Below are 144,179 nucleotides of genomic sequence, written 5' to 3' on the forward strand. Positions count from 1 at the left end.
TGCCCATAGCAGTTTCTTGAATTGTAAAAACTGCTCTTTCAATTTAAAATAATTTTGCTCAAGGATAAAAGCCAGGGCCGTAACTAGAGTGGTGTGACCTGTGCCATGGCACAGGGCACTGCAGGTCAGGGGGTGCTGTTTGGGCCTGTCAATTTTCTGTTTATTATCATTCTTACTTGTTGCTTTATCTTCTTTTATCCCCAGCATCTCCTGGCCTCCCCCGTCTCTTCCCTGTTTGAGAACTGTAGAAAATCTCCAGATGAACAGGACAGTCCCTTTGGAGGAGTCGAGGAAGGTGTCGGTGTGCTGTATAATGCAGATGCCAGTGAGTTATGTATGTGTCAAGCCTCCTTAGTATTCCAACATAAAGTATACAAAAATCTGGCAGCAGTAACGGACAATGAGGGCTGAGAGGACTAGTGTTGAAAAGTTCATCTGTCTTTAATCCTCCATACTATCACTTCTCAGAGCTACCCATGCCAAAGGTGAGTGAGGTTTTTGTTTCTTTTATATGTTTTGTATATAGTCTGGAAAAGTGAAAGCAGAAGGCTTGAAACTTATCATAAGTGAAGGAAAAGTGTATGGGAAAGATTTCTGGACTGCACAACCTGACTATATATATGATGGGAGGTGCTACCTGATGAGACTAATTGCAGGCACAGAAACAGACAAATCTCAGGTGCACAACTCCAAATTATTAATAATATATATAAATGCAATAAAATTTTGCAATCAATAGAGGTTTTTAGCATAATCATGGCTAAGGTTATGGGCCTACCCACCATATCCAGGTAACCTCTTTCGGGTAGGTCCCTAACATACTAGGGTTCAAATCCAGAGCGCAGGACCCCCCAAAAGTGGCCCAGCCAAGCCGCCCCAGGGCACCACCATAGTAAGAAAAGTGCAGTGTAAAGAGATAGTTAGGAGCAGCTGCATATAAAGAATGAAAATAAAAAAGTGAAGTACATATATATTAAAACACACACAGTGAAGGGTTAAAATATGTTATAAAGGAAAATGTGTTATAATGCGGTGCCCTGAGACAGATTAAGCAACGCAATCCAGGGGGACCCACACCCCAAAAATGAACCAAAGTTGCACTACAGTATATAACTTGTAGGACTTGCACTTCTGAGGGAAAAGAGACGCCCTCATTCTGGACTAGCACCCTTCCTTATTGGTTTAAAAGCATGGAGTATGGTAATGTATATGCACACTGTATTAGGCACAATTCTAGATAAGTCCTACAAGTTATGTACTGTAGTGCAACTTTGGTTCATTTTTGGGGTGTGGGTCCCCCTGGATTGCGTTGGTTAATCTGTCTCAGGGCACCGCATTATAACACATTTTCCTTTATAACACATTTTAACCCTTCACTGTGTGTGTTTTAATATATATGTACTTCACTTTTTTATTTTCATTCTTAATATGTAGCTGCTCCTAACTATCTCTTTACACTGCACTTTTCTTACTATGGTGCTGCCCTGGGGTGGCTTGGCTGGGCCAGTTTTGGGGGATCCTGCGCTCTGGATTTGAACCCTAGTATGTTAGGGACCTACCCGAAAGAGGTTACCTGGATATGGTGGGTAGGCCCATAACCTTGGCCATGATTATGCTAAAAACCTCTATTGATTGCAAAATTTTATTGCATTTATATAATTAATAATTTGGAGTTGTGCACCTGAGATTTGTCTGTTTCTGTGCCTGCAATTAGTCTCATCAGGTAGCACCTCCCATCATATATATAGTCAGGTTGTGCAGTCCAGAAATCTTTCCCATATGCTCCATTTAATGTGCTTTATTGCACTTCTGAGGGAAAAGAGACGCCCTCATTCTGGACTAGCACCCTTCCTTATTGGTTTAAAAGCATGGAGTATGGTAATGTATATGCACACTGTATTAGGCACAATTCTAGATAAGTCCTACAAGTTATATACTGTAGTGCAACTTTGGTTCATTTTTGGGGTGTGAGTCCCCCTGGATTGCGTTGGTTAATCTGTCTCAGGGCACCGCATTATAACACATTTTCCTTTATAACACATTTTAACCCTTCACTGTGTGTGTTTTAATATGTACTTCACTTTTTTATTTTCATTCTTTATATGCAGCTGCTCCTAACTATCTCTTTACACTGCACTCTTTTCTTACTATGGTGGTGCCCTGGGGTGGCTTTGTTGGGCCACTTTTGGGGGGTCCTGCGCTCTGGATTTGAACCCTAGTATGTTAGGGACCTACCCGAAAGAGGTTACCTGGATGTGGTGGGTAGGCCCATAACCTTGGCCATGATTATGCTAAAAACCTCTATTGATTGCTAAATTTTATTGCATTTATATATATTATTAATAATTTGGAGTTGTGCACCTGAGATTTGTCTGTTTCTGTGAAGGAAAAGTGACATGCTTCTTTGTGTGTTACTGTTGGTTGGAAGTTGGATCTACTTCTATTACCTGTACTGCCAATAACAATATCTAAACTTTTACCCTACCTGAGAGATTCGACACAAATTTTAGAAATTTTAAAGGAAGATAACATGGAATGAGAATTTTATACTGTGAATTACTGATGCCACCTCCTTGTATACATCAGAACCAAATTCTACATTGGGAATGAAGGCAATTTAGAGATGGAATAAGTGCAATTCATTTTAGACAGCATAGCTTTTATCAGAGCCATAACTAGACTTGGTGCCCTGTGCCAGAAAGAGCATTGGCGCTTCCCCCCCTAGTTTTCAAATAGCGATATAAGACATGCACCCGAAAAAGGGCCATGGCCTCATGGGGAAGGGCCATGCCAGGGTGCTGCCAATTACACCACACTGTCATTGAATCTGTATTAGCTGGTGGCACTGCAATTTCATCTGAATCCTTCACTGGAGCCCTAAATGTCCCATAAGTGTGTTGCCAAGTTTGAGATTAACTGTTTAATGTCCTAAAACTGCAATTGTACAAATGCATTAAGGCTGGGAATAACTTTTAAGGACTTGTTACAATTACAAAGATGATCAATTTGGATTACTCCACCTGGGAATTACATTTAACCTATTCAGGCGGGTCTTAATAATGGTCACATTTGTGACCGAAATGTCACCCAGCCCGGACAAGATAATGATGTTGGTTATGGATAAGCTGCTATTGACATAAGTACCGCAGGTGGCCAGTATGATGTACTGATGTTTAGATAATAAATAATTGGTGTATTTAGTAAAGTGAGTGCTCTTTTTGCAACCAGGATGGTGATTTATGACAGTTGTTGAGCACCCTGAAAGTTGGAATGTTTCGTGAGTGCATGCTGTTATGCTGGCCATACATGCTACAATTATCGGGGCGATCCGCCTGATATCGGCGGATCGCCCCGATAATTGTAGTGTGTGTGCGGGCGACCAAGGGTTAAATATTGCTCAGTCGGGCATGCAGGATTGTCCAGCATGCCCGTCCGATGCGATATTTACCCGGTAACTGTCGGCCGTATCGGGCAGTGTATGCCCAGCGCTGCCGACAGACATTTCCTGTGTTCCTTCCTACGGAAGGAACAGGGAAATGTCTCCTCCCCCAGGGGCGGAGCACGGATGTCGGGCTATACACTGTGAGATTTCTCTCACAGTGTATGCCGGCGACATCTGCGGCTGGCAGCCGGCCAGATAAAATGTCTGTCGGTCTGACAGACATTTTATCTGGCTGTGTATGCCCAGCATTAGACATTAAATATATATTAATATAATAAATATTTTTAATTGGCAAATATACAAATAAACAATAGAATGGGTAAACAAAGCACCCTCATCATATGACATCTCAAAGATATACTAACAATTGAAATGGAGCACACAAATAAAGTAAACAGAAATAGTAAAAAAATCTATATATCAGAGACTAACTACCAGAGGTCCACAAGAGAGACCAGAAGCATCCAGACAAACTGAATGGACTGAATAGGGGCCGAGGTAGGTGTCATGGAACTGGAAAGGGGGTGGGGGAGAAGAATGAGTTAAAACAGAAAAGACTATTAAATCTGAAGAGAAAAGACAGAAATACAGTGTGTGTGTGTGTGGGGAATGAAAGGTAAAGAAAGTAAAGGGGGGTAGGCTAGGAGAGACCAGGAAGAGGTGAGGATTGAAATTGAAAAATGGTTACGGTATTATACTGTGTTCCATTGAGGCTACAAAATGAATCCGGGCCCTAAGGGCTGCAAGGAGATTTGCAGTTCTTAGCTACTAGGGATTTGGCAGCATTACAAATATGGACTAGTTTGTCTTGATGTCTACTAGCAGATTGGACTTAGGTCCTGATTCAGAGGCGCTTGCTACTTGCGAGTGCTCTCTCTGAATCAGGGCGGATTTTTACAAAAAATCCACCTCCAGGCCGCTCGCATAGCTGTGGGTGACCACCCAGAGCTTGTGCGGGTGGCCTGGCGATGGTCGCGATAATTGCGACTATCGCGCTTGCGACGAGACCCTTGTGGTAGGGTCTTGTCCACCACAAGCCCCAGTGAACTTTACTACTACTGACATCACGTGTGATGTCAGTAGGGCCGCCCACAAACCTCAGGCGTTCCTTCGGGAACGCCTCCGTTTGTGCAGCCACCCCCCCCCCCCCGACCCGCCTACAAAATGGGGCGAGCTGTCGATCAACATCGACAGCCGCCCCGTTTTGCTGTGAACCCCGAGCGAGTGAAATTCTCACTCGCTCCGGGGCATGCGCAGTGCGCACACCGCGCGTGCGCACTGCCCGACCATCGACCCGCTTGTGAGCGGGTCTGAATCAGGCTCTTAGAGCGCTACAGAAGCATTCCATGACAGGGACAGACCTGTGAGCCTTGGAATCAGATCCCATACTTGATCCCAGTAAGATCAAATAATGGGACAGGACCACCAGGTATGGTAAAATGTATCCTCCTCACCACATTGTCTCCAGCATGAACTCTGTGCTGTTGGAAATATCTTGTGAAGTTTACATGGCCGCAGGTACCATTTAGTGTATCCCTTGTAGCACATCTCTCTTATGGCTACACTGATAGAAGCTTTAGCAGTTCTGGGCCTAATAGAGATCCACCCCTCATCATCAATGGGTTCAGCCTCCCAATCCAGTTTGTGGGGTTCCTGGTCAGGAGGGGATGGAGCCAAAATTGAATGATACAGTACTGAGATGTTGCCCTAACAACCTATAAACGACACAGAAAGGCATTTAAATGGGGTCAGCAGCCGTAGGGCAAATGGTTTGCGTAGTGTACAGTTGTTTTTGGATATTTTGTTATGCTATCAAATTAAATAATGATTTGGACTACGTCAACTGTGAGACACATGTTTTATTATTCATTTTACAATTTGTTCTGTTTCTCCTTGATTTATAAGCTCTGTCTATTGTTATCTTTTATATTTCTGTAAGAGATTTTCTTTGGACTCTATTAGCCAGCAGCTCCAACCGAAGTATAGATTTAATATTTATTCATTTTCTAAATAAAAATGTAGTGGCCAATTCTGAGCATACTTGTCACGATCCACTGCAGTACTGCTGTTCCACCAGTGATTCTGCTCTCTCCAGTGGTGCTACTCCATTATATTTTAGCCAGTCTGGTCCCATTTTCTGTTTAGTATCCTGCAAGTCTGTATTAATTATCTGATCCATCAGCTATGGCCTGCACCTGAGACTGCCCTATTTAAATTTGCTCCACAATTACATTTGGGCCAGACCATTGTGTCATATTTCTGTGCTGCAGCTGGTCTATATATTAGATTACCCTTTCATTTTACTGGAATGTGTGCTTTGGGCACCTAGGCCCTCATTCAGAGCCACTCGCTAGCGGCAGTACGCTCGTTCCGAGCGATGTTCGCACATCTGCGCATGCGTACGGATCGTTATACGCATGCGCGAACCAGTCAGTTCGGCCGAAATTCATGTGCTCGCAAAATAGCGAATGCCTGATAATTTGAGTGACAGGATGAGGCGTATGTGGGTGGTAACAGGGGAAGGTGCTTGAAAACGGGGAGTGGAAATCAGAACGCAGGCGTGCTTAAAGGTCAAAACGGGCGTTTTATGGGTGTGCATATTTAAAACAGCAGCGTCATTGACCACGTCACTGGGTTTTTTTTAAGCCAGAACTGTTCGCAAAATTGTGGTAGCAAAAACCAACCACAAGAATAGCGAGCAGTTCATACGCTGGTCGATGTACTCGATTAATCTAATAAATAGCGGACATGACGTATGGTGCGAGCGGCCAGGGGGCGTTTTTAACAAATAAACGAGCGTATGTTTTACTCGCTCGTTCAGACTTAGAGGTGTGAACAGACTGCAATTTGCGAACGGATCATTTGAATAGCCACCCCTTGTGTTTGAACGAACGACCGCAAATAGCGAACGGCTCTGAATCAGGCCCCTAGTCTCTATGTTTCACAAGAGATCAACTCTCCCAGTGGCAAGCACTTTGGCTCCACATTCTGTTTTGCATTCTGCACCTGTTCAGCTACTTGCTCAGTACTGCTTCATAGCATTCTGTTTCAGTGCTATCCAGAAAACCTGCTCAGTATTGTTTTACAGCATTCTGCTCCAGTGCTAGCCAGAAAACCTGCTCAGTATTGATTCACAACCTTCATCTGCAGTGCTATCCAGAAAATATGCTCAGTATTGTTTCACAGCATTCTGTTCCAGTGCCTTCCAGAAAACCTGTTCCAGTATTGCATCACAGCATTCTGCTTCAGTGCTTTCCAGAAAACATGCACTGTTTGGGGTCCTGAGGACTGAGTTTGAGAACTTAGGGGATTCCTGGACACTCTTTTATTTATTTTCAATGCATTCTGAATTATCATTTCTGATTTGTGTCCTGATTTGTCAGCCTGCTACATTTCTGCTTACATATTCCCTGCAGTATACCCAGTGTGTTAATAAACAGTATTAGTTCACCCAAGCATCAGTAGTGCTTTTATCATTCCTTGCAAGCACACACACAGGGGAATTCCTAGTGACATGACAATTCTGAGATGCCCATTTGCAGTGGCAGTCATCCGTTGTGGTGCACCATTGGACACGCCATTGAAATTTGGGAATTGGTATTATATCCCTCCGGACGTCAGCCCGGCGGATGTAACACCGATGCCGAAAGCTAGAAAGGACCAGATCCCGACAGGATAAGTATCTAATCTATCCCTAACCTTTCCCCCCCGTAACCCTAACCCTCCCATAGGGGTGCCTAACCCTAACCTACCCCCCTCAAGTGCCTAACCCTAACCTCCCCTCCCCGCACCCTAAACCTAACCCTCCCTCCAGGGGTGCCTAACACCCCCATCCCCTAGCCTAACCCTAAACCTCCCGGGGGGTGCCTAACCCTAAGTCCCCCCCAGGAGCCCCTAACCTTCTGCCCTCCCATCCCGTCCACCCCCCTGTGCGCTGCCGCCACCCGGCTTACCTTTGTTTGGTATGCCGGGCATCGGTCTCGCAGAGTAGGGCTAACGATAGGCGCCAGGGTTTCGACACCTATCATTAGTACCTTGCCGGGATATGACAGTCGGGAAGCCGGCAGTCGGCATTTCGACCGTTGGCTTACTGACTGCATACCGAAATTTGCACCAGCCCTAAGTGCAATTTGTCTGAACAATGTGTCCCGTGTCAGAGCAACTACGTCTTGAGATGCAGTTGCTGTTAGCGACACGCCCACGTCTCGCTAGTCAACCACATGTTACCTCCCAGGAATGCCCACTGAAATCCCCAGCTCTTACGTCAAAAACCGTTCTGCAACTTCCTACAGTAACCATCAAGATGCATGAGCAGTGCAACTCGGACGCATGCCCTGACTTACAATATCGGCCAATGGCATGCTGTATTGACACTGCATCCACCTCTGAATCAGGCCGGTGATACTAAGTGCAGAGCATGAAACAGAAATATTGTATCAAATTTAAACTCATCTGCGACAGTAGATTTGTTATTTATGTACTAACCTGTCCGTGTAATTTGATTTACGTTCGGAAAACCTCCATTATGCTGAAATAAATAACTTTCACAGCATTGTTCATCAATTAAAAAGGCTTAACACTTTTCCACTGATCTGAAAAACGTACCTGTGGCAAGATATTTGTGGATTCAAAACATACCATCAACAACCTGAAGTGTGCTATTATTGACTACGTACCCCCTCTCAAACGGGTGACAGAGATAGGATCCTCTGTCAACTTGAACTTCGTTCGATTAATACATTGAATTCTCTCACACCTTATGGTTTGAATGAAGAATTCAAATACTTACAGCTCTACATTGTATTGAAATGATTAAATATTTCCTAAAATACAGAGCAGGTATCGGTGCCAAATACAGTGTAAATCCAATGACTGCAGTGATGATACACAATATATATGCAGTATAACGCAACAGCTCAAGATGTAGGAGAGTGCTGGTGATGCTACTCCTGCAGCAGGATTTGTCCTTCAGAACAGCCATGCACAAGCCTGGAGTCGGCAGTGTAGATCACCGGCTGAGGATCTAGGCCCTGATTCAGCAAGAAACGCAATTGCAAAGCTGCATGCAGGCAGCTTTGTTATTGCATCATTGCAATAATGCAAATGCAGCAGTAGTTGTATGACAACCCCTGCTGCATTTGCGATCCCAGCACTGCAACGGAGGTCGCAGTGCTGGGATCACCATCGCAACCATTGGTGGTCGATGGTGGACGGAGCCGGGTGGCCGACCAGCTGAGTAAGCCTCAGCTTACTCATCCTGGCTGGCTTGCGAGCTCAGGATACTGCGTTGATCAACACAGATCCTGAGCTTGCCACTCCCGGAAAATGGGGCGGATATGCCCCCGTTTCTGGGAACGGCCCCCGCCCCACCCCTTTAATGCCTCTGTCTGTCAATCCTGCAGAGGCATTCAAGGGCTGTCCTGCGTGTTAGCAGGACAAAATCTGCACACTCGTAGAATGGGTCCTGCACATGCACTTGTGTGCACTGCTGAATTATCCCCATGGAACTGCTTGTAATGTATATGCAGCAAATTTCGGTGGTGGGTTCAAGTCCCAGGCATGAAAGTATTTAAAATGTGTGTTTTAAATAAAGGATGATGTGACTGAAGGTGCTTGGGGAGGTGGTCAGATGGAGTGGGAGTTGGCCAGGGAGAAGATAGGGGCAGCTAGGAGAAAGAAGAGGAAGCTACAAGTGAGAATGATTATAAACGTTGAAAAGTGCTGCCAAACAGTGTACCCAGCCATCCGGTGCCCTGTGCCGTGGCATATGTCGCACCATCCTAGTTATGGCCCTGGTCATGTGGTAAACCTTTTTCCTACCCTTTATGTGACAATATACACATAATATGGCTCACATTTATGTTTATCTTATTAAGTTAATATAGTGGTTGTCCTTTATTACATAACAATTGCTGATATTATGAGATGCATATTTTCTCTACTGTGTATGACAGAATTGTCTGTCTGTTTGAATTACTTGCTGGCAGCTCCGTCTTCCATTTCTAACCATATAAGTGCTGGCTATCTGATGCTTTGATATGCACTGATTATAGCTGGGCAGCAGTTTGTATTGAGGGCCTGATTCAGCAAGGGTTGCAATTGCTAAAGCGTACGCAGATGGTCGATTGTTGCCCACTACACATGCGTGTGCGTCGCAGTACGCAAACGCACCACTACGATCGGGACTGCTATCGCAATGACTACACAGACCCATCGCAGAGTGATTGACAGGAAGTATCGTTTGGGGGTGGTCGAAGAAATGCAGACGTGCCAGTGCGTTTCAACGCTGTTGCAGGGGAGTGCATAAATTAGCCACTGCAATGGCATACACAGCTTGAGCTCTCACTGCGTGTAGGAAAGTTAGCAATTTAATTGTAGGGTCAGTTCTGCCTTAAATGTGCGAGTGGCTCCGATGTACTTAGATGTTACCGATGTTTTGGCTGGATTGCAAGGTATTACGGATGTGCGAGAGGGGGAGTGGGCGTCTTCTAGTTGTCAGTGAGAGTGCTTTGCCATTGCAATTATTAGCATACTTTCAGAGCAGAGCTGCTTGCGCGATCGCAATAGCGATTCTTGTTGAATCAGACCCTGAGATCATTCTTCATTAACAGCACCATCTACTGTATTTCCTCTGTTGACAGCTTTGTCTGTCGATTTAAATCTTGACTGTGGTGGACGCTGCACCCATTGTTGCTATGTTTAACATAGATCCAAATGGCACGAGCATGCGGATATGGAATGGCCTGCTAGTATATTATTTCTTCTACCATAGCATCTTGTTATATACAGTAATCTTTTTGTTATGTGTGTATAAGTCACACAGGTCCACTCTGTCGGCTAATCTGTGTTATATGATACTGTTCTGTTATTTCTATTACTTAAAATTTCTTGTACATGTTCTACCACTTAGTATCACTTTGTTTTTTATTTGCTTACTGTCATTGTGGTTTAGCAACATTGTATATTTTATGTTATCAGTCCTATAGACACTACAGCTATATGAACCGGACTTTAGAAAACTGTGATTGGGCAGTTAGTAAATCAGACAGCTGCCGCTTACTGTGACGTCATAAGATTACCTCTAATGGTCTCTGGTGCACCTTTTTGCTACTTAACTGGGCCCTGATAGCCAAAATTGTGGCAGAAACAGACATCGTCGGGTGAGTGCCGGTCCGTCATTACAATCCGTCTCCAGTGGATAGAGTGAGTGTGATATAGAGACATAAAATTTGACAGCAGATAAGCACCAGTCACAAGTCGCTAGCATGCCTTGTTACTTGCCCGTGCTCCGGGTGAACCTCTACTGGGGGACTACTACTGGTTGCACCACTGGGGGGACTACTACTGGAGGCACCACTAGGGGGACCTCTACTGGGGGCACTAATCGGGGGGACTACTGCTGGAGGCACCACTGGGGGGACCTCTACTGGGGGCACTAATCGGGGGGACTACTCCTGGGGCACTCCATCAGGGACCTCTACTGGGGAGACTACTACTGGGGGCACTATATAAAGGGCACTGCATAGGGGGGGACTACTACTAGGGGCACTATATAAAGGGCACTGCATATGGGAGGACTACTACTAGGGGCACTATATAAAGGGCATTGCATGGGGGGACTACTACTTGGGGCACTATATAAAGGGCACTGCATAGGGGGGACTACTACTGGGGGCACTATATAAAGGGCACTGCATAGGGGTACCACAACTGGGGGGACTGCTACTGGAGGCATTATTTAAGGGGCACTGCATAAGGGGGGTCTACCACTGGGGGCACTACATAAGGGGCTTACTACTGGAGGCACAAGGGACACTGCACTGGGGGCACTAAATAGGGAGGACCACTACAAGGGGCACTGGATAGTGGGGACCACTACTGGGGGGCTGCATAAAGGGGATTACTACTGGGGGCACTGCATAAGGGGCACAACTGGGGGCCTGCATAAGGGGGACCACTACTGGGGGCACTGTATAAGGGGAACTAATGGGGAGCTGCACAAGGGGGACCACTACTGGGGGTACTGTACAAGGGGCACTACTGGGAGCCTGCATAAGAGGGACCACTACTGGGGGCACTGCATAGGGCGGACTGTATAAGGAGCACTACAGGGGTTAAGGTGCACATGGAAAGGAATGTGAAGAGTGACGAGAAAGGGGTATATGTGTCCTGTTGACACGCCCCATTATTAAGTGACCCCGCCCCTTGTGACCATGCCCATTTTTGGCGTGTGCGCATACAGGGGAGGGGGAGGCTCCATTTTAAAATTTGCCCTGGGCTCCAAATACCCTAGTTACGCCACTGCACCCAACACTACATAATGCCACCTACTTCCCTTCACTTATGTTCTCACAAGACAGCGCGAACCATCGGGCCCACACGCACAAGTTGTGGTTGACCTGACCCTACCGCAGACATTGCTAATGCTTGTGTGTGTAACTAGACGTTAGGATGCGTATGCTGTCGCTGGGGCCTAATTATAAACGCCCCTGAAATGGTGTCTAAACTCCCAGGTACGCCTGCGTTTCTCTGACCACCCCCGTCACCACCCTCAAACGGTCACTTCTTGTCAATCACTGTATGAAGTCTCTGCATGCTAGCTGCAGTCGATTGCCGATCGCAGTGGCCGGTTCGCACACTGCGATGCATACGCAGAATACAAACATCGACAGGCTGCGTGCGACCGCAGCCTTGCGACCGGGTCTGAATCAGGCACCCAGTTCTAAGGGAACAGCGGGTGGCTGTTATTGGCGGAAAACCTCGCTTTGCTATTCTAGAGGTCTTACACAGTGAATCCTAGGAGAACGTAACAGAACCACATGGTCCATCCAGTCTTGCCTTTAGGGTTAGGGTATTAGGTTTAGAGTATTAGGGTTGAGGTATTATGGTTAGTTTAAGGGTTTGGGTTTGGGGATAGAGTATTAAGGTTGGTTTAGCGGTTTGGGTTGGGATTAGGATACTAGAGTTAGTTTAGGGGTTTGCGCAGTGGTTGTTTTGCGATTACACTTGCACATGGGATCCAATTGCAAAGTGATTGACAGGTAGTCTGCGTTTGGGGGAGGTAACTGGGGCTGGTTAGAAAAAAACGCAGTCTTGTCAGACGGAAGACACAGACCCTGGCACTCCCAGAAAACAGGGTAGATGTGCCTAATTTCTGGGAATGGAATGGCCAATCCCACCCACTCCTCGCCCCAAAACGGCCGCAGCCTGTCAATAAGGCTGCAGCATATGGGATCTGCGAGAGATCTTGCAGAGGGAGACCTGCACATGCACAGTACAGATTCTGCCCATGTACACATCTCTCACAATCGGAGTAGTAAGCAAGCCATCGGGTTTGCGTACTACTGTAAATCAGGCTCTGGAATCATTAATAACAATAGAGGTCATATATGAAAGGATAATGTGGTGCATTATAGAGCATCATATAACAGATTTTGCACTTGCTGAGTCTGAATTATGCTACTGTGCGATGACATGAAGCAGCTATATTCTGCTGAAGATGATAGTTGGTTCTGGGTGCAGAGAAGACTATCTTGTGTATAATAGTAAATTATGCCCAACAGTTTTAATGCTATATTCACTAAAATGTATTTTTGAATATATACAGGGTGGTCTTATTCTCTATCTACCTTTATCTTCTTCTATCTCCAGTAATATAGGTACATGTCCAGCTGAGAATCCAATGGAGACTTTTCCAGAAAATAAATCCCTCAAAGGAAGCTGCTGGTATAGCTCAAACTGCCAGAGGCAAAAGCAATCTGGAAGAAAGGCTTCAATATCTAAAATCCCTACAAACAAAAAAAAGATTTTCAAAACCTGGAAATAATCCAGGAAACAGTGTGCTCCATTATGGCCTTGATACAAAGTGACACCACACGATACACATTGGAGGATGAAAAGGAAGAAATCGATGACTTGTACTGCAAGGTCTAAGAAACAATAAAACAACTATTATTCAAATTAAAATCAGTCCAGTACCAGATGAATGACTTGGATAACATACATAGAAGTAACCTGTGGACGGTTTAGGTACGGGATGCTGACGGGCACGATAATAGGCAGAGTAGGAACCGGCATATGGGTCCCGCCATACCTGCCGACACTCTGGCTGCTCCTTCCAGGAGGGAGCAGCCAGATCGGCAGGACGAGGTGGGCGTGGCCGAGACAAGGGGGAGTGGCCGGTCGGGTGACGTCACTTATGGGCGTGGTGGGACGGAGTCACGCGATCACATCAGTTTGGCCCCGCCCCCGCTACACAATGCCGATAAAATAAGCATTGTGCAGCAGGGGGCGGGGCCAAAATGAGGCGAATCGCGTCACCGCCCCCCCCCCCGCTGCGGGGGTTACAGGGGTTATAGCGGGGGGGATAGGAGGGGTGAGCGGCAGCCGAGGGAATTGCCTGCCTTCCCGGGAGGTCGGAAGCGGCACCCGATTTTCGGGAGGCTCCCGACCAAATCGGGAGGGTAGGCAAGTATGGGTCCCGCGCCCACAAAGCTTTCTGTGCGTTAGTGTGTTGCAAGTTCCCGCCGACTCCAGATTGTAGAATCGTAGAATATTTGCGAGTAGAATCTTTGAGAGCACTGATGAGTATATAATTTGCAAGAGAGGGGCCGAGATTTTGACTGCCTAGGGGCCTCAACAGGGTTTAATCAGGCACTGAGCCTAACCCTAATCCTCCCCTCCCGCAGCCTAACCCAAAACCTTCCCCTAGTGCCTAACCCTAACCCTTAACCATTCCCCTAACCCTAATACTATACACACCGTCAGGATGCCGGTGGTTTGGATTTCTGGCACCAGGATTCTGAGTGCCGACAGCCGTGATAGTGACTACATCCCCCTGTGGACTACTAGGAATACTTCAAGATATGAGAAATAAAAAAAAGCATAATAATGAGATGCATAGGGAACTGCCGTTTGTTGAGAGGGCAATCTCTTTGGCATATAAACACTTTCAAACTATTTTGGATCACTCCACTAGTCAACAGGGCCTAGCAAGTTGGCTACGGCACTTACCTGACCTTCAGTTAGATGGTCTATTGCAGGCTCATACTCGATCATGCAAAATGTTATCCTCTTCAATGTATAAAGAGATGTTTTTAAATGTGCTTCATAAAACCTATCTCTCCCCTCATAGACTATTTTTTTTTATCATCAATAGTTTTTATTAAAGATTTTTTCCAAAAACAAAATAGATAGTGAACATAAAAATTACAGAAAAAAGGAAAACATGAAGAAGGGAGGGAAGGAATCAGACAACACTGTCCATACATTGATATCACAGAATGAAAACATTAGGAAAATATATAGCGTTTACACATACACGTATAAAACATGAAATATCAAATATGAAATACCTTTAATAGTACCAACAATTACCCAGTATGTGGAAAAGACCACTTAGAATCAGGAAGAATCAAGAAGCAAAGTGGCACCCTCTCCATGTGTGACAAATTCATGCCATTTGAACCACCTAACCAATGGGGAAGAGGCCACAGAGGAATAGGGAACACCTAACGTTTCCATTTGGAAAGCATACTGAACTTTACATACAATTTTATGTATAGATGGGAGAGACAAAGACTTCCTATTTTGTGCTATGGCCGCTCTGGAGGCTATCAAAATATGACCTAAAACATAGCTATCCGACAACTATGAGGCATATATGTGAAAAAGAGCTATAGAAGGTGACTCTTAAAAATGAATGCTGAGAACTTTATAGGCCAACTCAAATATCTCATGCCAAATATTGCGAATGTTAGAGCAACCCCAAAATATGTGGAAGATATCACCTGGCTCCGAACATCTCCGCCACAAAATTTTGACTGCGAAGGCCATATCTTATGAAGCTTGGTTGGAGTAAAATATAACCTATGTAACAGTTTAAATTACATCTCCACATAGTTGGAGCATTTAGAGAAGCGATGAGCCGTTAAGTATATCTCTTCCCACTGCTGGAGGGTAAATGTCATCTGTAAATCTGCTTCCCATTGTAGTTGTGCAGCAGATTTAGTTATCAATGCATCCTCCAGAAATAGGGAATACCAGAACTTAATAGCTTCACAGATGGTGTAATGGTTAGCGTTACTACCTCACAGCACTGAGGTCATGGGTTCGATTCCCACTACGGCCCTAACTGTGTGGAGTTTGTATATCCCTGTGCTTGCGTGGGTTTACTCTGGGTACTCCGGTTTCCTCCCACACTCAAAAATATACTGGTAGGTTAATTGGTTCCCCACAAAATTGACCCTAGTGTGTATGTGTGTGTGCATGTGATAGGGAATATAGAGTGTAAGCTCCACTGTGGCAGGGACTGATGCGAATGGTAAAGCGCTGCGGAATATGTGTGCGCTATATAAATAACTGCTAATAATAATAATAATAATTCCCGAGAATTACCAGTAGACATTTTAGCTAGAACAGGGGTAGGAGGCGGAGCTAAGGAGCCTGTAATTCGAAACATAGCAGAGACCCAATGGCTTATACGTAAGGGTAGTTTATATTGTGTCTGCAGATATGAAAAGGGGAACATAGAGTTATTACTGAGTACATCAGCAATTGTAACTATACCACAAGAGTGCCATAGTGAGATACGTAGATCTGGGATTAAACTAGATAGAGCTAATGAGAGTTTACGAGTGGGTAAGATCGTGCAACGTGAAGTACTTATAGTAGAGTCCCAAGCCGTAAGGGAATCTAATATTGCTCTAGGGGCCTCTAATGATATTGGGCGAAGTTGTTTAGGGGTCCAGATCAATTCTGTAAGAGGGAAGTGAGGAAATTGAGTTCTTTCCAAATCAACCCACTAAGCATGCATGTTGGTATGCCAAAAAGATCAGGTGCATTGAGACGGGCCAGGTGTCAAGGACGTGTTAAATGTTGATAGGCAATTCATCGGGTTTTACCCTTCCAAATGTAGTTCAAAATTAATTTATGGATTTGTCTAATATACCGCTGAGGGACTCAGGTATTGTGCGGAACAGATACATTAATTTGGGTAGTATCATCATCTTAAATGCTGCCAGTCTACACAACCAGGAGACCTCAAAGCCCACCCAACTTTTTAAGAGATCAGCCAGATGAGAGTTAATAGGAGAAAAGTTGATCTCTGGAAAAGTGGAAACGTTATTTGGGATATGTATACCCAAATATAAAAGAGAATCTTTCTTCCACTGATACTTATAAATACTTTGGAGGCGGGACAATGTCTTCTGGGGAATATTGAAGGGTTGCGCCTCTGTCTTGGTGGTATTTAATTTATAAAGTGAAGCATTACTATAATTATCTATAACTTCATGCAGGGCGGGCAACGATGTTTCCGGTTTAGTCACAAATAGCAAGACGTCATTGGCAAATAGACATAATTTGTGTGAAGAGGCTACAGTGATACCTGGGAAAAATGATAATTGCCAAATGGTAGCTGCAAAGGGTTCGATAGCTAAAACATACATCAAAGGCGAGAGAGGGCATCCCTGTCTCGTGCCATTTGAGATAACAAACGAAGAAGATAAAACACCATTGCTCAATACTTTAGCAGTTGGGTTACTATATAGAGAATGGAATGGAAGAGAGTATCTGTCCCTGAGAACCAAAGTTTGTCAGAGTGGCAGTAAGGAATTTCCAATGAAGACGGTCAAACGCCTTTTTAGCGTCTACAGAAAGCAAAAGAGCTTGCTGTTTCTTTTTGACCAGAAGTTCAGCTAAATTGAAAACTCTAAAGTTGTTGTCTGAGGCTAGACGTCCCCTGACAAAACCCACCTGATCTGGGTGGATAAGTTGGGGAACTAAGGGAGGGAGCCGGTTAGCTATCAATTTTGAAAAAATCTTCACATCAGAATTAAGGAGAGCAATAGGTCTATAACTCTGACATAAAGAAGCATCTTTACCATGTTTGGGAATAGTGATTAACTGGGCTCTAAGATTTCAGCAGGGAGAGAACCATACTTAGTGGCTGAATTATAAAGCATAGTAAAAGCAGGGGCAATTTCAGTTGAAAAGTGTTTATAGAAGGAATTGGTAAAGCCATCCGCCCCAGGAGCTTTCCGCGAAGGAAGTGCTGTAATAACAGCTAAATCTCCTCCTCAGTACACAGAGCATTGAGGGAGTCCAACTCATCAGCTTTCAATTTGGCCAAACGCAATTTGTCCAAAAACATAGTGATAAGATCCTCTGTGGGTTGAGGGGTGGTGGGATCTTTATCTAATTTATACAGTTTCTCAAAGTAGCTAGCAAAGGCGTTTGCTATGGACAAAGGGTTAAGTAACCTCTGTCCATCTGGGGTGATATTGGCTTTAAGTCTATTTCTTGTTTGGTGTAATCGCAGTTTTCGAGCTAGAAATTTACCAGACTTATTGTCCAATGTAGAGAACTTCTGTTGTAGCTTAGACAGAGCACTTTTCATACGAGTCAAAAATAATTTTTGAAGATGATTTCGGATGGCCACCATTTCTCTCCTAAGGAGACGAGATGGTCTAATACGATTCAGGGAATCTATTTGTACAAGACGTTGTTCTAGATCTGATTGTTGTTGTAGAAATTGCCATCTTAGCCTAGAGCCAGTCTGAATGGCTACTCCCCTCACTACTGCCTTAAGAGTGCACAAATATATAGAGATAGATGTGTCTTATGGGGAATTGGTAGCCTTATAGGTGGAAAAAGTGTCAGAAATAGACATCGTTGCTTCAGGAGATGTCAACAAATACTCAGGGAATCTCCATGGTCTAGGGGGGAATCTAAAGTTACTATAGTCCCAAAACCAGGTTACAGCTGCATGGTCAGACCATACTTTCGGGACAATTTTAGCCGGGCGGAGCAGTTTGCAATATCCATTTCTCTAATAAAATCAAATTGATTCGGGAGTAGGAATTATGAACATGGGAGAAATAGGTCAATCTTTATCTGTCGGAGACTGAACACGCCAGACATCGTACAAATCGTACTCTACCATTAGGTTACGGAAACTATTGGAGGGAACTGATTCCTGACTCAAATTTCCTACATTAGATGATTTGTCAAGTTTAATATTAGGGACCAAGTTAAAGTCACCCATGATCACAAGATGACTTTTATTCACTTTATGGATGGCCTCTAACACCTTTTTTAAAAAGGGAACTTGTCTCGAGTTTGGAGCATAGAGAGAAACCAAGGTAACTTCCCTATCATATCATTTCCGCACTAAGATGAAAAAATCTGCTGTCCCTATCTGCAGTTTTGCAGGAGAGTTCAAAATGTATTGACCTATGAAATAGTATAGCCACGCCATTGCGTTTAAAGGGACCATTGGCATAATATACTTCTGGATATCTAGAATCACAGATCACCGGAGGCGCTAATGAAGCAAAATGCGTTTCCTGCAATGCTATCACCCTTGCTTTTTCCCAATGAAAAGTGGCCAGTGCTAATCACCTTTTATTAGGGGAATTCAGCCCATGTGTATTTAAAGAAAAAAATGTAACTATTTGGTGTTATATAGATCCAAAGCTCTAACAAACATATATAAAACAGTGCATCCGGATTCCTACAAATAAACAGGAGAAAAAGGGGCAGAAACAAATAAAAAAACAACAACGCTACAATATATTGAAAAATAAATAAATAAACTAAATTAGCCCAAGAACCGGGGCTAGAATGTTTGCCGCAAGGGAAAAATGATGGCAAAACAAAAAACATCGGGGAGGTGGCTCAGCATGAAAACCGCCCACCAATGCAGTCAGCTAATAATATCAGAGCAAAACTAGGCAGTTATTAAAATATACTTTACATTTTGGATCCAGCTTAAAGATAAAGATGATATAAACAATCACTACTTACTATATAGGAATTATAATAATACAAGTCACCACCTAAAAATTATAATCTAATCTGTAAATCGCTGAATTAGGTGGAACATAACAATAAAAAAAAGTGAAAATTCCTATATAAAAGAACAATAAAATACATACATGTCAACTAGAACAAGTGATATAGAACAGAGATACCATTCAGAAATGGTAGAATTGTATGGCACCCACATAAACACTTGAAATCTGTAGAGATCTTCGTTATCAATAGCATTTAAGAAAGAGAGAAATATCTACATGTAGGGCCAAATGTAATAGGTAGTCTGTTTTGGTAAATTGCGAGTTTGGTGCTAAACTCGCAATTTTTCACAACTCTCCAATGTAATAGGGTGTCTGTTCACTAAAACTCGCATTTTTCAGAGTTACTAAAACCCTCCATTCTCAAACTTGCATCCAGATGTTTTCACATTGAAAACAATCAACTCGCCTAATGTAATAGGGTGTCTGTTTCAGACTCGCAAAAAAAAGATTACCAAAAGTCCCCAAATAATAGACCTGCTTCAGGCTAGCGAGTACATCCTGAGCAGGTCAGATTAACATAGAAACATGCACATATCCATGAGATATGTACATGTTTCTGTGTGTACTTATGTAAAATGTGTTTAAAGTAGGGGTGAGCGGGTTCGGTTTTACTCGGTTCTTATCGCCACTTTACCGCAATTTCGGCTCGATTTCATTCGCTATCCAAAACACGTGTTCGGCGATAGCCAATAAAAAGATCCGAGTAAAACCGAACCCGCTCACCCCTAGTTTAAAGTAAAAAAAAATGACGTGCACCCCCTCCCCAAAAGCATAACCAGCCCCGGGCTTTATAAAGCCTGTTCTGGTTCTAAAAATACAGGGGCCAAAATGCGTAGGGGGCCCCTGTATATTAAGAACCAGCACAGGGCTTTGTTGAGCTGGTCCTGGTTCTGGAAAATCAGGGGACAAAACGAGTAGGGGTCCCCTGAAAATTCCAGAACCAGCACCGAACTCTTTCTAGTGGGGGGATAATGCCACAGCCAGGGAAAACCTTTCACCGGTTTCCCCGGCCAAAGCATTATCCCTGACCGCTAGTCAGTCCAGGCCGGGGATCCCTGGGGAGTTGGGTACCCCCCCAATAAAGGGGTACCCCTCTCCAGGGCACCCCAGGCCTAGACTGATAGCCCGGGGCTATCCCCGGCACCCTAGGGCGATGGGTGCCGGGTTGATAGTGTAAAGTTAAAGTGTAAAATTAAATTTACCATATTGTCTTTATTTGTAGAACCACAAGTACCAGCAAGCCTCCCCTTCATGCTGGTATTTGGAGAACCACAAATACCAGCATGCGGGGCATTACGGGCCCGCTGGCACTTGTATCATTGATGTAAACCACAAGATTAACATCAATTAATCTTGCAGTTACTATGTAGCGGCTCTCACCATAGACGGGCTATGGGGATTTGTCACCATAGACGTCTAAGGGAGACAGAGGCTGGCCGCATTCAGCTAATCAGGGAGATGCTCCGACGGAGATGCTCCCTGATTGGCTGGCGGCCCCTGCACTGACGGGGCACACGTGTGCCCCGGTCATTTACGCGGAGCAAAGGTATGTGTACACACATACCTTTGCTCAGTCCGCATGGATCGTTTTTTTTTCGTTTTTTTATTTTAATCCCTGGATTGCCTACTTGGAGAAGAGGACGTGATCTACGCATAGGAGAGGTGAGTATGGATTTTTTTTTCAGGTACACCCCTATGGATTACTTCGGATAATAGGTGAGTATGTGTGAGTGTGCATGTATGTTTTATTAAAATTATACTTTCACGGTGTAAGTTTGTTTTTTTACGTATTTCTTTAGTTGTGGAACTACAAGTGCCAGCGGGCCCGTAATGCCCCGCATGCTGGTATTTGTGGTTCTCCAAATACCAGCATGCAGGGGAGGCTTGCTGGTACTTGTGGTTCTACAAATAAAGACAATATGGTAAATTAAATTTTACACTTTCACTTTACACTATCAACCCGGCACCCACCGCCCTAGGGTGCCGGGGATAGCCCCGGGCTATCAGTCTAGGCCTGGGGTGCCCTGGAGAGGGGTACCCCTTTATTGGGGGGGTACCCAACTCCCCAGGGGTCCCCGGCCTGGACTGACTAGCAGTCAGGGATAATGCTTTGGCCGGGGAAACCGGTGAAAGGTTTTCCCTGGCTGTGGCATTATCCCCCTGCTAGAAAGAGTTCGGTGCTGGTTCAGGAATTTTCAGGGGACCCCTACTCATTTTGTCCCCTGATTTTCCAGAACCAGGACCAGCTCAACAAAGCCCTGTGCTGGTTCTTAATATACAGGGGCCCCCTACGCATTTTGGCCCCTGTATTTTTAGAACCAGAACAGGCTTTATAAAGCCCGGGGCTGGTTATGCTTTTGGGGAGGGGGTGCACGTTGTTTTTTTTTTAACACACACAGAAGCCATCACGGATCTCACTGATCTGTGATGGCTTCTCTAAAACTCGCACCTTTTAATGCTACTCGCATTAAAAGGTGTCAGTTTACATAGTCCTAAACTCGCCTGCACTCGCAAATGCAGTAGCCTCGAGCTGAAAAGTTCGCAGGCTATTGAATTTGCGAGTTTCAGTACAAACTCGCACTTTTTAAAAGTGCGAGAAAGTGCGAGTTTGTACTGTTACTAAAACTGACTACCTATTACATTTGGCCCATAGTATGATCTCTTGGAGCACGATCAGAAGATCTAGAAGTAGCTGTGGAAACGGTGATGTCCCATTCCGCTAGTAATTTAATGCCAGCTTCAACTGTAGAGATAACATATGAGGATGATTCATATTGTACTAGGAGCTTGACTGGGAATCCCCAGCGGTAGGAAATATCATATTCACGGAGCGCTGAAGTGATGGAATGAAACGAACGTCTCTTAGCCAAGGTATGTGCCGAGAAGTCCGGGAAGATATGAAGACCTCCCAGTGTATAGGATCCTTCAGTTTGCCTGGCAGCTCTCAGGATAAGTTCCTGTTAGTCCCCACTCTCGGCTTAGGCATGCAATTAACTCTGTCGATGAGAAGATCTTGAGGTGAAGCCGAGGGAAGGAGTTTTTGGAATAATTTGGTCACATATTCTTGTAATTCTGTAGGAGCAACTGGATCAGGGATACCCCGATTTTAATGTTATTCCTTCTCGACCTGTCTTCCATATACGCCATTTTATCACGAATAGATGCTACTTCTGCTTGTAGTTCAGAATGAACAGTTAGAAGGTCATTGTGTGAGGAAACCAATTAGCCCATCTTTCCCTCCAAATGATCTGTACGACCACTTAATCCCACAAGCTCCGTTTTAAGCGACTGAACTGAGAATTCCACCCCAGAGAGAATATCAGTGCGAAAAGCTGCGAACATCTGGAACAAAGATTGTGTAGTGAGAGGAGCTACTGGATCCAGATCTAGTCCCAAATCAGCCGGGGTCACGGAGCCATGGGAGTCTGGCGCGACAGAGGTTGGTGCATTTTTCAGTGTCGCCGACGTTGATGATTTTTGTTTAGAGGAGGATGGAGTAGGGAACTGGACATGTGATGGTAAACGCTGAGCTTTCCCTCCACGTTTAGGCAGCATTGCGGAACAGAATGTAATACAAATAAACGCGTAATTGACCTTCAGAAGACAGGTAGTGGTTGGTAGTGATGTGATACGAACATTTATGCACTTTAATACTGCATGGGAAAGGGTGTCTCCATCCCTAAAAGGGAAACATGCTGTGAGAGGGCATTATAACTCAAGTGACAGGCAGCCGACAAGTTGAGCACTAAAGAACCATTTTATAATGATATAAATCTTCTCCAGAATACTATAGAGGGCTATATGATGGTGTATTCAGGCTCCAGACTGCAGAGATGAGTGTATAAAAAAGATGGCAGCCAGCAAGGAAGTGTGTCTTCCGAGGTTGAGAGCACTGATCCCAGGGCAGCCAAAACTTAGCAGGACTTGTATTAGCCCCAAACTTATAGTAGCTCACTCCAATTACTGGCAGCAGTGAGCCCCGGCAGTTTATATACACAGGCCTGAATCCAAAATGGCGGACGGGAGAGCCGCGGTAGTGGGGTTATAAAGTACCTGTGGGCCGCCCTGTCAGTGACAGCGGGTGTCCGGCTATAAGCGGGCGTCCAGAGGCCGGTAATCGGCGATCATGTGGAAGATCCAGAGTCGCGGTAACAGCGCGCTTGCGGCGTGGAGAGGAGCCGCATCCACACTCCAGCCCACGGCTTCGGCCTAATCGTAGGCCCAAATCTCCACTAACGGAGCCGCCTCCTGTCTCCCAGGTAGCTCAAATGCAGCGGGTAGGTGACTGGGCCCTTAGCTAGCACTGGGGAAGTGGATTGGAGGCAGGAAGCCTCTATAAAATCCTCCAGATAGGTGCCGTAGGTCAGGAGCAGAAAGCAGCACGTCTACTCACAGTGCTGACCAAGCCACGCCCCCCCATAGACAATTTTTAATAGGAGTATCTACCACTCATAACTGTTTTAAGTGTGGTGAGCCATATGCAGACCTCTATCACTGCCTTTGGCTTTGCCCATTAGTTCGTAGGTTTTGGGTACAAGTGCGTAACTTCTCAACCGAACATTTAGTAAATTACCTGCCCTTAACCCCTGAATGGGCGCTCTTTGGTATTTCTCCAAATATTTCTAGAGGTGGTAAAAAATTGCTGCTTACAATTAGTGCAGCAGCCCGTAAGTCTATTTTACAAATTTGGATAAACCCTGAATCGCCATCTTGTTGCTATTCAAAGCTAAACTCTTTTATCTTTTCCGGATGGAATGGGTGGGAGTAATGTTGGAGGGCGACAGGAAAGTGGAACAATTTTTTGGTGTATGGGAGAGCTATATCACAACGTTATCTAGTGCTGTTAGAGCTCAACTTCATGGTTCATTATCCAATACTGTTTGGTATATGACACGCATGGTAGAGGGTGATCCACCCATTGTCCTCTAATTTTTCAGCTATTGCTATGGGGTCGGGGGAGAGAGGGCGAGCACAATTCTTTTTCTCTTTATTTGTTTTGATCAAATATTGGGACGATGGTGTTATTTGATTGTTATGCTCACTATGTACACTCCATGCTATAAGATTACCCTCATCTATTGGACTAATTTGTTTCTCAATATTCATATCATAATGTAAATTGTTATAGTTGATGACCCTATACTAATATTTGTTTTTTTATTTGTTTTTTGGATTACATGTTACACTTCTCATCTTAATGTTATATGTAATTTGATATTATGATTGTTATATCTTGCTGTACCATTCATTGCTTCAAAAATAAAGATTTAATAAAAAAGCATAATAAATGTCCGCACTTTTGACAATATTTTGAAACATAAGCACGATTCACAAATCATCTTTTAAAAGCTGCTAAAAGCCCTGTGTTCCTACAGCCGGCAGTCCAATAACCTCCGGAACATTATTTTGAAATTGCATTACTAGTCAATTGATAGAAAATCGTGTAATTTATAGACCTGCCCCTACATTTCCCACATCCATTCACTTCTACTACATATACAGTTACACCAGGGCTGGCTCTAGGAGTGTTCGACCAGTGCGGCGGAACAGGGGCGCCATCCATAGAGGGCGCACCCCTCCCCAACATCCCGATTTCAGCTGGACAGTACTATCCCGTTGTTCCACCCGTGGGCCGAAGTGGCCCTCGGGTGGTCAAATCAGGAAGTTGGGGACCCCCACCGCCGCTGTGTGGTGGTGTCGGACCCTGGAGTCTGAATGGATGCTGCGCGCATGCGTGCAGCATACTTCAGTGACCAGAGAGGGCTGGGGGAAGCCCAGCTAGTGAGGCTCCCCCCAGCCTGAAGTTATTTGGAGGTGTGCCATGCAGGCACGGCTCTAAATAATGTCACGTAGGGGGCGTGGTCTATGGTAATTAGGCCACATACCTTTTCAGTCGCGCGCTGATTCGCCACGCACAATGTTTGGGGCACACTGTAGATAGCCGGCATAGGGTACTCCAATCCCTGGAGCCGACCCTGAGTTACACTGCGCCCCCGCAACAGGGGTGGACTAAGGGGACAGATGTGCCTGGTCCCAAGCTCCCGAGGGGACCGGCGCACCTTGCCTCTCCTGTAGTCAATTAGGTTGGGGATTCAGATTCAATGCCGGTGCAGCGTGGCAGCAAAGGCTGCATCTCCCAGCAGCACCCACTACAGGAAGTCCGGTACCCACCTAGCAAGTAAGAATGCCGGGAAGGTGGGGGCTGCTGGAGGGAGGAGGAGTCTATGGCCGACGCAGGAGCACTCAGCGCACCAACTAGTAAGTCAAAAGAAAGGTGTAAGTCAGGAGGCTACAGAGCAGTGGCTGTATGTGTGTCCACTTCCACACTGACCACCCTCCACAACAGGAGTAGTACGGAAAACAAGAGCTCTTTGACAATGTATGATAGGCCACAGAGCAACCACTGAGGGGGTGGGCATGTATGTACAGTAATCAAACTGTACATGTGGTTTCCCAATGTAAACAGAGCTGCCTGGCAGTATAATGGGAGAGCAGGCTGCAAACATGCATTTAAATTTAGGTAAGGGATGCTATTATGTGAATAAATGTAGAGCTAATGCAAGGCACTCTAAAGTAAGAAGAACGTTCGTTTTGGAAATATCCCTTTTAGTATAAGACCAAAACTAATGTCTGCAGCTGCATTATGACTAATATTGTGAGTTGGGACAGTGTTGTATATATAGGGAGTAGGGGCACAGTGTAGAATATACTGTGAATTGGGGACACCGTGTGGCATATAATGTGTTATTTTCTTTGTGTAGTTGACACCCTGATTGAGTTCCTGTGTGAACAATTACAGTATTGCAGTATCTTATCTTCGTGTTATGGTATTCACATGTACATATCTACTAGGAAGGGATGGAGGCCCCAAGATGCGTATAGGGCCCCAAGATTTCTGTTGCCGGCCCTGGTTACACCAGAATCCTTTTTATAGGATTATCTCTGAATCTGTATAAGAACTGAAAGGCAAAGGTATGCAGAGACTAATGAGTGTATCACTCATGCAATAATGGCTAAACAATGCAATCTGACGTAGTTTGAACATGGAATTATTGTTGGAGCTGGAAGCAGCGGTGCAAGCTGCTGCACTGGTGAATTGTTTAAGGGCAACAGCTGTTAAAATGTACACAGAGTGGACCAGCAAACAAAGAGCTAGGTCTAGGCACAAGGCCTGTGGTCATAAACGGCCATTGGATGCTGGAGCAGAACGGAGACTGGGCAGACTAGTTCAGAACCACAGACAGGTAACAGTGCATCTAATTATGGATAATCTGAATCAGGGACCAATTCAGATGGCCTCTCAATGGACAGTACGTTGCACATTACATCATATAGGTAACAAAAGCAGAAGGGCTATCCGTAATCCATGGTGAAACGCCTCCAGCTCAGAAACACAAGAATTAGACAGTAAATGATTAGAAACGGGTCATATGGTCTTAAGAATCATGTTTTCAATTACACCATGCAGATGATAGGGTGAGGATATAGAGACAACAGCAGAAAAGCATGGATCCTTCTTGCATTGCATCGCTAAGACTCTTCAGGTTGTGTAGGAGGCAACCTTATGGTATGGTGCATGTTTTCATTTAATCTAATATTTGGTAAATTAGTAGAATCCGTGGCTAGAAGAATTTAAGATGAATTAAGGACAAAAGGTTATTAGCAAAAATCATTGCCAACCGCTTTAAAACGATATTGCCTGCGATCATTCATCAAGATTAAATTCGATTTCTGTATGTCAGAAATTATTGAGAAAATACCACTAAAGTTATTAATCTAGGGCCTTATTCAGCAGCGGACACAAAAGCAGTCGCCTATGGATCGCAGTGGCTAAAATATCCTAATGCTTGCCAAAGCACAGCTGACATAAAGATGCCCACTGCTGCCTTCTCATATACATCCAATGTCACTCTTCTACGTAAACATTGGTACCATCAACATACATTGGGCAGTCACGCAGCATTTACAACAAGTCTAAGCAGTTGTAAACACTGCAAGTCTCCTCACACGCAGAGAACTCTCATGCTGCATATGCAATCGTAGTGGCTAATTCATGCACGTCCATGAAATGGCGTTCAAACGGACAGATGCCTGCATTTTTACGACCACCCCATCACCATCCCCAGATGCTGACAGCCTGTCACTCACTTTGTGATGCATTCCTCTGTGAGTCCGTAATCGCAATGCGCATGCTTATATGCATGCGTGATGGCAGACAATCGCTTAATCTGCTTCCGTAATTGCCATTGCGTCCGCTGTTGAATCAGCCCCTAATCCATTATAAATTTACTGAAATACTTTTAAAAATGAGAAGTGGTTGTATTGCCCACTTGCCCATAGCAACCAATCAGATTGTAGCAATCATTTCTCCATTGCATCCTAGAAAATGATAGGCAGAAGCTGATTGGTTGCGATGGGTAACACCACTACATTTCATTTTTAGAAGCTTTAGTTGATTCTCACAAATTAACACAATAGTGTTATACATGAGTTGGTCTTATTAGTTGCTGATGATCCCTATCCACAATATCAGATCATGCAGTCTCTTTCATACACATTTTGGTGGAATTGCATAGATTTGGCCATTTATGTTATTTTAAAATTGATTATTAGAAATCCATGGACAAAGTTCTTTAAATCTGTTTTTTTTACACATTTATTACCACATACCCACCAGGCATAAGGTACGAGAAGAGCCCTAGTGTTATTGGCAGTAGCTGCTGGTTAAAGTTAGGAGGGGGGGTGGCGGCGGCGGCGGCAAGCAAACATATTTTTGCAGGTCTGATCTCCCTGTGGAAGCCAGCTCTGGTGCCGACTGGGCTGGTTGGAATAATGGTGTGGGGAGATCCCACACTGCATGTCTCCCCTGTATGGTTCCACCAGCCCAGCTGGCAAAGCCTACTGCATGTTACCATAAAATGAGAGGTGGCTCCACATCGGTTTTTCATGAGTTTGTAGTCACCAGCCCTAGTCTGAAAGTGCTAATTCTGGTTAAGAACTGGGGAAATCCCCATGCATTGTTTTTTTATTATTTTTTTTTTACATCCATAGTAGAGCTTGTTTCTTGGCAAGCTCATGCTAACCAGCCCTTTATTTCAATTTTGCTAGAAGGCAAATAATAATCTGATGAATGTATAGGAAGAAAATATTTGTGACAATACAATAATACTTATGCACTCTCTGTGGGTTTGACACAACTCACAGTGTTTTCAGTTCTCTCATGTACAAGTGTAAAAAAAAAAACAAAATCTGAATAAAAAACTGTAACCTCATATCTCAATTCCTAGATCTTGGAGATTGCAAGAGCCCATAAGAACCTACAGCACCCTTCAATCCTGTGAAAAAATAAATGACAAACAAGCCATGAAATAAATAGTGCCTTGTGGCTACAGCCAGCTCGCCAAACAGAAATCTTTTACAAATCCAGAAAAAGAGACAATGCCGCAAAACTACAAGTGAAGTAACGTGCTCTTTGCTATCTAAATCATGTGAGGTCCTCAGTAACCCTTATGGAAGTGGATAGATCCCCTTCAGTTTTTGTACCCTGACGTCATCAGTTACTGTCCAAAACCATTCCCTACTATCCATTTCCCCTTCAGATTTTGTACCTGGAAGTGACGTGAGGGCGGAAGTGCAGTTTTTTGCCCATACTGTCCACCAAAAGAAGAAAGTTGTCCCCTCGTGGACTCGCCACGCTTCGGGCTCGGTGGCTCACCACAAGATTTTATTCCCCCTCTATGCCCACGTAGAAGATAGGGAATGACGTTGGACAGTAACTGATGACTTCTGGGTATATCTACGAATATAAACCTGTGGCGAGCAAAGCGAGCCACCATGCCTGAAGCGGCGCAAACCTTTACATAAGTTATGTGATTTTCCAGCACCCGCAAAGCATCACACAATAGCCAATGTGTCCCAGGCTTTCTCCCTTATCTTTGAAGCTGGTCAAAGGATCATGGTAAATTAACTGGAGGGGGCCGTAATTCCTTTGAGTACAGATTTTAATCAGTTGTAAAATATATAATTTGCATACTGTATACAAACACAAGACACTATATACTGTCTTCTGGAAATAAACTAGAGTAAAGGCATGGTCTACGCACGTAGTCAGAGATGTCGTGGTCGAGCTGAACGAGCTGCCCTTACTCAAAACGGTGACTATTGTTTTTCTTCGTTGATGGGCGGAAGTGGCGTCATGACGCAGACCGGTGCAGGACAGTAACAGTTTCCGGAGTCGCGGTGTCTCAGTTTGGCGCCGCCGGTCAGCGGTGTAACATGTTGTCCATGGACTTTCTAGACGATGTGCGGAGGATGAACAAGAGGCAGGTGAGCTGCGGCATGACGCCAGGGAGTGAGGGACAGCGGAAGAGTGGGTGCGAGGAGAGCCTTTGTCACCCGGGCAGGGCAGAGGGGCTGTTCTCAGAGCTGACCCGCCGGTGGGAGGTGCTATAAGACTGGCAGGCATTCCATTCCATCCCATCCCCGCTGTACTCATACATTCCCAGCTCTCGCGTTGTTGTATAGACACACTTATTATACACACTTACTGTATATTATGTTGGTCACTAACCGAGTGCAATGAGTTAAAGGTGAAATAATCTAGCTGAGAGCAAGCCTCTGACATGAGGAATTAAAGGTTTCCCACCATAACACTGCTCAGGCCGCCATCGCTATGTAATGTGTAAATCAGGAGGAATGGGGGTATGTCATATTGTACTACTATGTAACATACAACCTATGACAGTGGTTCTCAATAATTTTGCACCTGGGTATTCCCTGGCACCCCATTTGCATCATACGTACCACCAACATTTACAAATCAATACTCTTCATATTTGCCATTAAGTAAAAAATACAGAGAAATAGAATGAATTGTACATAGTTTAGTAAATGTAGCTGTTGCTTCGCCCCCAAAATAAATTGCGTCTGCCAGCACTATATTTGAGGTGTCCTAGTTGTATTGCTTTGCCTAGGGGCCCTGACATCGCACCGATGTCACTGTGTGCCCTGTGCCCTGACTGCTATGTCACCTATCCTATTCAAATGGACATGGCCCAAAGCTCCTCTCCCCTAACTCTTTACCTACTGGCCAAGCACATGGTGCCACACCTGTCTCTTGCATTGATGACGATGATAAATTTTGTTTTTCTGATTGCCCAGCTTTACCTTGTCGGATCAAGATGAAACAAAGTGCAAGTTATCTCTGAGTTTCCACTACAAAATGACGTAGTTTTCACTAAATTGTTTCAGTAGTTTTTTTTGGCAACTGGAAACAGACAGACAATACGGTGGTTAAATTCAGAGCGATATGAATGGCGCTGGGAAGTTGCTCCCTGAGCTATTAGAAACCTAAAATTTGTCGGCAGATAAGAACCATTTGGCCCATCTAGTCTGCCCCTATTCAATTCACCTTGCAGTTTAGTCTGACTGTAACAACATAAGTCGGCGAATGTTGGCTCTCGCAACTTAACTTGGGTGTTTAGTTGTGAGAACCGACATTCTGACTAAAGTGCCCGCTGTTAGCTCTGCGCTAAGCCGGCAAACAGCCTCAGAGCCGGCACTTTGGTCAGCTTTCACCTCGCATCTTCAGGAGGGCGTGAGAAAAAATCTTTTAGTCTAACAGCGCGCTGAATTGAATAGCTCCGGAAACCAGCGCTATCAACAGTGTGCTGAATTGAATCGTCCCAAATGGCTCATTATATTAGTATAGATTTTAAATTGACAACTGTAGTCCACACATGCTTTCTGATACAGGGATAGACTATATTGTTATCAGGGTTCTACTGTAATTAATGGGACTATAGATCCCTATGATACTGCTTACCCTATGTGTCTAATTGTCTCCAGGATGTTCTGCCCTGCCATTACAGGACATTGTTGAAGTACCCATTGAGGTACTAGTACCTCATGCTGAGAACCACTGATCTATAGGACAGAGAGCAGACCTGTCGCCATCATTATTAATGGGTGTTTTATTCTGCCCATATATCTCTTGTGCTGTAGATGTTGGTTTCTTTTCTCCACAAGTCATCACAAGAGGTTTTTTTCTGATCTTGCTCCTACTGGTGTCTTAAGGTTTTTCACTTTTTTTTTGTTAGTTACAACACATGTAAATCGGTGTTTACAATGACGCAATACCCACTTCTGTTCTTACTTGCAGTTGGGAGCGTTGTGCTGCCTAGCGGTGTAACTGGCATTTAAACTTTGGATATCCAATGGTGCTTGAATAGCTAATCTCAGTGTAGAGAAAATGTTGCACATGAGGCATAATTATTACATATTAAAAAGTTATCACATAAACTGCATTATTGCAAAATATGTACTAGTGTAATATGCCCAGCACGGCATGTGGGGAAAACTAATAAGACAAAAACAGATAATTTTTTTTTTTTTGCCATTTAAAAGTGCTTTCAGGTTTATTGTAAAAATTTATGGAGTTACTTACAACTTGTTCCCTCTAATGTCATGTCCTAAAATGCTTGTGTGACCTCGTGAATTGCATGGAGCTGACTCATTTAACTTAAATCAGTTCATAGTCAATTAGATTGTACTTCTGACATACAGCGCTTCACTTTTTCCACATTTTGTTGTTACAGCCTTATTCCAAAATGGAATAAATTCATTTTTGTCCTGAAAATTCTACACACAATACCCAATAATGACAACGTATAAAAAGTTTTTTTGAGATTTTTGCAAAAGTAATAAAAAAAAGCAAACTAAAGGTGCGTACACACGTAACGATTTAACTATAACGACGTAGTCGTTCAAAAAATCGTTCAGTTCCTGAGTTATATGAATGAACGAAAATCTTTCAAGCACGCTCCCGTTTGTAGTTAATTTCAGACTGACCAATATAACTATTTTCATTAAGGGAAGGAACATTTTTCGTTCATCGTTGTAAAAATCTTTCATTACACTTCAAAAAATCGTTCACTTTTCAAGGGAAAATCTGACAGAAAATCATTACGTGTGTATGTACCTTTTAGAAATCACATGTACATAAGTATTCACAACCTTTGCTCAATACTTTGTTGATGCACCTTTGGCAGCAATTACAGCCTCAAGTCTTTTTGAATATGATGCCACAAGCTTTGCACCCCTGTCTTTGGGCAGTTTCGCCCATTCTTCTTTGCAGCACCTCTCAAGCTCCATCAGGTTGGATGGGAAGCGTCGGTGCACAGCCATTTTCAGATCTCCCCAGAGATTTTCAATTGGATTCAAGTCTGGGCTCTGGCTGGGCCACTCAAGGACATTCACAGAGTTGTCCTGAAGCCATTTCTTTGCTATCTTGGCTGTGTGCTTAGGGTCATTGTCCTGCTGAAAGATGAACCGTCGCCCCAGTCCGAGGTAAAGAGTGCTCTGGAGCAGGTTTTCATCCAGGAGGTCTCTGTACATTGCTGCATTCATCTTTCCCTCTATCCTGACTAGTCTCCCAGTTCCTGCCGCTGAAAAACATGATGCTGCCACCACTATGCTTCACTGTAGGGATGGTATTGGCCTGGTGATGAGCGGTGCCTGGTTTCCTCCAAACATAATGCCTGGCATTGACGCCAAAGAGTTCAATCTTTGTCTTATCAGACCAGAGAATTTTGTTTCTCATGGTCTGAGAGTCCTTCAGCTGCATTTTGGCAAACTCCAGGCGGGCTGCAATGTGCTTTTTACTAATGAGTGGCTTCCATCTGGCCACTCTACCATACAGGCCTGATTGGTGGGTTGTTGCAGAGATGGTTATCCTTCTGGAAGGTTCTCTCTCCACAGAGGAATGCTGTAGCTCTGACAGAGTGACCATCAGGTTCTCGTCACCTCCCTGACTAGGACCCTTCTCCCACGATCGCTCAGTTTAGACCGCCGGCCAACTCAAGGAAGAGTCCTGGTGGGTCCGAACTTCTTCCATTTACGGATGATGGAGGCCTCTGTGCTCACTGGGACCTTCAAAGCAGCAGATATTTTTCTGTACCCTTTCCCAGATTTGTGCCTCAAGACAATCCTGTCTCAGAGGTCTACAGACAATTCCTTAGACTTCATGCTTGGTTTGTGCTCTGACATGCACTGTCTAGTGTGGGACTTTATATAGACAGGTGTATCTTTCAAAATCCTGTCCAACTGAATTTACCACAGGTGGATTCCAATTAAGCTGTAGGAACATCTCAAGGATGATCAGCTGAAACAGGATGCACCTGAGTGAGCTAAATTTTGAGCTTCATGGCAAAGGCTGTGAATACTTATGTACATGTGATTTCTTAGTTTGTTGTGTTTTTTTTATTAAATTTGCAAAAATCAAAAAAAAAAAAAAAAAAAAAACTTTTTACACGTTGTCATTACAGGTTGAGTCTCCCATATCCAAATATTCCAAAATACGGAATATTCCGAAATACGGATTTTTTTTGGCATGACTGAGATAATGAAACCTTTTGATTTTTTCGTGGTTCAATATAAACAAACCTTGTCTAAGGCACAAATTATTAAAAATATTGTATAAAATTACCTACAGGCTGTGTGTATAAGGTGTATATGAAACATAAATTAATTTAATTTCTGTACACAAACTTTGTTTGAACCACAAAATTATTGAATATATTGTATAAAATTACCTGCAGACTGTGTGTATAAGGTGTATATAAACTAGGGGTGAGCGGGCATTCTGTGTGTATATTTGGGTCCCATTCCCAAGATATTTAATTATGGTATGTAATTATTCCAAAATACGGAATATTCCGTTATCCAAAATACCCCTGGTCCCAAGCATATGGGAGACTCAACCTGTATGGGGTATTGTGTGTAGAATTTTGAGGCCAAAAATGAATTCATTCCATTTTGGAATAAGGCTGTAACACAACAAAATGTGGAAAAAGTGAAGCGCTGTGGATACTTTCCGGATGCACTGTAGCTTGGATTGGAGTTTATTAGGAAGTACAACTTTTACTTTGTCAAAGCATTTACAGGGCGGAATTCAATTGTTTTCGCAGCCCGCATCTCCTGTCTAAAGTGACAGGAGATCGTGGGCCGCTATGCAATTCTTCCAGATTTTCGTGCTGATCGCGCCCAAAGTGGGCGGGTTTAGCCACGTAAAGCAGCTAAACCTGACCAAAGTGCTGGGTGCGATCGTGAAAAGTGATGTTTGGGCACCCAATGTAGCTGAAATGTAGCGCTGGCAGCTGATCGTGCCCGATAGGAGCAAGAATTGAATAGCTCCGTTGGGCACGATAGGGGCTGGAATCAATTGAATTCCGCCCACAGTGTTAAATGTTAGTTTCCTGAATGTTGCACCTTATTTATTTAACCTAGCTAAACTGTGTGCTAGTCCAGAACCATGTGACTTGGTACGTCTCCTTCCATATATCTTCTGACAAAAGGGACACATCATCTGCATGTGTTTCGAACTGATGCTGTATTATATTTAACCAAGTGGTTACTAAATAAACCATTTTTTTGTTTTACAGCTGTACTACCAAGTGTTAAACTTTGGTATGATTGTGTCTTCTGCACTGATGATATGGAAAGGGCTAATGGTAATCACTGGCAGCGAGAGTCCAATAGTTGTTGTCCTGAGGTATGTAAATGTCTTTTTTTATTTATTTTAATACTTCAGCATTATAGATTCCATAATCCATTTTGCAAGAAATCTGGATGATCTCACATTTATCATTTTCTAATAATTTTACTTGCAGGGAAAGATAAACTTTGACTGTAAATTCTACCTGTTTTAGGGCCTGATTCAGCAAGCAAGTGCACTGCTGAACACAGATTCCAGATTATCGGGAATCTGCGCGTGCGCAGGACCCATTCTGCGAGTCTGTTTGACAGGCAAAGGCATTTAAGGGGAGGTGCAGGGGCGGCCAGGGTTCCTGGAAACGGGGAGTGTCGTCCTCTTTTTCTGAGAGTGGCCTGCCCAGGGACTGCGTGGACATACGCAGTCTGCTCTGCTCGCAAACCTAAGCAAGCTGAGGCTTCACTCAAGGGTACAGGTAAGGCGGATCCCCGCTCGCGTCTTTGCGCAGTCTTGCCTCTGGTCTTAGGAGACAGATGATATTTACTGATATTGACACCGGATCGTCCAGGACTCCACTAGACCACCAGGGCATTACAAGCACTGGCGCAGGGCATATGTAAGGCCAGGGGACCCTGTGACTAAAGTCAGCATAGGGGAGAAGGTGCTCTTCCTGCGGCCCCTCCCTCAACTCAGCATGCCATTCCACTGTGGTCTTGCTGCTCCTCCGCCCCCTCTGAGACTCACGACAGCCATTTTTTGCATTTAGGTCTCCCTGTATACCTCTCCCAAGGGCCAGGTTATACAGCGCTATAGCCTACCAGCCACTGCGGTCTGTGTAGTTGATTTTAGTGCCCATTGCAGTTATATTGTATATTCTGCATTGTATTGTATGTGAATTATGCTAGCGCTGCTGTTTGTTTTCTTTTTCATATGACGGTCAGCTTATACCTCTCCCTTTCTTCTACTATAACTCTGGCATACTAAGGTATAGGGGGTTCATTGTACCTCACATTTCCATATATATGTGAGGGCTAACTCATACTATATATCGCTGTAGCGCACTATACTGTGCTATATTACACATATATCTGAGTTGTTCACTGCGCTGTGTCAGATTGTGTTACTTTATTCTTGCAGCTATGTCTGGCAGAGGCAAGAATGACAAGCAGCCTGCTCCTCCCACTCTGGTGTCTTGTAAGTCCTGCTCAGCGGGCTTCGCTTCAGAGGACCTCATTCAGAATGCTCTTTGTGCATCGTGTTATACTGCCCCGGCCCATTAGCCCCAGTGTCCTCTCCTCAGGACCCACCCTGGGCTACTTTTTCACAGGTGCTGGCAAAAATTGCAGACCATCCCTGCAGATCCCTGTGGTAGCTCCCCCTATGGGATGGCCATAGCCCTTGTCTCCCCCATGGGTAGACATACCTTCTACCTCAGTGCAGCATCTGACAGATACCTCTACAGCGTTTCAGCAAATGCTGCAAAGAGAGAGACCCTTACCTCGTAAACCTACTAAGCGTGCTGTTATCTTCCCAGTCCACCCAGCTATCAGATTCTGCCCAGTAAAATATTTCAGCTGCCTAAGCATTTTAAGTACCCTTTACCCTCTTCCCACTGCATAGTCCCCCCTTTCCGTAACCTAATACTCCCGAGGGATGCCTAACCCGAAGTTCCCCCGAGGGTCCCTAAACCCGCCCCCCCCCCCTCCCCCTGCAGCTAGACCCTAAGACACCCGGCTTACCTTCGTTCGGTATGCAGGGTGTCGCTATTTTGTAGTGGGGCTAATGATAGGCGTCGGTCTTTTGACGCCTAACTTTAGTCCCTCTGTCGGGCTGTCTGTGTTGGGCTATCCTGACTGCATCCCTTTTAAAGATATCTATCAGTGTGTACACCCAATATAGTTTGTCCTGCACTACAGAAACTTCAAGGGAAATCTTTCACCAAAATCGTTCATACAGCACATTATCTAGTGTGTATGAGCCTTCAGAATGACAGCATTGTGACTTAAAAGCCTAATGTATTAAGAGGAGGCGGTATCTTGCACCCAAGCATTAGAAAAGAAGATAGAAGCCTACTTCCTATTGTCTTTACACTGAGTCACTGACAGTAATTCCTACTGATCAACCAAGGGTTCTAGATTCACTACATCATACAAAGCACATGCAAAACAAAAATGAAAAATCGTATTTGGCAAGGTGAAATATTTCTGGGGTATTCTAGAGCAGGTCCAGGGTTGGACTGGCCCACAGGGGTACATGGGAAATCCCCGATGAGCCCCACTGCCTAAGGGCCCACTCCCTCTTCAAGGTGTCCGGTTCCAGACCTCAAATTATACATTGTTACTCTATTAGATGGTCAGTTATCTGGTGGAGCAGTACTACTGAACAATATGGGTGATTGGTTCCCATCTATAGAATCTACACCAGACTTATTGATTAGCCAAGCTTTTTGGGTGACTGGCCACACCCTCTCTGGATAACCACACTCCTTAACCATGGACCCCTACTACTGCATTCCCCGGTGGGCCCTTCATGCCCCAGTCCGACACTGAGCAGGTCATTAATTTAGTTATTTTGCTTTGTAGAAAATAATCTTCATTTTATGCAGGACTGAACGGTGAATACCAACTTTTTAAATGAGAAACCTAATAATAAAATGTTGTACAGCTCCATGTTATGACCCCAACATTCATCCAGGGCTTGCCCCTTGTACCACCTCTGCTCAGACTATTTCTTGAACATCACAAGTGAATAGGACTTACTCATTGAGGGAACGCTTATAAAACTGAGCTGAGTAACTTTACAACAGATTCTATTCCTAGCAACCATACTTTTCTTATGTATCTGAATATGTCAGTTTGAAACAGTTTTGCTGATTGATCTGAGCACTCTGGTCTAATCAGTTTGGATCACAGATCTGGCCTGAAATCCTAACCCATCACTAAATTTTAATTAGTTCAGCTAAAGGATCTATAAACTATACCTGCTTTCACATCTTGCTAAAATGTATTTTATGCAAGTAGGTACAGTTCAATAGACATTAATTAACTAGTAGTTTTTTCATATTTAAGGATGAAAACACCCAGTCTTTGTCTACACTAGCATTTGTCCTATTATGCCTTACTGGAAAATGTCTTTATGATGGTAAATGTATGATGGCATTGTCACGACACCGTGCCCAGCTTGCGCTCAGAGACGCCAACCTGACGTAGCTGGGTGGTTGTGACGTGGATTTTACTTAAGCTGCCACCACGAAGAGTATTAAAATAGCGCTCTTACGTTCGCCCGACACATAAATCTCACTTAAACTCAGTGATTACGCAATTATAGCATGGGCCTCTCCAGGCACGTGAATTCAATAGAGCACAGAGATAACGCTGATAAAGTTTTAGTATTTATAGAGAAATATCTCCAGGGTTAAATTACAAGAAAAAGTTAAATAAACAAGACATACATATAGTAATAATAATAAATGCACAGATTGATCACAGATAAGTAAAGGTTAGAAAGTCAGAATCCTAAGGTATCTTACGCTGACGTCTTAGAGAATCTGTGTGGAGGGAGACCACCATAGACCGACATTGGGAGCACTTCTTTGCTCTCAGCTATCCCTTGAAGGGAACACCTAGCAGTGTGGAATGCTGAGTATTATAGTTCCACACGCCCCCCTCTCTCAGCAGCCCCCACCCTTCCCAGGCTCAAAAGTACAGTCCTTTGTTCTCCCAGGTTCTTGTGTAAATGCAAATTAGCACAACTACAAGACCTGACACTAATATACTTCCTTGGAGCCTTTAGGGTATTTTATGATAGGAAGACTGCTAGCATGAGGTGTTAGAAGTGACCCTTCTCGCAGCCACTGTGACTGCACTGCTCCTTGAGCAGGGCCACCTAGTGTGTGAGCAAACGTTACGTCCCTGAAGCTTTTCTTCAAAGGCTAGGTGTCACGTGGCCATTTGCTCTGATTAGCTAAGGCAATCCAATTTTGACATACTGTATCCATTCATGGCAAGCAGCCATTCCTGAAATATACTTTAGGAAATTTTGATACACACACTTTATACAGAGCACACAAAATACGTAAAGTCATGACACAGGCTTTTGATGAATCGCCGTAACCCATGGCGATGGTCACAGCATCCTGTAATTTATGCTTGAAAAATAAAGATGTACTGATTTATGCTGGCCATACACTAGCACGATTTCGGGCCGATTGCTCGATTTTCAACGTGTCGGATACGATCTGATGCGCGCTCCCGCCGCTGTTAAAACGTATCGTATGATCAGATGTGCAGCCCGTCATATCTATAGTAATCGTATGCAGATCGCGTGTGTTAAAAAGTACCAAATCGTGCCGTCAGGACTGCCGTGGGAGTTCAAGGGAAAACGCATGATAAAACGCATTGTACTAGTGTATGGCTGGCATTAGAATTACCTTTTAAACTAGCCTGTAAACACCTTGTTATATCACTGGAGTTGTCTCCACTGACTGGGTATGGACCACAGTGACTAGGGCTACTGCAGGCAAGCTGTTTTCCGTGTTATGTTCAGAACAAAATGCAGGTCGTTCACCATCCAAATGTTGATGTGAAGCAACAGCATCATGTTTGGGTTAATAAGTGGCGTGTTGGTTGCATGCTTTACATTGACTTCCTGACCAAGAGTCATGGGGTCTTAGTGATGTCACTGGTTCCTAACAAATTGATATTCTACGTACTAGGTGACTGGCCCACTTAAAGGCCTGCCGGATATGTTGGAATATGTATTTTTTTTAGATGATATCGCATTCATATATTCATATGTTTCAACTACCTTTCTCATAAGAATAAGGTTTCTTTGAACAAACAAAATTATCTTGCAGGAATGTCATCACTCATCAGTTTCTTAATGTACAAGGGAATTAACTTGCCTGGCATAGACTCTTTCAATGTTCCCATTCTTTTACAGATATCTCTATAGATTTGTCATAATCATTTGCAATTCAAATGTGTTTACTTTTATGCTTAGATATAGTTTTACGGCCATCTAGGGACTGAAGTTATTTACTCTTATACTTTGGTTACACAAATAAGAAAAAAACAATGGTGTAGTAGTACATTTAATCAAATGTAGAGACTTTCAATAGATTTCTTCTATTGTAATGCACTTCTGTATCATGGATTATGGACACTTACATGGGGAAGAGAGGAAAAAAATTATTCCTTCAATATATGGACTGGTTATTGACCTATATGTAGCAGTAAGCGACAGAAGAGGATCATTCTGTTTTTATACTATTATGCTGGATAAAAGTATAGTGACACTTCAAGCATTTTCCCACCTGGCAGCTAACTGCGCATGACAGGATGTCCACTTTACTATCTGAACGTTTATATGACTTTGAAACAAGTGTGACTGCCATGTTAAAAATACCTTCCTTATAAAGTTAGAGATGAAGACTGCATGCTGTATGCTTCTCCTTTATTCTCTACCAGGCCTGTAAACTATATTGTTCCTTCCATTTTCAGTCTTTGTCATATCACAGAGGTTATTTCTACTTAATAGAATAAACAGACCACAGGCACAATAGATAGTGTACACTTGGTTGCTGACGCCCTGCTCCTTATTTGAGTGTTATGATCGCTATTGCAGCAGTGTTTATAAACTGTCCTTGTCCTGCATTGTTTTGTACTGTAAGTCACTGTTTTCATGTTTGCTCATTTGTTATGTACTTTGTAAGGCACTGCGGAGCCCTTGTGGTGCCATATAAATAATGATGATAATATTGTACAATACCAAACACAAGTCCAATCACAGATGGAACTGGAAGTACTTACAGTAAATGTTTTCCACAGATTGGAGGGGGTAAAGAAAAAAGGCTCCCCTCAACTGATACAGTATATTTTCTAGTTTTAAAAGTGGTATGTGTTGGGTTACCACATTATTTATACACATTGTAAGCATTTAAATTGAAATGATAGAAATTGGCATAAATTAGTAGTGTTCACTCTAGCTCCGGCAGCAGGCAGGGCATTGGAGATAGAGAGGCACCTCCACGCGCGCCGTGGCCATTGAAATGGGAGCATGTCTATAAGACGTGTCCCCTTTTCGTCACTCTTGGGGGCGTGCCTGGCACTTCCGCACACGCCGGGCAGCCCCCAAGCTCTGCTGAAAGGAAGAATAGATGCCGGGCGCATGCGCCCCGCGTCTATTCACCGGCAGTAACCGGGTCACCGCACATTTCCACACCCGCGGGACACTGCGACCCGCGGGTGTAGATGGCTGTTTTAGCAGGGCACTGCGCGGTAAGGGCAGGGCGCTTGGGTCCTCCAGAAGGAGGGCAGGGCGCTGCTAAAACAGCATGGCGGAAATGCTAAATTAGTATAAAATCCTGCTTTTGGAAAGGTGGATCAATGCCAAAGTAAGAACCACAAACGTCTTGGTTTCTAAAAAAAACAAAGGGGGGGAAGCAAAATCTAATTTCAACTTATTACAATTTTATTGAAACTTCAATAAAAAAAAAAACACTATTGCCTATTTTGGTTCATTTTTGTTTGAGGTTTTAGATGAAACGAAAAGATACATTTTCTGAAGATCTAAAGTCTTCTGTAAAACAAGAGGGTATAATTTGTGTGGGTAATGCATAAAAAATAAGAGTTATGGTAGACTTACATTTTAACTCTTTTTGAGGTCCATAGGGTCCACAGGAACTACCTTGGGGTATGTGGTTGGAGAGATCCAGGCACCAAACAGTCAAAGCTTTAGCTCCCAGAATACACTGGTCCTCCTCCATATATACCCCAGCCACAGGCATTGTTTGTAAACGAGCCTAAATGCTGGAGAAGGAAGTACAAAATACACTAGAAACACTCTCACATGAGGGAATCAGTGACAAGAAGGAACATATCCCAACTGAGGGCAGGTGCATCAGGGTAGGTGTTCTGTGGATCCTATGGACCTCGAAGAAAGAGTTAACAAAGGTAAGTATCATAACTCTTATTTTGTTCTTCAGGGTCCATAGGGCCCACATAAACTGCCTTCGAGATGTCCTAAAGCAGTTCCCTTAAGGGTGGGTACACTCCTGAGCAGAGAGGAGAAACTGCCGCCCAAAGGATGCATCCTGGGAGGCAAAAGTATCAAATGCATATAATTTGATGAAAGTGTGGACAGAAGACCAAGTGGCAGCCTTGCACAACTGTTCCACAAAGGCGCCATGTCTAAACGCCCACGATGGTCCCACAGACAGTCAAATGTGCTGTCACCATCAGCCTGTGTATAAACTTGAGAAATTGTCATATGCAGCCAGTGAGCCAGAGTCTGCTTGTTAGCGGGCCAGCCCGGCTTGCGAAAACCGTATAACACAAAAAGCGCATCTGATTTCCTGATGGAGTTAGTACGATCCAAGTAGATATGAAGGTCTCGAACCACATCCAGGGAAGCTTCACCTGTAGAAAGGTCTGTTCAAGGCTGGGACTACAATTTCTTCATATGAAAATCTGATACCACCTTCGGAAGGTAACCCGCCTGAGTACGGAGGACCGCTCTATTCTGATGAAAAATCAAATATGGGGAGTGACATGAAAGTGCTGCCAACTCAGACACTCTGCGAGCTAAGGAGATAGCGAGAACAAAAATTGTCTTTGCTGTTAAGCATTTGAGGTCCACTGTGTCCAAGGGCTCAAAGGGAGGAGCCTGCAGCGCCCTGAGAACCAAGGATAAATTCTACAGTGCCATCGGAGGGATAAACGGAGGTTGAAGGCGGCGAACCCTGCAAAAACATTCTAACATCTGGCAGAGGAGCAATTCTGCGCTGGAGCCAAACTGACAAATCTGAAACCTTAACTCTCAGGGTAGCCAGGCAGAGACAGAGGTCGAGTCCAGCCTGGAGAAAAGCACGAACTCGGGAGACCCTGAAAACTTTAGGATCGTACTTTCTGTGGGAACACAATTGAAAAATTGAGTGCCAAATTCTGTAATAGATGCGGGCAGAAGGCGGCTTTATTGCCCTGAGCATCATCTGAATCACAGAAGTAGAAAAACCCTTTGCCTTTAAGATGGAAGACTCGAGCCACGCCGTCAGTCAGACGAGGTAGGTCCGGATGTAGGCAAGGACCCTGCCCTAGCAAATCCGGCCGAAGTGGATTGTCTATGGATTGACAGGTTAGATCAGTGAATGAATGTTGCCTGGGCCAAGCTGGGGCTATTAGTATCACCCTGCCTCCCTCTTCCTTGAATTTTCTGAGGACCCTTGGTAGGAGGGAGATTAGAGGGAACAAGTTTGGCAACCTGAAATCCCACCTCACCACCAGAGCGTCCTCGAAGGCGGCTGAGGGGTCCCTTGTCCTGTACCCATGTCTTGGGACTTTGTGGTTGTGACATGATGCCATCAGGTCTATGTCTGGTAGTCCCCACCTGTCCACCAGGAGCTGAAAGACGTCCGGATGGAGTGCCCATTCTCCGGCGTGTATGTCCTGACGACTTAGGAAATTCGCTTCCCAGTTAAGGACTCCTGAGATGAATATTGCCGAGATTGCTGGAAGATGGCGTTCTGCCCAAACCAGACTGTTCGCCACTTCCATCATGGCTGCCGGATTTCGAGTGCTTCCCTGATGGTTGATGTAGGCCACTGTGCTCGCGTTAAACCTGTTGAGAGATTTCAGATTCAGAATAGGGCTATGAGACCTATTTGGCTTCTGAATCAAAAATACATTTGAATAATAACCCCTTCCCTGTTGGGCCAGAGGAATAAGGATTATTACTCCTGCAACCAACAGGGCACAAATAGCCTCTTGAAGGGCCTGGTACTTGACCGGGTCTGATGGGAGGAGTTGTACAAAAATACTTCTGACGGGGATGCCTCTGAAACGTGAGGGCATATCCTTGAGACCACTTCTCGAACCCAAGCATCCGTTGTTGTCTGACGCCAGGGGTAGGAAAACTGGATAAGTCTGCATCCCACTTTGAGAGCCCCCAGGAGGAGGTCCGCCCCATCGGGCTGAAGGCTTACCGTCCGGCTTGGTAGCTGCATGTCTGGTCGACCATGATTTCTTGGTCTGCGGTCTGGCCTTCCTGCGGGAATTATCTTGTCTGGAAAGGACTGTCACTTTGCCCTTCCTTGCAGGCAAAAGTTCCGAAATGATGACTGCCATCTGAGACTATCTCTAAATATAGGCAATCCTGCAGTTTGCTGCTGCCAAGGTAGTCACTTCTCCAATTCTGGACCAAACTAAATTTTCCCAGCAGAAGGTAGAGATTGAAGGGCTCTTTTAGATCCCATATCGGTCTTCCAGGATCTTAACCAAAGGGGTTCTAAATGCCACAACCGAAGTTGCCGATACTCTAGAATTCTGCGTCAATAACTGCTTCTCCCACATAATCAGCAGCTTCTTGCATTTGAGAGAGAGAGAGAGAGGACAGTTGTTCTCTGGTAGCCTGTGGCAAACTGTCTTCCAGAGCTTTTGCCCATTCCTCCATCGCCTTGGCTACCCAGGCTACGGCCATAGCCGGCCGGGTTATAGCTCCAGACAATGGACTGATTTTCAAACATGTTCAAGTTTCTCATCTGTAACATGCTTAAGTGAGGATGCAGATGAAATAGGTAATGATTGATCAAGAGCTCTACGTGTCACATTAGCATCAACAGCCGGAGGGACTTCCCACTTGGTACATACACCAAGTGAAAACTGGTACAGAGATGTTAACTTACTTGAAGCATGAAAATGTCTATCAGGAGTACTCCATCTTTCAGACATGAGGCCCATAAGCTAAAGTAATCCTTTACCACTTTCTGACGCCTAAAGACCGGAGTCTTAGATTTAGACGGGACCTCATCTAAGGATGGCTCTAACCACTCTCACCAGAGAGGGGGGCATCCACAGAAGATTGGTGGTCTTCCCCAGCCAGGAGAGACTCTGAAGAGGAACCATGTGTATCATCATCTGATGAGTTAGAATCCCTAGGCTCCGCCTGATGGGTTACTCTCTTATGCCTATGCTTAACAGTAACTGTCTATCCGCTTGCACTACTTGCTGAGCAGCGGTAGATGGTTGAACCATACTCTGATGCGACATAACCTGTAACGATACTGGATCAGAACCTCTATACACACCTTCCTATACATTCTAATATACTGCCTATACCTTCTGAGGATAACGCTAATTTGCGTACGCAGTCATACCATAAATAAAGACTTAGACGTGGAATCTGTGGTTCCAAAGCACAAGTGTTATTCAGGTAAAAGTTCAGACAGTTACAATTTAGGCACAAAAGGAAAATTCTACAGACCCAAGTACAGTATACATACGCAGGCGCTTCCGGACCCGGAGATAGGCATCAGCAAGAGACCCCTAGTCATACAGCGTTCAGCATGAAGACTGAGAACCAGCGTTCATGCACACATATTTATACCCCCCCAGAATAAACAGGACAATAGGGAAGTTTGTTGCTGATGTCATTGGTTCCCAGGGGAGAAGCATCTGTTACAGCACATTTAACAGGCTGGTTCAAATAGACTCTCCCTGCCTCTAACAGCTGGGGATCTTCCTCTTCACGCCCCCTGCAACATTCTAACAGTTGTTCATGAAATATACATTTTGTTGCTTGTAGGCTCTGCGATCTATAACTTGAGTTTGCATGATGCGACCTCCCCACCGATAACACCGGAATACTGTAAAAAGAGTACGCATCAGTACAAGACCAAACACGACTTGTTTAGCATGTATAATACCTTAGTTATCAAATACCTTTATTTCTCATCATTTAAACTAACTGAACCAACTGAAATCATACACTTTAAAGCTTATTGAACCTTATGTGTGAATATGTAATGTGTGGGTATTCAGGGTTTGATATAAGGACACTAGTTAACTTGGGGCAGATGCGTGCGCATAAAACTAATAAAACAGCGGTTTCATACAAAGTCCTATGCATTCGCTAATATGCGACTAGTTAACAGCGCAATTGTGCGTATTAATATGTGTATGAGGAAAATGCAATCGCATGGTGCTAATAGTATCATCGCCACATGTACTAAAATGTGAGTTGATCTAAAATGGCGCTTAGGCGGCCATTCGCAAAATGGCGTCTTGCGATCTCATTTTCAAGATGGCGTCTTGCGGCCAGTCGCAAGATGGCGTCGTCGCGATTAAATTTTAAACTGAACTTGTCTCAGCCAATTATTCAGCTTCGACACCTGAGACCAAGAGGATGCCCAGGATGGCTCTTGTACAGGAGCTGGTGCACTGGATTGGTAAGGTAGCTGGTGGTGGTTTGACCACATTGCATTTTTCACATACAAATTGCAATTGTGCAGATTAATCCATACCTACTTTATTATAAGCAATCCAGATAGATCTATTGGAAAACACATGCACAACTATCATTCACAGACCCTCACACCAACTGTGGTCCCACTTTTCCTCTGCTGCCACCATAATTCTTTAGTACACACAGACCCCACGCCTCCCTTCCCATGATAACCACCCATTCATAGCCCTTATACCTCCTCATCGTCTACTCCCACAGCCCAATTATGGCATTTTCCCAACGATCAAGTTCACCCCAGAATGGCAACAAAACCCCAATCCTATTCCCTCACCCTGCCGGTCCCTCCCGATCCGCATATACCTACCTACCTGAGGGTTACCTTCTGGTTCCAGCCACCCACGTGTGATTATCAGGGAAGATGGGCAACCGACTCTTCCCTGACGCAGCTGATGTGGGGGCTGCAGGCGCCTCTGCTATCGCAGCACTTGAACATCCAGGATTACATGTTTTCAGCTGTGGGTGGCTCCAAAATTTCATTAGGTCATTTATGGCAGTTAGCTGGAGGGAGCAACTTCATCGGAAGGTGGGGCGTCGTGGGTTCACTGAGGTTAGAAGGGTATCAGGCCGCACCCAAAAGGGCAGTAATCATTTTGCTAGTTTAAAATTGGCCTAGTAGGAACACTATCTTAAGGTGCATACACACGATCATATTTGTCAGATTGAACAATTTAATTAACGATTTGAACTACGAACGATTTTTGACTGCATCAAAATGAATGGAATCGTCCAAATCTGACTGCAAACACATCAGATGTCCGATATCGTTATCTGCCAAGTCGGAACGCGCATCGTTCATCTGATATGTCAGATTTTCCTTGAGAAATGAACGACTGAACAATTTTTAAAATAGTTATCTGACAGTGTGTATGCTCCATTACCTATATCCTTATCAAAGGCTACAGCTCAGCATTACCTTGGTTATAGAAGTCTCAAAGTAAAACCAAATACTCCTACTGTTTCACTTAACCCAAACAACCATCAGTTCTGGTTGTCGGACTATTTTATCCACGATATTTGACACTGTCAGATGAACAATTTTACCAACGATTTTGAATGATTTCAGACAGTATTAAAATTAATGAAATCGTCAATCTGACTGCAAAAACAGAAGATGTCAGATATCGTTATCTGACATGCAGGAACGCGCATCATTCATCGTTGCAGGCACACATGTCAGATCTTCTTTCAGATATGAACGATTTTTAAGATCATTACCGTTCATATATGACAATAAATCTGACCGTGTGTATGCACCATTAGAGCTTCGCCAACAAGTTATCAGTCTTGCATGTTCAAATTGTTTTTTAGTGTATTTAATTTGGCCAATTGGTGAGGGAGGATCTTTTAACTGAAAGCACCGTTGGCTAAGTGTATATAGTTTACATGGGAACGTTGTATACTTGTGCTTGGGTTACAAATTTATAATGTCTTATAGCTGGTCATTGACCCTGTTGTTCTATCTCTTTTTTATTTTTTTTTATTTTGTTTTTTTAAGTCTGATTAGTGTTGCATCAGAACACCTATTTGCTGGCCCTTACAGAGAGGGGTACTCTCCAAACAGCTTAGCACTTCCTCTCTGGCAAGCTGTAAACATATCTTGAATTTTAGCACCTTCTCCATTTCTCTTTGTGCCTCCAGCTGCAGGGAGGTATTCAAACCAGGAGTTGATATCTTTACTGTCATTTTGTTTTTCTTTGTCTTATTTTTAATGCTCACTCTTCAATTTTGTTCTCTGCATCTGGCAATTTTTTTCTGCTTTTATCTGCCGTATGTGATACAGAGTAATCCTAGGTCCAATAATTGTAGCCTCAGTAACTTTTTATGCACCCCTAAATTTAATTGTAAGTTGCCCTGTGGACAGTCTGTCATGAATGCCTCAATAACAACCTGCAAGATTGATTACACGTGTCAATGGTATTTACCTGTGGCCTTGCAGAACCAGCTATCCTTGGAGCAGTTTATCTTGGTGGTGGGAAAGTTTTACTATGTGTCCCAGGGTTGTAGATGAAGGAGATAGTCCCTTCATCTCAATTGAAAAGTAGTTATTAGGTCTTTAGTGACCCCAGTAGACTGATTTGGATACCATGTCTGGCAAAATCAATGCAGGGTGTTAACCATTACTTGTGTTTAGAAAGAATTTTGGAGAAATTATAAGGCAGGTCCTGGAAATAATGCCCTAGTCAGGTTTTGCGGAAGATCGGATTCTGAATGTTCCTCCCAAGGTGAAGAAACCAGACAGAGATTGAAGACACCTAAGGGTAAATTTACTAAAGTGAAAGTTTTAGAAGTGGAGATGTTGCCCATAGCAACCAATCAGATTCTGCTTAACATTTAATTAGCACCTTCTAGGGGCGTGGCTTGGCAGCCATCTCAGCAGGACGTGTTATCAGCGAGCTCCTGCTTCCGAGAACTTTTAAACACATATTGGCGTCCTCAGCATCGCTCATTTGGGGTGCTGTTTAAGTTGCTGCACCTCCACACCATCTTCAAACCCGGGTGGCCACGCTTTGTGCCTTTTGGAGACCTGGGAGAGCGGCGCCTCTGTCCGGGGCCTACCACGCCAGCGGAGGCAGCACTTCAACCCTCTGACCGTGACATCGGCTACCAGCAGGACCCAGCTCAGTCCGCTGCCGCATACGGGGCCTCTACTCACTTTTCCCCGCCATCCGCCTGCTCTCTGTGCGGTGATGCGGAGAGACCTGCGCTGCAGAACCTTTGCTCTGGCAGACCCCTCCACGAGGTGAGAGACCCTTCTGCACTTCTGCCTAACCTCAGTGGCCACCGCCCGCTTAGCCCCCTATGCAATAACATAGGGAAGTCAGCGCTACGGACTTGCTGCTTTGCCAGCTGCTGCACCTGAAGAGCGCCGCTGGCCCCCTCTAACTCCCCTTTCCCTGCCTATTGTACAGCAGAGGACTAAATCTGTCTCATTACTCTGGGGTGGGGATGCCAGCCATATTAGCTCACACGTTCCAATGTGGAGGTGATGGATGGAGGAGACAGGAGCTTATATGTATGGTGAATGAGAGCCCTGAGCGGTGATAAACCCAGAGAAGCGCTACTACATTTAAGTGTGTATTATTGTGTGTTGAAAAAATGAGCCTGTGACACCATATTGATTTAACTTTCCAAAACTCTACATTTAAACTGGACTTTTGGCTCCATAAATAATCCTCAGGCTCCCTCTACTGGCAGTTTTCTAGATACGCATTCTCATTCACCATAGATGTGCCTCACTTGTATAATATTCTGGTGCTCAGAGTTGGAGTGATAAAATCAGTATACACACCCTTGCTTGTCAGAGTTCCCAGGGTATCCCTGCTGCACTGATTGGAAAATTTGGAGGATTAAGAAGCACTCTACAGAAATTGCTCTATAGTTAAAGTAGTTGTACAGTTTAAATCCAAAGTGCTTATGGATACTGCCAGAACCCTTGGATTGTGAAGCTGAGTATTTGCCTCAAGATGAGTTCATAAATTGTTGCCCCACCCCCCCCTCTCTCATGTCGGTTGCTGGGGCCCCACGGTATATCGAATGATTTGTCCCAAGAGGTGAGATATGTACTGAAGTGAATTAATCTATTTCCCTTCACCCACAAGGTCATCGTTTAGTCTACAGAAATCTGTGATCATATTTGCCTTCATCTTCACATCTGGTTAGCAATGGAGAAGTTTGTTACGCCTAAACCACCTCGGTCACGAGGAGACCACCATAAAACAGATGGTTCACAAATGGATGCTGCAGGGCAAGACTAATCTTCAGTAGAGGGTTCTGACCCACAAGCTTCAAATCCCATTTCGTATAAAGATGTTGTAATAGCCATCAAAGAAACAATGGAACCATTATTACAACAACAGACGGATAAGTTTGCAGCAAGTATTAAAGATTTAAAGAAGCATCTAACTCAGACAAACATACAGGTGAAAATTAATGAACAACGTTTAGGTGAAATGTTCCATGATATTGCCCAACTGCAACAACATGTTGATCGGGATTCTAAGCTTAAACTTCAACTCCAAAATAGAATTGATGACCCAGAACACAGTTCCAGACGGAATTATTTACGCCTTGTGGGGCTACAGGAATCCATTAAATCTGAGATGTTGGTGAACTTTTTCAACTACTTTGCCTTCGCTGCTACAATTCACATCAACTTCAGGTCCTCTGATTGATTGTGGAACGTGTGCATCGTCTGGGTCCTACAAGGGGAGATGTAAACACACGACCTACAGCAGTCATATTCCGCTGTCTTAATTATGCCCAAAAGGAAGAATTATGGAAGGCTTTTAGGAAAAAAGATTTGGTAGATTTGGAGTCCCATCATCTTCTTCTGTTTCAGGACTTTTCGGCAGAAGTTTCTAAGGCCCGAAGAGAGTTAACGCCGATATGCTCTGCTCTCTTTAAGAACAACAGACTTTTTGCACTTCTTTTCCCGGCTAGACTGCGAATATTCTGTGAAGACGGTTTAAAGACTTTCTTACAGTTGATGATGCAAGAGGTTATCTGCGGGAGGAGTAGGCTGAGACTAAAGAAAACGTCTCAGATTCAACTATGTTGGACAAGACTGACGTAAGATCCTACCTTTATGGGCTTACTTGCTACAAAGCTTACTCTTCTATTCTTATTTATTTTGTTCTTATGTATGAACGGAAAGTATAGGGATAATGTTATGGCTTAATGAACGTGTTATGTGCCTGCTGCTTTCTACAGTCAAATTGAGAGTTTGATGTTTTACCTTCACTGTTATTTTGCACTGTGTGGGGTAGAGCTTCTCTTTACATATTGGCCAGAAACTGGAATATATTTTGATGAATGAGTCCCTCAATACAGGCGATTAAACTAGGTTAATATTTAATACAGTGTTATAGGGCTCCCGGAGACCAGAGAGGTGTATGTTATGCCTTTTTGCGACCTGAGGTATTTTCCCATGATATGGGGATGTCCCTTTAGTTCGCGATGGAAAATTTGTTGGACAGGGGTTGCTCATGAGCTCCCTCTGTCGAAGCTATCTGTTGATGTGTTTACTGTATGTTTTACCATCTTTTTGAATAGAAAGGTGGTATTTTGTTTGTTTGCTTTCCTATGTCCCTCCCTCCCCTGGTCCTGTCTGGTAGCTCTTATCCCTTGCATTGAAATCTGGTATACCTTCCGCAGCAAGTGGTTTTTGGTTATGTATTTCCTCCCGCTTATATATTTTACACTTTTCATATACTGTGTAACAGGCTTAGCTCTGCAGATGATCATGAAAATTTATCTTACTCAACATATATTCCTAGTTGCTCTTTTATGGCCTCATTGAAATTTTGTACATTCAAAGTTGGTGGAATTAATTAACCAGCTAAGAGAACGAAAATACTTACACTTTTAAACAAGTTGAATGTTGATATAGCTATGTTACAAGAGACACCTTACAGATGAGGAACATAAAAAACTGACAGTTTAAATATACAGCCTCTGCTTATGCATCTTACAAGTTGAAATCTAGAGGAACAGCCATACTGCTTAAAAACTCTGTACCTTACACTATCCATACTAAAATCTGTGATCCCAATGGGAGATTAGTGATAATAGATGTATCTTTTGGTACAAAATGTACTATACTGTGCTCATTGTATGCTCCGTTTGTTGTAGATCCTTCTTCACTACAACAGTCCGAAAACTTTATGTATATTTAGACTCTTACTGTTATACTGACGGTGGCAAAAAAACTGATTCTGCGAATGTGGTTAAAACCGGTAGCCCCCTTACTATAAGCAGTTCAAACTAATCTGCTGGAAATTCTGCATTTTGATAGACTACCGACCTTCCCTGATCTAGAAAAGGGAGTAGAGAGCTTCTTTAGCAGATGGGGAGTTTTTATTCTACATTTAAACAGCCCATTACAATCTGACATAATGATAATATTTGAAAGTACTTTGTGGTATTTGACTAGAAAACTGTCTGCCTCCTCAACGTAGGCAGATGAGTATATCTTCTCCCCACCCCCCAAAATTAAATTAAATGGATGGGTTTACTGGTTTTGCCAGAGTTTCCCTTCTTATTTTCTTTACATCTTTTAGATATTTCTAAGTATTTTATATTGGCTATGACTACAGCTAAATACTGTGGTAACTTGACTGAGTGTGTTTTACTCCTTGAATTTGCTGTGTCACATTGTACAAATTGATTTGTTTATACTGTATATATCAAACTATGTACGTAAAAATTTTGCAAAAGTTTAATAAAAAGCACTTTCTAGAAGATAACAGCTAGCATCTGATTGGTTGCTATAGGCAACACCTCCACTTCTAAAAACTCTCACTTAGGTAAATTTACTCCCTAGTGTTTTGATGAGGATCCTGCTAAACAGTTTATGGTAGATGACATGCTTGATTCCGAGTTGGGGAGTAAAGCAGATATGTGCATTGTGCACCTTGGCAAAAGCCAATATGGCACCGCAGATGGGACAGATTTCAAATGTGAAGAGTTTTAGATTTGAGAGGGGTGTGTCTTCACGGAAATATAAATTGCAGTGTAAAAATGAAGCTGGCAAGAATTTCTTTACTACAAAGCAGCCAGTATTTAACCTGTATGCAACAAAAATTAAAATAAAAATGTATTGCACCCCTTGTATTGCAGCATGGTTGGTCCAGGTGAAAAGTTACTTTGCTTTACTCCCAACTCCAAATCAGGCCCTTAGTGTGATCAGACAGGCAGGTGCTACATATTCAAAACAATGAGACCTACATTGTGCAATTTCTTTCTCCATAGTTGGTAAATATACTTTGTGATGCTTGTCCAAAACCTGAGCCAGTTGCTGATCATTTGTCCTTTTTTATAAGACAGACGTACATGGATAAATGGGGAAATTCTGTATAAATTGGACACTGTTGTCCTAAAGCACACCACTATTCTGTTCTTAGGAATGGGATTGAAATAGCCGCCAGTTCCCGACAGTGGAACTGGCGGACAGTGGATGCCCGACAGGATCAAGATCCCGACAGGGGCAGGTAAGAACCCTAAACTCCCCTGCACGCGCCCCCCCCTAACACTCACTGGTGGTGCCTAACCCTTGGAGACTAACCCTAACCTCCCCCTCAGGGGTGCCTAACCCTACCCGGCCCTCACCGCTCCCTAAACCTAACCCTCCCGGGAGGTGCCTAACCCTAAACTCCAACCCCCCCACCCCCTCCCCAAGCCTAACCTTAACCCAGCTAGACTCCCTAAAATCCTAACCCCCCCCCCTCCCCCACAGCTAACGCTAAGGACGCCGCAGACTTCCCTTCGTTTGGGATTGCGTCCTATGTGTTCTGGCACGGGATTATGGCAGGCGTCGGTATTTCGACGCCTATCATAAATTCCTAGCTGACATTCAGTTGTCGGGATTGTGAACGGCGGGACTACAACCCTGTTCTTAAATGCTTCATACTTCTAAGATGGTACATATAGTGCAGACTGGCACTTTCCTACAACCAATTTCAGCCTCAACAAGGCTGTGAAAAACTGGTTGGGATTAGTTACTGTAACTGAATGCTCTGGACAAAATACATTACCTTTTGTAGGAGATGCCTGGTTTAGTTCAGAGCTGGATAAGATCATTTAGCCAAGTTACATGTGTGAAGACCAGCCTTTTTGTTTTTACATTTTCCTACGCACAGGCACCTAGTTTGTGTGTTTTTCAGGTTGCTAGTAAAGGAAATTTCTTGTGTCTAGAGGGCTGTTCTTAACTTCTCATGAAGAACAGCATAGAGGGTAAAGAGGGTTGGGCAACAAAGAACAAATGAGCAATCCCACAGACAGTCTGCATTATGGGGAAGCTGCCCAACCCATAGCAACTGTAGTCCTGTCTGTTAATCTATCAAGATGAGTGTTTCACTTTAATTGATAATAATGAGATGTTATGGATTTGTGGCACATCTTTGTTCTCTGAACCCCATCCAGATGTTTTTTCACTACTGGTCTTCATGTAGATCGGATAAAGCATTGGTCTTTGCAGAAATAGATTCTTTGATCTTCCATGGCAGCTATTACCCTGGGTTGGTGACCCATCCTCCTAAGTGTAGACTGTAATTTTTTTCCAAAATGATTGCCCCCCCCTACCGCATATAGCTTAGCTTCTCCTCTTCCCTCTTTTCTTTGTTTCCTGTATCCTATAGCAGGGGTTCCCAAATAGACTCCAAGCTTATAGAATTTTGAGATTTTCAGAAATTCCTTTTTTTTTTTTTTTTTTTTTTAATATTTTGAGGTTTGTTCTTAATATAGACATCTGTATCATTCAGACTGCTCATTGGCAGGCCAAGGCTTGATTGCAGGTCTTGATATTAATTCTCTTAAATACTACACCCTGTATTAGCTGGCACAGGGGGAGGGAGTGTTTGATCAGTATGTTCTACACTGCAGGATAATTAACACGGGAGGTGGTTGTTGCATTGAATGAATGCACTCTCTCACGCAAGATTTTTTTCCTAGCCTTGAAAATTCACCTTCAGGCAAGCTTATCAAATTCCCAGACTACCCTTTTAACCTGGGCTTCTCTACCCGATTTACCACTACTTTACAGTTCACAAAAAAAGTTTCATGCATTTTTGTTAAGGTGCATAGACACGTAACTATTTTGTAACCAACGATTTTCTGTCAGATTTTCCCTTGAAAAAGTGAACGATTTTTTGAAGTGTAATGGTGCATACACACAGTCAGATTTGTCAGATGAACGATTTTACCAAAGATGTGAACGATTTGAATGATTTTTGACTGCATTAAAATGAATGGAATCATCCAAGTCTGACTGCAAACACATCAGATGTCAGATATAGTTATCTGACCATCGGGAACGCGCATAGTTCAAATAGTTCATCTGACAGATATGTCAGATTTACCTTCAGATATGAACATTCGTTCAGATCTGAAAAAAATCTGACTGTGTGTATGCACCATAATGAACGATTTTCACAACGATGAACGAAAAATGTTGCTTCCGAGTGCATACACACCTAAAGACTTTCTGTCCAACCAGCCAACTAGTTGATTGGTTGGAATGAAAATCTGGTAACGTATGAAAGCAAATGACAATCAGCAATTTGCTCCCAAATGCTGGAAAATGGACAAAAACTGTTTGAACAAATTGTTTAGGTCATACATTTAACAAACTTGTCTGAATGACCATGTTCATCTGTCTTTTGGCATTTAGTAGCAATTTGCTGATTATCGTTTACTCCTATAAGTTACCAGATTTTCATTCCGACCAATCAACTAGTTGGATGGTTGGACAGAAAATCTTTAGGTGTGTACCCAGCTTAATGAAAATAGTTATGTTGGAAAGTCTGAAATGGACGATAAACTACAAACGGGAGCGCACTTGAACGATTATCCTTCATCGTTATAACTCAGAAAATGAACGATTTTTTGAACGATAACGACGCCGTTAACGGCAAATCGTTCAAGAAATTGTTACTTGTGTATGCACCATTATACTTTAAACATCCACCTGACGTCCACCAGTATGGGCCATATTCAATTAGCCGCGAAAAGTCAAATGTTTTGCCTGCCGCACTTTTCGCCTACATCGCGTGTTTTGGCCGCATAAAGTTATCTGGCGCGCCCCCGCTATTCGCCGTATTCCATTCCAAAGGACGCAAAAGCTTGTCCCGACGAAACTCAGACAGGTGAAGAGTGCTGTCAAAAATGGGGAATTCAGCCTGACATCCCCCTAAAGATTCACTAACATTGGGGATCAATATAGATGTCCCCAAATTAGCCCTACTGAAGCTGTTTGGGGTACTTAAGTGCTGTCAATTGCCTCTATATAGTGTCTTTGCACAAGTGGTGAAGAATAGCTTTAAGCAGTTTTTTTTAAGAAAATAAGTGGTCCTGTCAAATTTGGGGTACTTGAAAATGGGTGCAAGCAAAAACGCACCTTCAGCAAGCACCTGCAATCAAAGAAACACCTCCCCCATACTTGCAGACCCCCCAAAAGTCTATTTAGCTAGTTTGTACCCCCACTTTGCACTTTTTCGCCCCCATTTTCAAAGTCATTTTGGGGTTTTCCTCTTTTTTTTTTTTACGGGTTTCTTAGACGCAGTTATGCTTTGGGGGTCTGTCCCAAGGGTGCTGAGTGGTTTCCTGATGTTTGCCCCCCAAAACATCAATTCTGCACTTTTTTTCAGCACCTATTCATAGGCACATTTTTTTCGCCTATTGCATTGCGACTTTCGCGTACTGCCATATATCTGTGTACCTAAATTGTATATATGTATATTTAGCTTTACATTTTAAAATATTCAGGTGGTTGGATGACAGTGTGTAAGTCCTTGAAGATACAGATTCTTATGGCGTCCACATCGCTGTGGGTGGTTGATTTGTCTGGTATGTATATCTTTTAACTACAACATCAAAATAATCTGTTGTCTGTATTTTGGAGTAGAATTGCATTCACCCTTTTATCAATCTTATTTTTGCACTTGTTGATTCCTCATTGATCTGGTACCTACATGCCTACCTTTTCAGCCTTGAAATCTATACCCATTGTTGCGAGAGCCTGTTCAGCAGCCTTTTAAAATGCTTGAGTAGAAAGCTCACCTTGACGAGCTGCCATGCGTTTTGATGCCACCGCACCATATCGTTTTTTACAATTAAATGCATTAGAAAATAGAGAAATGGCAAATAAGCAGAAAAGGTGATAGCAGTTAGCACAAAATGAATACTGAGAACAAGTGACAACAAGTTTAACGATGTGATTTAAGAAGAGCTTGAAGTCTTACGTTTAAATTTTAGGGCCTCTGGGCCATATTCAATTAGAGGCAAAAAGTCTGAGCTCGTACTTTTCGCTATCATCGGAGGTTTTCCTGGGGATAGAGTATCGGGCGCGTGCCCGCTTATCCGTGTATTCAATTTGGATCCGGCGAAAACGCAACCTGGTGGAAAGGTAAGTAGCGAAAAGTCCTGTCCTTTTTCGGGAAGTCATCCTGGCTTCCCCCTAAAGATGGTCTGACATGGGGGATCACTATGGGTACCCCCGTTTTGGCCTGCTGAAGGAAAGTCTGTTTTTTAAATAGTCGCTGCAGGTGCATAAATGCACCTGTGAAGAAGGGGTGAAGAATAGTCTTTCTTTTTTTTTTTTTTTGAGAAATAACGGCCCATCAAATTTTGGGTACATGAAATGGGTGCAAACATATTTTTAAGTCCCTAAAGTAGTTTGTTTTTAAATTCTTCAAAAATGCACCTGCCGCTACCAGCCGCATTCTAGAATACACCTATCACATACATGGGAACCCCCCCGTGAATCAATTTTGCTAGTTTAAAACTTAGTTTCCCAATATTTTTTTTTTCGCCCCCAAAATGAAAGTACATTTTTTGGGGTGTCCTGAGGACACTAAAAAAAAAATTTTTTTGACACAAAATACTTTTAGGGGACACTCCCAAAGGTGCAGGCTATTTTTTTTTTTTTGTCTGCACCCCAAAACCCCAATTCTGCACTTTTTTTCGCCATGTATTGCATGGTGAAAACTTATCCCCGTTATTTAACAGACTTTTCGCACCTGCGAAAAGTCTTTGTAATTGAAAATGGGGATAAGTGAAACAGGCAAAAATGACAGACTTTTCGCCTCAAATTGAGTATGGCCCTATGTATGTGTGTATTTGATTTCCATTAGTGACCAGTTATGGGCTTTAGAGCAGTTTACAGCCTTCATCAATGAAGACTCCTGTAGACCTGGTAGATATTAACAGTGGGAAAGATTTAGAGTAGAAGTGCTCCGGAATTATCTCTGCTTCTCGGGTTAATAACCCAGCTTTTTATTAATATAGGAATCTTTGCCTCATCAAGTGGCAGCTAATCGGAGTTATGCAAATTTTACTGATAACAATTTTTCATTCTGCAAGATCACCCAGTCCTGTCCACATGGTTTCATTACTAATTGCCTTACCCTTTCCCTTATCACAATTGCCCATTTATTTTGTTCTTTCTGCAGTCTGGTGCTTTAGATATATTTATTTTGATTGATAGCTTAATAAAGCAAATACTTGCTGAACCTGACATCTCTTCTCAAATTAGTTGAGATTACCTTTTAAAGGTCACTCGGATGTGTTGTCTTGATCATAATACGATGCACTCTTCTGTTTGTGTAAATATCAAGAAGTATGTTTGTGAGATGGCTGCATGTTCGATCTTAAAGAGCAATCGGGAAGGTGGTTGTAAAAGGCTAACAAAAGGTTTTATGTATTTTTCCTTAAGCATGGCTTGGAAAAGTAAATATGATATAGTTTTAAAATGAGAAACTACCAACCCTATAATCTTAAAATAAGATGAATGTCTGCCACAAAATATTGCGCATCTCGTATGTATGTGTATGTACTTTATTTCTAAAGTGCTCAAAAGTGAGAGATAAAAATTAAAACAATTCTTACTATATAAGAAATATTTTAAAACTCAACAAAAAATTTATTTTTGTGCATCGATGACTGAAAACATAGTTTCATTATGTTATTACTGTCTTCAATACAAATCTAGAAGGTTATTTTATTTTGAAAAGCCATATAAATTGTGATTTTTTTTTTTTTTTTTTGATTTTTTTTTTTTGATTTTCGTCATGTGCATTTTGGTAATTAACTCCAGTTTTGGATTAAATTTGTTTAAAAAATGCAAAGTTATACTTTGTGTGTATATAATATGTAGTGTTCATTCTAGCTCCGGCAGCAGGCAGGGGGCGTGGTCATGAAAAGGGGGCGTGTCTATAAGACGCGTCCCCTTTTCGTCATACTTGGGGGCGTGCCCGACGCTTACGGACATGCCGGGTAGCCCCCAAGCGCTGCAGAAAGGGAGAATAGATGCCGGGCACATGCGCCCGGCGTTTATTCTCCGGCGGTGACTGGGTCACCGCATGTTTGTCCACCCGCGGGACACTGCGTCCTGCGGGTGAGAACGGCACCCGCAGGCTGTGAGGGCAGGGTGCTTTTTGCCCTCCTCCTGGAGGGCAGGGTGCTTTTTGACCTCCAGATGGAGGGCAGGGCGCCGCGCCCCGCTAAAACAGCCTAGCGGGAACGCTAATATATCTATCTCTAATACCCTACCAAACCCCTAAACTAAGTTTGGTAACTGATATCTTTATCCAATATGCTTATAAGTTTCTAGTGCAACTTAAGGTGCCTATCCACTAGACGATTAAAATGAGCGATTGAATGCTATCGATATAGTTCGGTAATAGTTCAATAATCGTTTGAAAATCGTTTGTAGATTGTTTAAAAAAATTGGTCTTTTAGACATCTATCATCATGTAAACATGGTGGTCAACCTGACGATAACGTGTAGTGTAGGCACAATCAATCATGTTTGCAGATTGATTGTGCCTACACTGAACGACTGCTCATTCAGTGCAGGCTCATCACAGACTGACAAACGACTGCACGATTACAATGTCGTAATCTTGCAAGCTTTTGCCTGTCTTCTAGTGGATAGGCACCTTCTCTTTCTCTTAGTATTAATATATCAGACCAAGCATGTATTACTTCACGGCATGGGATGCCAGGGACATAGTGCTGCCCAAAGATTTGTTTACAGTATTTCATATAAATTCTGTCCTCGTAGAAACCTGGAGAAATAGAGATCTGTGTTATGGCAGAGTAACTCAAATTAAAAAAACAATTTTTCTCAATTTAAATAGATACTGAAATAAAACTTCTGTCTTTTTTGTTTGTCATCTTTGAAAAACTGCTGCAACACTCCTATGTCTCATGTTTTAACGCACATAACTAGTACAATAGATTGCATTGACAAAGTAAAATGCATGAAATTAGTTTAAAGGGGCGACTGATTGACGCAATTCCCCTTTCTGCCTATGACAGGGTCAGTTAATTGGGGATAGTCAACAAAATCTTGATCCAGTGACCCAAAAAAGGAAACAGCGAGGCAGGGAATATTTACATGTTGAATTTCTCCAATCCACCAACGGATTGCCGATCATCGGTGGCTGCCAATCCTTAGATCCAGACGGATCTGCAGAACAGGGAATCTGGACCACAGATTCCTTAAGGACCCCTTAAGGTGTCCATGAGTTTTACCCATTTTCTTATTGCATGTCTTTATTGGCCTTAAAAGGTCTATATGGTTTTAAACAATTTGGTTTATTATAAGTGCCTTATCTGCTTGTCCTATATCATTAGTAATGGGCAATCTCTGTTCTGATCACCTCAGCGGCAGCATGGAGCCAGCATTCCATCGGGGAGACCTGCTTTTTCTGACGAACCGTGTAGACGATCCAATTAGAGTGGGTGAAATTGTTGTCTTCAGAATAGAAGGGAGAGAGATTCCCATTGTGCATCGTGTTCTGAAAATTCATGAAAGGTAATTGACAGTGGCGACTAAAAGTCCATGACATGCATGAACAAAAACCTTTTTGTGGTAGGGCACTTACAAATTTTATGTTTGCAGGACAACATTGCACTTTTTTTGTAAACCTTCACTTTGCAAGACTACCTTTTTAAATATCAAGTGTCTCTTGTGTTGACTCATGTTAGAAGTGCTTTTATATTGGATTGCATTTTTATCCTTACAACATGCTGTCATGAAATCTATTTTGTTCAATGCTACAAAGTGTGCTGGTACGTCAATATATAAGATAACAAAGTACTACTAGAAATCTGAATTTTGTATACTGCAGTACCAGTTTGTTATGGCCATTCTACTATAATTGTGTTTCTCAACCTCTGGTATGCAAAATAAATCTGACCTATCCATGTGGTTTTGAAACCCTTTGAATTGAACTTAAAAGAAACGTAGTATATAAATTGTGATGAATAAATAATAACACTGGGGAACAGTGAATCTGTTGCCAGGGATTTAAGAGTCGATTTCGATAAATTTTGCGCTCCTAATCCTTAATATGCCATGCTTATTTTTCAATTGGCTCTAGATTTTGAGATATGCATATGTCTTTAATATTTATGAAAAATTAAAATAAACAATGTTAAAAAGAAATTATTATTTTTTTTATTCTGATTTACATTTGATTTGTAAAATGTTATAAAAAGAAAGGATAATTACATACATAAGTGTTAGGAAGCTATGAAAACCGTTATTTGTAGGATTTTCTTTTGTATTCTTGTTGTGGAGAGTCCCTCTGCGGACTCCAACGGCCATCATGTGACAATCTCACCTTCCTTGATATCTTTCTTCCATTACCTGAATATCCTGGTGGAACCGTTCATCCTGTTCTTCATTTAAATCTCCTAAATTGGACGGGAAGTGATCTTATTGGCTGTAGAAAAAATTTACTTTAATACTCCTTTGGCACCTACTTTCTCGAAACATAAACATTTAGCATGTTGTGGACTAATTCATGATAGTTGTCTGTCTTGTGATTGCCTAAAAAAATTTGAATGACAGACACATAACTCAGCCATGCTTCAGATTCGGTTTCAGTTATAGACGTGGTAAAATTTGGTTCCTTCACCAATTTCCATATATGTGGGCCATCAAAAATTCCTACCTTTAATTTTTCATTTCTAAGAGATGGAAATGTTCGACAAATATACGTGAATCAATCGCCTGACTTGTCCAATGCTTTTACAAATTGTTTCATTAAACCCAGTTTGATATGGAGAGGCGGCAGTATGATTTTTTTTTTTTTCCTGTCAATTAAGGGCTCATGAATGATGTTGGCTTCTCCTACAGTTATAACTTATATTGAAGGCCATACGGTTTGCTGCCAGTGCTTTTGTTTTGCACGACTATCCCATAAGCATATGTGACAAGGATACTTAGTATATCCACTTTGCTGCCCAGGAAGAAATTTCACCATTTTTAAATCGAAACAGACCACTGATGCTGAGAAAAAGCAATTTTTTCTAAGTCTGGGTACACACGTAAAGATATTCTGTCCAACCATCCAACTAGTTGATTGGTTGGAATGAAAATCTGGTAAGGTATGAAAGCAAATGACAATCAGCAATTTGCTCCCAAATGCCGGAAAATGGACAAAAACTGTTGTTTGAACAAATTGTTTAGATCAAACATTTAACAAACTTGTCTGACCAACCATTTTTATCTGTTTTCTGACACTTAGGAGCAAATTGCTGATCATCAGTTACTCCCATACGTTACCAGATCTTCATTCCAACCAATCAACTAGTTGGATGGTTGGACAGAAAATCTTTACGTGTACCCAGCCTAAGACTAACTTGATATTCTCTTACTGTTTAAGTTTTGTTGAATGATCGATGGGAATCAACGCAAATTTATTCCCATTGTGCAGTAATACACATTTTAAGCTCCTTTTAGAACTATCCAAAAAGAGCCGCCAGTCTTCTGCTTGATATTCTGGTAAGCCCATCATCTGGAGAAGTTCTGGAATATCATTGCAATACACAAGATTGTTTTCTTGGCTAAAGAACGGCGGTGCTCTCTATTTCTATACGACGTTATAGTAACATCCGGCTTAAGACCGTGCTTTTCTTGAAGTCTGGATGCTAAAAGCTCAGCTCCTTTTTTCAATAAATTCAAGTCGCAAATCATTTAGTTCCTTTTTAAGAAAATTTATTTGGAGTAGAAGAACTTTCTTCAAACTCACTTTCATCTATGTTGTCACTTGCACTGGATGAAATTAACATTTCCACATCACATTCAACTTCGCACAAAGAACTGAATGATGGTACAGGTAAATCTTCACTATGTGGTATCTGTTGTTTTGCAGAATTCATACTTGGGTATTCCCATTTGCGTTTCTTAAATCGATTCATACCCTTCACATTTACAGCACAAAAATAGCAGTCACTCAAGTGATCTTTTGGCTCACACCACATCATAGGTATGCCGAAATGAAGTCCTTTTCAATCACCTTTAGTCCAATTGTGGAGTGATTCCACGCAGGTTTTACAAACTTTGTGAGGCACCCAAATCTTGTCTTGCTGGCTTATGTGACGTCCAAAATAATCCTGATATACTTGTTTTACGAATAGTTATATTTTTTCTTTCTTTTGCAACACTATATTTGCCACAAATATAACAAAAAACATCAGGGTTGTTAGTACACCATCTCAGAGAAGAACTCATTTTTACGGCGAAAACCTTTTCTTTCACACATTCAGTGCTAACTCCCAACAAAGCCAAGGACGTACTGAACAAAACAAGCCTAAACGGCGGGAAATTGGTTGTGGTGGGACAGAGAGAGGGCCGAACAAAGGAACAGGAGGTGTGCTAACTGCGTCACTCAGTCCTCTGCGTTGCTCTGTATGCTGGCAGGAGGCGTGGCTGTGGTCTGAGGATGTCTCAGCAGTGCACTGCCACGTCTCCTCCCAGCGTTAGTAAAGCTGGCCTAGACTAGTAAGGTTCTTCAAATGGAGAAAATAATTGAATTTTATAATTTTTCATTAATTTGAAAACTGGAGCCAGTTCAGCTATAGCGAAGATCTAATGCGAAAATAGGACCTGCGAGTACTCTCAAACTGATCCTAAATCCTTGGCAAGAAAAAAGCAACTCGGGAGATGGGGTTCTTAAAATGTAAACACAAGGGTATTGCTTCGTAATTATTTATACACCATAGAGGGTACATTGATATAAATGTATACACGTTGGGGGCTATTTGGGTTACATTGATGCAATAGATGGTACTTGGAAAACATTTAAGGTCATGGTAGTATGTAATACAAAACACACTGTTACCTGGTTTTGATACTGATATTTTTGTTTAAGGGAAAATGGAGATATCAAGTTTTTAACCAAAGGAGACAACAATGCCGTGGATGATCGAGGGCTTTACAAGCAGGGCCAGAACTGGTTGGAAAAGAAAGACGTGGTGGGAAGGGCGAGGGGGTAAGTCTGACATAGACTTGTTGATGACATACTTGTAATCCATTATTGTGATTTACAGCTGTAACCAAAAAGTAAATAAGTTTGAAGTTCAGATAGTAATCAAGGTGTTACAGGAATTCTCAGTTTTTCTCCCCCTTTTGGGCATAGTTTTTATTATATTACAAGACACAGCAATCTTCGCCTTGTGACCACAATCCAGCACTTACTGCTATTGCCTGCCAAATCCTAGCTGTAATATATTTGACTTGCACTATTTAATGCTGTTTCCATGTCCCAGCTTTCTAGTGTTTTGTCTATAGCTCTTGCTAATATAAAATGTTATGATGGTACATTACATTACAGTGCCAATACTATAATCCAGAGGTTCCCAAACTTTTTCACTTCAAGGCACTCTTAGTGTGTCATTGGTTTTTTGCGGCACCCCTAGGCCAAAAGAAGAAAAACTAACTTTCTATCGTACCAACTAAGTAGCCATTATAAAGAATGACAATGATAAATTGAAAGCCAAACAGCAAGAGGTAATTGTGCCGATGTTTGAAAAAAATAAGGCGCAAAAGCGCGCTTATTGGGGTTTTTTTTTTAATAACATCCAAATGATTTTCTGTTGCATACTATGGTATGGTGATGTCAAAATCATTAGATGTTTGCAGCTAACGTAGAGAAAAGTAATTTTTCTCTACATTATCTGCTTTCATTTATGCTGATGTTTAAGTGTCAAATAGCGCTGGTTATAGGGCATATGGCACTTACCACTTCTCTTGCTTCTCCCCCACTGTTACGGAGTATATTTAGCACTGGTGTGGGATGGAACGGTAGTATTGAGGACTATTGTAATGATATTTTAACTGAAGATAAAGTGCATAAGAAACAAGTATGTAAGTCTCATGCGCTTTATCTCTATTTAAAATATCTATAATCTTGTAATAATAACTTTACCAAGGACTGCAATACACCCACCGCACACCACACCAGTGCTAAATAACTTCACTCCCTTAAAACTTCAAACACTGTCCCTGAATATCACTTACCAAGGCAGAGGAGAGTCCAGGAGCCACACTGAGGTGCAGCCTGCAGAAGGAAAGAAAAGACTGGAGACCAGGAAGAGCTGGAGTCGGCGGGAGTACACGGCTCTGACTGTGACAGTCAGTGAGAGCCGGCAGCAGCAGCACAGCATGGGGCCGGCTGTGGGTAAATGGCCACAGGCTGCATAGAGAGGCTGCGCGCGGCCTGACCAGCCTTACTAGCTGTTAAAGTAGGGATGGGCAAAGTATCCACCCAAGGCACCCGTGCATCAGTGCCACGGCACCCCTGGGAGCCGCGGCACACACTTTGGGAACCGCTGCTATAATCCCATAGTTTTGTATTTTATAAATAGCTGCAGCTGGAAGAAGGCTATAGGAAACCTGGACTGTCCAAACCCTTTCAGTCAGTCTAAAAAAAAACGTCACCTGTAGCCTGTTCGATGATTTCAAAGTAAAGGTGCAAACACACTAGGCGATATTTTACACAATCAGCCCGTTTCTGACGCATCGGGATGACAGATCGTCTAAAATATGTCCTAATCGTGAGTCTCCACTCACGGTTACAATGCTGATGCGTGTTCCCGCTGGTCGTACATCGCATCTGCAGATCTTGCCTGCTGCAGACAAGATCTGAAAATCTCAGTCACAATGCACTGGAATAGTATTGGATGCACGATAGGTCGTGGGTCAATTTTGGATAGTTTTTACACCAAATCGTGCCCACGACTGCCGGGGAGCTGCCGGGGGAGAATCGGACACTATCACAAGGTCACAAGATCGCCTAGTGTGTGGGCACCATTAGTATAAGAATGTGTTATCTAGAGAGTGGGTAGGGATGGGCGAGGGGGTGGAACCCTGTTAATATCTAGAGTTGAACTACTTTGTTGTTTTGGCTGTCTCTGCCAAGAAGCATTTTAACTATAAATTGTTGTGAGTTTGCTTAAAATTTTGCTTTGCCATCTATCTGTGCCTCAGGGAAGTGTTAAGTGTATCTGTCACCACAAATTTTCAAGACTGTACAAGATCATACTTGTCATAATAGATTCAAACTGTTCTCAGTGAACATGTAAAAGCTAATCTCTGAGCCATGTATTATACTATTTCAGTCTCACACTTTGATATGTTTTATTTAAGGCTCTGATATCTAAAAGCTGAATCCATGTCATGTGACTAAAGTTCTATGTTCTTTGTCTTATTGTGATCGAGATGTTGAGAATAATATATATATTTTTAAACAATGATACATGGTAAAAGGGAATGTAATTATTTCATTGTTTTTTTGTTTTTTTCTTGAAATCTCCTTATTAACCACGAGCAATGACCTATCTACTAAAACTATAAGCTATTGTGAACCATATTGCTGGTCCGCACCAAGTTGTGTATACACTCGTGTGTGTGTGTGTGTGTGTGTGTGTGTGTGTGTGTATATATGTGTTCTTTTCCCTTCTAATAAGAACAGCACTTACTGTATATTTAGGGAGTCATTCTAGAAAGGTGGAGAAAACTGAATGTTCTTAAATAGAGTAATACTAAAGTGAATGTGGCACAGCAACTTAATACCCATTATAATCATAGGGTCCGATGCTGCATAGGATGTGAATTGCTTTTTTGTGCAAAAGAAGCATTCATGGGAAAAAATGTGTAAAATGTTTTTGCCCATATGCAAGATGTGACGGCATTTGTGCTCTCGCTGTGTTTTCTACTATACTAGATGCAAAAAGTACAGCACCAAATGGGCATTTTGTTGTTGTTGCTTATGTCCAGCATTTGCCCTTTGTGAGAATTCCCCATTTTGACTCTTCAGTGTAGGTCGAAAAAGTTGTACTTGCGTGTCATTTTTTCTACTTCAGGGTCCATAGGGTATCCACAGGATACCTTGGGGTATAGGCGATGGCGGCAGACATCCAGGCACCACAGAGTTAAACTTTCAGCCTTCCAGGATGCACTGGGGTTCCTCTCCTATACCCCGCCCCCGAGCCTCAGGCCACTCAGTTTTCGTCGGTGCCTGGCCGGACCAGTCGCACCGTACAGAGGGGGGTCTTTTTAAGGCCCCTGAATATTTCTTCGCAGCTGTGGCTGCACAAGTAGAGTGCTCCAGCATAGGACAGTCAGTATTGACGTCCATGCTGTCACTCCTACACCCCGCCGGTACCAGAACGCCGGTACCGATCCGGGGATGCTGGTAGGTAGCTGGGGTCACAGCTAGCGGTGACCCCGGCTACCTGGACTGTGGCTGGATGCACGGGGATCAAGGTAAGCGGCGGGATCCCGCGGTGGGCACCCTGCGGTAACACAGTCCTGTTTGGTCCCCAGGCAGGGGGCTCCCTGGGGACCGGCTGCGCGTGGGGCCAGGTACTGATCCTGCGCCTTCCACTAGACCACCAGGGACAGCGGACCGCAGCATGTGCGGTACAGCGCGGCGTCCCAGGGGTTAATAGCAGGCCAGGGGAGAACGCCTTCCCTGTCTCACAGCCGGCGTCTCCCCCGCTGCACAGTGCCATTCCACAGCGGTCTGAGCGGGCTGTGTCAGCGCTCCTCCCCCGGGCCCGCCTCCTCTCTGCTCCTCGGTGGCCATTTTCTCACTACATGTGCTGGGGATGGCAAACGCTGCTGGAAGCTGATACTGGTGCCATTGCGGTCCGGGTACCCCGCATACCTCTCCTTCAATTAAGGTCAGTGTATGCAGCACTGTTTCCTACCAGGCTCTGGTCTGTGTAGTTGATCGCAGTGCTTGTAATGCAGGATATTATCTGTGCATTGTATGTGACTTAGATGCTAGCGCTGTTTGCCTGTACTTCCATTTCTGACTGTCAGTCTTTTTCCAATCCCTGTTCTTCTGCTACAGCCCTTGCGGTGCGCTGTTGCAGGGTGTTTATTACCTCACAGTAAACGTGATTTTTCTGTGTGGGAAGTCACATACGCTCCGTTCACACTCCTCATGTCTGAAAGTGAACGAGGATATCCTCTTCCAGCTATAATGTACTGATATCATGTGCAGTTAGCGGAGGGATATGTAGACGCTGAAGGTTTATGGAGGGCATGTTGTATTATATATCACGCCCCATTTCTGTCACTGTGCCTGCACAAAAAAGGGGACCGCCCTCGGCTAGCTAAGATGCTTACAGCCCTTGTGGGCAACGCCCCCTGCGTTTCCCCATAGGAGTTATCGCAGCCTGTGGTGGTCTCATCACATGCAGGGGTCCCTGGACAGTTGATGGTACCCCAGTGTATCCTGTTTTTCGCCCCCCAGGTCTCGCAGGAGCCTGTGTGGGTGAATTTATTGTCCAAATGGTATAGCACCTGATGGACGTTTTATAAGGGGAATCACCATTTCGGCCTTCTAAACGGCCTTTCGGGTCTCAGACTGGTAAAGGCATGACATCTGATGACTGTGACATTTACTTTTTCAGACACGAGCCCCTTAGTGCAAAGGAGGCGTAGTCTGGGTCTAAAGTCTATATAGCTGGCCTTATACGGGCAGTCCGTGCAGCTTTGGTTATTACATATCCCCCGTGGCTAAATCCAAATATTCCTTCTTTAAGGATAAGGGTGTTGCCACTGTAATTCCTAATATCTGGTCAGGTGGATCATTTAGAGGAGGCGTGGAAAATCCGGGTAAGCGGTTCCAGCCTCAAAAACGGTTGACCTTTTGCATACCCCTTTGCGGATAATTACATTTCCGAATGGGAGTTACCTTTACGGGTAGATTCTCATGTTACACGCCTAGTGAGGAGTGCTACGTTGCCCATGCCCTCCAGGTCCTCTTTGAGGGAGGTTCCAGATTGCAAGGGGCAAATATATCTAAAATCCAATATTCCCTTGCTGGAGGGGCTTCCAGGCCGGCTATGGCCGTGTGCTGGGGGGCCAGAGCCATGGAGCGCTGAGTAGGTAACTGGATCTCTGCACACTGACTCTCCAGCAGAGCAGGTGGATAGTGGCAAATTCTCAGAGACTTTGCCACGTTCATAATGAGACGGTCTTACATATAGCCTACTCCTTTCCAGAATCTCCTCGGCAGCAGTAGGCCAGGGTGAGTCTAAAATACAGCTTTCCAAGACAGTCAGTAGCCAGGAAATCTGCTCAGCCATAAGAACAGGCTTGGAGTACAAGACGTCCTACTCCCAAGTTGGACTATAAGCCTTCAGCCTCACGGGACGTGCCTCCTCTCGGGAGACCCCAGAGTCGGAGGCCGGCTTCTCCAGTTCGCCCAGTGCTGGTGTCTGACCACCACGGACACTGGGGTAAGAAGTATTTTCTTGAAGGTATGTCCTCTCCTCCCGGTAAAAGCCTCCCAGACGGTTTTTCGTTACAGGTCTTCTGTCAATTCAGGACAAGGCCCTGTAATTTTTGAGGGTGTTACACTCAATGCTCCAGGCAGGAGTTATAGTATCTATTCCGTTGCCCCAAAGGGGAACGAGGTATTACTCCATCCTCTTTCTGGTACAGACACCCAATGGGTCTTACCAGGACATTCTCAACCTCGAATCCTTCAACAAATTCTTAAGGCTTCCTTGGTTCGGGAGGGGGACCCTGCATTCCATCATTCAATGGAACCTGGGAATTTTGTGGATATATTCAGGGTGACTACCTGAATATCCCTCTTTTCTTAGCACACCAGTGTTTTCCTCAGGTTTGCAGTGGTCGATAAGCATTTCCAGTTTCTGGCATTGCCGCTTGGTCTGGCCTCCGCGCCTCACGGTTTACCAGTATCATGGCAGTTATGGCAGCCCACCTGCGGATGCAGGGGGTCCGCTTGTTACCCTATCCGGGGCGACCTCCTGTTGTTACCACGGTCTCCAGAGATACTTCAGTGCCATATGCAACGGACAATATCTGTGTTGCTACATTAGGGCTGACTGATAAACTGGAAATGGTCCTCTCTGATTCTTCACAGAGGATGCTCCATATCCTTACATCTGAGGATCTTTGTGATTGAGGAAAAGATCTCTGCATTACAGGCAAGGGTACGCAGTTGCCTGCAGAGTCGCCGAGTGTCTATTCACTTGGCAATGTGGTTCCTGGGTTCCAGGGTGTCGCTGTTCGACATGGTGGAGAGTACCCAGCTTCACTCTAAACCTCTGAAAAACTTGATCCTCTCCGGATGGGATGGGTTGCCCCATAGGATAAAGTCCAATAGGCTTTCTCCTGAGGTTTGTCTCTCTCTGGCATGATGGCTGCGGAAAGCTCACCTAAACAAGGGGCACCCCCTTTGGGATTGCGGACAGGGTCCTTCTGACGACGGACACCAGTATCCTTTGCTGGGAAGCAGTGACGGGTCCACACTTGTTCCAGGTCAGTTGGACACCAGTAGTTTTTGCGCTTCCCATAAACATCTGAGAACTCTGAGCAGTATTCAAGGTTCTCCAGCATGCAGGACAGGTCCTCCACGGAAATATCGTGCAGGTACAGTCTAACAACGCCATCATGATGGCTTATGTAAACCACCTAGGAGGTTCCCGAAGTCAGGCGACACTAACAGTGGTGTCCCGAATTCTGGCTTGGGTGGAAGGCTATATCCCTGCCATCATCGGCAGTGTTCATTCAGGAATCCTCAGATGGAAAGCAGGCTTTCTCAGCCGTCAAGACGTGCATTCAGGGAAATGTCCTCTTTATCAGGAGGTGTTCAATCTTCTGGTGAACAAGTGGAGCCTTTCATAGATGACTCTTCTGATAGACGTAGGTAGGTCCAGTTGACCTTCCAAATTGTGTACCTCGTCCCTCCGTTATCCCTTCTTCCTCCAGTAATAGCAAGAAGGAGGCACGTTCCTGCTGACAGCTCCAGCGTGGGCCAGATGGCACTATTACTCAGATCTTCGGAGCCTCTCAGTTAACACTCCGAAGCTGTTGCCTCTACGCCCGGACCTGTTGTCTCAGGATCTTGGCTGATACCCAGACCTGGGTTGTCTGTCCTTCACGGTGTGGCGGTGGAGACTGCCTTCTTAAGGTCTAGGAGTTTTTCCAGCTCTATAGTTAACAGGGGCTCTGTCCATGCTAAGAGCTCGGAAGCTTTTATCTGCAAGAATTTACCATTAGATATGGTATACTTTCTTTCAGTTGTGTCGCCCTAGAGGCTAGGCTCCTCGGGTATTCCGGATATCCAGAGGTTGGCTTTCCTACAGGTGGGCTTAGATAACTGTCTTCGCCTTGCTTACCTGAAGGTGCAGGTTTCTGCCCTGTTAGTATGGTTTCAGTGTAGGATTGCTACTCTTCCTGATGTCCGCACCTTTGTGCAGGGTGTACGTTATATTCAGCATCCCTTTGTTCCACCTGTGGCTCCTTGGGATTTGGCTGTGGTCCTTGGGGCTCTCTGAGGACCGCCATTTGATCCACTGGGCTCAGTGGATTTCAAATGGTTTACGGCTAGGACTGTATTCCTTCTGGCTCTTAATTTGGCCAGTAGGATCTCAGAATGGGAGGCTCTGTCATGTAGACCTCCCTTTTTCTCATCTTTCCTAGGAACAGGGCAGTGCTTCGCACTTGCCCTGGTTTTTTACCTACGGGGGTGTCTAGTTTCCACATCAATGAGGAAATTATAGTACCGGCCTTTACTTCCCCAGTCCTGTCTGCTGGTGAGGCCTCTTTGGCTGTGGTACGGGCGCTAAGAATTTAAGTTGACCGTACCAGTCCATTTAGGAAATCAGACTCTCGGTTTTGTCCTTTCTGGTTTCCATAAAAAGGGTTGGCCTGCCACTACGCTAACTTTGGCAGGATGGATTCACAGGTCTTCCTGTTCCATCCTCTATTAAAGCTCTTCCAGTAGGTCTGTGGATCCTTCGTGGGCAGCTCGACGTGGCGCCTCAGCGGTGATTGGCAGCCACGTGGTCATCTGTCCATATTTTTGTAAGGTATTATGCTTTTGATACCTTCGCCTCTCAGGATGCTTCCTTCGGGCGGCGGATTCTCCTTACAGCACAGGAGCATCCCCACCCTTAAAGGATACTGCTTTGGGACATCCCCAAGGTATCCTGTGGATGCCCTATGGACCCTGAAGTAGAAAATATGAGATATGGTAAGAACTTACCCTTGTTATCTCTATTTCTACGAAGTCCATAGGGTTCCACAGGACTCCCACCCTGTCGCACCTGTACTGCAGATGGGCTTTGATCTGGTCACCGGTTTCTCCTTCTCCTTCTGGTGAGAATGTGATTCATGTGTGTTCCAGACTCTTCTCTCTCTTTTTTGCTCCTGCTCCGGCCTATGGCTTGCTACGAAACTGAGTGGCCTGAGGCTCGGGGGTGGGGTATAGGAGAGGGACCCCAGTGCATCCTGGGAGACTGAAAGTTTAACTGTGGTGCCTGGATGTCTGCCGCCATCGCCTATACCCCAAGGTATCCTGTGGAACCCTATGGACTTCGTAGAAATAGAGATAACAAGGGTAAGTTCTTACCATATCTCATATTATCATCATGCGCAGTGTGAGTTCATGCAAGATAAGTTGACGTACGTTCATCTCTGCACTAGCTCCATAAAAGGTAATAATTTTATTTATATAGCGCTCTTTCTCCAATAGGATTTAAGGTGTTAAACAGAAAGACATAATACAGTACAGGAACAATGAAATACAGAAAAACTTTTCCTGAAATGTAGAGCATGGAGATAAGACAATGGGTTTGGCATCCATTTTGAGTTAACAGTTGCAGGATTATTTATATTACTTATGCAGGGTCCAGGTGAGGCAACTATTTTAGGTACACTACGGAGGATTACACTGGGCAGAATAGGATATGCCTGGAACTGATAACACACAGGGGTTAATCCTATTCCGTGCGAGTCATCGCGGCAGTGCCCGCACTTTACTGCAGCCCTGATTCGCCAAATTCTGCTCGCAGTCCCATAGGGATGTGCTGGTCCATTGCCGGTGTTTTAACGCCGTTGCAACGGCACATCGCACCCTTCACATGGAATAGGATTTACCCCCCATAGTGGGAGAGAGAAAATACTTGTCAAGATCCTTGTACGTGCATCAGAACCATGCATTTTTCATTCTACACATAGCACCAGGCATGTTAGGTGCACTAAATTGTGCAAATAAGCATTGCATTGAGAATAGGACGCACAAGGATAAATTGAACAGTGGACGAACAGGATACCTCCTGCCTGAATAATTCCATGGGTTGCTTATTCTGCCCTTGAAGTACCAGACTAGGTAGCCATTTAGGGTGCACTATATGGGTTACAGTGGGTAGGATGAAAAGAAGAGGAAAGGGATGAAATGTCAGTAATGGTGCACATGATTTAATTTAAAATATAACTTTTATTATTAATATTATAATAAAAAGAAACAGAGAAAATTAGTTAAAAAATATAGAAGTGAATATGAAATAAAGAAATGTGATTAAAAAAGCGGCACATTAATACCCCTTAAATCAACGTCACAATTAGATGGTTGTAGTAAGTTATGACATCCAACATATATCACATACAACATGAGTAGCTGATTATACAGGTATGTATGTGATAGTCTCAAATAAGGCTATCAAGGATTCTATTCGATATTAATAAACTTATATTAGATCACAAGGAGTCACCCATGTGTTATTATATTGTCAGTTCTCAAATGATGTTTCAATAACTAAGACAAAACTAATAATGTATCCCCTAAGTGTATTCAAAGTATTTCTATCATTTAGTACACATACAGGGATAATTGAAAGGTGATTCTCATAAATCACTAATATGGTTATAGTGATACATGTGTAGGTCACTTACTAAAATACTGTCTATCACCCTTTTATTTTTGATATGATGCCCAAGAGTGATATCAAATTATATTTTAATTCTCATTTATTGCAATAACACTCCCAATTTGAGCACAGTATTGTAAATCTTTTAGCACACACATAGATGATGCTGGGAGATATGCAAATATAACACACAGTGTAATGCTGTGGGAACACCGCACTGCACTGGTCACAGTTATCCAATATGACAGAACTTTTAATAGTGAGAGTCACGTATATTAAGACCCATCTCAGTACAATCACATATGACTCTCACTATAACATACAATGTAATCGCTTATTTCAAGACATGAGGGGTATGAACATGCGCCGCTAACCGACGCAGCGTTTCGCTGATAAAGCATGGAAGTGAAACGCTGCGTCGGTTAGCGGTGCATATTCATATGTGATTGTCCTGAGATGGGTCTTAATATACGTGACTCTCACTATTAAAAGTTCTGTCATATTAGATAACTGTGACCAGTGCAGTGCGGTGTTCCCACAGCATTACACTGTGTGTTAGATGATGCTGGGAGATATGCAAATATATGTGTGTGCTAAAAGATTTACAATACTGTGCTCAAATTCGGAGTGTCTTTGCAATAAATGAGAATTAAAATATAATTTGATATCACTCTTGGGCATCATATCAAACATATAAGGGTGATGGACAGTATTTTAGTAAGTGACCTACACATGTATCACTATAACCATATTAGTGATTTATGAGAATCACCTTTCAATTATCCCTGTATGTGTACTAAATGATAGAAATTACTTTGAATACACTTAAAGGATACATTATTAGTTTTGTCTTAGTTATTGAAACATCATTTGAGAACTGACAATATAATAACACATGGGTGACTCCTTGTGATCTAATATAAGTTTACTAATATCGAATAGAATCCTTGATAGCCTTATTTGAGACTATCACATACATACCTGTATAATCAGCTACTCATGTTGTATGTGATATATGTTGGACGTCATAACTTACTACAACCATCTCATTGTGACGTTGATTTATGGGGTATTAATGTGCCGCTTTTTTAATCACATTTCTTTTTCATATTCACTTCTATATTTTTTTAACTAATTTTTGCTGTTTCTTTTTATTATAATATTAATAATAAAAGTTATATTTAAATTAAATCATGTGCACCATTAGGGACATTTCATCCCATTCCTCTTCTTTTTTGGTAACTATATTATTGATGTCCTTGGTAGCACCCCTCATTTGATGATATTGATTTTTGGAAGATATAAATGTGAGGGTCTTTATTCTCCTTTTTAGGAGTTATTCTTGTGCGAATAGATATTTGTTGGTCTGAGTGGGTAGGATGAGCAATCCTTAGCAATAACATGCAATGGAAAGTTGCAGAATCAGTGATGCGTGAATAAGGAGAGAATGGTAGTTGGCAGTATCGGCTCAGAGCAAGCAAATATACAACAGCAAGAAATTATAGTTTTTGATTAAAAAGATGCTAGACCATGTGTACAAACCAAACAGTGAGAGCTGATATGGGGGGATAAGTGAACAGTAGGGGATGAAACATATTAAGGTAAAGAAAAATAAGTCCTCCTCTGGCCCCAAGAATCCACCTGTCCGATATAGACATGTATCCCTCCACAGCAATTAGACTGCTGGGACGAGAGCGGCACTGGCCGTGCCAGTAGAGTGAGGGTGGGGGGGCGCCTGGCCACAAAAGTAGAGGGGGCCCGCAAGCTTTGGGCAGGTGAAGTGATCATGGACCAGGGAAGCGCCCTGGAGGGGAAGATCTGTGCTTGAAGCGGCTGTCAGGGTTAGATGGCCATTGCCCTGAACTACAGCTCCTCTGTGTTCTTTGTCCAGTGGGAAAGCTTGGGCTGAGGCGCCATTTTTGAAAAGGGCACGCTCTGTTCTCACCATTGAATTCAATGATGTGAACCGCTCATTGGCTGAGAAGCGGAAGGCTCGCCTCTCTCAGCCAATTGGCACTCCTCACCGGCATTTCTGGACAGAAATCCCGCAGCGGAGCTGTCATTCGGGTAGTACTACTAATGTCCGTGGGCTCGGGTAATTCGTGGGGGGTTTTTTTTGCCAAGATCCAGGATTTTCCTACTTTGGAACAAAGAGGACAGATCCACGCAAAGGAGGAGTTGAGTATGAAATTTTTTATTACAGGTACACCATTGGATTACCTACTGGAGAAGAGGACAGATTGGCTTCAGTGATACATAGGTGAGTATGTGAGATAGTGTGTATGCATGTGTGAGTACGTGTGTGTGTGTGTGTGTGTGTGTGTGTGTGTGTGTGTGCATGTATGTTTTAATAAAATTATACTTTTCTACAGTGTGTTGTGTTTTTTTAATATTGCTTTTGTTGTGTAGCTACAGCTACCAGCATACCCGTAATGCCCCGCATGCTGATACTTGTGGTTCTCCAAGTGCCAGCATGCGGGGGAAGCTTGCTGGGAACTGTAGTACCACAGCAATAGACAATATTTTTAATTCAACCCGGCACCCACCGCCCAGGGGTGCCGGGAATAGCCCCGGGCTATCAGCCTGGGCCTGGGGTGCATTTGAGAGGGGGGCCCCTTTATTGGAGGGGTCTCCAACTACCCAGGGAACCCCGGCCTGGGCTGACTAGCGGTCAGGGGTGATGCTCCTGCTGGAGTGCCCAGTGACGGGGCTCCCCTGGCTGTGGCATCGCCTCCCCGTCTCACTGACCCGTCCGTGCTTCTGTGTTTGTTTTTTTTAAACACAGATGCAGGTATCACTGAATTTTCAGATCCGAGCCTGCATCTGTGTGCTGCTACCTCCCCCGGGCCCTAACGCCTGCACCACCACCGCCCGCACTGCCGCTACAGTCTCTGGTTCCCGGCCGCAGCTAATGCCCTCTAGCCCCTACCCCCTCTCCCCCGCATCCCGGCCGCATCAAACGCCGGCTTCCTGCCCCCGCTACCGCCCACAAACGACGCCCATCTTGCTGCACCCAAGTGAAGCCACTATGACTACACCTGCTGGAGGCTCCTACTGAGGCTGCGCAACAAGTTGAAAAGTCCTATCTCTGCAATGGCGCATTCTTGAGGTAATAGTTTAAAAACTGTAACTTTCTAATTTACCTGAACCCCAAAAGCACGTACCCTGGCACAATAGCTACCTAATAAAACAAACCCCAAGTCTAAATTCCACCCCTACCCTGAGTTATGCCTTCCCAAAAATCCCCCATAGACTATAGTAGAAAAGGGTTCCTAATTGAGAATGTCAGAAAAAAGTGACAGTTGAAGCTTTAGATTACTCCCAAATCCTCATTTTTATGTTTTTGTCCTGAAATTTGGCATGCAGCACCCAGTGACAGTGCTACCCGGCCATGCCAAATTTCAGATCCGTACCTCTAATAGCTTTTGACGTGTAGCCCCTTGAACAACCTGCCCCCCCTCCAGAATTCTCTATGGAGAAATCCATTTTTGTAGATGCAGCCGTAATATAAGGGCACGACTGTGTGTGTATGTATGTATGTATATATATATATATATATATATATATATATGAGCAAAATGACTGCGGCACTCGGAGACTGATGTGCAAAATATGTTTTGAAAGTTGTTACAAATATTTGTAACAACTTTCAATACATTTTTTTGCACATCAGTCTCCGAGTGCCGCAGTCATTTTGCTCTTCTGCATGTTCCTTCATTCTGAGGGCACCGGAGCAAGTTGTTTTTTTAAACAGAGGAGTGCCGGTCCGCTTGTATCATAATAATAAAATATTCTATAAAATAAAAACGTCCCCAAACACACATAATAGACCAGACAGATGGACCAGTGCGTTCCGTCTGCAGTCGCATTGTATTTTCTTTGCAGTAGGTTGATTACTATGGCAGGTCACGATGCAGATAATAAGGAGTGATTCAGAAAGTACAGCATACTGGTTCTCCATACTGCAACTTTACAGTGGGTGTGCTGGATTTTCTCCAGTACACAGTTGTGATTCAGCTGCAGCTTGTCTGTGTTCTGCCAAATTTCTGCCTGCAGGTCACCCTGTTTCTTATTGATGTACAGTGTTAATGAAGTGAATCTAACTGGTTGCAGATTACTACCTTACCTGTGAGTGTGTGAGCAAATGCTAATTGTACTTCTGGCCACTGACCGTTTAATTGCAGCTAAATGATTGAAAGGAGGGAGTCTGCTACCCAGTTACAGCAAGTCATCAAACACCTACACAGTAAATACCCACAAAGGGACACTTAATTATATTTCTGCACTACATTTGTATTCTATCCATCTGGGTGTATATGTATTATATGCTGGTAAAATTAATCTGACCAGAACTACTACTACAATACCTTCCATGGCTAGTTATTCTGCCTCCAGAACACAGAATTATTGACTTTATGTTTGTCAGTACAGCTCTTTGTATATTAAACAGTAGTTTGAATTCTCATTGTGTACAGAGATTCTGTTTCTTGACCCCCTAATGTTACTCATTCTGTTCCATGGAATACTGTTAGAATGCGTCTGACATATACAATCTGTATGGAATGAGCTTCGTATTTATTATCAGTTCTACACTGAGACATCCGTAGGTCACTGTCAGTGACTCGCATCATTAACACACCATGAATAATTCTCACACAAATACAAGAACATTTCTTGCTTGCATCATCTGCTGAGGCAAAGACATGAATACAAAGCATACTCTGATCCCCAGAGTCCTACAGGCGGATCAGGATGTATTTGTTCAGTATTCCCATCTATCCATGGTCGGCCTTGGTACTTATACCTGAGAACCTCCCTTCTTTTTTTTTGTGTGTTTTATTATACAACATTTGTTGACTGGTGTTCAATTAACGCTTTTCCTGTGAAAATACATCAAACACACCGCTGCTGTGGTCAACTTACCTATAATTTCAGCATTTATTTTCATTGTGCTAATTTTTGGGGGAATTAGGTGTCATTTATATATTCAGTAATCCATACTATGGAACATGATCTAAAGTAAAAAATATAAATGCCAAGCAGCATCTTCATATAAAACAGATCAATGTAAGGACTGCTGTTGCGTACATTTTTACATCATATGATCCTTGGGAAGGCTAGAAGGTTGGGACAGTTTTTTTTTTTTTTTTTTTTTTTTTAGCAGGTAGGAAGCAAGCGAGAAAAAGGATGTGGGCCTAGGAACAGTTGGGGCTTTTCAACAGGGCTTTTCAAATAGTCGGTGTGTGGGTGGAGTTATCCGACCTGGGTAAAGGGGCGAAAGACTAATCGAACCATCCATTAGCTTGTTCCCTCTGAAGTTTCCCTCAGGATAGGAACCATAACTAATAAGCCATTCGCAGTTTCACTCTACGACTGTGTGTACTTATATGTGCATGGCTTAATCTTCGAGACAAGCATATGCTACTGGCAGGATCTCTGTCGGTTTGGGGGGCGGTTTGTCCCTGTGCTCACCTTCCTTTGAATGATTAATTGTTTCTCCAAATGGGTATCCTGGAATATGTGTGAGAAAAAAGGTGTGACAATAGTGTGTATCATAATGATATTCGGATAACCTTGATTGGTGGTGAACAAGCGTTGGACAGAAATCACAGTCATCCTACGTTGGTTGCTCAGGCTGCAGTCCTGTATGTTTTCTTAATTGGATGTACATGAGCCTTAGACATTCATTTATTAACTCAGTGTCTGTCTATATTTAGTGATCCAAATTAATAATTGGGATCGATGAATATCTGATAATTAATCCTACGAGATGATGCCGGTACAAAAAAGTTTCAGTAACCTGATCCCCAAACAATGTCTGGTTTTTAAAACTCTTCACTGTTTTTGAACCTTTATTATTACTTCTAGTCGTCCCCTTCTATATCACATCACTAAAAAAGAAGTGTTGGTGTACTAATGTATCTTCTAACCGAATTATTGCCTTGTGCCTAATGCATGGCATACATTGCCAGATAAAATGCCTGGCAGCCTGCAGATATTTTGTGGGCATACACTGTGTGATGTCTGTGTATTGGCCCCGATTTCTGCGCTCCGCCCTCGGGAGACGAGACGCTTTCTTGTTCATTTTATAGGAAGGAACAGGGGAAATCTCAGTCTGACAATCACGGCTGGGCATACACTGCCCGATGCTGCCGACATTTTACCTTGCAGATATTGCATTTGACGGGCATGCTGGACGATCCGGCATTCCCAACTGATCGATATTAACACTCGGTCGGCCACACACACTACAATTATTGGGGCGATCCGCATATATCTAGCGGATCATCCCGATAATTGCAGAGTGTATGCCCAGCATAAGAATAGTTCTTGTAATGTATCCCAGAAATGCAATTTTCTTCTTTAACATAGCACTGAGATGGCATTAGTTCTATTAAACATGTTGTGCATTTCTGCACATATACACGACATATGTTATTACTTTTAGAGAATACAAATGTATACTGTATGCAGTCTTTTGTGCATCCCTTCACGCTCTCACTCTCACCTATCAATGGTTAAGGCAGAGGTTCTCAAACTCTGTCCTCAAGGCTCCCCAGCAGTTCAGGTTTTAGAGAGATCCATGGTTGAGCACAGGTGGTTAAATCAAATTGACTGAGGTAATAATTAAGTTACCTGTGCTCAGCCATGGATATCTCTAAAAACTGAACTGTTGGGGAGTCTTGACCGTGTTTTGGAACCACTGGCTTAAGGAGTTGCATGTGTCATCTGTGTACAAACGTAGACTTGTGGGCATGCACAGTACAAATTTATATTTTACAATAGCATACAGACACAGAGTCTGCACTTGGTCTGGTGACATAAGGTACGCGCTCTAAATCTCCCCTATATCCGAATAGGGTGCGTGGTCTATTATATAGGGGGTGTGGCATTGCATCTCCCGATAGCGTCACTCTGGGGGCGTGCCCAGCATGCCAGGACATGCTGGGCTGTCACGGGAGACTGTGCCTGCACTTTCTGCTGCTCCTCTGTGACAGGGTGCGAGTGCTACAGGAGAATGTGACACTGCAGCACCCTGCTCCTGTCACTGAGGATGACGCCCGCACCCCCTTAGTGACTCCACTGTACAGGCATACGTCCAACTATGCATTAGCCCAGGAATTTAATCTGGTATGACAAATTTTATTTGAAAATTACTGCATTCCAAATGTGCAATAAACTTGTTCTCCTCACCTGACATGTTACCTTAGCCTGTTGGCATAGATTCTCATCAACGATTGTACAGAAAACTTGCATTGTGATGTGTACAGCCAACATATATAATCTCCTCTTGATTCATCTTCTATTTAGTCTTTGCTGTTGGAGGTAAAAGGAATATTTTAATGTGTAAATAGTTTCATGGATATGGCCTTACAGGTTGAGTCTCCCATATGCAAAATGCTTGAGACCAGAAGTATTTTGGATATCTGATTTTTCCGTATTTTGGAATATCGGCATACCATGAGATTTCTAGGGGATAGGATCCAAGTCTAACACAGAAATATTTGTTTCATATACACCTTATACACACAGGGCCTGATTCATTACGGATCGCTATTACGATCGCAGCTCCGTAAACGCACGCAGGTCTGCTGCAAAAATATGCTAATGATGGCAATCACAATGCCGTCGCACTGCCAGCATGGAGACGCCCACTGCTCCTATTAGCGCTATCTTATATCCGTAATACCTTGCAAAACTCCATAAACATTGGTAACATTGAGTACCATCGGCGCCTTACACAGAATTACAGCAGGTCTGACCTTAGAAATTGCTAACCTCGTTGCACGCAGTGAGTAATCAAGCTGCGTATGCAGTCGCAATAGCTAATTTATGCACGCCCATGTATCAACGTTCAAACGGTCAGGCGCGCCTGCACTTCTCACTGCCCGCAAACGGCCACTGTCTGTCAACCACTCTGCGATGGCTCTGCGTGGTCTCCGTAATCGCAGTGGTGCCTTCGCGCACTGCGATACATGCGCAGTACGCAACAATCGCCCGTCTGTGTATGCATTAGCAATATCGATCCGTAATGAAACAGGCCCCCAGTCTGAAGGTAATTTTTATTCAATATTTTCAATTTGTGCCTTAAAACAAGGTTTGTGTACATAGAACCATCAGAAAGCAAAGGTATCACTACTTCAGTCATGCAAAAAATATCTCTATTTTGGATATGGGAGATTCATCCTGTAGTACAGGTAGTCTCCCATATCCAAAATGCTTGGGACCAGGGGTACTTTGGATATCGGAATATTCCGTATTTTGGAATATTTGCATAAAATAATTAAATATCTTGGGAATGGGACCCAAATATACACACAGAATGCATTTATGTTTTATATACACCTTATACACACAGCCTGCAGGTCATTTTATACTATATTTTCAATAATTTTGGGCATCAAAAAAGGTTCGTGTACATACATGAAATTAATTTGTTTCATATACACCTTATACACACAGCCTGAAGGTTATTTTATACTATATTTTTAACAATTTGTGCTTTAAACTAAGTTTGTGTACATTGAACCATCAGAAAACAAAGGTTTCACTTTCTCAGTCATGCTAAAAATATTCCGTATTTCGGAATATTTGGATATGGGAGACTCAACCTGTACTAATTATCTCCAAGGTATCCGTGTTTTGTATCCAGTTTCACAGTGCTTTTTAGCGCCTCTAAAAAAGAAAAAAAAAATCCACATGTTTCTAAATACTTTAAGTGATTTTTAGAAGTGCATCTGCAAGAGATGAGTTTGTATGTACTGCTGTGGACATGCAAGTTAAATCCTGAAAGTTTTTTTTGTCATATTTTTATGTATTTTAATTCTTTACATTTTAGATTTGTACCCTATATTGGAATCGTCACAATCCTGATGAATGACTACCCCAAATTTAAGGTGAGCATTTTTTACTTATTGAAATATCATAGCCCTCCATCGTAGGCTGTGTACAGTAACCTGTTTATTTTGTATATTGTAAGAGCTGATCATTTCTGCTGTAGGTGGGGCAGCTAGGTGTTTAAAACTACATAAAAATAATTATTGTGATTTACAACTACAGTATTGAGAAGATGTGTAGAGTTGGTATACTTTGGTTTTCTCCATGTGCTCTGGCTTCCTCCCACAATGGCCTGTGTTTGGATGTAAGGGAGTTTAGCCTATGTTCCAGTTTGGCAGGGATTGATATCAGTGCTGTGAAATGTGTTTGTATTATATAAACGGTAATGTAAAAATGGCAATACATAGATGGATAAGGAGGATTTTTCTATTTGGCCATATAGAGAATAATTTTTCGGAATTGCAGTTTTTTAATCTACTGATATTTGCTGTGATATAGCAGTGTATGAGGGATTATTATCTATAGGCTCCACAATGTATCTGCAATTTAAATAAATACAATGGTTGCATTACTGTGTGTATAGTTAACCTAAGGCAGGGTTGTGGGGAAGGTAGAGGGTGGGCTACAGAGATTAACAATTGGTTGTATAATCAAGCAATGATGGAAAGTGTGTGCGCGTGCATGGGGGGGGGTTTGGTAGCAAAACAAGCAAGACTTACTGAGTCTGTATTTGTAAGTTGGTGGAAGGACAGGCTAAGTCGCTCGTGGTGAAAGGGTGGGGGGCAAAAAGGGAAGGAGTCCGTGATTGTTTACAGACCAATTGGGAGGGGTCTAGCAAGAAGGGTGAACTGGAAGAAAGGATAGCTGATTGGTCAGAGGAGAGGACTGATGAAAGGGTGTGAGTCTTAAGGGTTCATTTGATGGTGTGGAGACTGAAGAAAGACTGGCAGAGTGTGGGAATGAGTACTAGAGTAGACTGGATCTTGATCTTGGATGCGGGAGTACGAAGGGGTGACCATAGTGTAGGTGAGGTGGCAGTCGGAAGTGTAGCCTAATGGGCGGAATTCAATTAGCCGCGAAAAGTGCAGTTTGGAGAAGTTTTCGCCGATTTGCACTTTTCGCCTGTTTTCAAAGTATTTCCATATTCAATTCCCAGGAGTTTTCGCCTAGGCGAAAACTCTATAGGCAAAAACAAGCGAAAAAGGCAAGAATGGGCGGCCATTACTCAGTATGTCACCCAGAAGTTGATTGGTAGCATGCCAGGGCGAATTGCAGAGGTCTTGAAAAAGAAGGGTCAACACTGCAAATATTGACTTTGCATAAACTTAATGTAATTGTCAATAAAAGCGTTTGACACTTATGAAATGCTTGTAATTTTACTTCAGTATACCATAGTATTAGTAACATCTGACATAAAGGTCTAAAAACACTGAAGTAGCAAACTTTGTGAAAACCAATACTTGTCATTCTCAACTTTTGGCCACGGCTGTAGGGTCGATCAGATAATATTATGTGGCAACACTTAGCTTTAGTATATTAGTCCAGCTATATTAACAGATGCTTGGATTTGTATCTTTATTCATTTGCACTTAACATCCGGTTATTATTGTTAGAATCCAATTATTATGTAAACATGGCAGTTGTGTTAGTAATTGTATCAAATCTCATGCCAAACAATGCTCTATTAAAACAGCATTGTTTGGCATGAGATTTGTGAGAATTACCAACAAAACTGTCAGATATACAACAACTGGGCAATTATATTAAATACAAAACCAGATTTTTTTTTGTATTTAATATTTTACTTCCATTAAATCCAGCCGCCGAAGGCTCTGTGACAAGCACCACTTAATAAATGTATCTCCTATTGATAGCCTAATTCAAGCAGGCAGCAATGTTTATGCTTCTTTCCATTTACTTCCCATGAGCACAAGAGATGTCTACAAAACTGGAGAGCATGGCTGGTACATAGCACTATCGAACTCTCCCCAAAACAGCATTTTTACTTTCAAAAACATTTTCTTTTGTTCCAAAACTTGGTTTGCTTATTGAACAAACTTTTGCATTGCAAGGGGTACAAACACATTTATTTATTTGCATGCAGGGGAAATATTGTCCAATTTTGCATATAGTGAACAGATTTTGGGCAGCTTTGTTTTACACTGAAATTTAAAATTAAGTTAGGACACACTTGTTCCCAATGACCTGTCTCTGCACATTTCATATCTTTCAAAATAGGAAATTAGCATGCTACAAAACAATTGTATACACAATTTATACTATGGTCAGTGATCGCAAAATACACGCTATAGTGCGTATTTACATGCTACAAACTGTCAGGGAGTCACTGTGTTGCAGCTGGTCAGTATTATCTTCAGCGTCTCCAGTCCCCGCGTCCCCAATCAATCACTGAGGCCGACAGCATCTCCTTATCCAATAGCCACCTGAAACCTCTGCCTCCTGGTCATGTGACGCCGCTGGGCTCGCTCGCCTGTCTTCTCATGGATCTCTGAGTATGGTCAGCCCCCACTGCCTTGAGGAAGGCGGGGCTGCCAATTATCCCCGAGCCTGCAGACTCTCTCCCCCACACTTCCACCGCTCCTCTGGGTACCGAAGGGAAGGGTAAGGGCTGCTGCTACTATGAGTCGATCACACTGCCGCCTGCTGTCACCGGGATGCCGCACACTACTCTGGCGCTGAGGAAGAGGCAGCTCTCAGTAAGTACAAGACCTGAGTGGGGAGTTGTGTGTCTGCGAGTAGTGGTGGGGCACTGTGCAGCTCCTGGGTTTAGGATCACTGAGGAGGTCATTTACAGTGGTCCTGTCAGATGTGGGAGGGGGGGGGGGGGGGTTGGAAAATGTCCTAGTAGGCCTCAGGTCCACTGCACACATACATACTGAACACATACCCACTGTACGCATACATACTGCACAGATGCCCTCTGCACACATACTGCCATCTACTCTTGCCCTATCTTTACACCCAGCACTGTCGCAACTGCTGTCTGAACTTACACCCTCCCTACCTCAAGCTCTGCCTGCCCTTACTCCTCTCTAGCCCCAGCTCTGCCTGCCCTTACTCCTCTCTAGCCCCAGCTCAGCCGGCCCTTACTCCTCTCTAACCCCAGTTCAACTTATTCCTGCCTTTGCACCCAGCTTTACCCCAACTGCTGCTTGACCTTAACCCCCTTTACCCCAGCTACTACCTGCCCTCAGCACTGTCCCAACTGCTGCCAGCACTTATCCCCCCCTCCCCCCCATAATTTGTGATTGGAAACCATAAACAGTGTAGTAGGACCCCAAATTGTTAAAGTAAGGGTCCCTGGGACCCACAATTTGTTTTTGCTTAGCGCAGTCACTATATGGTCATGCAATGTATTGCTCTTTTAAATAAACAGTTTGTCACTATTTATAAATGGTAAAATAGGAGTTTGCCTATCTCCTGTTACTTATCTAATTTCAGGAAAGCAATGGACCTTATTTAAGTTAACTGTTCTTGATAAACGCTGCTTGATATTTAAAGTGAAACTACAAAAAGAAATAAATGATATTGCCAAATTAACATTATTTTCATGTACCTTGGAACAACTCCTGATTCCTGAAATGGTATTTATGACTGAATATCTGACATGCCTTAGTTATTCCAATTTGCAGTGTATTTCTATGGTTATAGATGTTGATCAAGTTTAATATTCTCAACATGACTACAATGTGACATGTCTAACGCTTCCAGCTGCTGTTTTCTAGTAGAAATCTTATTTTAAGTATTAGGAGTCGTTATAATTATGCTGGGTACCACAAATTATTGTAATGAGGCAACATTAACAGCACGTAACAAATACCATTAACATGAAAGGTCCTTTGCTTTCGCTGAAATGTGAGGATAAGTAATAGGAAGCAGAGATTTAAAGGCTTTGTGATCAAAACCGAAATCAAGAGGTATAAAGCGTATCCATGCTTTTTATTTCAAGTAGGGAAAGATCGGATAGTGTTTTTCATCCAGGGCAAACTGTTCTGTAATGCACTGCAGGATGCCTGGTCTGTATCAAAAGCTACACATGCACCAACGCAAGAGTGGACAAAAGCTTTCAAGTGTATAGCGTCAGTGAAACTCTAGAAATGGAGTTGTGTATACATGAATATGTATCTTAACCTCATATTTCATGTTGAGGTCATACAATCACGATCACTGTTTTACATGTATACACCGGAATTTTGAAAAGCTTTTGGCAGCTCTACTCAAAAAAGTTAAATGTTAGATTATTTGGGGCCTTTTGCATGTACAAGATTCTGTATGATAAGGAATCATAAAATTGTGAGTGCAAATTGGCAAACTTGTATGTATCAAATCTCCCATTTAGATGGAGCCAAGCCTCCAATTTGGGTTGATCCAACGTTTGTTCCATGCCACAATGCAGTTGCTCCTTGTCCATTTGTTTGTATCCTGTTCCCTTCTACATCTGTCTGGTGCACCCACCATGTTGCTTTCTCTTGTGACATATGGAACTATTCTAAAACTGGTTATGAAGCTACTTTTTTCATTCCCCTATCACTTGTCTTGATATTGCCATATAGTGCATGTCAGTGAGTTTTTTTGAATGAATTTGTGTCGGATGGGGTCAAAATTCTCCAAAACATTCCACCAGTAAAGATAGGGAGAGGAAGAATAGACAGGGTGTCAATAGAATTGCAAAAGATGACTCCACTAATGATTTTCCCTGTGGCTGGAATAAAATTAGATTTTCCAGGCCTCAAGCAATGTTCGAGGCCTAGTCAGCATTAGGAAATGACCTATATGAGGGAACATTTTGTGTGTGAGCAAAGTGAGGTCTGGTTTGTATGAAAATCTTAAATACTGCAGAGCATTATACAGTACTGTGCAAAAGTTTTAGGCAGGAGTGAAAAAAAATGCTGCAAAATAAGAATGCTCTTCATGTAATCCCAGACAGACTCAATGATGTTGAGCTCAGGGCTCTGTGGGGGCGATATCATAATTTCCAGGACTCCTTGTTCTTCTTTACGCTGAAGATAGTTCTTAATGACCGGCTTTATGTTTGGGGTGGTTGTCCTGCTGTAGAATACATTTGGAGCCAATCAGACACCTTCCTGATGTTACTGCATGAATGGATAAGTACCTACCTATATTTGTCACCATTGAGGACACCATTAATCCTGACCAAATTCCCAACTCCATTTTGCAGCCCCAAACTTGCAAGGAACCTAAACCATGCTTCACTGTTGTCTGCAGACACTCATTGTACCAATTGCCAGCCCTTCAGCAAACAAACTGCCTTCTGTTACAGCCAAATATTTCAAATTTTGACTCATCAGTTCAGAGCATCTGCTGCCATTTTTCTGCTCCCCAGTTCCTATGTGTTTATGTATAGTTGAGTCGCTTGGCCTTGTTTCCACGTTGAAGGCATGGCTTTTTGGCCGCAGTTCTTCCATGAAGACCACTTCTGGCCAGAGCTGATGGCACTGCATCTCAAAGAGAAATAAGTATGTCATCTTTCATCTGATGCACTAAGTTTTCTTTGCCGACCGCTGCCCCAGTCTGCTTTGAAATCTTTACCTGGGAGAGACTTTGTGTCTTGTTGCTGTGCTCAGTCTTGCCATGGTGTTTGACCTGTGACATGTAACTGTCTTCCACAACCTCACCCTCGTAGCAGAGTTTGGCTGTTCCTAACCCATGTTTCACTTGGATATAATTAGAATGCATGGGATTGTCTTTTTCAACATAATCTGCAGCAGAGAGGACTAAGGTTTTAAATAAAAAATAGCTTCAATAATGCAGTGAGCCAACCATGCGCTGGGCAAAATAGCTTTTCACAAAGGAGAACAATTCAAGTAAAATTTTTATTAATGAATTGGGGCTAGTGTCCTAAATGCTGGGTGATTATAATTATTTTTTCTACTTCAGAGTCCATAGGGTATCCACAGGATACCTTGGGTTATAGGTGTGACGTCAGTCGCTGGGCACCATAGAGTTAAGCTTTTCAGCCTCCCAGGATGCACTAGGGTCCCCCTCCTATACCCCGCCCCCGAGCCAAGGTACCTCAGTTTAGTTTGGTGCCCGGCCGGAGTCGGGTGCACCTGTCGGAGTGGGGGCTAGAAGAGCCCCTGAAGCTTTCTTCAGTGCAGCTGTGGCTGCACATCTGGATGTACAGCATGGACAGTCAGTCCTGACGTCCATTCTGTCTTCCCTACACCCCCGCCGGTACCAGAACGCCGGTACCGATCCGGGGATGCTGGTGAGCATCTGGGGTCACAGCTAGCGGTGACCCCAGATGTTCCGGACCATGGCCGGATCCAAGGGGGACAAAGGTAAGCAGCGGGGTCTCGCGGTTGGTCCCCGCTGGTCACATGGTCCTAAGTCCCCAGGCAGGGGGCTCCCTGGGGACTGGCTGCAGCGTGGAGCCAGGCGACCAACCTGCGCTTTCCACTACCCCCTGGGACAGCGGACCGCAGCAGAGCGGTAGCGCTGCGGCGTCCCAGGGGTTAAATGCATGCCAGGGGAGCACGCCTTCCCTGTCTCACAGCCGGCGCCTCCCCCGCTGCACACAGCCCCCTCTGCACGCTGCCGACTGGTTCTGTGGCAGCGCTCCTCCCCCAGGCCAGCCTCCTCTCTGCTCCTCGGCGGCCATCTTCTCCAGAACGCATGGTGAACGCTGCTGGAAGCCTGGAAGGAAGCATCGTGGTCTGGGTCCCCCGCATACCTCTCCTCCGCTGTGGTCAGGTCTGTGTATGCAGCGCTGTGTCCTACCAGGCCTTGTGTCTGCGTAGTTGTGATCAGCGCTGTTAGTGCAGGAATTGATTTTCTTTGCATTGTATGTGACTGTGCTAGCGCTGCTGCCTGTAACTTTTCTCTAAACTGTCAGCTTTATTACTGTCCCTGTTCTTTCTGCTAAGCCCTTGCGGTGCGGTGCTGCAGGGGGTCTCTCGCCTATTTAAGATATAATTGGTGAGAGAGGTCACATACGTGGTGCCATCATGTCCGAAAGTGATTTTCCCCTCCGGCTACAGTGTACTACGTGTAAAGTACCGTTAGCGGAGGGGGAGGGTAGCGCGGAGGGCCTTTGCCGGCAGTGTTTGTCCATGGCGCGGCCTCTTACGGTTACAGCACCGGTACAGGAGCCGCCCTGGGCTTGTTTCGCTCAGGCGCTTACAGCTTTAGTGGGCCAGTTAGCTCCGCAGCCCGCGTTTACACCGATGGGATTATCCCAGCAGTCAGTGGTGTCGTCACCCATGCAGGGTTTCCCACGATATTTGGTGGTACCCCACAGTCTCCCTATTTCCCCGCTCCCGGTTTCTCAGTAGCCAGCGTGGGTTAACTCCCTGACAAGTTCTGTACAGCACTTGTCGCATGTGTTGCAAGGGGAGTCCGTGATGCGGCCGCATAAACGGCCGGTGGCGTCTGTCGGCTTTTTATGAGGATGACGAGGGGACGTCTGATGATGGGGGAGATTCTGGATCCTTACGATCAGGAACCTCTCCATACTAAGGACGCTGATGCTAAGTCCAAAGTATATATTCCTGGACTTATTCGGGCGGTCCGCACAGCCTTGGTGATTGAGGACGAAGTTCCCCCAGCGGCTAAATCGAAGTATGCCTTTTTTAAAGATGTGAAGGGCGATGCCACAGTCTTTCCTCTTTTGGGTCAGTTGGTGGACCATTTAGAGGAGGCGTGGAAACAGCCTGGCAAAAGATACCAGCCGCAGAGACGCCTGGCGGTGGCTTATCCGTTCGCGGATAATTATTTTGCAAAGTGGGAATCCCCTCCACAGGTGGATTCTCACGTGACCCGTCTTGTCCGTAGTGCCACATTGCCGATGCCATCTATGTCCTCCCTTAAGGATGCTACGGACCGCAAGGTGGAGATCTGCCTGAAGTCCGCTTATTCCCTTGCGGGGGGGGGCAGCACGGCCGGCTATGGCCATTTGCTGGGTTGCCAGAGCGATGGAGCGCTGGGCGGATTCATTAGAGGCTTCTTTTGATTCCGACTGTCCGGCCGAACAGGCGGAGTTGATTGGTAATCTCCGTGATTCGGCCACTTATATCAACGAGGCGGCCCTAGACATTAGTACTCTGGTGTCTAGAATTTCTTCAGCAGCGGTGGCTGCTCGTCGCACCTTGTGGCTGCGATCCTGGAAGGCGGACGCAGATTCCAAAAAGGGTCTGGAGGCGTTGCCGTTTACCGGAGAAGTTCTCTTCGGTCCGGATCTGGATAAGATTGTGGCCATGCTGGCGGCAGCCAAATCGGCTTGTCTCCCGTCGGCCGCTGCTCCTTCTGGTTCTGGACCATCGTCCTTTCGGTCATCTAGGGCCCAGGGCAGGCCCAAACCACAGTCGTTTCCTGGACAGGCTGGCCCTAAGAAATCGGCCAAGCCCCGGAAGCAGGCATGGAGTACCAGACGTCCGGCCCCCAAGCCAGATGACAAGCCTGCGGCCTGACGGTCCGGGCCTCCCTTTGGGGGATCCCAGGGTGGGAGGCCGCCTGCTGCAGTTCGCCCAGTGTTGGTCGGCCACTACGACAGACACTTGGGTTCTGGAGGTGGTTTCCCACGGATACGCCCTCTCCTTCCGGCACAGACCCCCGGCTCGATTCTTCACCACGGGTCTACCATCAGACCGGAACAAGGCTACGGAGCTGCGGAAGGTATTGCACACTATGCTCCAGGCTGGAGTTATAGTGCCTGTTCCATTCTCCCAGAGGGGCCAGGGTTTCTATTCAAATCTATTTTTGGTACAGAAACCCAATGGGTCGTATCGTCCGATTCTCAACCTCAAAGCACTCAAGTCTTTGCGGGTTCCGAAGTTTCGGATGGAGACCCTACGGTCCATCATTCTGGCGCTGGAACCTGGGGACTACATGGTGCCATTGGACATACAGGACGCTTACCTGCATGTCCCTATTCTTGTGCGCCATCAACAGTTCCTCAGGTTTGCAATACGCAGCGACCACTTCCAGTTTCGGGCGTTACCTTTTGGCCTGGCGACAGCACCACGTGTTTTCACCAAGGTGATGGCGGTCATGGCGGCTTCTCTGCGGCTGCAGGGAGTCCGCATGTTGCCGTACTTGGACGACCTGTTATTGGTGGCAGGATCTCCAGAGCTCCTGTTACGCCACTTGGACCTGACCATTGCACTGCTGCAACGGCACGGCTGGCTAATCAACTGGCAGAAGTCCACTCTAATCCCGTCTCGGAGGATTCTGCATCTTGGAGCCTTATTGGACTCGGGACAGCAAAGGATCTTCGTGACGGAGGACAAGATCTCTGCTTTACAGTCAAGGGTGCGCAGTTGTCTGCACAGCCGCCGGGTGTCCCTACACTCGGCGATGAGGTTACAGGGCTCCATGGTGTCGGTGTTCGACATGGTGGAATACGCCCAGTTTCACTCCAGACCTCTGCAGCACCTGATCCTGTCCAAGTGGAACGGGCTGCCTCAGTCTCTGAAGTCCCAGACGATTGTGATCACCCCGGAGGTTCGCCTGTCCCTTGCGTGGTGGTTACAGACGACCCACCTCAACAAGGGACGTCCGTTCTGGGTTCCAAATTGGGTCCTGTTGACAACGGACGCCAGTCTTCGGGGCTGGGGAGCAGTTTCGGGTCCACACTTGTTCCAGGGCAGGTGGACGCCGACAGAAGCGGAGCTTCCAATAAATATCTTGGAACTCCGTGCGGTCTTCAATGCTCTCCAGCAGGCCCATCGGTTTCTCCAGGGTCACCCGGTGCAGGTCCTGTCGGACAATGCTACCACCGTGGCCTACATAAACAGGCAAGGAGGAACTCTCAGTCGGGCGGCTCTCGTAGAGGTCTCTCGGATCCTGGTTTGGGCGGAGCGCAATCTTCCGGCCATATCAGCGGTCTTCATCCCGGGAGTGCTAAATTGGGAGGCGGACTTTCTAAGTCGCCAGGACGTTCATCCGGGGGAATGGTCCCTGCACCCGGACGTTTTTCAACTGCTGGTGAACAGGTGGGGTCTTCCAGAGATCGACCTCATGGCGTCCCGGCACAACAACAAGTTGCCGGTGTATGGGTCTCGCACAAGAGACGAAGGGGCGTCTCTGGTGGATGCTCTGTCCGTCCGGTGGACGTTCCGGTTCGCATACCTGTTCCCTCCGGTCTCCCTTCTTCCACGGGTAATCCGGAAATTCAAACAGGAAGGAGGGACGCTCCTGTTGATAGCTCCCGCGTGGCCCAGATGGCACTGGTTCTCAGACCTTCAGGGTCTGTCCGTGGACAGTCCTCTGCGGTTGCCGCTACGACCGGACCTTCTGTCTCAGGGTCCTTGCCTTCACCCGGACCTGACTCGGCTGTCTTTGACGGCGTGGCTGTTGAGACGGCCATGCTGAGGTCCCGGGGGTTTTCCAGCTCTGTGGTGCGTACCATGTTACGAGCTCGGAAACCGTCTTCCGCGAGGATATACCATCGCGTGTGGCATACGTTCTTCCAGTGGTGTCGACCGAGAGGTTATGCACCGCGGGAGTTTCGTCTGTCTCGGATTCTCGCCTTCCTGCAAGCGGGACTAGATCATGGGCTTCGCCTTGCTTCTTTGAAGGTACAGGTTTCGGCCCTGTCTGTCTGGTTTCACCGTAGGATTGCTACAATCCCGGATGTGCGAAGGTGTTCTCCGCATTCAGCCGCCCTTTGTTCCACCTGTGGCGCCTTGGGATTTGGCTGTGGTCCTGAGGGCTCTCCAAGGACCGCCGTTTGAACCACTGGGCTCAGTGGATCTTAAATGGCTAACAGCTAAGACTGTTTTCCTTCTGGATATTGCTTCGGCCAGACGTGTTTCTGAGTTAGGGGCTCTTTCTTGTAGACCCCCTTTCTTGGTTTTTCATGGGAACAGGGCAGTGCTCCGCACTCGGCCTGAGTTTCTTCCCAAAGTTGTTTCCCAGTTTCATGTTAATGAGGAAATCGTTGTTCCGGCCTTTAACTCACCGGGTCTTTCCGTGGGTGAGGCCTCTTTGGATGTTGTGCGGGCCTTAAGGACTTATGTTGACCGCACTTCTTCGTTTAGGAAGTCGGACGCTTTGTTTGTCCTCTATGGCTTCCGTAAAAAGGGTTGGGCTGCTTCAAAGCAAACTTTGGCAGCCTGGATCCGTATGGCTATTTCTGAAGCTTATCTTCATGAAGGCCTACCGGTTCCTCCTTCTCTGAAGGCTCATTCCACTAGGTCTGTGGGTCCTTCGTGGGCAGCTCGACGTGGTGCCTCGGCAGTTCAGATCTGCAAGGCTGCTACGTGGTCCTCTGTCCATACCTTCGTGAGGTATTACAGGTTTGACACCTTCGCCTCTCAGGATGCTTCCTTCGGGCGGCGGATTCTCCTTTCTGCACAGGAGCGTCCCCACCCTTAAAGGATACTGCTTTGGGACATCCCCAAGGTATCCTGTGGATACCCTATGGACCCTGAAGTAGAAAATATGAGATATGGTAAGAACTTTCCCTTGTTATCTCTATTTCTACGAAGTCCATAGGGTTCCACAGGACTCCCGCCCTGTCGCACCTGTGCTGCAGATGGGCTTTGCTCTGGTCACCGGTTTTCCGTCTCCCTCTGGTGAGAATGTGATTCTTGTATGTGTCCAGATCTTTTTTCTCTCTCTTCCTTCTCCTCCGGCCTATGGCTTGATAACTAACTGCGGTGCCTTGGCTCGGGGGCAGGGTATAGGAGGGGGACCCTAGTGCATCCTGGGAGGCTGAAAAGCTTAACTCTATGGTGCCCAGCGACTGACGTCACACCTATACCCCAAGGTATCCTGTGGAACCCTATGGACTTCGTAGAAATAGAGATAACAAGGGTAAGTTCTTACCATATCTCATATATTTTTTTTTTTTTTTTAAAGACTATGAAGTCTTTATCAGGGGAGAGTGATGGATTTTTTTAAGTCATTCCTGGAGAGGTAAAAAGAGGAGTATGGGTCTGTGAATAAGTGTAGGATGGTGACATTAAAGATGTTACTTAACTGAAATTTCAGCCCACTCCCAAATATCTAAGCCTATGTAGCGAAGCAAACGCCTCTATTGGGAAGAATGTTGATGGCTAAGGATATTTTGCTACGCAAGAACAGGTGTTCCACACTTTATGTTGGCATATTGTGCCCTTGGATACAGTTGGACATGAGGCTTTTTTGTATCTGAAGAGAGTTTGTAGCCTCCTAAAGTAGCTTCCTCCATATGGACCTATGTTTTATCTTCAGTGGTGGAACGGGTCAATTATAGAAGCATTATAGTAGGTTTCTAAAGCTGGAAAAGACACTTGTAAGGGTCTGACCTGTGGAGAAGGGTTGCTGAAACGTTAGGATGATTCTTCTAGGTGAAAACTTTAGGGTGATTCTTCCAGGTGAAAGCTGAAAACTTGTTTAAAATACTTGTTGCCACTCCTGGAGACATGTTTTTTTTATTTATTTGTTGTAACACTGAGGGTTGATTATTGCATATACTGGTCGGACTCCTTCACCTTTGGGGGACTACACACAGCAACATGGGTTTTGTAAGTAAGATCCTTTCTACCACTAGGGCCCTTTAGAAGTTCAAACTGTGATATTTACATATTCCATGAAAAGACACCATCTGTGAACATGATGATTTTGAACTTCAGTCAATGTTATGCCCATTGAGCCATATACAGTACATCCATCAACCATAACACTAAAACACCTACCTATGGGCGTGGCCTGGAGTAGCTAGGAGCAGGCAGCACCTTCTTGGCTCTCCCGCTGAAATCCTGATAAAATATCCTGTATTTGGTTGCTTTCTCTAAGGATTGCCTCCTACCGTGGGGTAATATCTCCTGTCTGCTTTGTGCTCTGTGGGAGACTCTCCGCTGGATATATTTCGGTACACTCCTCTGTGATTGGTGAAGCTGGGCCCTGCTCTACCCTGATTGAGTGATTCTGTCCTGACTCCCGTGATTACCTACTGGGTTTATACTTGCCTTCGGTGGTGTCTCCTGGACTGCTACTGCCGCTTCCCGCTGTTGATCTCTCCGTGGTTGCATATTGTCTGATCCGGCGTTGGGTGCGCCCAAGACGAGGTTCGCCGCCATTTTGTTGCTTGGATTCATTTGGCTGCTTTCTCGATATCCTTGAGGTGCTGATGCTTCTTAATATGCAGACTGGATGATCGGCTGGCTTGTCTGTCTTAACACTGGTAAATTTCTGCCTGACTCCTCCTATCTCCTGCTATTTAATTTCCTGGATTTAAGCCTGCTGGTTTGGTAATTGTTGTGGCGGAATTACTCATTTACCTTAGTTGTGATCAGCTTATTGCTTTCCAAATATTCTGCTATTTGATATCCTTAACTTATCCAGTATGTGTGTGTGTGTGTGTATATATATATATATATATATATATATATATATATATATATATATATATATAGCAAAAAGCGAATCAGGCGGCACTCAGAGACTCCCAATGAAGTAAAAAAGAAACTTTAATGTGTCAACGTTTCGGAAGACGAGCCTCCTTTCTCAAGACAATACAACATAGCAATGGAAAAACATACATATAAATACCTTCCACCATGTCCCAATCACTCCTCCCCGCCCGATCAGCACGCGCACCTGGCTTCCGGCATCACGAGAAAAAGAATATATTTACTATATATGTGTCAGATGGCTATATGTTTTTCATATTTGTTTTTATTATATTTTGACATGTGGGGTTCTACCTGGATCGGCTGTCATTTGGCTCCCGTTTTGTTTACGGTTGCCATGCCAGCGTTCTGGCATAATCCAATCATGTCTGATGTCATCAGCGGGCGTTACCAGGTGACGGCTGGGGGCTGCGCCATGCAGTGACGCACACCCTCGTGATGCCGGAAGCCAGGTGCGCGTGCTGGTTGGACGGGGAGGAGTGATTGGGACATGGTGGAAGCTATTTATATGTATGTTTGTCCATTGCTATGTTGTATTGTCTTGAGAAAGGAGGCTCGTCTTCCGAAACGTTGACACATTAAAATTCGCTTTTGCTATTGGAGGTTGTACGTTCAACACACAGGAGGGCACCGGAGCAAGTCCCTGTGCTGGAGCACTGCCAACGGAGTGCCGGTCCATTGGAGTGTGTATGTGTGTGTGTGTGTATATATATATATATATATATATATATATATATGTGTATGTGTGTATATATATATATATATATATATATATGGTACGGTGTAATCGCATTCAAAGGATATCCACATCCATGTGGATTTAAGGACTCCAATTAACAAAACCCAACGCGTTTTCGTCCTTATAAGGACTTCCTCAGGGTTTTTTTTCTGTAGTTCGTATATTTACCATAAGACATAACGTGTCCTATTAAATTATTGGATCCGATCTCAAATGTTCACGTTATGTGAGAAATTCCAGATTAATTAACCAACCACTTTTGACTGCAACTCCAAACACACCATGTCAGTCTCTGTGGAGTCCTTAAATCCATTTTGTGGAGCCTTTAACTAAAGAGCATGGATGTGGGTATCCTTTGAATGTGATTACACTGTGCCAATCTTTGTGGATTACAATTAATGTAAGCTGAATTGTACAATTTAGTAAAATTTGTTCTTATATGGAATAAATATTTTTTATATTTTCTAACGGAGGCCTTTGGGCCGTGTTTTGGGTGACTTTTTGGTGTGAGGGTTTATTTCAGTATAAATTAAGTGGATTACCAATACTTGGAGGAGCAGTGTGCTGCTACCCTATCATATAGAGAATTTTTGGAATTGCCAGGTCCATCTGCAGGAAAGGAATCTCATTGACTTTGATCCAGAACTGATTGATCTTTTGGACTTATATACACTAATGAACTGCTATTTGGAATTGTTATATACAAAAATTGAATGATCTTCAACAAGACAATTGCATTACAATTGTTCAGTGCCCTTTTTAATTTCTTTGTCATTCAATAGACCCATCTAACAGGAGGTCAACGGAAAGGTGCCGCTAATACCATGTGTGTTGTTGTTTCTATAAATTGATATAATTCATTTTAGCGCAAGTTAGGGGTATTTTTGATGATTTGAGATATATATATTATATATAAAATATATATATATATATATACACACACACACACACACACACACACACACACACACACTCTTTGTATAATTTTTTTTATATTTATCTGTATTGCAGTGTGTTGCTATTTTCTATGTCCTGTCTTTCTCATATATTGGTCAAGATGCAGGTGTGCGAATGGCACCTTCGGGTACCTCTTTTAAAATCCATAAAAAAATATTGCGTTTACAAAAAAATAAAACAACCTGCCTAAAATTGTGGCGGTCGTCCCCGTGCTGCAAAACAGCTCTGATCCTCAAACCATTCCTGAAAAGTTTAGCTGGGTGCATTATCCTGCTGAAAGAGGCCACCATTGCCATGAAGGAATGTACTTGGTCTGAAAAAATGCTGGTATTTGTCAAAGTTACAATCACATGAATGCCAGGACCTATGATTTCCCAGCAGAACATTGCCCAGAGCATTGCACTGCCTCCATTGGCTTGCATTCTTCTTATAGTGCATCCTGGTGTCTTCTGTTCCCCAGGTAAATGTAAAAGAATGAATCATCAGACCAGACCACCTTCTTCCATTACTCCATGGTCTAATTTTGACGCTCACATGCCCATTGTAGCTGCTTTCTACGGTGGTCAGCATGGTCACTTTGACCAGTCTGCGGCTACACAGCCCCATACACAACCAGCTAAGAATGCACTGTGTGTTCTGACACCTTTCTATCATAGCCAGCATTAACCTTTTTTAATTTGTGCTACAGTAGCTCTTCTGTAGGATAGGACCAGACTGGATAACATTTACTCCCCACGTGCATCAATGAGCCTTGGGCACCCATCTAATTGTCGCCAGGTATTATCCTTTATATGGAGCCATAAGGGTTCCACAGTGCCTCACAAAGTACATAAGAAAATAAGCACACAATTAAACAGTTATTAACAGTACCAAACCATGCAGGGCAGGGACATGGCTTCATTAGCGATCGTAACACTTAAAAAAGCAGCATGGCGTCACTAACCAAGTGTTAGATGCCGTTGTGGGAAGTTAGGCGTAAATGATGGTATAAGTAAGGGAAGGAGAAACATTGAGGGAAGATAGTCCTGCTCATGAGTGCTTACATTCTACAGGGGAGGGACAGACAGATGGGGCAGACACAGATTGTCCTTCCTTGGACCACTTTTTGGAGGTACTAACCACTGCATACCGGGAACACCCTCCCCCCCAAGACCTAGGGTTTTGGAGATGCTCTGATCCAGTCTACCTATCATCTAGCCATCACAATTTGGATCTTGTCAAAGGCGCTCAGATCCTTACACTTTTTTGTGGCATTGGTGTGACTTCAGGTTCATTATATTAAATGTACATCTGCTGCACTTTGTGTTGCTATTCATTTATCCTATTCCGTGCGATCTCGCCAATGCGAGTCATCTCGGCAGTGGCCGTGCTTTACGGCACCCCGGATGCGCAAAAAATTTTGGTAAGTTCAGGGTCAAGTCAGGTTGCGATGTGCCAGTACGTCGCCGGCATTTTAACGCAGTTGCAACGGCATATCTCACCCTTCGCACAGAATAGGATAGACACCTAAGGCTCCCATTCCCATTCAGATGAATTTCAATTTGTATAGGAAAAAGGCTTTCCAACATGGCTACAGGTGTACCTCAGATTTTTTTTTTTCATTTATTTTAACATGCTGACAGACAGTAACTGTAGATTATATTTGTAAATGGTGGTAGTTACTATTTAAAGCAGCATTTCTTTTATTGATACTGTTTCTTTAATCATTACTGGTCATAACTGTTTTCAATTAATGTTTCTCTCTTTTCAGTATGCTGTTTTGTTCCTGCTTGGATTGTTTGTCCTCCTCCATCGAGAATAACACACTGACAATCAGGAATAATCTTATAAAGACAGATTCAGTCTGTTATTAAACATCGGCAAGTTATCGGAGCGAGAATTCCAAAAAGACAGACCTCATCTCGCAATGTAAAGTTTTACATTTGAAACCAGTATTTCCTTTTTCTACATGCGTGTACGTGCTCACTCCTTGTTAAGGCAGGGATAGAATGGAGTGTTTAAAGATGGGCCCAATCTCTGCCGTGGCTTTTCTACCTCTGTGGCCTCAAGAGGGTCATTAGTGAATATCTGCCGCACTGTTTACTTTTTTTTTTTTTTCTCTGTACTTAGGTGATTTTTTTATATCTATATATTTCAATTTAAAACCAAAGTCCTTTTATTGTTTAAATTATGAAGCCTCTCAACAATTTATTCAGAAGTGCCTAAGAATTGGTGTATTGTGTAATCTGGCATTAGCATTTATATAATTTTGATGTGTTCATGTTGGGTAAAATGAATTGTTATGAATATATCATGAAATTATACGGCTAAAGTAACATCTCTGAGTGAAAAACTAGTTTAAAGAAAAAAGTTTCTGGTTTTAAGTGTACTGTGTTTTAACTGGTAAATGTGATATACATTTGGCTCTATTGTTGTGGTGCTCACTGCTGTTCTTTACCTTCATTCAAGCATACAGTGAATGTTGGTTTAAGGTCCTGTTTGTAAAATTGGACTGTCTGGAATATGATTGGTACTGTATGTAACATGTCTTTTTCTAATGCTTACAACTTAGAAACTGTGCAGGAGATGCAATTCAAAAACGGAAATTAAAAAAAAAAAAGATAAGTAGATTAGATTTATTTTCCTACAAGCAGGGCCAAGCGTATATAATGCAAAACCCTTTTTCCCTTTGGAGTCAATAGGTCAATTTATTAATCTGGCTGGATTTGGCCATGATTAATATTGAACACTTCCTCTAGTAAGACTTTGTCTTACCTCCATTGTTCATTTACCATTGTTTATAAGGATGTACATAAGACTTCTGAAGTTACCGTTTATGATTACCACACATTCTTGTGTTAAAGAAGAAATCTAGGGATTAGGATTATACTAATTGAAAGACCCTTTACTTCCAGTTAGTAGCACGCCCCAGAATTTGTCTCATCCAGGCACCAACCTGCCGCCCAAACATTCCAACTTGGACAATAGTTTCTGAAGGAAATTCAGGGGTCTGGGTAATAGGGTCAGTTGTCCATGATCTTACATATTTGTGTAAAGTGTCCATTTATAATCCCTTTCTGGCTAGTATTATTCAATATTGTTATTTTCTTTTCAAAGACTGCCCACAACTTGTATGAGATTGCTGGTGTCAGACTGAATCAGCAATATTGTCAGATTAATAGGAAATATATATAAGCCATGTAACAGAACATTCCTGTTCTGTTGCAAAACTAAGTTCTCATAATAGGCAAATATAGGCAGTTTAATTTCTTACTACTAGATATATTTTGTTCTATTTTATCTTCTGCTACAAGTTGTGTTTGAACAGTGTCCACTTTCTAACCACACATTTGTTACTAATTATTTTTGAACAAATTGTTGAGGACCAAAATATTAACAAGTGTCTTGTCTTTCCATAAAGAAAATGCCATTGATTTTTTTGTCAGTAAAGGCAAATAGGAGTGCAATGCGGTGTGGCCTTTCTGTAACAAGTTCTGTGATAACGGGAGATTGTTCCGAGCTGTTCTTATGGCAGGAGATACAGCCAGAGGGCAATAGCCTGCACAGTGGAATAGGGTCCCAATGCTTTTACAAAGTCACATCCATGCAGTATTTGTACATGCAACAGTGTATTATCTGCATAATTACATATCTCCACATCTAGTCTACACATTAATTAGCAAGGAAGTACTGTATATATGTAAATAATCATTCCTGTGTCCAAACTTGACAAGTACAGTTGATTATATTCATTGTAATTTTTAGCTATGAAACAACTGAACTGTATTAGGAATAATCCTATTTCCCCCCTTCCTGGTTTAGTTTGAGTTTGAAGGCAGCTTTACAAAATGCATACATAAAAATATCAAATTATACCTATATGACTTTTTATTAAAGTGCAATCCTTTGTAAATGGAGATTAGTTTTTATTTTGGCCTATTGTGTATAAACCATAACAGAACAAGCAGCCCAGGTGATTCAGTTTAGTACTGTAAGTGACATGTAATGGGGCTTTGATAAAGAAAATGTGCCCAGGGAGGCTAGTATATTAGACATGATGTGGGCAATGTCTTATAGTTAGAAAGTTGGATAAGTTCCTGGATTTGTCATCTAGATTAGCCCACTTGTCCTAAAAGAGTGGAAAGTAGTTCCACTAACCTAAAATGTGGGCATGAGCAGGAACGATGGAGCCTTTATTCAAGATGAATTGTGTGTTGTGTTCATTCTTAGATTATATCTCTGGGGCAAATGAAAGTACAAACTTGAAGATAAATAAATAAAAATTTCAACTTTTTGGCTTTTTAAAAGTTCACAGTTGCGCTTCAAAGCAGGAAAACATCTTTAAATATAATAAATTATGTATGTTAATTATGCACAAAAATTATATCCAAACCCTTTAGGAAAAGTACATCTTAATGTCAGACACATCAGCTATATTTTCTTACACTTTCATATATATATATATGTGTAAGATGTGCATCTTTGTGATTGCGTAAGTAGAATCACTTGTTTTCTGCATTCACTTTACATTTTGTATCTGGTTTTCTGTTCAATTTGCAATTCATTAAAACATCTTGTCAGGAAAATGAGCTGAGATGATCTACTCAATGATAGATTCTAGAATTTAGAGCAAGTAAAACTTGTGGTGTTCAGTAATAATCACAATATATCAAAGCTAACTGGTGTTGAGCTGAATATACATGAAATGTCTGGAATGTTTTTGTACTACTTTAAATCTCCATCACTCCCGCTCACTTCTCTGCAACAAGCTGCCATGTTAGGAGGCAGAGGTGCCTCTCTAAACAAGCAGAGACTGTGCAGACTTAAGTTGGGTATACACTATACGATATATTAGCCAGCCTTGCAATCCACAACAACCACCCTATAGTGTGTACCCCCAGAAGGAGAGTTCTAAAACAGCAGATAGGTGAAAATATGGTGTTTATAGCAAGGAAAAATGCACGTAAAATCCCAACAAATGAATAATTAAGAGAAACCTACAATTTTCAAAATGTAACTTTTTCAGTTTTTACATAGGAAAAAAATCTGTGCACAAGTGTACTTTCATAAGCCATGATAGTAACGGAAATGTCCCCTGCCCCTACAGTCAACTTCTGAAGAACAGGTCAATTTTTGGAGGAGGGGAGTTGGATGATACCAGAGCCCAATTAAAACACCATGGGGCCACATGTAAGGTACTGCCTTGGGCCACCTTTACCCACTCTGGTTACCAGTAGTCTGGTCCCCACAAGACAGTAGATGGCAGCCCAGTTGCATAATGGATGAGCTGACTTTGAATAAAACATGTAAAATATGTTACATTAAACATGTTTATGTATGTCATCTCTTTAGTAAAACAAATGATTGACAGTAACCTCTTCAGGGCATTACCAAACATTGCATTCTTTATGCAGCACCAGTCAGACTACCGTCTAGCTGTGAATTAAAATGAATTTCTAATTTCCTTTTAAATGCATTGCCTCTCACTAGAGTATTATTACTATCCCAAATATGCATATAATTCTGAAAAAAAACACCTCTGACTTTGCTAGGTCCGGAAAGCAGGCCATTTACAGTGCCGTGTGAAGGTATAAAGACTCAATTTGAAAAACACCATTTTTGGATCAAATACTGTACATGGAGCTGCTATATAGATCAGCTTTGAGTTTGTTATTTTCATGGTGCTCACTGCAGATAAAACATGTCTTTCCAAGGCAGAGGTGTGTATCAATAAAGCTTTCATCTGGAGCGCCTTGCTCTTAGCTACAGGAATGTAGAGTGTTTAAAACTATTGCAAAAAGAAGCATGGCACACTTTGACCATGAAATGCTTTGTTGCGCATTTGGTCTGCGGATAAAGTGTCTAGTAGAAGGTTTTTTTTTTTTCTTTATCCCCCCCGTAAGGGAGGAAGTTAATTTCGAAATCCACAATCCAGGACATGGTAGACTGAAAGTTTTCCTTTTGTTCACTGATCTATATATATATATATATATCTATCTCGCTAGTGCACATATTCAGCGCTTTACAGAAAATTTGGCCATTCACATCAGTCCCTGCCAAATGGAGCTTACACTCTGTTCCCTATCACCCTATCACATGCACACATACACACTAGGGTTAATTATTGTTGTGAGCCAATTAGCCTGCCAGTATATATTTTTGGAGTGTGAGAGGAAACCCCCGCAAGCACAGGGAGAATATGCAAAAAGGCCGTAGTGGGAATCGAACCCACAACCTCAGTGCTGTGAGGCAGTAATACTAACCATTACGCCATCTGTGCTGTCCAATAAAATAAAATATATATCTTTCAGTACTTCAAGCAAAAGAAAAGTATTGACAAGGAGGCACTCTGATTCTTGTCACAAATATTAAAACTTTATTTTCTATTTGAATGAATTAAAATCCTAGACCAGAGATAAAGATGTGTCCTCACTCGCCTTTGCTGCTGTCACGCCAAACAGCCCCTCTTGGTGCCTGGTCCCGTGAGACTCTGCTGGCATCGGGCGTCTTTTTTTTTTTTCTTTTTCGCGAAAATACATCTGGGACGCACCAGGAGACTGTGCTGATTAATTTGATATGTGACCCTTTTATATCACATTTTCAGCAAAAACAGACACCCGACGTATCGCTCATCATGGCGTATTGAGGCTAGATTAGCAAGGACACATCTGTAAATGTGAAATATTAAAACATAATGTAGATATAATGAATAAACAAAGTGTGTCAAATGAAGATTTGAAGTTGTATGAAGGTAACCTCAAATTTGAATTTGTGATTAATGGTGGGTACAAACTGGGCGATATTACTGAGCGACTGCACGATTACGACATCGTAATCGTGCACAAATCGTGCACTTTTATGTCGGAAACGACCAGCGATGCTCACTCCCGCTGGTCGTTTCCGACATTGTGATGCATGTTCAGGCGATGGACAATCTGATGACCTCGTCAGGTTGCTGCATGTTGGGGAATGGGGGAAGAGAGCCCGGCGCTGATCGATATCGTGAATGTTATCGTTCAGCGGCTGTGCTCAATGTCATGAACGACATTGAGCACAGCCTGCCGGGGACACACTACACGATATCGCTCAGGGAGCATATCGTGTAGTGTGTACGCACCTTAAGGGGTTGATTTATAATAGCTTTAAGAGAGGAAGTCGCAAGTGAAATAATTAGCTCTACCTGTGGATCTTTTCAAATGTGTCGGTGAGTAATAACTACACCTGTGCACCTGCTGGGTGCTACCCCTGGCTCAGTCACTACATAAATTGACCGGGAGCATTTAAGATACTGAGGGATAGATTTATCGAAGCTTGGAGGGAGATAAAGCACCGACCAAACAGCAGCTGCCTGTCATTTTGTTAAAACCTAGGGCCATATTCAATTAGGCTGCGAAAAGCCTAATTTTCGTCATATTCGCAGGTTTGACTTACCCTTGTATTCAATTTTTCTGTCTTTTCGCTGGAGCAAAAAGTCAATGCATCAGACCCAGCGAACAAGTATCACCTATGTATAGGTGGCAAAAAAAGTGCAGAATTGGGGTTTTGGGGTACAAACTTTAAAAAAACACCCTACACCCCTTGGACAGTGCCCAAAAGGTGTTCTGTGTCACAAAATGTTTCAAAAGTACCATAGGACACCCCAAAAAAGGTACTTTCATTTTGGGGGCAAAAAAATTATTTGGGGACAAACTTCTAAACTAGCAAAATAGACTCAAGGGGGGTCCCCAAATATGCCCGAGGTGTGTTTTTTATTGCAAGTGGTTGTGGCAGGTGGATATTTCAAGTTTTTTAAAACTTCACATTGTCCACTTTAAAATATGCTAGTACCCATTTTTATGTACCCCAAATGTTGATGGGACTGCTTATTTTTCCAAAAAAAGGTTGCTAAATGCTACTCTTTACCACTTTCCCAAAGACGCTAAATAGCACCTATTGCAACCATTTAAAGACCCCAAATACCTTTAGCAGGCCTATTCGGGGGTACCCATAGTGAATCCCCATGTCAGAGCATCTTTTGTTCGGTGTCGGGCTGCTTTCCCCAAAAATTACAGAACTTTTAGCAGATTTCCTTTTCGCCTGGTCCCGTTTTCGCCGATTTGAATTGAATACGGGGAATCGTGAGGACGAGCGCGATACTTTTTCAACCTGGAATCTAGCTATGACTGCAAAGTCCGGCAACTGACTTTTCGCTCCAAATTGAATATGCCCCATAGCCTGTAAAATTACAGGCGCTGATTGGTACTTTATCACTCTCCACTTAATCTCTCCAAGCTTCGATAAATCTACCCTTTAATTACACAGCCATTTTGCATCTGACATGATATATGTACATTCCCATGTAATTTTTTGCGTAGAATCCAAATATACCATCAGAAATTTGAGATCACGTAAGGTTTTGAGATAGTTTGGAAAAAATATTAAATTTGAAAAATATAAAGTATTTAATCACAGCAAGTCATAGGAAAGACTTCCCTCTACCTGTGTTTATGGGGTACGCATCTTGCAAAGAATCCTCATACGCTGTTATCAGAATCCCCCTCCCCATCTTCCTTATTCATATCCATGTGATGGTCCTGGGGCAGAACCCTCCTCTTAGCGCTAGATGCTATGTTGCTTGCTGGCTCCTGTATCAACTCCCGGCCGGCATGCAGAGGTGGAAGTAAACCGGAAGCTCTCCGGACTGTACCACGACCATCAGTAACCAGGGGGGGTTAACAGTGGGCTGTTTCGCGACATAGCCTCAATGTCCCAGCACTCTGTCTCCACTTGCACAGTGACCAGTGCAAGTGGAGACTTTACCTTTGTTTTTTAGTTCTCCATTTTAAATCGGTAGTATTCTTTTCTTGTTTATTTTGTGAGTACATTATGTGTGCTGTTTGTAAGTAATGGCAGATGCTAAAATATGTGTAAACCATCTTAATAACTTTTATGTATGTTGTAAGTTTACACCAAAAAGTTTGTGCCTTGATAAAGAAGGCTTATAAAATGTACTTTGACTATGCTCTTAGTGACCAGGAGAAAATATGGGCACCCCATTTTTCTTGCATGACTTGCGCAACTAATCCGCCTGAATGGTTGAAAGGAAATTGCGTTAAGATGCCGTTCATTGTCCCAATGGTATGGTGTAAGCTGAAGGACCATTGTACTGATTTATTTTTGTCTTAACTAGTATTGCTGGGCATTCCAGTAGAACTAAGCACTGTCAAATATCCCAAAGTGTCGTCGGCACGAATACCTGTGCCTCATGGAGAAGGGCTGCCTGTTCCTGTACCGTGTGTGTACCAGTGAATCTGGAACATCAGAGGAAAGCAAGTCAGAAGATACAGAAATTACAGTAGAGTATCAACCCAAAACTTAAGACAAATCACCTCACAACATAGAACAGGAAGAATTAGATTATTTGGTTAATGACTTGAAAATTTCAAAGCAACAAGCTGAACTTTTGGGTTCTAGGCTGCAACAGTGGAACCTTCTGGCTCAAGATATGACAATTTCAAGTCTTAAGCTGCATACACACGTAAAGATTTTCTGTCCAACCATCCAACTAGTTGATTGGTTGGAATGAAAATCTGGTAACGTACGGGACTAACTGATGATCAGCAATTTGCTCCTAAATGCCAAAAACAGATGAAGTTGGCCGTCAGACAAGTTTGTTAAATGTTTGATCTAAACAATTTGTTCAAACAACAGTTTTTGTCCATTTTCCGGCATTTGGGAGCAAATTGCTGATTGTCATTTGCTTTCATACCTTACCAGATTTTCATTCCAACCAATCAACTAGTTGGATGGTTGGACAGAAAATCTTTGTGTGTTACCTTTTAGAACAAGAAACTTCTCTTTGGCCCCATTTTTTGTGTGTACTGATTTTAGTGGTTTAATGATTGGGTTTGGTGTTCAGCATAATACTAGTGAGTGGCGACTGTTAATTGATTCCTCGAAGAGTAGTGTGAAAGTAGTGATACTCCATAATGGGAACAAACTCCCTTCAGTGCCTCTTGCTTATGCAGTGGATATGAAAGAAACTTACGAGAGTATGGATGTGGTGTTGGAGGGAATCAAGTATAAGGATGTATCAGTATCATGGATGGAATCTTTGCTGCGAATTAAAGGTAGTTGCACTGCTGTTAGGTTCACAAAGTACTGCTGCTTTCTGTATTTATGGGACAGCAGAGACAATAAAAATCACTATCACAAAATGGCCAAAGAGAGAAACATCAAGTACACTCATTGGATGAGCCGCATAAAATCCTTTTACCTTTGCTTCACATTAAGTTGGGCCTAATGAAGAATTTTGTGAAAGCTCTGGATAAAGAAGGCAGTGCTTTCAGTTATTTGAAGGAAAAGTTTTCATTTTTTTTGTTAAAAAAATGCATATTTGTTGGCTCCAAAGAAGGAAACTGCTAAATTGACAGAAATTGAGTGTGCTGCATGGTCCTTTTTCAAGGCTGCTGTGTGTGCTAACAGAAAGTAGGCTAATTATGTGTCAATTGTGAATGAACTATTGGACAACCACAAGAAAATGAATGTCACTTAAATTCACTTTTTTTACATTCCCATCTATAATTTTTCCCCTGATAACATGGGTTGTGTACGTGATAAACAAGGGGGAACGTTTTCACCAAGACATTCTGACAATGGAGCATCGCTACCAAGGACGCCGGCACCCTACCATGATGGGGACCTACTGCTGGTTCCTTTTTAGAGAGACCAAAGAGACACACTACAAATGGAACAATTCTATTTCCCTAAAGAAAAGTGACTTTACATTTTCTTTTATTAACAATTACATTACCGCTAATTTGTATTAAGAGTTTCTAAACTTTAATTTCTACAGTTCTTTATTAATGAATTTGATGAGAATATTTCAATTCTATAGAGATTAATTGAAATGTTCACTTATGTTACTTTTTTCAGATATAGCTATTATTGCTTTTGTTATTTGTGTGTCTCTAATGTGACCTGATTATCTGATTGTTCCACTGAATTCAGCATCCCTATATTAGGGGAAAATGCATTCACATGCCAGATGCAAAGAATTTTTTTAAATTATGTTGGTCCTTAAATTGATGTTTATTTACAGTGTGAAATGGGGAACCACTGTTACCATCGCATAACTTTGGATCACAATTTAATAAACTGTTTCTTATTACAACATACAGTGAATCCGGAAAGTATTCACAACGCATCACTTTTTCCACATTTTGTTATGTTACAGCCTTATTCTAAAATGGAAAAAATAAATTTTTGTCCTCAAAATTCTACACACAATACCTCATAATGACAGCGTGTAAAGTTTTTTTTGAGATTTTTGCAAATTTAATTAAAAAAAACAAGAAATCACATGTACTCACAACCTTTGCTCAATACTTTGTTGATGCACCTTTGGCAGCAATTACAGCCTCAAGTGTTTTTGAATATGATGCCACAAGCTTGGCACATCTATCTTTGGGCAGTTTCGCCCATTCCTCTTTGCAGCACCTCTCAAGCTCCATCAGGTTGGATGGGAAACGTCGATGCACAGCCATTTTCAGATCTCTCCAGAGATGTTCAATTGGATTCAAGTCTGGGCTCTGACAGGGCCACTCAAGGACATTCACAGAGTTGTCCTGCAGCCACTCCTTTGAAATCTTGGCTGTGTACTTAGTGTCGTTGACCTGCTGAAAGATGAACCGTCGCCCCCAGTCTGAGGTCAAGAGCGCTCTGGAGCAGGTTTTCATCCAGGATATGTCTGTACATTGCTGCATTCATCTTTCCTTCTATCCTGACTAGTCTCCCAGTTCCCGCCGTTGAAAAATATCCCCACAGCATGATGCTGCCACCACCATGCTTCACTGTAGGGATGGTATTGGCCAGGTGATGAGCGGTGCCTGGTTTCCTCCAAACACAATGCCTGGCATTCATGCCAAAGAGTTCAATCTTTGTCTCTAATGGTCTGAGTCCTTCAGGTGCCTTTTGGCAAACTCCAGGTGGGCTGCCATGTGCTTTTTACTAAGGAGTGGCTTCCGTCTGGCCACTCTACCATACAGGCCTGATTGGTGGATTGCCGCAGAGATGGTTGTCCTTCTGGAAGGTTCTCTCCACAGAGGAATGCTGTATCTCTGACAGAGTGACCATCAGGTTCTTGGTCACCTCCCTGACTAGGGCCCTTCTCCCCTGATCGCTCAGTTTAGACAGCCGGCCAACTCTAGGAAGAGTCCTGGTGGTTCTGAACTTCTTCCATTTACGGATGATGGAGGCCACTGTGCTCATTAGGACTTTCAAAGCAGCAGATATTTTTCTACTTCAGGGTCCATAGGGGGTCCACAGGGTTGACCTTGGGTATAGGTTGGGAACCAAATCCGGGCACCACGCAGTTAAAGCTTTTAGCTCCCAGGATGCACTTGGGTCCACTCTCCCTATAACCCCACCCCCCAGCCAGAGGCACCTCAGTTTAAGTTGGTGCCCGGCCGGAGTCGGGTCACCGTTACTGCAGGGGGGCTGCTTAGCAGCCCCTAAGCTTAAAAGAGTTTTATTTTATTATTTTTTACTACTCTTCAGAGCGGCAGCATCAGACTGTCCAATGGACGTCTGAGCTGCCGCTCCTACACCCCGCTGGCGCTGCGACGCCAGTACAGATCTGGGGATCGCAGCGGGACCCCAGAGTCTGTACTAGCCGGGCTCTGGAGGAATCCCTGGGCTGCTGCCGGATCGACGGGGACAGGTAAGTCGCGTGGTCACCGCTTGCGGTGATCCACGTGTGAATATGCAGCCTTATGCCTCCGGTCTCTGGGGACAGACCGGAGGCGCTAGCGGTGGCGGCGGGCTCCCCCTCCATGGAGGCATACCCCGCGTGTCCACTAGCCCACCAGGGATTATAGCGGGAGCCGGCATCCCGGGGGGTCAATTGCTAGCCAGGGGAGGAAGCCTTCCCTGTCTAGCGGCTCCTCCCCTCAGCTCAGCGCGCCTTTCAATACTACAGTCTGGCGTCGCTGAGCTGCTTCCTCCGCGGGCCACGCTTCTTCTGAGGTCTCCAGCGGCCATTATCTCTCGGTGGTGCTGCAGAACTCCTAGGATGACAGTGAGCCCAGTCCCCCTGCGTACCTGGCCATTTGGGTGAGTGTACACAGCGCTATAGCCTTCCCAGACACTGAATCTGGGCAGTTGAATGTAGCGACATTGTGCAGTATATTATATGTCATGCTTATGTATGTATATATATTTTTCTGCATTGTATGTGACTTTTGCTAGTGCTGACTGTCTGCTTTTTCTCTCACCTGTCAGTGTATATCTATCCCTTTTCTTTATCTGCCCTAATACAGGTGTACCTGGGGTGGTTCTGAGACCTCACATATATATATATTTGTTAATATCTGTGAGGTTTGTCACATACTGTTGCGTGCTGCACGTTGCCATATTTTAGATGGAACTGTGAGTTGCATACGCTGATAATGGGTCCCTGCAGCTAATCTTAGCGTCAGTCAGGACCGGTATGGCGCTGCTTAATATTTCCGTCAAGATAGTCAGATATATCTGACCAGGAGATTGCACACGATACTGCACCCATTATTGCTATCCTGCAAGTCATAGCCTGCAGGAATTAGTGCGGAGGATTTTAACTCAGAAAGGTTTATGTATGCGGCGCCATCTGGTGGCGGGCCCATTGCACGACCCCCTTAAAGGGCGGTTTATTTCTCAGGATCCTCTCCTTTGAGGATCGCCGGGCGGGCCCCATTGTCGTCACTCGCTTGGAGTTACTTCACCATACTGCCCTTTTGAACTCGGGGTATCTCGCAATTTCTTGCAATTTACCCCTGTGCAACAGACTGTCGCTCCCCGCCGGGGTTTTTCACAGTACATGAATTACCTCCGATACCACATCGGTCTGTCATTCCCCTTGCAGGGATTACCACAAAGGCCACCCTGGTGGATGTTGTTTTATAGAAATACTAATTGGCGTGATATATGCCCTGTGGTTACTGACCAGTGGCTCTGCCGTGACCTGGATGGTATATTCGGCTCTTTCCCTCTCACATGGGGGGAGCCGATTTCAAGTATTATTATCCCTGCTTTGGGGCTGGTAGCCAGGTTCATTCTGGATATAGAGAATGTCGATCCTGCACCTGTATCATACATCTCCCGTTTTCTGCCCAGCGGGTGGATCTCATAGCGGGAGTCTGGCTGTCGCCAGATACGAGGAGTCACAAAGGCCTCCTGTTTCCCATTCCCTGAGGGTCCTCACAAGTAATGGAAATCCCCTTCTGGGATGGATTTGTATGTTATTCATCGGGTTACAGGCATTAATACGCCTCCCATCCCGGCCTGGACGGATTTTACGGATCCGTAGGTGGTAACTTTGCCTGAAATCAATGTACTCGTTTTCAGGGCCTGTTGCCCGTCCTACCATGGCCATCGCATGGTGATGCTTTTGTGACGTTTTTCCCCTCCAACACGTCCTGAGGTTCAAATATCTTTTGCCGCTCACATAAAATATGCAGTGGTCATATGTGGGATTACCTCATGGGATGCCGGTCTTCTAACTTTCAGGGTTTCGGCGGCGTCTGTATCCGCCGCAGTACCCTATGGCTGCGTTATGGGAAAGCAGAGGTGCACACTCCTTCCATGGGGAAGATCTTGTTTGGTCCTGACCTTGACAAGATCGTTGCATCATTGGCAGTATCACTAATGGGGAGATACCGTCTTTAGCTACTCCCACTACATTCGGACTAACTCTGTTAAGTCTTTTTGTCCTCAGGGTCAGCCTAAAGGCCTGTTTTTTCCTAGGCTGTCGGCCTCCATGGGGGCCACCATATCCAGTACCGAGCAGTCCTGGACTTCCGGACGACCCTGTTTCTACACCTGAGGATATACCCTCAGCCTGACGGGACAGGTCTACATCTGGGGAATTTCCAGAGTGAGGTACTGATTCTCAACGGCCTCTCATTGCTCAGGCAGCCTCCTCACAGGCATTGTTACACGGGCCCTTCTTCAGACCTGATCAGGGCCAATCCCAGAAAGCTATACAGTCTTTGTGGTAAGCAGAGCTATTTCGGCCAACCTCACTATCTCAGTGAGGGACTGGTTGTTCTACTTTCTTTCTGGGGCGGTGACCGACTGGTCCTCATTTGCCTATACTCTGTCTCAAATCCCTGAATCAGATTCCAACGGTGCCTGGACTCAGGTGGAATCGTCCATGCTCCATCATCCGACGTTTGGAACCTGGGGATTTTAGGGTATATCTGAGTATTCAGGATACGTACCTACGGGTACGTACAGAGCCATCTCATCAGCAGGGGTTCAGGTTTGCTGTGCCACAGCAACACTTGTAAGTTTCGGGCTCTGCCTTTTGGGACTGTCCTCAACTCCACCGGGGTTTACCAGCCTTATGGATTTTCTGACAGTTCACCTGTTCAGGGTATCCGAATGCTCCTTTCTCTGGACGGTCTCCTGCTTTTAGCAGGATCACCAAGGTACTTTACCGCCAGGTCAGGATAACCGTGGCTTCTTCTCGGCACAGATAATTAGTCAACGGAGAAAAAGTCCTTCCTACATCCCTCACAGGGTTTTCTTCATCTGGGAGCACTGCTGGATTCTCAGACTCTGAGAATTTTTCTGGCGTAAGACAAGATCTCCACTCTTCAACTTGGAGTGTGCGGATATCTACGCATTCGACATATGTCATTACTCTTTGTGATGCGCGGTCTACCAGAGTGTCTACCTTTTGGTAGGGTGGAATGTGCTCAGTTCCATTCCAGACCTTGCCATAATTGACTCCCCTCCAGATGGATCAAGTTTTTCCCATCGGATCGATGTTCGAACGATGATACTTTCTCCAGAGGCGAGTTGGTCTCTGTCCGGGTGGCTATGGCCATCTCGTCCAGGGTGTTCTTTGCTACAGACAGGTCTGGTCCGCATTCGTTTCGGGGCAGTTGGACGTCTGTCGTTTCTGTCCTGCCACTTAACTTGTTGATACTTTAGGCTGTCTTGGACCTTCACTCTGGCCTAACCCATATGTCACGGTAAACCTGAATAGGTTCAGTCCGACAGTGTCACAACAGTGACTTCCATCTAGGCAACACTGGTAGTTGGGTGGCAATGTCAGGTATGTCATCCATTCTGGCATAGTCCAAGGGTCTTCTCCTGGCCAACTCTGCAGTGTTTATTCCCGGAGCTCTCCATTGGGAAGCGGGCTTCCTCAGCTGTTGCGACGTGCATCCCGGGGACTAGTCTCTTCTCCAAGAGAGGTTTCAACTCCTGGTGAGCAGAGGGGGCCTCCCTGAGGGGATTGATCCTCATGGCCTTCTGACTTGATCACACATTACCGGTGTTACAGTCCAGCTCCAGGAGTACTGAAGCTACCTTCAGTGACTCTTTGTCAGTGAAGTGGTCCTTCCACTTTGTGTACCTGTGTCCTCCGGTCTCCCTTCTTCCTCGAGGTCTTCGGAAGTTTAATTCGAGACGGAGGGGCTTTCCTTCTGGGGGCTCCAGTTCGTCCCAGACATCACTGGTACTGAGATTTTCGGAGTCTCCTCATCGATACTCCGTTCCTACTGCTTCACTATCTGGACCTGTTGTCTCAGGGTCCTTGTTTTTCCCTGGACCTGGATCGTTTGTCTTTGACTGCGCCCCTACTGTGGTCCTAGGGCTTCCCTGGCTCTGTCTTCATTGAGATGTTTAGAGCAGATAGGCCAGACTTTGCTGGGATCTGCCACGGACTGTGGCACACATAATTCTTATGGTATCGTACCTGTCGATACGATCCTCCGGTGTCCAGGATTTTCAGATATTCTGGCATTCCTTCCGGCTGGCTTGGGTTTCACCCTTGGCCTGGCCTTCCTGACAGTGCGGCTCTCTACACTGTCGGTATGGTTAAGATATGGAATTGCTCCGCTCTGGTATCCAGTTCATCCTTTGGAGTGTTTTCTGGATTATGCCTCCACTTGTCCTCCCTAGGGACTCCTGGGGAGTTAGTAGTGGTTCTTTGTTCCGTCCGGGGACAGTCAATGGAACTGCTGGTTGTGATAGCCATTACATGGTCTATTGTTTAAGCTCTCTCTCTCTCAGGGTGTTTAAATCAACCAGGAGAGTGTCTGAATTGGGAGCGTTCTCATGTGGCTCCCTCTTCTGGAGGGCATCATGTCAGGGTGTGAGTTGCTCTCGCCCTGTATTTCTTCTTAGAGTGGTTTTTAGGTTCCATATTATTCTGGAACTTATGGTACGGCCATTCAGTCCCCAGTCTTCTCGGCTGGTGTGGCCTCATTGACTGTGGTCCGGCCTCTTTGGCTTTATATGATCCGTTCAAGTTCCTTATGGTAATCGGACTCCTTATTGGTGGTCTGCGGTTTCTGGTTTTCACAGGAAACGATGGCCGGCCTATAATGAAATGTTGGCTGGATGGCCTCGTATGTCTTCCTCAGGGGCCTACCCATAGGTAGGCATTTCTGTCGTTGAGGCTTGTTTTTTCTCGGGTCATGTAACCCTCGTGGGCGGCTCGTTGTGGCGCCTCGGCTGTTTTGCCTTACTAGGTGTCCACGTGGTCTTCTGTCCAAACCTTTTTTTAAGGTTCTAGGCATTGGTTTCCTTTGCCTCTCAGGATGCTTCCTTTTTGGCGACGGATTCTCCTCTCAGCACAGGAGCGTCCCCACCCTTGGTTGAACTGCTTTGGGACATCCCCAAGGTCAACCCTGTGGACCCCCTATGGACCCTGAAGTAGAAAACAAGAGATATGGTAAGAACTTACCTTTGTTATCTCTGTTTCTACGAAGTCCATAGGGTCCACAGGGCGCCCGCCCTGACGCACCTGGCTTCTATGGGCTGTGTTACTGGTCACCGGTTTCCCGTCTCCTTTTCTGTGAGTATGGTTCTAGAGTGTTCCAGTTTTCTCTCTCTTTTTCTCTCCTCCTCCGGCCTTTGGCTACTTACAAACTGAGGTGCCTCTGGCTGGGGGGTGGGGTTATAGGGAGAGTGGACCCAAGTGCATCCTGGGAGCTAAAAGCTTTAACTGCGTGGTGCCCGGATTTGGTTCCCAACCTATACCCAAGGTCAACCCTGTGGACCCTATGGACTTCGTAGAAACAGAGATAACAAAGGTAAGTTCTTACCATATCTCTTGTTTTTTGTACCCTTCCCCAGATTTGTGCCTCAAGACAATCTTGTCTCAGAGGTCTACAGACAATTCCTTGGACTCAAGCTTGGTTTATGCTCTGCCATGCACAGTCAAGTGTGGGACCTTATTTAGACAGGTGTATGCCTTTCAAAATCATGTCCAATCAACTGAATTTACCACAGGTGGACTCAAATTAAGCTGTAAGAACATCTCAAGGATGATCAGTGGAAACAGGATGCACCAGAGCTCAATTTTGAGCTTCATGGCAAAGGCCGAGAATACTTATGTACATGTGATTTCTTAGTGGTTTTTTTTATTATTAAATTTGCAAAAATTTAAAAAAAAAAACATTTTACAAGTTGTCATTATGGGATATGGTGTGTAGAATTTTGAGGACAAAAATTAATTTATTCCATTTTGGAATAAGGCTGTAAGAGTTGTGAATACTTTCCGGATGCACTGTATCTACGCCATCTCTTAATATTTTGTTTATTATCTTTGAACTTTTTCATCACAAATATTAAAGTTTTATTTGAATCACAAAATTTGGGTGCCTTCTTGTTTAACCCCCTTTTTATTTTTTCTTGAAGTACTACCTTTATGGATCTGGTAGTGGGACCACCCTTCAATTAAGGTAGTTTAATTGATGTTTCCTTAGATCACTTACAAATGTGGTAAACTCAATCTATATCGATGTGTAAAAGTGATAGTAGTGCAAACAAAACCTTTGCTGGTATATGCAATAAGTCTGTTGTACTTTTATGATATTGGAAACTTATATTCCTACATGATGGGTACTAAAACTATTTACTTTTACCAGTGTCCTGGAGAACCTTGACTGCTCATCCTTGCAACATTACAAGGAAATGCTTTCACTATAATTAATATTAACCAACGTAAGTGTAGTTCAGAAGTATGTAAAACATTATGAGGCTAGATCCTTCTTGTAACACAAATATACGTTAAAATATAGAAGCTATTTGTTTGCTCTAAGTGCAATAACAAACTTACACAGACTGACATAATTTTACAGGTATTTTTCTGGGTATTCATTCACTTACTCTGGGGGACAGATGAACTTCTATATTTTGATCCAGTCAGATGTAAACAAAAAATCCTGAAATTGTCAGTTTTTTTAAAAATTAAGTTTTAAATGTATTTTTTAAAATGGTAAAAAATAGGGGTCAGGTTGGTGCTGGGGTCAGGTAGCTTGTTCAAAGGAGGGTGTCAGACTCCGATGCAAAAAATTTTAATATAAATAGATGAATAGTGCTAATTGTTAATAGGGTATAATAAGATAATCTATTCTTTGGCTCAATATAAGAAATAAAAAACTGATGTATGATAATTCTAAGCTGTGTTTAAATGAATGATAGTGGATTTTGAATTGGAATTCAGATTGGCTAAACATATACAAATATAACTACATATACGGCTTAACTTAAAAAAATTATTACATTTATTGCGGCACTAATTACATAAAAATAGGTTTATGGCGAATTTGGAATATGGATAAAATTACCAACCACTGATTATAAATCTAAAAATCACAGTTGGCATAGATCAGTGGTTCTCAAACTCTGTCCTCAGAATCCCACGCAGGTGCACATGTGTACTCCTTACTCACTGACACATTTTAAAATATCATTCTTTTAAAATGTGTTGTACATACAACTTGATTCCGAAGAAGATCAAATAGGACATTTATATAATAGATCCAACATATTAGCTGTTTTGACACTATGCATATAGTACACCTCTTGGTTGGTGGTGCTCCCAAATTTTAAGTATCTAAACTTTATTTTTCTTTTCTTGCCAGAAAGCAAGGAGAAGACAAAAATGGCTTTTTGGGGCACACTTAAACATAGTAATTCAAACAATATGATGTGTATATTTATTAAAAAACAAATTTTATTGGATACTACCCCTTTAAAATATTCCCAACTTGTTGAAAATGGGGGTATATCAAAGAAAATATCATTAAAACAAATATTAAATATTGAGGGTTATGCAAAATATCAAATTCCCTTCTGATACCCAAAAGAGTCTAGGTTATATGTATTCAATTAGGCTATTTGCAGTAGGTATGCGACGACAAAAATAAGTCATGAATGTTCATTCTAACACTTATCACCTATGCTCTACCTGAAAAGGGAAATCTCAAAATTCCACTCACCTCCTTCAATAATTCTATTTGGTGTTCATCCACTATATCTCATGTACAATCATCCATGAAAAAAGGGGAGTGGATTTAATATCAATCAATATGAAAAAAGAAGGAATTAAGCAATACGCATCAATTGATGTAATTCCTCTTTAGTACTGTGATTCAGATACATAAATGTGCAAAACATATATTTATATAGGACCGAGTATATTCTATGCTCTTGGTATGACAAATGTTTTAGCTCCTAGAAATGAAAAACCATATACAAACTGGATACATTAGTGACAACAGTACCAAAGAGGAATTACATCACTTGATGCTTATTGCTTAATTCCTTCTTTTTCATATTGATTGATATTAAATCCACTCCCCTTTTTCATGGATGATAGTACATGAGATATAGTGGATGAACACCAAATAGAACTATTGAAGCAGGTACTCTTAATACCCCTTTCAGACATACGACCCGGGAAGTTTCCTGCTCAGCCCCGGGAATTCTCCTGTTCAAATTCCTGGGTATTTGGTCGAGACCCCCCTTTCACACTACAGCGTCTACCCGGGAAATTCCCAGGTAGACCCCTTTCAGACGAGCAGGGTTTTTTAGTTTTTAATATTACCTGCCTCTCCTCTGCCCTTCCTAGCCTATCTCCTCTCCAGCTGCCACCGATGATGTCATCATCATGCAGCAGGCAGCAGACCAATCACTACCACCATTTCTTTTTTATTATTAAATTATTTAACTCTGCCCTGGTGGTCCTGCGGGAGTGCGGGCGGCCCGCTGTGGCAGAGACTCGCCGCGGGTGTCCCCAGCATCTGGCTGGGGTTCTCTGTACATAGCCACCGGTGTGGGTGGAGGTGAGCAGCAGAGCTGTGCGTCCTATAGGACACTGCGCTGCCAACTCAAAGCAGCAGCGCTGAACGTCCTTCTGCCAACTCAAAGCAGCGCTGAGCGTCCTATAGGACACTCTGCGCTGCCAGCTCAATGTAAAAGCTGCTTGGTGCAGCCCAGTAGTAAATTCCCGGGTAGCACCATTCAGACATAAGCAGGGTAATTTCCTGGGACTTAAGTCCCGGGAAATTCACTGGTCGATTGAAGGTTCCGCTACCCAGGAATATGTTCCTGGGTAGGTACCTTTCAGACGGAATCGGTATGATTTACCGCCGGACCCATGCCCGGCGGTTTTAATCCCGACAGCGGCATCCCGGCAGAGGAGGATATCCCGATAGTCAAAGGTGAGTATATGCTAACCTATTTCTACCCCCTAACCCTCCCTTAGGGGTGCCTAACGCTAACCCCCCCTTCCCCTAGCCTAAACCTAACCTACCAGGGGGGTGCCTAACCCCAATTCCCCCCCCCCGGGAACCCTAAGCCTACCCCCCACCCGCGCGGCTATCCGCGCCCGGCGTCGGGCTCCCGTCGTATGTCTAATGACAGGCGTCGGCATATAGACGCCTGTCTTTAGACCCTTGCTGGGATATGACAGTCGGGAAGCCGGCTGTCATGATTAGGTCTGCCGGCTTCCCGACTGCATACCCTTTCAGACATACGCGGCAACCCGGGAATTTGGCTGAGGCAGGCCAAATTCCCGGGATTCTCGGTATGTCTGAAAGGGGTATGAGTGGAATTTTGAGATTTCCCTTTTTAGGTAGAGCATAGGTGATTGTTAGAATGAACATTCATGACTTATTTTTGTCGTTGCACACCTGCTACTAATAGTCTAATTGAATACATATAAACCAGACTATTTTGGGTATCAGAAGGGAATTTTTCGCATAACCCTCGATATGTAATACTTGTTTTAATGATATTTTCTTTCATATACCCCCATTTTGAACATGTTGGAAATATTTTAAAGGGGTAGTATCCAATAAAATTTGTGTTTTAATAAATATGCTCATCATATTGTTTGAATTACTATGTTTTAAATGTGCCCCAAAAAGCCATTTTTTCAGTTCTCCTTGCTTTCTGGCAATAGAAAAATAAAACATTTTAAAAGATCCACAAGTGGAGCTAATTATTTCACTTGTGATTCTGGGACTAGACTTGAAAAACATGCAATATTTGGGGTCCTGAGGACCGAGTTTGGGAACCTGTGGTATAGATGGATAAAATAGGCACAGCAAAAGTTCAATAGTCTCAGTATAATCCGGAATAATAACCAGCGTGCAGAATAAATTTACCAGCCATGAGATGGTTGATTCGTCCTAATAATTAGCTAGAGGTTCTGCCAGTAGTGCGATAATGAATGGTGAAAACGGCTGATATTTACATGTATGGTTTTTATTTACTACTTCCAAGTTATCGATCCTTGGTTCACTGCTTTAAAGATATAATTTCCCATTAGTAACGTATTATGGATAGGTCCGTTAATACATGTGTATATATAGATAGTGGATTGTGGTTTTTTTTGTTTTTTTTTCTTGAAATAAATTTTAATTGACTGTGACCTAGGAAGTAATTTACCACAATAGTAGAAAAGGGACCAAATGGGAGCTTTACTTCACATTGCCTTGAGGAAGAGCCACATGCTCGAAACACGTTGGCGGTGAAGTAGGGCTAGCTGGAGTGCAGAGAAGCCTGAACCTTAAGTTGGTGACATCAGATGCCGGGTCTTTGAGTTTCCGGAGCCTTGATCCAGTTTATATCTTGTACGCACCTGATGCACTGCTTTCTGGTAAAGCCTCCGATCTGCACTTTGGGCCTGATTCAGAGCCGGTCGCTCTGACAGAGCGCTCGCTCTGAATCAGGGCCAGTCTTTTTTTTATTTTTATAACGGCCTCCTGGCCGCTCACATAGCTGTGGGTGACCACCCACAGCTATAGTGAGCGGCCAGTAAGAAATCGGGCTTGCGACGAGACCCTTGTGGTAGGGTCTCGTTGCCACAAGCCCCAGAGAGCTTTCGGCTCAAACAGAGCCGAAAGCTCTCCCACTGACATCACTTGCGATGTCAGTGGGGCCGCCCCCAGACGGTAGGTGTTCTCATGGGAACGCCTCCGTCTGGGCAGCCACCCCCCCGGCCCGCCCACCAAAGGGGGCGTGCTGTCACTCAACATCGGCAGCACGCCCCCTTTGGTGCGAGACTCGGAGCAACGGCTTGCCCGTCGCTATCCGGGTCTCGCGCATGCACACGACGGAGCCGGCTCCATCATGCTCTCTGGGCCACCATCGACCTGGTTGAGAGTGCTCAGCTCTTGCGAACAGGCCCTTTATTTTTTATGGAATTGTGTGGAACCTTTGGATACAATTTAATTTTGTGTAAATTATATTACAGTATGTTGGGGATTTTTTTCTCGTGTGTGTATGTATGTGTGTATATACAGTCAGGTCCATAAATATTGGGACATTGACAGAATTTTCATATTTTGGCCTCTATTCACCACCACAATGGCTTTGAAATGAAACAAACAAGATGTGCTTTAACTGCAGACTTTCAGATTTAATTTTAGGGTAATTACATCCAAATCAGGTGAACGGTGTAGGAATTACAACGGTTTCTATATGTGCCTCCCACTTTTTAAGGGGCCAAAAGTAATGGGACAAACTAAACAATCCTAAATCTAACTTTCACTTTTTAATACTTTGTTGCAAATCCTTTGCAGGAAATTACAGCCTGAAGTCTGGAAAGCATAGACATCACCAGACGCTGGGTTTCATCCCTGATGATGCTCTGCCAGGCCTCTACTGCAAATGTCTTCAGTTCCTGCTTGTTCTTGGGGCATTTTCCCTTCAGTTTTGTCTTCATCAAGTGAAATGCATGCTCAATCGGATTCAGGTCAGTGGATTGACTTGGCCATTGCATAACATTCCACTTTTTTAGCCTTAAACTTTGGTTGCTTTTGCAGTATGCTTCGGGTCATTGTCCATCTGCACTGTGAAGCGCTGTCCAATGAGTTCTGAAGCATTTGACAATATGAGCATATAATATTGCCCGAAACACTTCAGAATTCATTCTGCTGCTTTTGTCAGCAGTCATATCATCAATAAATACAAGAGAACCAGTTCCATTGGCAGCCATACATGCCCACGCCATGACACTACCACCACCATGCTTCACTGATGAGGTGGTATGTTTTGGATCATGAGCAGTTCCTTTCCTTCTCTTCTCTTAGCATCACTCTGGTACAAGTTGATCTTTGTCTCCTCTGTCCATAGGATGTTGTTCCAGAACTGTAATGGCTTTTTTAGATGTTGTTTGGCAAACACTAATCTGGTCTTCCTGTTTTTGTGGCTCACCAATGGTTTGCATCTTGTGGTGAACCCTCTATATTCACTCTAGTGAAGTCTTCTCTTGATTGTTGACTTTGACACATATACATCTACCTACTGGAGAGTGTTCTTGATTTGGCCAACTGTTGTGAAGGGGTTTTTCTTCACCAGGGAAATAATTCTTTTGTCATCCACCACAGTTGTTTTCCGTGGTCTTACGGGTCTTTTGGTGTTGCTGAGCTCTCCGGTGCGTTCTTTCTTTTTAAGAATGTTCCAAACAGTTGATTTGGCCACACCTAATGTTTTTGCTATCTCTCTGATGGGTTTGTTTTGATTTTTCAGAATAATGATGGCTTGCTTCACTAATAGTGACAGGTCTTTGGATCTCATATTGAGAGTCGGCAGCAACTGATTCCAAATGCAAATGTCACACCTAGAATCAACTCCAGACCTTTTACCTGCTTAATTGATAATGAAATAATGAGGGAATAGCCCACACGTGTCCATGAAATAGCTTTTGAGTTGACAGTCCCATTACTTTTGGCCCCTTAAAAAGAGGGAGGTACATATTGAAACCATTGTAATTCCTATGCCGTTCACCCGATTTGGATGTAATTACCCTCAAATTAAATCTGTAAGTCTGCAGTTAAAGCACATCTAGTTTGTTTCATTTCAAAACCATTGTGGTGGTGAATAGAGGCCAAAATCTGAAAATTCTGTCAATGTCCCAATATTTATGGACCTGACTGTGTGTGTGTATACAAACACACACACTAAGGCAGCATTGTTCTGATGGACACTTGAAGTAATCGGCAAGCAAATATAATAGAAAAGCAGAAAAAAAAAAAAAGAATTGCCACTCTTTTCATGCATATAATATTTATGTGATTGATATTAATGTGATGGCCCAAAAGATATGTGGTTGGTATTTTGGGGCTCTAAACGCGTTTCATTGTGGTAATCCTTCACAACTTTCTTCCGCCCATTTTAACTGTCCATTATCGCACTACTGCCTGTTGACTAGTGTAGGACATGGTGACAGAACATGTGCTATTACAGCCCCACTCTCTTGATCAGGCTGTCCCCATGAACTTAATTACTGACCAAGGACACTTAACAGACAGACTATTACAAGTACAACTAACAAGAATAAGTTCCAGTAGTCAGTGGTTGTGTTGCTCGATTACTACGGTCTGTATAAAAAGGACTATTAGCAGTACATAGAATGTCCCTGAATTCATCTGGGGGTTGAGCTTTTAGCTTTGCGGCTCCAACTCTTTGGAGCTCTCTTCCCTGCACAGTTGGATAGGTTTCCCCTCTAAAATCCTTCGGAAACAGACTCAAGACTTGCCTGTTTACTCATGCATTCGACTAATGTTTCTCTTAAGCTTATTTTGTATTTTGTGTTTTAAATGCACATGTAAAACACTGAGTCCTAATAAGAAAAGTGCTATACAAGTATAAATAACATTATTATTACTACTGTATTTCATACCAATGTTTGGTGAAGAAAAACACAACAAAAATATCAAAGGTATTATAAAAATGTTTTAGATATATATATTCAGAAAAAAAATTAACTGTTACATAGCCATAAGACTCCATTGTCAGGTCAGTCTCATTGATCCAAAGGCTTGCATTGCAATATTATCTGTTTAGCCATTTAAGATCTCCTAAATAATTGTAATTTTTTTTTTTTTTTTAATCCAATATTTTTTTTATTGATTTTATAATAACATTAAAAAAAATGAGTACACATATATTGACTCCATTACAAATTATGCCAGATACAGACTCGGTAGAGAGCAAAATCACGAACATATGAAGCCTACTTTTGTTCAGGTGTAAAACAAGTTGCGTAGACATTGACTCAAAGAATAATATTTGGCATTACCTTCTTAAGTGGCATAATTCCCAATAGAGAACTTAGAGTAAAACACGCAACAACAAATAATAATGGCAGACAGAGTAACACATACAATATTTATTAACAGTTTCTTATATAGCGCAGCATATTCAATTGTGCTTTACAATTACAATATACAAAAATAAATATAATCAGGCAATAAACATAAGTAAAGGTAAATAACCAATATATCAGGATATAAAGAGCACCACAAAGTATATCAATAAACAGTAAGATCCCATAGGCACCATATGGGCCCATTTACTAAATATAGAATATAAATAGCCAGTGCTAGGGGCATATACAAGTACAAAAGTACCTTACATCTTAAGCCTGATACATAATAATTGCAAAATATTACTAAATAAAATTAACAAATAATAATTGCCATAAATCAAACCAAATCAAAACCCTCCAAAACAACCCATCTTATAACCCCCCCACACTGTATGGCCTAACCCCAACCCAGGCATACTTGGATCCCAATTCCCCTTTACCAACCTAATTGTAATGTTTTTTTTTTACCACTGAAAAAGTATCTACTGCCACATGGTATCTAAGGTGTGGTATATTTTGTCAACATAATATCAACAAAATCATTGGCACGCCGACACTGATGAAATTACATCAAGATTAGAATGTTGATAACATTTTCCTGGTGGTATAGTGGCGACTTGCCGTGTAAAGCGGTGGATCCTGCTCTGCTTTCAGCGGTGAGTAACTTAATCCTTAACCCTCCCCCTAGTGCTAACCCTCCACTGCTGCAGCCTAGCCCTAGTGGTTTCTAATAAGTGAAGTGGTTACTGCCTGGGACCTATTAAAATGTGTATGTTAGTTTGTGCAGATGGTCTTTGTAAGGAAAGCAGTGGCTCTAACTGACATGAGTGCATAAAGCCCCAGAATAGGGATCCCTAGGACAAGTGATTTTGCATAGTCTGGTGGAGCAGACTGGTAAACCTGTTACACATAACACCTAAACTCTTTATCATATTAGTATTGATCAAGAGTAGATTGGGAACCTAAAGTGGCCTCATTTAAGAGGAACCAAATCAAATGTAGGTGTGGCCAGCACAAAATGTTACTGTGAATAACTCACGGCAGGCAAAGGGTAGTAAATATCAAAGTCCACACAGAAAGCAGTGACTTTCCCATGGACAAAATATTTTTTAACAAAACTAAGTATGTGTTTAATTTCCTGGAGGTAGCAGAAAATGTAGTAATATCTATAATATAATTCTGATAGCTGCCGTTGGGACCTGAGCAGTGGAGCTGCTCAAAGCTCTCTCTGCCACCAATGGTGTAGAGTCAAAAAAAAAAAAAAAAAGCCTGACGAAGTCCCCGAGTGGGAAGAAATGTGTAGAATCTGTCACTTTTGCCACACAGACCCGTGGACGCCTTTGAGAGATGCAGGTAAGTAGCACTAGCCACGAACAGGAAGTAGGGATGGCCATTGACCATCAATAGTTAACTAACATCGATTTTTAACCAGCGATGGGCGATGATTTTGCCATTGATTGCACAGAGCCACGCAATGTTTTTTTCACTATCGGTGCCAAAGAGCCTAGCCCCTCCCCCGGCAGGACCCACAAAGCCCTGCACCCACTCTGATTGTCCGACTGCCTGGCAAGTTGCAGGGATGACCATCGGTGGATGAAACCGCCAATGGTTTTGTACCATCGATGGTTAACTCGCCAGTGGCCATTCCTAACAGGTAGTATGGATCCAGGAATGCCCCAAGCATTCCACAAACTATCACCGCTGCAGCAGCCTGCAATCCAGAGCAGCATAAACACCAACGCTGCTCTTCTCCAGACTTTCATTGACCCACCAATAACTACACATTATTTAATAGTTACTCACCGCACTAGCCAAGCCTACACACAGCTGCCCAAACCTCCCCCATGGAGCAGCACACATAGCCCAGCAATTCTGTGCAACTGAGTTCAGCATCTAATAGTTTTTATTTTATACATATTCTATATAGACTTCCACAGATATATTTACCATGATATCACTTTTTACATTATTTACATAAGGAAACACATTAATTTTCCACCCATCGCTAACATGTAAGGACATTTTTTTTTAGAACACTATTACGTATTTAAAAAAAAAAAAAAAAATGAATTTATAACACTACACTTGATATTTAATTGTGTCTGATGTACCCGCAGTGTATGAGCACAGAGGTGCAGTAGCGATTTGAGACGCACGGTCTCGTGTTATGGGAGTGTTGCTGTATGCTATAGATCAGTGTTTTTCAACCGTTGTTAAGTGTGCCGCGGGGTCAGATCCGCCTTTACTATGAACTGCGGACTGGGCAGCGCTAAACTTTTCTGGGAGGCTCAGGCGCGCCCAGGCTGTGACCAAAGTAGACGCGGCAGCCTGACATCATAGGTTGCCAGCCAGTCCAGCTGCCCAATCCGTCCCCAGCCCGCCTGCACGCTGCTCAGATCTCTGCATTGTGGTGCACCTCCAGCCGATGAGGGACAGGTAGGGGCAGAAAAATGTAAATTTAACTGTTTTGTCCGAGTCAGTGTGGTTTTTATTTTATCTGTGTGGCCAGCCAATGTTATTTTTTTTTCTGCAGAGAGCAATGTGTTCTAGTTTCTTTTTTTGTGGGGAGCAATGTGTTTATAGATGTTTTTTGTTGTGGGGAGCAATGTGTTATAGTTGCTTTTTTTGTTGTGGGGAGCAATGTGTTTATAGATGTTTTTTGTTGTGGGGAGCAATGTGTTATAGTTGCTTTTTTTGTTGTGGGGAGCAATGTGTTTATAGATGTTTTTTGTTGTGGGGAGCAATGTGTTATAGTTGCTTTTTTTGTTGTGGGGAGCAATGTGTTATAGTTTTATTCTGTGGGGAGCAATGTGATTGTGTATTTTTAAGGGAAATAATAACAAATATCAACATATATTAAATATGTTGATATTATATTTAATGAAAAAAACGGACGGTGAGCTGAGCCTTGACAATTTTAAAATCTTTGAAATAGGTTGAAAATCACTGCTATAGATTATATGTATTTGGTGTATCGTGTGCAGCTAGCAGTAGCTAAGCAATTGCAGCCCCCCATAAGTCTAAAGGTAGGGGCCACCACTGGATGTAATCCTTATGCTGGGCATGCACTGCCAGATAAAATGCTTGTCAGACCAACAGACATTTTATCTGGCTGCCTGACACCCTGCAGATATCACTGCCATACACTGTGAGATATCTAATTGATATATCTCACAGTGTATTGGCCCCAATATCTGCAGTTCTCCCCAGGGGAGGTGACATTTCCCCGTTCCTTCCCTGTGGAGGAACGGGGGAAATGTCAGTCAGCCATGGCTGGGCATAAACTGCCCAAAGCGGCTGATTTTTAAATGACAAAATATCCAGCATGCCTGGCATGGACCTGGCATGCCCGACCGATCGATATTTTAGCATCGGTCACACGCACACAGTGGAATTATTGGTGCGATCCAGCGATATCGGACGGATTGACTCAATAATTGTATAGTAATTGTATAATAATTGTCCAGAATAAATCATGGCATTGATTATTTTTTTTATTCATGGCAGATAATTATAGGATATCAGAAGTATCTGATTACAGGAGTTTTATGCTACTGAGCTGCCTATAGCTCCACTCCTGACTAAAATAGAAAAAGGCTCCAGATTATTGGTACCTCTTAGTTATGTAGAAAATGTAATCCCTATTGTGGAGAGAAAAAACTTCCGCAACCCCCTGTCACACTACTGGGCTCCTTCTGGCGTGAAGTGCACCCAGACTTCGCCAGCAGTGACTCCTGCACAGGTAACTTTTGGTTTGAATTTATCCACCAGTAGAGCACTGTGGAGATCCCCGCAATGGTCACAGTCTGTGTCTCCTGGCTTTAGGTGAAAGGCAGCTCTGTGCAAAGACTGGTGGATATAATGTCCATTGTAAATATAATACAATTTTCACATCTAACACATAATTGCCAGACGTCGACATTTAAAATCAAACTAGGTAATTGCCAATGGCATTTTTCTGATTAGAGGGAATCCCATTCAGTCTTTCATTACTAGTAATGTCAGGTACACACTCCCATCACAAGTCCTAATAAACTGAGAATTGTTCCTTACCCATCCTTATAATATAATTTCAATGATCTGATCCTGGATAATGAAAGCTATTGTTTCTATGTGGTGCATAATTTGCGGTTCTTGATCTTAGCATGCACTCCACCTGATTCCGATTTGACGTTATTGCACAGCTACAGTGAAGCATACAACTAAATGCTACATCCGAAGACCTCAGCCTGTCTGCATTAACCGAAGCTTACTCAGCTTGGCCATCAGAACTGGTCAGCCGGGTCCAGGAAGTCTGCGTCCAATGATGCAGACCTTGAGCTTGGCAAGCCCACAAAACGGAGGCGATATGTCCCCATTGTGTAGATTGGTCCCGGTCTCCACCCCCTCGCCACCACCAAACACTGCAGCATTTCAATCATGTTGCGGCTAAGGGGGGGCTACGAGCATTCACGCAGGACCCATTCTGCATATGCGCACACCGGGTCCTGTGCATGAGCAGATCCCCAAACCTCAGATTTGTATGTAATTCATTGGGTCCTGCAAATCCGAATCAGGCCCTCAACAAAGAATGCTCCTGAGCCACACAAGTCATTTCACTAGAAGATGGTAACCTGCAATGATGCCATTCTGATCCATAAATCCATGTTCTTCCCTGTATATGCAAAAATAGATGCTGTATATCACATAGGGGTAGATGTACTAAGCCTTGGAGAGTGATAATGTGGAGAGAGATAAAGTACCAACCAATCAGCTCCTAACTCAATTTTCAAACACAGCCTGTAAAGTGAAAGTTAGGAGATGATTGGTTTGTACTTTATCTCTCCGCTTTATTACTCTCCAAGGCTCTATATGACACGGGGATAGCTAACACACTTGGTATGCTCCTTGTATTATTGTGTATTCCTTGTTTGGTGATAAGTGCATACAATCTGCATGTTTTTACATATAATAAGGATCAATAACTTGGGAAAGAACAATAATCCTCTCATACATTGCTGTTGTGAGTAGAATATGTATATGTGTTACGCAGCTGTCCTGCTTTGTATGTATATCATGAACATTCCTATTGATTTAAAGTGATAATAAGTATGTGCACAAGCGTAAATCGCTGAAATTGTCCTACACAAAACTGCAGAACTGAACTTGTCTATAAATAATTAATTCTATGACACAAACAAGTGCAGAATAGCAATGTTGTTCTCACTAGACCATACTAAGAGAGAGACCAGTTAATCTCTCTTGAATTGTGACTGCTGTATTTATGCTGGATTTAGTATTTGACAAACAAAAAAACAACTATTCAACGCATGGGAGGAAAAGAGGGCCACAGAGAAAAGAATAGAGATTAATATGGATGGTGTTTGTCAATAATCTTATCTAAACAATTAAGCATAAACTTGCACATAATTGTTTGTTGAACATCTGTGTTGCAAGTTTGTTTGCTAAATGCTTGAATATATAGCAATATTTAAAGTTCTGTACCATAAAATGTTGATTTTCCAAATTGATCTTCTAGCCATAGAGACTTGAGTGGAGTAATTTGACGTATGTAGGGTGGTTTGTGAGAGAGGAGTAAAATTGTGGCAACAGAATGCAGATGTATATCTGTAATTATTGTGGAAATCACTCTCAATGCGTTTCGCCATCAGTCATGGCTTTCTTATGAGAACCCACTGATAAAGCATCTATTGATGACAAACCCTGTTTGGAATGATTCCCACCCAGCATTTTGGCATTGGTAGAGGATTCCTCAATAAGTTCAGTGACAACCCACTGAAAAACCACTGGGGGTGAAGTGCACTACATACTTTTCAAAACTATTATTAAGGTTTCAACACTAACATATATTGAATTAACCATCATTACTCATTACAATATATTATTAGCTATGACCTAATATGCTCAGAATTGAAGGATTAATATGATCAAATTTTACATTAAACAAATATAACGTGTTTCTTATATTGCATGGATTTATTCGAAGTATATTATTACAATGGCCGGTGCTAGGATGTTCAGCACCCCCTGCAAACTATAAATTTGCAACCTCATATAGTATAATTCACAGAGTTCTAATGCAAATGGCTTCATTATTAAGGTGTCTGACAGCAAAGTGTGAGGTGATAGGTCTGAGTCCCAGGTATGACAGTATTTTAAATTAAGGAGAATATGATGTAGCTTCATATAGTTAGAAAGCCCAGGCTTCCTTTGGAGGAACAAATGGCTACATTGGTAAGGTTACTACAAAATATGAGGTGATAGGTTCAAGTCACAGCTATGACAGTATTTTGAAATTAGTTAAATTAAGAAGAATATGACTAAAAGTGCCTGACAGCATGGGAGTAGGGGTGGAGATGTGATCAGATGCAGAGAGGAGATGCCATGTCTCACAGAGCATAAAGAAACGCTGACGCAGTGGAGCGGGGAAGGCGCCTCTCCAGCCCGCTGCCCTATTTCACTGCTTACCGCATTGCGCCGGCCCTGATTATTACCCCAGTGATTGTGGATTATTATTGCCTCCAGCACACTTTACCAAATATATACATATCCTTCACTTGAAATAAAAAAAAAATAACTGCAAAGAAAAAGCCAAATATGAACAAATTATAGATATTTTCTTATAATAATATAAATATATAATGTCATATTAAGACTGAATTAAAAAAAACAGCATTCCACCATGTTAATCTTGTCAGGTTTGGGGGAGGGGCGGGGGAATGGTGATTGACGTCCTGAGCAGAAACTCAGTATAGCCATGTAGAACCATTGCTGGGTGCTGCATGCCAATTTTCATGGCAAAAAATAAAATAAAAGATGATACATTTGGAACAATATATTTAAAATGTCTGTTTTCCTCCACTTCCTGTTTGAAAAAAGTGACAGTTTATGCGATGTTTAGGGAAACCATAAGTTGGTGTAGAGGATGATTGAAGAGTAGGGGTTTGTTTTGTCAGATAGCTCTTGTTTCACGGCTTTTTAGGGTTAAAATTTTTGAGAAAATGGCATTTTTTTTACATTTTCTAAAATAGGCTGTTCATAACGTTGCACGTGTCAAGTAGAGACCTCTGGTGGCTTTAGAGAAAATGACTTCAATTGAGAAGAGCAATATGGTCAAATTTTCCCCGCTTGCAGGTTTTATTCTGTGAGCTGCAGGGGAAGTGGCCATATTTGTAACATATAGAGGGGCTGGAGGGACATATTTGTGCATATATATAAAAAAAATATATGTATGTGGGTTCCCTACAATGTTTAACCAGCCCTGGTTCTTTAACCCCATTGATGCTTACTCCAAAAGCATAGAGAAAAGTCAGGTGATGTCCCCCCCGATTTTGGGATAACAGCACTGGGCATTAGGAAAGATTTCTGGACTGCACACCCTGAATATATATATATATATAATGGGAGGTGCTACCTGATGAGACTAATTGCAGGCACAAAAACAGACAAATCTCAGGTGCCCAAATTATTAATATATAAATGCAATAAAATTTTGCAATCAATAGAGGTTTTTAGCATAATCTTGGCCAATGTTATGGGTCTACCCACCATATCCAGGTAACCTCTGTAGGGTAGGTCCCTAACATACTACGATTCAAATCCAGAGCGCAGGACACCTCCAAACTAGTCCAGCTAAGCAGTGCTGTGTGAAAAAGATAGTTAGGAGCAGCTACTGCTGCATATAAAGAATGAAAATAAAAAGTGAGGTACATATATAATAAACAAACAGTGAAGGGTTAAAATGTGTTATAAAAGAAAAATGTGTTATAATGCGGTGCCCTGAAACAGATCAACAAAGGCAATCCAGGGGGACCCACGCCCCAAAAATGAACCAAAGTTGCACTACAGTATATAAGTGACGTCATCCATAGCTGTGAGTGAGTGAAAAACACCAGCTAGACCCACGATGGGAACATCGCAGCAGCAGCACAGTTAAGAAGATCTGCTACACCTTTACACTGCTACGGATGCCAGGAGGTAAGATAGGGCCAGCTCATTAGGGAAAGTTAGAACCTCCAGTATAGCGCTCCGAGGAATTAACAACATAATTCTGACATGCTGTATCGGGGCTCTTAATCAAAACCCACAAAAGGGCTATAAATACAAATAGGCAAACCTGCACAGGAAAATACTGTCTTTTAAGCTCTTTCATGTACTGTGTTTATTTTTATGTATAATTTCTCGTTTTAACACATGCATTGCAAATACGTTCTGGGTCTTCTGCTCCCTTAAGGAGCGGCCTAGTAACTCAGTAGCAGCTTACCGTTTACTTTACACAAGGCAGGTGTATGGGTTGTTATTTTTGTTAGGGTTCGGCTCCCAGTGTGATTATAGTATTCAGTAATCGGTTAGGCTTATTTGAGCACTATAATTGAACCGCATAGTTTTCGGCTAAACTGTGATTGTGAACTGGTGAGAGGGTGGACGAAATCAACTGGAAAACAAAGGGTATTTATTGCCCCCTAGTAGTTGAAACATAGTCAAAAAGGGATTTCTGCGTTGGGGGCAGCTTTACTTCCATAGGTGAGTGGAGGCGTCTAGAGGTCTTCCATAGGGTTTGTGGATACACCCTTTTTGAAAGGCGTCCTGAGGTAAGTGAAAGTATCTTGACTGTCTTTCACCAGTTTAAATCTTTATTGAAAAACGTAGGATTTGTCCCAGGATGGGAGCCACGCAAACAGTAGAGATGTTAGACAATGATGTGCTGCTAATGGAAGCGCCGCTTGGATCGGCCTGTCGTATTATGCATACTAAGTATGGTGCTTATGCAATTAGGTACTGTGATATATGGTTTAAGATGACGACGAAGAGTGTAAGGCCGTTTCCCAAAATTGGTAGTTTTGATAAGGATGTTTTGAACAATGTCCGAGATCACATCAGCCTGGTGCGTTCTCGAGTGAAAAAGGTAAAATATAACAAATGTTTAAACTTGTGGCAGCATGAAGGGGATGCGTGGCTTAAAAGTGTGCAAGCGACGCCAAATAGCGTTGCGAACGCATTACCAGAAAGTACACCCGCAGCGCAAAACTGCGATGCGTGCGAGCCGCGAAATGGCGCGCATGAGCAGCAAGGTAGCATTGTGGAAGGTATTGCTAGTGGTTCACGCGCACCACCGCCACCCTATGTTGATGGTGGTGCAGGTACAATTATTGAAAAAAACATAAAAATGGAACAAGTAATTTGTACCCTCTCTTAAGTAACCATAACGAAAATGTTTATGATGTGGATGATGAGCCTATTGTTATGTCTGCCATTTCCCATGCTGTGCACGTGTTAGATGCTCCACCACGACAATCACAAGTGGTGCAGCCATCTCCATCAGTGATAGTACAGGAAGTGTTAACATTCACTGCACCCGTAGAGGAAGTTGTTAACCCTATACGTTGCAGTAACAGACTAAACCCCCAGCCAGGTAATAAGGTCAAAGTAGCAGTGCGGCCGGTCTGCATCCCATCCGGACAATAACTGTTCCGAATGGGAATGCGGATGCGAACGGAGTAGTGCCCACAAGGGAAGTAGTAATGCATTGTCCTTGGACAAGAGCAGAGCTAAATTCCATAATGAATGATTTCCCCGATCCCAAAAAGGAATTAGCCAAATGTCAAAGATTTTTGAGAAATTTGGGTAGTTCTCATGAGCCAACCAACAAAGATTGGCGAGTAGTGTTAAGGGCCTGTCTACCACGCAATATCGACATGAAAAAATTCATCACGGATTGTGTATTGGATGGAGATGTTCCCTTAACAGACAAAATTAATCAAGGTAACATTTCCCGCATTATAACTCTATTGGGTGTATATTTTCCAGTAGTAGTTAACTTGAACAAAATCTTCATCGTAAAACAAAAAGAGAGTGAATCTGCAGAAGATTATTGTGACCGGGCTCTGCCAGTACACTGGGTTAGAAGATATTAAAGATAGCACTCACCACACAGGAATGATTGTCACTGTACTCATGGATGGTCTCAAAGAGAACCTAAAGACCCGGGTTCAGACCTCACAGCCTGGCTGGAGGGGAGTCACAATAGACACCCGCATAGAATCCGCAATTGAACATGACAAGAACATCTCTAAAAAGAAAGAAACCCAGAGCGAGAAACTAATGGCTGTCAGTATTCAAGCTGTAGAAGGAATGACGGTAACATCACAGCCAGCAGACACACCAGCACCTGCACCCGAACAGTTACATGTCCTCACTAATCTTAGACCACCACAAATGCAGCCCTACCCCACTTATCACACACAGCCACAATTCCCATACTATCCACAAACCTCATATCTTCCACAGTACCCTCTCAATATCCTTACCCATAGCCACCACCTTTCTCTCCTGCTCAACCCACACAACAATCCTTTCATTCATCCAACCCATGAAAGTGTTTTAATTGCGACCAGCCAGGACATCTAAGTAAGAACTGTACGGTAAAAAGGGTAGGACCCCCTAACCAGGGAGTACCTAGATATCCTCATAAAGGATATACACAGAGACCAGCAAATGTCCAACAGGCACCAGCTCCAATTGTGGCCGTTAATGCTTTATTGGAGAGTGGGGTCAGGTCATACCTGTAGTCTACAGATAGTCAGTCAGGTTAACGGGAAGTACTAGAGAAGAACCGGTAATGATGGTTGATGTAGCTGGTACTAAATATCCTTTCTACTTCAGGGTCCATAGGGTATCCACAGGATACCTTGGGATATAGGTGTGACGTCAGTCGCTGGGCACCATAGAGTTAAGCTTTTCAGCCTCCCAGGATGCACTAGGGTCCCCCTCCTATACCCCGCCCCCGAGCCAAGGCACCTCAGTTTAGTTTGGTGCCCGGCCGGCGTCGGGTGCACCTGTCGGAGTGGGGGCTAGAAGAGCCCCTGAAGCTTTCTTCAGTGCAGCTGTGGCTGCACATCTGGATGTACAGCATGGACAGTCAGTCCTGATGTCCATGCTGTCTTCCCTACACCCCCGCCGGTACCAGAATGCCGGTACCGATCCGGAGATGCTGGTGAGCATCTGGGGTCACAGCTAGCGGTGACCCCAGATGTTCCGGACCATGGGCGGATCCAAGGGGGACAAAGGTAAGCAGCGGAGTCCCGCGGTGGGTCCCCGCTGGTCACATGGGCCTAAGTCCCCAGGCAGGGGGCTCCCTGGGGACTGGCTGCAGCGTGGAGCCAGGCGACCACCTGCGCTTTCCACTACCCCCTGGGACAGCGGACTGCAGCAGAGCGGTAGTGCTGCGGCGTCCCAGGGGTTAAATGCATGCTAGGGGAGCGCGCCTTCCCTGTCTCACAGCCGGCGCCTCCCCCGCTGCACACAGCCCTCTCTGCACGCTGCCGACTGGTCCTGTGGCAGCGCTCCTCCCCCAGGCCAGCCTCCTCTCTGCTCCTCGGCGGCCATCTTCTCCAGAACGCATGGTGAACGCTGCTGGAAGCGCTGGACGGAAGCATCGTGGTCTGGGTCCCCCCGCATACCTCTCCTCCGCTGTGGTCAGGTCTGTGTATGCAGCGCTGTGTCCTACCAGGCCCTGTGTCTGCGTAGTTGAGTGATCAGCGCTGTTAGTGCAGGAATTGATTTTCTTTGCATTGTATGTGACTGTGCTAGCGCTGCTGCCTGTAACTTTTCTTCTAACTGTCAGCTTTATTACTGTCCCTGTTCTTTCTGCTAAGCCCTTGCGGTGCGGTGCTGCAGGGTGGTCTCTCGCCTATTTAAGTTATAATTGGTGAGAGAGGTCACATACGTGGTGCCATCATGTCCGAAAGTGATTTTCCCCTCCGGCTACAGTGTACTACGTGTAAAGTACCGTTAGCGGAGGGGGAGGGTAGCGCGGAGGGCCTTTGCCGGCAGTGTTTATCCATGGCGCGGCCTCTTACGGTTACAGCACCGGTACAGGAGCCGCCCTGGGCTTGTTTCGCTCAGGTGCTTACAGCCTTGGTGGGCCAGTTAGCTCCGCAGCCCGCGTTTACACCGATGGGTTTATCCCAGCAGTCAGTGGTGTCGTCACCCATGCAGGGTTTCCCACGACAATTGGTGGTACCCCACAGTCTCCCTATTTCCCCGCTCCCGGTTTCTCAGGAGCCAGCATGGGTTAACTCCCTGACGAGTTCTGTACAGCACTTGTCGGATGTGTTACAAGGGGAGTCTGATGCGGCCGCATAAACGGCCGGTGGCGTCTCTGTCGGCTCCTTATGATGACGAGGGGACGTCTGATGATGGGGAGATTCTGGATCCTTACGATCAGGAACCTCTCCATACTAAGGACGCTGATGCTAAGTCCAAAGTATATATTCCTGGACTTATTCGGGCGGTCCGCACAGCCTTGGTGATTGAGGACGAAGTTCCCCCAGCGGCTAAGTCTAAATATGCCTTTTTCAAAGATGTGAAGGGCGATGCCACAGTCTTTCCTCTTTCGGGTCAGTTGGTGGACCATTTAGAGGAGGCGTGGAAACAGCCTGGCAAAAGATACCAGCCGCAGAGACGCCTGGCGGTGGCTTATCCGTTCGCAGATAATTATTTTGCAAAGTGGGAATCCCCTCCACAGGTGGATTCTCACGTGACCCGTCTTGTCCGTAGTGCCACATTGCCGATGCCATCCATGTCCTCCCTTAAGGATGCTACGGACCGCAAGGTGGAGATCTGCCTGAAGTCCGCTTATTCCCTTGCGGGGGGGGCAGCACGGCCGGCTATGGCCATTTGCTGGGTTGCCAGAGCGATGGAGCGCTGGGCAGATTCATTAGAGGCTTCTTTTGATTCCGACTGTCCGGACGAACAGGCGGAGTTGATTGGTAATCTCCGTGATTCGGCCACCTACATCAACGAGGCAGCCCTAGACATTAGTACTCTGGTGTCTAGGATTTCTTCAGCAGCGGTAGCTGCTCGTCGCAACTTGGGGCAGCGATCCTGGAAGGTGGACGCAGATTCCAAAAAGGGTCTGGAGGCGTTGCCGTTTACCGGAGAAGTTCTCTTCGGTCCGGATCTGGATAAGGCGGCAGCCAAATCGGCTCGTCTTCCGTCGGCCGCTGCTCCTTCTGGTTCTGGACCATCGTCCTTTCGGTCATCTAGGGCCCAGGGCAGGCCCAAACCACAGTCGTTTCCTCGACAGGCTGGTCCTAAGAAATCGGCCAAGCCCCGGAAGCAGGCATGGAGTACCAGACGTCCGGCCCCCAAGCCAGATGACAAGCCTGCGGCCTGACGGTCCGGGCCTCCCTTTGGGGGATCTCAGGGTGGGAGGCCGCCTGCTGCAGTTCGCCCAGTGTTGGTCAACCACTACGACAGACACTTGGGTTCTGGAGGTGGTTTCCCACGGATACGCCCTCTCCTTCCGGCACAGACCCCCGGCTCGATTCTTCACCACGGGTCTACCATCAGACCGGAACAAGGCTACGGAGCTGCGGAAGGTATTGCACACTATGCTCCAGGTTGGAGTTATAGTGCCTGTTCCATTCTCCCAGAGGGGCCAGGGTTTCTATTCAAATCTATTTTTGGTACAGAAACCCAATGGGTCATATCGTCCGATTCTCAACCTCAAAGCACTCAACAAGTCTTTGCGGGTCCCGAAGTTTCGGATGGAGACCCTACGGTCCATCATTCTGGCGCTGGAACCTGGGGACTACATGGTGTCATTGGACATACAGGACGCTTACCTGCATGTCCCTATTCTTTTGCGCCATCAACAGTTCCTCAGGTTTGCAATCCGCAGCGACCACTTCCAGTTTCGGGCGTTACCTTTTGGCCTGGCGACAGCACCACGTGTTTTCACCAAGGTGATGGCGTTCATGGCGGCTTCTCTGCGGCTGCAGGGAGTCCGCATGTTGCCGTACTTGGACGACCTGTTATTGGTGGCAGGATCGCCAGAGCTCCTGTTACGCCACTTGGACCTGACCATTGCACTGCTGCAACGGCACGGCTGGCTAATCAACTGGCAGAAGTCCACTCTAATCCCGTCTTATAGGATTCTGCATCTTGGAGCCTTATTGGACTCGGGACAGCAAAGGATCTTCGTGACGGAGGACAAGATCTCTGCTTTACAGTCAAGGGTGCGCAGTTGTCTGCACAGCCGCCGGGTGTCCCTACACTCGGCGATGAGGTTACTGGGCTCCATGGTGTTGGTGTTCGACATGGTGGAATACGCCCAGTTTCACTCCAGACCTCTGCAGCACCTGATCCTGTCCAAGTGGAACGGGCTGCCTCAGTCTCTGAAGTCCCAGACGATTGTGATCACCCCGGAGGTTCGTCTGTCCCTTGCGTGGTGGTTACAGACGACCCACCTCAACAAGGGACGTCCGTTCTGGGTTCCAAATTGGGTCCTGTTGACAACGGACGCCAGTCTTCGGGGCTGGGGAGCAGTTTCGGGTCCACACTTGTTCCAGGGCAGGTGGACGCCGACAGAAGCGGAGCTTCCAATAAATATCTTGGAACTCCGTGCGGTCTTCAATGCTCTCCAGCAGGCACATCGGTTTCTCCAGGGTCACCCGGTGCAGGTCCAGTCGGACAACGCTACCACCGTGGCCTACATAAACAGGCAAGGAGGAACTCTCAGTCGGGCGGCTCTCGTAGAGGTCTCTCGGATCCTGGTTTGGGCAGAGCGCAATCTTCCGGCCATATCAGCGGTCTTCATCCCGGGAGTGCTAAATTGGGAGGCGGACTTTCTAAGTCGCCAGGACGTTCATCCGGGGGAATGGTCCCTGCACCCGGACATTTTTCAACTGCTGGTGGACAGGTGGGGTCTTCCAGAGATCGACCTCATGGCGTCCCGGCACAACAACAAGTTGCCGGTGTATGGGTCTTGCACAAGAGACGAAGGGGCGTCTCTGGTGGATGCTCTGTCCGTCCGGTGGACGTTCCGGTTCGCATACCTGTTCCCTCCGGTCTCCCTTCTTCCACGGGTAATCCGGAAATTCAAACAGGAAGGAGGGACGCTCCTGTTGATAGCTCCCGCGTGGCCCAGACGGCACTGGTTCTCAGACCTTCAGGGTCTGTCCGTGGACAGTCCTCTGCGATTGCCGCTACCACCGGACCTTCTGTCTCAGGGTCCTTGCCTTCACCCGGACCTGAGTCGGCTGTCTTTGACGGCGTGGCTGTTGAGACGGCCATGCTGAGGTCCCGGGGGTTTTCCAGCTCTGTGGTGCGTACCATGTTACGAGCTCGGAAACCGTCTTCCGCGAGGATATACCATCGCGTGTGGCATACGTTCTTCCAGTGGTGTCGACCGAGAGGTTATGCACTGCGGGAGTTTCGTCTGTCTCGGATTCTCGCCTTCCTGCAAGCGGGACTAGATCATGGGCTTCGCCTTGCTTCTTTGAAGGTACAGGTTTCGGCCCTGTCTGTCTGGTTTCACCGTAGGATTGCTACAATCCTGGATGTGCGCACCTTTATGCAAGGTGTTCTCCGCATTCAGCCGCCCTTTGTTCCACCTGTGGCGCCTTGGGATTTGGCTGTGGTCCTGAGGGCTCTCCAAGGACTGCCGTTTGAACCACTGGGCTCAGTGGATCTTAAATGGCTAACAGCTAAGACTGTTTTCCTTCTGGCCATTGCTTCGGCCAGACGTGTTTCTGAGTTAGGGGCTCTTTCTTGTAGACCCCCTTTCTTGGTTTTTCATGGGAACAGGGCAGTGCTCCGCACTCAGCCCGAGTTTCTTCCCAAAGTTGTTTCCCAGTTTCATGTTAACGAGGAAATCGTTGTTCCGGCCTTTAACTCACCGGGTCTTTCCGTGGGTGAGGCCTCTTTGGATGTTGTGCGGGCCTTAAGGACTTATGTTGACCGCACTTCTTCGTTTAGGAAGTCGGACGCTTTGTTTGTCCTCTATGGCTTCCGTAAAAAGGGTTGGCCTGCTTCAAAGCAAACTTTGGCAGCCTGGATCCGTATGGATATTTCTGAAGCTTATCTTCATGAAGGCCTACCGGTCCCTCCTTCTCTGAAGGCTCATTCCACTAGGTCTGTGGGTCCTTCGTGGGCAGCTCGACGTGGTGCCTCGGCAATTCAGATCTGCAAGGCTGCTACATGGTCCTCTGTCCATACCTTCGTGAGGTATTACAGGTTTGACACCTTCGCCTCTCAGGATGCTTCCTTCGGGCGGCGAATTCTCCTTTCTGCACAGGAGCGTCCCCACCCTTAAAGGATACTGCTTTGGGACATCCCCAAGATATCCTGTGGATACCCTATGGACCCTGAAGTAGAAAATATGAGATATGGTAAGAACTTACCCTTGTTATCTCTATTTCTACGAAGTCCATAGGGTTCCACAGGACTCCCGCCCTGTCGCACCTGTGCTGCAGATGGGCTTTGCTCTGGTCACCGGTTTTCCGTCTCCCTCTGGTGAGAATGTGATTCATGTATGTGTCCAGATCTTTTTTCTCTCTCTTCCTTCTCCTCCGGCCTATGGCTTGATAACTAACTGAGGTGCCTTGGCTCGGGGGCGGGGTATAGGAGGGGGACCCTAGTGCATCCTGGGAGGCTGAAAAGCTTAACTCTATGGTGCCCAGCGACTGACGTCACACCTATACCCCAAGGTATCCTGTGGAACCCTATGGACTTCGTAGAAATAGAGATAACAAGGGTAAGTTCTTACTATATCTCATATTTTTCTTGTAGACACAAGGGCGATGATAAAATCTCCCGTTAATTTACAGGTAACCAAAGAGACATTACCAGCAATGGGCGTAACGGGTAAAGTGCAACATTATCCTTTAACCAAATCCGCAGAGGTTACTATCGGGCCGTTGCATACCAGGCATTCTTTCCTCCTGGCAGCAGCAGCTCCTACAAACCTACTGGGAAGGGATTTGTTATGTAAGATGGGATGTGTCATATATTGTACCCCTGATGGTGTATTTTTAGATATCCCAGAGAGAGTTGCGCACGAGGTGAGGGATATTTTGGACACTCCCCAAAGGATAATGTATCACTCTACCAGTTTAAGTGGAAATCCATCTCAGATAGATCAAATGTTATCCCAAATTCCAGATTCACTTTGGACCAAGGATGGACAGGACACTGGATTAATGGCAAACGTAAGCCCCGTAATGGTAAATTTAAAGGGTGGTAGGCAAGCTCCAAACATTCCCCAGTACCCATTAAAACAGGAGGTAGAATTAGAGGTATATCCCATAATTGAGCGATTGTTACAACAACAGGGAATTTTAGTTCGTACGGCTAGTGTAGCCAACAGTCCCATCTTTCCGGTGAAGAAGAGTGCTGGGAGGGGTTATAGGCTGGTACAAGACCTTAGAGGTGTTAATAAGGTGGTAGAGAGCCAATTTCCCGTAGTGCCAAATCCAGCTGTCATTCTCATGCAGATACCACCAAATGCAACCCATTTCACTGTCATTGACCTCTGTTCTGCTTTCTTCTCTGTGCCTCTCCATCCTGTCAGTACCTATTCGCTTTCACATACAGGGGTGTACAATACACATGGACACGATTGCCCCAAGGTTTCATAGACAGCCCCAGTATCTTTTCCCAGGCCTTGCACAATTGTTTACAATCTTTTCAACCTGCCAATGGGTCTGTACTAATACAATATGTAGACGATTTATTGCTATGTTCTGATTCGTTTATGTCATGTTTAAATGATACTAAACTTTTGTTGCTTCATCTCTCGCAAACAGGACACAAGGTTGCTAAGGACAAACTACAGCCATGCCAATCCAGAGTAAAATACTTGGGACATTGCCTAACCCAGGGGTTACGACATCTAACTACTGATTGAATCCAGGCCATACAGAACGTGACACTACCGCAGAACCAACAGCAAATTCATACCTTCTTGGGAATGTGTGGATACTGTAGAATGTGGATCCCAGGTTTTTCTATTTTGGTGTTGCCATTACAGGACTTAGGGCCTGATTCAGAGCCGGACGCTATTTGCGGACGGTCGTTCCAAAAAAGGGGCCGGCTATTTAAAATTGAGCACTCGCTCATTGCGGTTTGTTGACGCCTCTATGAGCGAGTGAATGAAAAATGCGCTCGCTATTTTGTAAAGACGCCCCTTTGCCGTTCGCATCACACGTCATCTCCGGTATTTATTTGATTAATCGGGTACATCGAAAGGCATCTGAACTGCTCGCAGTGCTTGTGGTAGGTTTTTCCTACTGCAATCACTGCGAGCAGTTCAGGCTAAAAGACAACCAAGTGACATGGTTGATGAAGCTCCTTTACTAATTATGCACTCCCATTAAATGCCATTTTTACCATTAGGCACACCTTCGGATCTCCACTCCCCCGTTTTCAAGCACCTTCCCCTGTTACCACCCACAAACGGTACATTCTGTCAATCAAATTAGCAGCCTCTCGCTGTTTTGCGAGCGCTCGATATCTGACCGCAATGACTGGTTTGCGCATGCGCATTAAGACCCATATGCATGTGCAGTTGTGCGAACATCGCTCATAGCGAATGAGCGGCCGCTTACAAGCGGCTCTGAATCAGGCCCTTAGTTTCTTCCTCAAAGCCCGACCGTGTCATACACACAGAGAAATCAGAGCAGGCTTTCCTTCATCTTGAGGATAGTCTGACAATAGCACCTGCATTGTGAATACCTGATTATGAAAAACCTTTTGATTTGTATTGTACGGAAGCTGATGGTTGCGCTGCAGGTGTCCCAGTAGGCCCGTAGCATACTACATTGCCCAATTGGACACTGTGGCAAGATCACTCCCAACGTGTTTAAGAAGTGTAGCAGCAACGGCTCTATTGGTGAGTAAAAGTGAGGACATAGTACTGGGCCATGATATGATTGTCTATACTCCCCATGCTGTATCTGCTCTGCTGAACACTGCCCAAACCAGACACGTCTCTTCAGCTAGGTTTACCAAATGGGAACTAGCTCTAATAGCACCTGCAAACATCACTGTTAAACGATGCAATGCGCTGAACCCAGCAACGTATTTACAATATGTACAACATGATGTGCCAATGGTGGAAGGAGACGAGTTGCTGGCGGGAAGTGAGTTAAATGGACATAGTGATGCACATGATTGTATGGAATATCTGAACCAGACCTTTACTGCAAGACTTGACATACGTGACACACCTTTAGAGAATGTGGATGTGACATTTTACATGGACGGGAGTTGTCATAGACAAACAGACACAGGTGAATTATTTGGAAAAAACAAAAAATACAGACAGCGCTGATTGACAATAGATAATAATTACTTTAATAGTCTGAAAAACATTAAAACACAATTAGGTTTAAAACCAACAAGGTCAGCATGAATGTAAAACCCTGGAGCACTATTGATATATAGTCCTGTAACACTATTGGTGAATAGCAGTATATATTCCTGAAATACTAGGATTGGGGCAGTCCAATTGAGCAGCACACCGGTGCTGTATATTTACCCACTGGATGTTAGAAAATCCACATAGTCCTGAATTAGCGATGGTCCCACACTGAGGTTGTCCAATGCAGATAACCGGACCAGATTATTGGTAGTGGGTGATGTTAATGATATAGTCCAAAATCCAGGATGGTAGCCACCAAATAAATAGTTCCAATGATGCCAAAATCCAGATGATGATGATATCAAATCCAAGTGTCCAGGGTTCGCTGGTAATCACCTACGCGTTTCACTGCTCTAGGCAGCTTTTTTCAATTTGTGTTCTATCCAGGAAAAATCAGTCTGGAAGTCCAAAGGATGTGGGCAAGAGTCCTCTGGACTCTGGAGGGACGGACAAGGTAAGCCAGTAGCCCCCAAGGCATATTACCCCAGCCTGGCTGAGGCAGCGCACGGTCTGACTCAGTTGGGAAAGCAAGGTATGTGCAAATTGGTGAGAGCATACTGGTGCGCACCGGGGTTTTCTTCTCAATCGGAAAAGAGAGCAATGTCCTGTCTGACCTGCTTGAGGAAAAACATTGGGAAAACGATCCCTACCGAACCATCCCACCAACGGACCTTTTCAGGTAATACAAATCGATTTCAACCAATTACCACCCTACAGGAATCTTAAGTATGTGTTAGTGTGCACTGACGTGTTTTCCAACTGGGTTGAGGCATACCCAGCGGCCACTAATACTGCTGAGTTTACTGCCAAGAAATTTGTACAGGAGTTTGTATGCAGATACGGTATCCCTAAAATTATCGAGAGTGACAGGGGTACTCATTTCACAAGTGATGTTTTTCAAAATATGTGTAAACTGATGGGTATTAATAGTCGACTTCACACCCCCTACCGACCACAAGCCAGTGCCAAGGTAGAGAGGATGAACGAGACTATTAAGAATAAACTAAGTAAAATCATGGTAGAGACAGGACTAGGATGGCCAGAAGCATTACCGTTGGTCCTACATAGCATAAGGACCACTCCCAGAC

The 144,179-nt window shown here is 43.9% G+C and overlaps 1 protein-coding gene across 1 annotated transcript; it reads left to right on the forward strand.

Annotated features, from left to right (window-relative positions):
* Positions 1-29,492: 29,492 nt before the first annotated feature.
* SEC11A (SEC11 homolog A, signal peptidase complex subunit) lies at positions 29,493-100,932 on the forward strand. The gene is made up of 6 exons (XM_088446780.1): positions 29,493-29,625; positions 34,740-34,849; positions 60,252-60,401; positions 63,748-63,867; positions 82,413-82,470; positions 99,237-100,932. Exons 1-6 carry the CDS (start codon positions 29,575-29,577, stop codon positions 99,285-99,287), a joined length of 540 nt encoding a protein of 179 aa, XP_088302906.1. The 5' UTR covers positions 29,493-29,574; the 3' UTR covers positions 99,288-100,932.
* The last annotated feature ends 43,247 nt before the right edge of the window (positions 100,933-144,179 follow it).

The sequence above is a fragment of the Taudactylus pleione genome, unplaced genomic scaffold (genome assembly GCF_031769625.1).
Source record: "Taudactylus pleione unplaced genomic scaffold, aTauple2 ptg000019l, whole genome shotgun sequence".
Lineage (NCBI taxonomy): Eukaryota > Metazoa > Chordata > Amphibia > Anura > Myobatrachidae > Taudactylus > Taudactylus pleione.

Bases quoted from the DNA above. Each gene is read 5' to 3' on its own strand.
- SEC11A (XM_088446780.1), top strand. From the start codon at position 29,575: ATGTTGTCCATGGACTTTCTAGACGATGTGCGGAGGATGAACAAGAGG. The intron at 29,626-34,739 runs GTGAGCTGCGGC...TTTGTTTTACAG, and splicing joins GGAGGATGAACAAGAGGCAG to CTGTACTACCAAGTGTTAAA. The intron at 63,868-82,412 runs GTAAGTCTGACA...TTTACATTTTAG, and splicing joins GTGGTGGGAAGGGCGAGGGG to ATTTGTACCCTATATTGGAA.